Source organism: Musca domestica, unplaced genomic scaffold (assembly GCF_030504385.1).
Source record: "Musca domestica strain aabys unplaced genomic scaffold, Musca_domestica.polishedcontigs.V.1.1 2, whole genome shotgun sequence".
NCBI lineage: Eukaryota > Metazoa > Arthropoda > Insecta > Diptera > Muscidae > Musca > Musca domestica.
Window position 1 is genome coordinate 19,789,728 of NW_026712249.1, and position 144,179 is coordinate 19,933,906.

The window sequence follows — 144,179 nt, forward strand, 5'->3', positions numbered from 1 at the left end:
GCGTTGAAAAAATATTCTTAAAAAAATCCACACATTCTAGGGCGTTGAAAAAATATTCTTAAAAAAATCCACGCCTTGTTGAGGTCTTGAAAAAATATTCTTTAAAAAATCCACGCCTCGTTGAGGTCTTGAAAAAATATTCTTAAAAAAATCAACGCATTCTAGGGCGTTGAAAAAATATTCTTTAAAAAATCCACGCCTCGTTGAGGTCTTGAAAAAATATTCTTAAAAAAATCAACGCATTCTAGGGCGTTGAAAAAATATTCTTAAAAAAATCCACACATTCTAGGGCGTTGAAAAAATATTCTTAAAAAAATCCACGCCTTGTTGAGGTCTTGAAAAAATATTCTTAAAAAAATCCACGCCTTGTTGAGGTCTTGAAAAAATATTCTTAAAAAAATCCACGCCTTGTTGAGGTCTTGAAAAAATATTCTTAAAAAAATCCACGCCTTGTTGAGGTCTTGAAAAAATATTCTTAAAAAAATCCACGCCTTGTTGAGGTCTTGAAAAAATATTCTTAAAAAAATCCACGCCTTGTTGAGGTCTTGAAAAAATATTCTTAAAAAAATCCACGCCTTGTTGAGGTCTTGAAAAAATATTCTTTAAAAAATCCACGCCTCGTTGAGGTCTTGAAAAAATATTCTTTAAAAAATCCACGCCTCGTTAAGGTCTTGAAAAAATATTCTTAAAAAAATCCACGCCTTGTTGAGGTGTTGAAAAAATATTCTTAAAAATATCCACGCCCTGTTGAGGCCTTGAAAAAATATTCTTAAAAATATCCACGCCTTGTTGGGCCTTGAAAAAATATTCTTTAAAATAAAATTTTTATCTCACCCTGTATTCTAACTGCCACATTTCTTCGAGTATATGCCCCAATAAGCCTTCACTCTCGGTGCGTTTTACGTTGAGTTATTCCGTTCAATTTTCTCTACTGCTATTTGAGTTTTTTTTATTACCACTTTTGTATTTCATTATAATTTCGTTGTTTGTTCAATATTTCGTTTTTTAATAATTTCAATAAAATTGAGGTGATTTTTTTTGTTTTGTGCTTAACTTTTTTTCTGTTTGTTAATGGATTTTTGCGCTTGTTGTCAATAATGTAAAAGCAGGCAGTAAGGCTGGCAGCAGGAATTAAAAAAAAGACGAAATAAAAAAATTAATTAAAAAAAAAATTAATAATACTTTGTCTTTGTTGTGGTGGTAGTGTTGGTGGTAGTGACGATGATGATGATGGCAGCAGCAAGGGTTGGGAAGGGTGGCGAATAAAGAGATAAACTTTATATTCATTATTATTACCTTTTTTCTGCTGCCACAGCCGCTGCTGCTGCTGCTGGCGCTTCGTTGCTGGTTGGAGTTGATTGTTTGCCATTTGATTATTGCAACGTTTTTTGTCCCTCTTTTTTTAATTTTATTTCAAGGAAAATGTGTGTTTTTTGTTGTCTATTTGGAATTCGTTATAATTTTTTATAATAATAAATAAATGAATTTTATGGGAAAAAAAAACAAATTCTGAATACAGTAAGTACTTGAAATTATTGAAAGACTGTGATGTGTGGTTTGTCATATCTGTGATGAATTTTATAACTCAGAAACATGTCGAAATCCAACAGAGAGACGAGGCTAGAATATTCTCTTCGGTAAGGAATTTTCATTTTTCTTCTAAAAATTCTTAAAAATCAGCACTTTAAAAAAATGTTTTGAAATGACTACATTTTTAAAACGACTTTAAACGTATAGCCTATTTTGGCCTTAAACAAGAAAAATATTCACGCCTTTTGAAACCATATTCTTAGAAATGTTCACCCTTTGATAGGCTAGGAAAAAATACACGACTAGATGAGTTCTGAAATGAAAACAAGTAAAAAGCAGTAAGTTCGGCCAGGCAGAACTAAAATCATCAAAATACCGAACATTGGGAGGTACCGTTATATGGGGGCTATACGAAGACGTGGACCTGCACAGACAATTTTCTGTCTTAGGCTGTAGTATCCATTTCAAACTTCAAATACCTAATTTGAAACAATTCCGGTGAATAATGTCGCTAAAAGCATCAAAATACCGAATACCGAGAGGTACCGTTATATGGGGGCTATTGAAAACGTGGATCTACATGGCCCATTTACGAATTTAACCTACATACTGGTAAAATAAACATGTGTGCATGTTTAGCCTTTAATCTCAATTCGTTGGAAATATAGCGTGATTACAACAGACAGGCGGGCATCGCTAAATCGACTTAGAATTTTACGCTGATCCAAAATATTTGTTAGGTCTGACATGGGTATTTCGAGGAGTTACAAACGGAATGACAATGTTAATATACCCTCCATAGTATGGTGTAAAGTATAATAAAATCTAAGCCCAGAAAGTTTTTTTTTTTAACTCACGCTTTCAAAGGCCTTAAATATCCACACCTTGATAGGCCTGGAAAAAAAATTCTTAAAACCATCAACCTTTTGTTGGGTCTTGAAAAAATATTCCTTCAAAAATCCACGCCCAATACCCATTTAAATAATTCCCGAATTGATTAGCAATGAATGGATTTTTTTTTAAAAAAATACACAAATAATTTAAAATTAAAAAATTGCGGCCTTGAAAGGCTTTGAAAGAAAAAATTCTTAAACAAATACAAACCATAAAATGCCCGGAAAAATTTGCATCATCCAAAAACTCAAAACATCCCTCCTTTAAAAATTCTTAAAAGAATCTTTATATATATCTTTAAAAAATTGCACGCCTTAAAATGCCTATGAAATTAAAAAAATCCCAACCTTAAAAAAATTAAAAAACGCCTTAAAAAAATCTTTAAAAAATTAACGCCTTAAAATTTTCTTAAAAAAATCCATGACTTAATAAAAATCTTAAACCTAAAAACCTTGTCTTTAGTAAAAATTATTAAAAAAAATTCACGACTTGAAAAATTCGTAAAATAGGGATGTCTTAAAAAATCTTAAAAAAATAGACGCCTTAAAAACTCTTAAAATATGGATGCTTTAAAAAAATGTAAAAAAAATCCACGCCTAAAAAGAAAATCTAAAGAATTCTCGTCTTCTTTTTAAAAAAATGTCGTTTATCATAAAATGTCCAGAAAATGTTTAAAAAATCCACGCCTTAAAAAAATCTTAAAAAACCATAGCTTGGAAAAGTTTTAAAAAAAAATCACGCCTAAGTCTTCAATAAAAATCTTAAATAATCTTAAACTTTTTAAATTTTTTAAAATATGCATGCCTTAAAACTCATTTTTAAAAATCCTAGCCCCTTAAATCAGGTAAAAAATTGGTACCACCTACATATATCAATTCCAGATACCAACCGAGACCTCAATATCCAATTTTAGAATTCTATTTCTATCTCCTCACCCAATACCAAATATAGTACCATTTAGTATTTTTCGTACAATTATAATACTAATTTCCCAAATCACCTCCACATGTCCAGGCTATGACTTCAATATTGAATTTCTGAATTTTATCTCTTTATCCCTTCATCCAATAACAAATATAGTATCATTCAGTTCTTTTCGTACAATTACAGTTCACTTTTCCGAAGCCATCTCATTTATGTTCAAAAAATATACACATTTCGAAATATGCATTTCAAACCTTAATGGACCTTGAAAATAAATCTCAGGAAAAAATACGCCTTAAAAAGTTCCAAGAAAAGTCAAGATTTGACAGACCTAGAAAAAAATACTTAAAAAACCATAAAAATTTACAATTCAAAAAAAATTAAAAAATCCAAGGTTTGACAGACTTAGAAAAATTATTTAAAAATCCGGTTTAAAACTCTTAAAACCCGCGTCTTAGAAAATTTAAAAAAAATTAAAAAATAGATGCTGGATAGGCTTTAAAAAATCACGCCTTGGACTTCCAAAACAATATTAAATACCAGCCTTTAGAAGAAATCTTAAAAAATTCACGTCTTGAAGGCCTTGAAAAAAAAATTAAAACAAAAAGATCCATGCCTTGGCCTTCGAAAAATTCTTAGAAAATCCGACCCTTTAAAACAAATTCAATACAACAAATTCAAAACAAATACAATACAAAAAAATAAAAGATTTGATTATTTTTTAAATATATGCGCCTCAACTGATTTTTTTGATTATCGCACCTAACCTTAGTCTGATACTCCTAAATCTTTATAAGAGATTTAATGTTTTTACCTATTTTCCAAATTAACCCATGTTTTATTCAATTTATAATTGAAAATAATATTACGACCAAATCGGAATAATCGCTTACCGAGAATTATCGCAAAATAGCTCATCTCGTGTAAACCCTATAAAAATAATAAAATAATTATTTTCTAAAAAAAAATAATTTTTTCTGGGGGTTTCGGGTGAAAATTACATTGTCTCAAATATTTTCTGAATATTTCGAATCTTCTAGTATCCACACCATTTTAATTTTCATAGACAAAATCAGCTGTTAAATATTTTTTAAGATTAGTAGCTTTTGGCCTACCTTCTCGAATAAAGTATTTTTGGTACTAAAAAAAGTACTAAACAATATAATTGTTAAAATTGAATGTAGAGAACCTTTAGCTTTAGCCCTGTTAGAAGAAAATACGTACCCTATACCAGAATTCTTGCTCCAATGGCATAATTTTAAGTACTTCTTTCAAAAAAATCCACTACATCTTATGTTTCGTACCAAGATTCTAGATCTAAAAGTACAAAATGTATCTTTCTGTACTTTTTCGTACATATTTTCAAAAATTCCAAGTCTTAGGTGTTATCTATCGGTCAATAAGAATGTTGTGCAATTGTGTACCTTTTGGTACTTTTCGCACCTCGAAAGTCCGAATTTCCCAAATTTTCGACTTATTTCATCCAAGAGTTACGTCATGGAAAATAAAAATATCGAATCTTTCAGTAATTTTAAAGTACGAGCTTTTGAGAATACCTCCTGATCACAACCCCTAGCATCCTCTCCATTTAAAACCAAACTAATCTTCCTCAAAGAAGGCCAAATATGCTCTCCCTCTTTCATAGTCGTCTATGATGATGATTTTATTCCGGAGGCCATCTTCTGAAGGTCTACTTCATAGAATACCAACAATTATAGAACTCATACGGTATTTCCTGAAATATTTTTTTTGTTTTGCTGTTTTTTATTTATTTTTTTTTTTTTTTTTGTTATTTAAAAATTTATAATTCTAATTATTTTTGTTGCTTTCGTTTCTTTTTCACAAAATTATTTTATTTAGCCCAGGTTTTTTGTCAAAACACATTAGTTGTTTTTATTTTGTTTATTTGCCTCTTTTTTCATAAATTTAGAATGTTTTTTTTTTTGATATTTTGGTTTTTGTTAAATAATTATTTCGAAACGCGCAAAACTTAATTAGAATTGTTTGCATTAAACCTTTTTTTTTTATTTGGAATATCGAATTAATGAAATATCTGAGTAGTGACGAACGGAGTGAGTGACTGAGAGACTGAATGAAACATTGAGAAATAAACAATGGCTGTTATTGGCAGAGTAGTTGTTGTTGTTGGTGGTGGCGTTTTTGTTGTTGTTGCTGTTGGTTAGTTAGTTATTGGCAAGGTGCAAGGATGTCATGTTAATTAAATATTTAATAAACAATTTAATTGTTTTGCGAGATAATTTTTATATTTCATGGAGTTTTTTAGCATTGTTTTTTGTTGTTGCTGATTTTTTTTTTTTTTCACAAATTAGATATTGGTGCCAGCTGCTGTGAATTAAATTGTAAAAATTATTTTCAATGAGATAGGAATGTTTGGAAAATATTTTTGTAAATACTTAAAATAAAAACTTGACTTTGATAACCGAATTAGTTTGAAATTCTTGGAACTCTATGGGAGACTCATGAACTTCTAAAAAATACTGTCTTATATAGAACAATCTACAGGGTGAGATGAAAAAAAAAAACTGCAACCAACTTCAGGCTGCTGTCATTTCTAAGCCACTCGTCCGACAGCTGTTAAAACTATACCAGTGACAGCTCATTAGTGTCTCGTACCATCGCTCGTTACCGTGATACTGGTAGCGTAGCCCGACGTCAAGGAAGTAGACGGAAGAAAACAGCAACAACAGCAGAAATGGTTCAAAAAGTAAAGAAGCGACTTGACCGAAACCCGCGTCGCAGTGGCCGAAAAATGGCTCGTGAGCTGAACATATCGCAATATTTCATTCGTAGGTGGTCTCGGAAAGGTTTGCTATAATTGTACTTTAGGTACTAAATTTGAAATTGGATGAAATAATTGTTCTTAAATCCTGAATTTTGGTATTGAAGTCTCTGTTGGTATCTGGTGTTGTAGAGTACTGATAGTGTTTTTGAAACTACGTACTATAACTGTTCGAAAAGTATTAAATGGTACTAACTTTGGATCACTATTGGTGTCAAGGATGGAGAAAGATGTAAATTGTTTTGGACAGTAAAATTAGATGTGAATCCATTGTGAAAGTGAAAGATTAGGAAGACTTTTTAATGTAAAAGGTTAACATAATCCTATTATTTTTTCCGAAAAACTTTAATATTTATAACCTCGAAAGCCTGAAATTTTTCTACGATGTATTAGGGTTTGATTAACACTTTTTGTCGAACTGTACAAAGTGTGCATTTAGAGTACTAAAAAGGCCTAAATCTAAAATTTTAAAGTGGACTTTTCACTGATAAAGCTGCGGGTTCTATGGGGTTTTCTCAATTAGGGTTCTTCTCCATAAAGAAGATCTCTAGAAGGTATTATATCTGTGCAAGATTTCTTCATTAAAAATACCTCTAGGCGGTCTTCTGTCTACAGGAGAGCTCTAAAGGATATCATCTCAATATTGTTTTTTGGCTTGGATTTTTAAAGAATTTTTTTAAGGCCTGGATTTTTTAAAGAATTATTTAAGGCATGGCTTTTTATTTTTTATTTTATATTATATTTTATAATATTTTTTTAAGAATATTGTTGTGGTTTTTCTAAAGACATTTTTAAAGCCTGAATTTTTTTAAAGAATTTTATTGAAGTCGTGGATTTTTTTTGGGGAATAATGTTATGGCCTGGATTTTAAACAATTGTTTAATGTGTAGTTTTTTTTAAGAATTTTTTTGAATTTGTGGATTTTTTAAGAATATTGTTGAGGCCTGGATTTTAAAGATTTTTTAAGACATTTTTGAAGCTTGGATATTTGAAAGACATTTTTGAGGCATGGATTTTTTAGACATTTTAAGGTCTGATTTTTTTAAGTTTTTTTATTGAAGTCGTAGATTTGTAAAGCTTTTTTTTAAAGTCGTCGATTTTTTAAGAAAACTGTTAAGGTCTTGATTTTTCAAGAATATTTTTAATTTTTTAAAGACTGTTGTTAAGGTCTGGATTTTTAAAGGTCTTTTTAAGAATTTTTTACGGCCTGGATTTTTTAAAGATTATTTTTGAAGTTGTAATTGTTTTAAAGATTTTTCGTGGATTTTTTTAGAAATTATGTTGAGGCCGGGATTTTTAAAGAATTTTTACGACGTGGTTTTTCTAAAGACATTTTTAAAGCCTGGATTATTTTAAGAATTTTATTGAAGTCGTGGATTTTTTAGGACTATTGTTGGGGCCTGGATTTTTAAAGAATTGTCTAATGTGTGATTTTTTTTTTAAAAATTTTTAAGGAATGAATTTTTTTTAAATATTTTTAAGGCGTGTATTTTTTAATGATTTTTTTTAAGCCCTCGATATTAAAGAATTTTTTTAAATTCGTGGATTTTTTTAAGAATTTTTTAAGCCTTCGATTTTAAAGAATTTTGTTAAAGGCGTGGATTTTTGAAAGAATTTTGTAAGCCCTCTATTTTTAAAGAATTTTGTTAAAGGCGTGAATTTAAAAAAAATTAAGCCCTCGATTTTTAAAGAACTTTGATAAAGGCGTGGATTTTAAAAAAAAAAATAAAGCTCTCGATTTTCAAAGAATTTTTTAAAAAAAAAATTAAGCCCTCGATTTTTAAAGAACTTTGTTAAAGGCGTGGATTTTATAAAGTATTTTTTAAGCCCACCAACTAAAAAAAAATGTAAAAAATTTAATTTTTTAAGCCCTCCATTTAAAAAAATGTTAAAAATTTAATTTTATATTTATAAAAAAAAATTAAGCCCTCCATAAAAAAATTAATTTTTGAAGGCATACATTTTTTTAGTCGTAAATTTTTAAAGATTTTTGTTAAAGACGTGGATTTTTTAATGAATTTTGTTAGAGGCGTGGATTATTAAATAAGTTTTTAAGTCCTAGGTGTGCATTTTTCAAAGAATTTGGTTAGGTCTGGATTTTTAAAGGCTTTTTTAGGGCGTGGAGTTATCAAAGAATTTTTCTTTTTAACGGCATGGATTTTTGAAATATGTTTTTTTTTTAAGAATTTTTTAATTTTAATAATTTTTGTTAAAGGCGTCGAAATTTAAAGAATTTATTAAGGCCTGTAATTTTTTTTAAAAATCCACGCTTTAAAAAAAATTATTAAGACTTGCATTTTTAATGAATTTTTGTTGAGAGTAGAAGATTTTTAAAAAATTTATAAAGGCCTGAATTTTTAAGGAATTTTTTAAGGCGTAGATTTTTAAATAATTTATAATGGAATGAATTTGTAAGGCGTGGTTTGTTAAACATTTTTTAAGGCGTGCCCTTGGGAGGTATTCTAATTGCAAGGCTTTCCATCCATAGAATACCTATTAAAGCTTTTCTAGTTTTTAAGAGTTAGATTTTAGCAGTCTTTTTTCTTTGAGAGTAAATCTCAAGACACTATTAAGGTTCTTCTAAAAATTTGTATTTTTTTAGTTTTCTTCTGAGATTGTTGTTGCTTGCTGTTTTGATATTTGTTTTTTTTTTTTTTTTTTTGACTTTTTTTTTGTTTTGTTCTTCTCCAATATTATTCAATGTGTGAATTTTTGCTGCAAAAATCAACAGAGAGGCAATATTGAAAAAAATACCAACCACCACCGCCAACAACAACACCAATAACAAAATTCTACGGAATGAAATAACATGAATCATATTTATGGGTATTTTTTTGGTTTCGTTATTTTTTTTTTTGCATTTATAAATTAACAAAAAAAAAAATTTATTTCTTATCTTGTTTTTTTTTTTTTTGGTCATATTGCAAATTGGATTTTTGTTTTTTTGGGAATTTCTCAAAATTTTGTTTTTGCCATTTTATGAATGGTTTTGGAACGCAAGCAAGTTTGGGTGTCTGTGTTCTCTTGTTGTTATTATTATTTTGCTATGGAATTTGTTTTTTTTTTCCTACGGTTATAAACAATAATTGTGTGAGAAACCACACAAAAACAAAAAACAAAATTCTATCAAAAAAAAAAAACAACAGAAAAATTTAGAAAAAAAAAAACAAAAACTAATAATAATAAGGAACAGATAAAAATAAAAAAACCATGCCTCAAAATAACATTTTCGATTGATAGCCAGTCAGTCCGCCGATTTAGGTAGGGGTTCTGTTTTGACCATGATAGGTATTTGATGAATGTTATGTTGTGTGTGTGTGCGTTGTTTCGAATTCAATCAATATCTTGACTAATAATAAAAAGACAAAAAAATAGCGGGAAGAATAAAAACAATAATAAATAACACCATGGACAGCAACGGTAGCAGCAAAAAAAAACATAAAAGGAATTAACTGATGTTGTCTCAGGTCAGATAACTTTGTGGAGAAAAGGAATGGAGCTATAAATAGATGAAATTAGGGAAAAGCGGCATTCCAATTTCGATCGAACGCACTGTCTATATAAAAGCTATTTGCGATGTGTAACCAACTAAAATATAATCGAAACCTAAAAGTATCAGTCGGTTTTGCCGACAGATGTATACTCTCAGCCAATGTTCGATTGTTTGAATATATTTTCACTTCTGTTATGATTATTCAAATTGTTGACCCTTTATGGCTTAGGTTCCGAAGTAATGGGCCAATATTGCCCATTTCTTATCGGACCTAAATAAAAGAGATATGATTCTTGCGACGTGCCAGGTGTGGACTATACAGGGTGAGATAAAAAAAAACTGCAAAAAAGTCAAACGCCATAATTTTTACATTTTTTTTTTTTTGAAACTTTATTGAATGAAAGCAAAAAAATGTCGGAAATAGCATCAAATTTAAGAATAAGTTTAGATTGGACCGAATTGGTCACACTTGGCACGAATTATGGCCTTCAAACGGCCAATGAAACCGTCACACGCTGCCCGAATGTTGTTCTGCGGTATTTTGTCCCATTTCCGCCGGCGAAGCGCTTGCCTGAGGTGATCGACACTTTGGTATTTTTTAGTGCCAACCTTGCTTTCCAAAATACTCCAGACAAAATAGTCCAACGGATTGGTATCCGGAAATTTTGGTGGCCATTGTTAGCTGGAAATGAAGCGAGGAACCTCATGTTGTAACCATTCTTGGGTGGCGCGAGCTAAGTGCGATGGTGCTGAGTCCTGTTGGAATGTCCAAGGTCTGCGCATAAAATGTTTGCGTGCCCAAGGCTTTAATAAACCCTCCAGAATATTTTCGCGATAATATTCGGCATTTATTCTGATGCCACCACAGTCGATTAATACGAGCAGAGCGCCATGGCCGGCGCTTGAGTTTTGGTGGCTTTTTATTTGAGCGTTTTGCTTTTCAAAGCCTGTGTGGGGGATGTATCAGAATAAATGGTCTGATCTCTACCATCTTTACAATAGATTTTGTGCTGATAGAAATATTAAGATGCGCCAGAAGGAGATACCCTTTGCGGAGGAGGTAGCAGAAGGAATGGACCGACATATCCCATCTTCAAAATATTGTGATTTGGATGCTTATTCGGATTTTTGATCGTTTTTTGTTATTCAAAACTTTGACCCTTTGTGAGGGAGGTGCCAGAAGGAATGGTTCGATCTTTACCATTTTTATAACAAATCTTTTGTTAATGGAAGTATTGAGATTTGCCAAGTCTGAATGAAATCTGATGTTAATTTCGCATTTTATGAGCTTTAGAATATTGAAAATATTGACCCCTTTGTGGAGGTGGTATCAAAAGGAGTGAACCCATATATTCCATCTTAACACCAAAGCTTGGGTTAATATAAATATTGGGATGTGCAAAATTTGAAGACAATCGGACTCTTACATCACATTTTATGAGAGTTATAATTATTCCAAATTTTCACCCCTTGTGGGGGAGGTACTTGAAGAAGTGAACCGATATTGTCCATTTTTACACCTAACGTAGAACTGATGCAAATATTAGGATTTGCAAAGTTGGAGCAAAATCCGATTATCCCTTCTCTTTCTGTGCAAAAAATATTTTTTTTGCAAATTTCGACCTTTTGTGGGGAAGGTACCAGAAGGAGTGGACCGATATTGCTCATCTTAACACCAGACCTTGGGTTAATATAAATATTGGGATGTGCAAAATTTGAAGACGATCGGACTCCTACATCGCATTTTATAAAAGTTATAATTACTCCAAATTTTTACCCTTTGTGGGGGAGGTACTTGATGGAGTGGACCGATATTGTCCATTTTCGTACCTGTCCTAGAACTGACGCAAATATTAGGATATGCAAAGTTGGAGAAAAATCAGATTATACTTTGTCTTTCAGTGCAGTAAATTATTTTCTTTGAAAATATTGACATTTTGTGAGGGAGGTATCAGAAGGAGTGAATTGATATTGTCCATCTCCGAACTCGATCTAAGTTCGACAATAATATTACCATGTACCAAGTTTGGGTCAAATCGGATACTCCCTTCGAGAGTTATCGTGCACACCGGCCAGCCAGACTGGCAGACGAATGGACGGAGACGTTAGATCGACTCCAAATTTCCTGAAACTGATTTGATCCAAAGAGACCTAGGGTCTAAAACCGTTATTTCGATGAGGCACGTTTTGGCCGCATCAAATGCTATATATACCCTCTCTAGCCACATGGCTGAGGATATAACAACTATGTTTTTCTGGACTATTTTTTATTTTGTATATTCCCGTTTTTTTTTTTTTTTTAATAAAATAACAGCACTTAGTCAAGAACAACAACCCCCCACACGGGAGAACAAAAATGTGCCCTGTTTAAGAATTCCAAAAATGTCTACCATTCAAATTCCAAAAGCAATAGAAAAAAATGTGAAATATTTTCTATTTCTGTGCCCTTAAGGCAGACAGCTTGTAGGTCATCTGGTTATGACTATGAATTTGTAATAATAACTTAATTTGAATTGTAAATAGCTTTGATATTAGAAATTCTAAACATTTTTTGATATTTAAAATAAAGTAAAAATTAAAAAAATAATTTAAATATTAACAACAAAAAATATACAAATATACATATACAAAAAAATACAAATTACAAAAAATTATAAAAATTCCGGAGACGGAATTATTATGAGTAGTAGCAGTTTTGCTGAGTAGCTGTTACTTCAAAATTAAAGCTACCAAATAATTCAAAAAACACCTGTTGAATTTCCTTTGTGCTTTATTTTGGGCACAATATTTTTGGTCGGTTTTCAAACAAATCCACGTTGTCCAAAATGCTAAACTTCTGCCTTGTCCTAAGCCCCAAACTCATGTAAAATACCGTGTGGATTAGTTTTTAATAGAGGACAAATGCACGTGGCAATAAAATGTTCAAAATAACAATATTTGTGTTACTTAAAATTAGAGCAAATTATAAAATAAAACATTACAAGTGTTTTGTTTATGATCAAAGAAGTGTCAAAGAGAAGGTCTCACAAATGCACATGCAGCACAAAAAGTGTAAACAACAACACTCTACACTCAAATCTAATTGGGAGAAATGTAAATGGTTTAGAAAAAAAAAACACTTGTTGTATCATTCAGTTCAAATGGCAGCAGCAGCAGCAATAACAACAGCAACACTACTACGAATGGTCACAACAATGACGACACTCAGCAAACTAAACCCCCAAAGAGGGAGAGCGAGAGTATAATGATTATTTTGTACATAGAGAAATAGTAGCAGTACTCCTTTCTCATTCTCCAAGGCAAATGCCAAAGTGTTCACACAATCGATTTAACAACGGCCGACCATCACCACCACCCACAACAATGCACGTGCTAAAAAAGCATACACTCCTCCGCCAACAACAACAACAAAAACAATGAAAGCAACAAATGCATTTCAAATACAAATCAAACGAATGAACGACCGACCAACCAACCGACCGACCGACATTTAAATACGATTAGAAAATTGTATTTGATGAGTGAGTGCCTGTGTGTTAGTGAATGCGTGTACATGCAATGCACATGCCGCCATATGTGTAGCTCTGGGAGAATTATGTTTGAGTTTGGTGGCGCCTAAACGGCTCTTTTATCTCCACACTCTCGCACACAGTCAATACACAGACGCCCAGCCACCCACAACAGGCAATGTGCCACTGTTGCTTCTGTTGTTTTGTTTTTGTGGTAATTGTGAGAGTGGGGGGGAGGGGGCGAAGGAAGAGAGTAATGTGGCTGGTGTTTTTGGGTGGGTGGTTGTTTATATTTTGCAAAGCCATGTAAAGGGGTGGGCGATTGCCGGCATTTCTTGTTGAAGTTGTTGTTGTTATTACAACTTTTGTTGCTGGCGACTTGCATAGACAGTGTTTGTTGGGGAATTCTATGTGTGTGTGTGTGTCTGTGCGAATTTTTAGAGGGGAGCATTTTCGACATTTGTTTTTGGACAATGAACTTGACACTTATTCTGTTTTGTTAAACTTTTATTATTTTGGGAGGTTTGGCACACATACACACACACTAACAGCACATCAATTGTTTGTTTATGCAATGTTTGTACGCTGCCTCTATGCACGAGTGAACTCACGTTTATTTGTTGGACTAAAGTGGGCCATCTCACAGTCTTTGATTGGTGGGCTGGAGAGAAGGCGAGAAAATCCTTTAAAATAAATGGATTTTTGTGGGAGAAAAATGGTGTTAGAAATATTTTTGGTGAGAAATTGAAAGTGACATAGAAATAAAATATGAATATTTTCAATTTCATTCATCAATTCATAAAAATAAATTAAAAATACGATAAATAAGAAACAAGCAGGAAAATACAGAAAGATCTGAATATTAATAATAAAACTTGTTTGGGAAAACCGCTGAAATTGATTTCATAGATAAAAGTAGGGACATTTCTAAGTCGGAAAATAGCATGTTTTGATCGTGAGCAAGATTGGAAGTTTTTTACCGAGTCTACTCTTCACCATTTTATTTTATATGGGAGCACTCCCGAGACACTCGTGTTTGAAATATTAGAGCGGGATCAGAATCGCTCAAAATAGAGTAAAATATAGTTTTATGTGAGGAAATGAGTGAAGAAGTCTCAGTCGGTTTGGCCGACATAGCTAATATTCGTTAATTTAAATATATTTTGACTTGCGTTATGATTATTCAAACTGTTTTGGGAGAAGCTTCGAAGCAGTTGGCCAATATTGAAAAATTCGTATCTGACCTAAGACTGATATAAATATTACAACGTGCCAGATTTGGACTATATCGACTACTTCCTACACTCTATATGAGATATGTGCAAATTTTTGGAAAATGTGGAAATATACGAGAGGTAACCGATATAGCTGACCAAAATATTCCATTTTCATATTTCATCTAAAAGTACGTTTATATATATGAGGGTTAACCCACTGGATTTGGATTTAAATTGTCATTTCCATTACTTTTACTTCAAATAAATCCTCTCAAAGTAGGTTAACCCTACAAAAAGTTCTAACGTAAACATGGCATAATACAGATAAAAATATTGGTATGTAAAATATTTGAAGGAAATCGAACAATTATATCCAATTTTATGCGAAATCATAAATTTTGATAAATCACATATTCATCTCAGGAGTCTGGTTGAGAGAAATATTTAAATATAGCAAGTTGTAAGGAATCGCCGACTTGTTTCGCTAGTTATTAAAGATATAAGTATTGGAAATTGTGACCCTTTGTGGGTGAGGTACTAGAAGGTCTTAGCAGGTATATATCATCTTCACAACAGATCTTGCGTTAGCAAAAATATTTGGATGTGTGAAATTTGAAGAGAGTTCGATGTTTATTACGCTTTCCTTGAGCGTTTTTCAAAATCTTGAACCCTATGTGGGGGAGGAGGACCAGTTGAAATGCTTCGGTCTCTACTATCATTCTAACAGATCCTGTGTTTGTGGAAATATTGAGATGTACCAAATCTGAATGAAATCTGATGTTAATTTCCCGTTTTGTGAGCTTCATGTGTAATCAAAATTTTGAACCTTTGTGGGGGACGTACCTGAAGGAGTGGACCGATATATCTCATCTTCACACTAGTCCTTGGTCAATAAATATATTATGATGTGTGTAATTTGAAGAGAACCGGATGCTCATTTCGGATTTTATAACAGTTTTTGTTATTCTTAACTTTGACCCTTTGTGCGGGAGGTACCAGAAAGAATGGTCCGATCTCTACCAGCTTTGAAACGGATTTGGCCCAAAGAGACCTAGGGTCTCAAGCCGTTATTTCGATGGGGCACGTTTTGGCCTTATCAAATGATGAAAGTGAGACGTCTAGTACGCTGGCCGTCGTTTTAGGTTTTACCACAACATCGGGTAAGTAAAAAAAAATAAACAAATAATAGATAAAAACAAAAACAAAGCCAAACGCCATTATTTTTACATTTTTTGAATGAAAGCAAAAAATGTCGGAAAGAGCAACAACTTTTAGAATAAGTCTAGATTTGTTCGAATTGTTCACCTTTGGCACGAATTATGGCCTAAAAACGGCCAATGAAACCGTAACACGCTGCCCGAATGTTGTTTTGTGGTATTTTGGCCCATTCCCGGTGAAGCGATTGCTTGAGGTGATCGACACTTTGGTATTCTTTAGTGCTAACCTTGCTTTCCAAAATACTCCAGACACAATAGTCCAACGGATTGGTATCCGGAGATTTTGGTGGCCATTGGGGAAATAAAGCAAGGAACCTCATTTTGAAACCATTTTTGGGTGGCGCGTGCTGAGTGCCATGGTGCTGAGTCCTGTTGGAATGTCCAAGGTCTGCGGCTAAAATCTTGCGTGCCCAAGGCTTTATAACCCTCCAGAATATTTTCGCGATAATATTCGGCATTTATTCTGATGGCACGGTCGATTAATACGAGCGGAGGGCGACCATCGACTGTAATGGCGGCCCACACCATCACCATGGCGCTTTAGTTCTGGTGGCCAACCAACATTTCCAGCTGACCTCTTTGGCAAGTGAACACGATCATTTTGTTTATTTAAAACTGCTGGACAACGAATGTTTTCTCATTGTAAACCACCAAACCTAATTCGACAGTTCACTCTTTCAACTCTTTAGCTCTTTTGAGTCTATTTTTTTTCTGTTGCGGTGTAAGTTCTTGCCCTTTTTATAATTTCAATGGCTTTACCCCGAGTTAATTTTTCAGTCATCGACCCTGTACTCCATCAGTGACTCTCATTTCAAATTTCACAATTCTAGCTCACACCTGTCTGTCCAATAGAAAGTACGGAATGCCATCCCATTTGGGCTAGTATTACACGTTTGGTGCACAATAAAAAGCAAATGGGACGAAGATATATTCGGGAGCTATATCTAAATTTTGACGGATTCCCAAAAATTTCAATACGGTTCGTCCTTGGACCAAAGAAATCCTGTCTGGAAATTTTCATTTCAATCGGATAATAAATACATGGACAGACCGACGAACATACATAAATCGACTCAGAAAGTGAACTATTGGTTTATATCGCTTCCTTCTCCATGTTACAAACAAATGCACAAAGACATAATAACCTTACCACTATGTGGTGTAGGCTATAACTACTTCCCAAATTTCGTTATCAACCCAAATGTAAAGATTTTAACTGTATCCGTTCAGAAAATACCAAGAGGTACGAAATGTAGAGCTTTTTTACACAACCAGTCCCAATTTCCAAAAACCCAGTCTTATCTCATCCTAACCCACCAACATTGACTCTCATCCAGATTCTAACTTCAGCCATTTCGTCTAGTCTTCATTCTCTGACAGTTAGTTATGCCACGTCTCTTTTATAATACTTATAAAAAATTTGATTGATCTTGAAAAAAATTTTTTAAATCCACCATCTGTTACATTTCGAAAAAAAAAATCTTCAAAAATTCCACGATCCAGGAAGCTACCCAAGAACTGTGTGGCTCGGATTTGCTCCTCCATAATTTATGGCTTTGTCACACTTTCAATTTCCACATAAAAATAATTATTAATTACTGTCTTCTGCCACAAATGATCGGGATAAGATCATGCAAAATAATGTCAATTAGATTTTTTTCAAATGTCCAGAAATCCAGATGTCTGACTTTTGTTTCGCAGCCAGGTGTTCAAAGATATTTTCGAACGATTTGTGTGTCATCATCCCACCAACAATTAAGGAATTTATTTCAGGAAAAAAAAAACAACAAAAAAATGTTACAAGGGAATGTAATTTGGTTTATTGAGCAACAACAACAACAAAAATGTAATGGAAATTATTTTGTTGTCAAACCAGGAAGTTTTTTGGTTTAATTAAAAAATGCAGGTAATTTTTATGGAGTTATTACAAATTATTAAAAAGAATTGAGACTCACCTGTTTTTGTGTGTTCCGCTGATTTGTTGTTGAAGATGATGATCAAGAATCTGTTGTTGTTGTTTTTAATTTCTGGTTGTTAAGGTTTTTTATTCTTCCTTTTTTGTTTTTTTTTTTTTCTTTTTTGGGGCTTGACAATTGCAGTGTTATTTTTAATTTATTTTATTAAAACATTTTTTCCTTCAAAATTTTGGTGATTCAAAAATTCGCACACACCCAGCTGTGTCTGACACTTGCCCAACAGCAGATATCAGGTGGTGATGACAGCTCAAATGCACTATTCTTTTTTTGTAAAATAAAAGAAATAAACAATAATGAAAAAAATTATGAATGTATTTTTTTATGAAATATTTTTATTTATAATATTTTTTTTCACTCAACAATTGTTTAATTTTAGCATGAATTTTTTTTTGTTTATTTATTATTTTTATGGCGAATTTTTATTGCTTTTGTTTATTTTTTATTATTATTTTTCATAAAAAAAAATCCCCCAAACATTTTATGGCACTGATGCAAAGGCAGAGAAGGCCGTTTGTTTACATTTTGTGTTGTTTTCAGCAAAACACACACACACACACTCTCCCGCAACATTTCTCTCGCCTCTCTCTCTCACAGTACATGAGTTGGGGGAGCCCTCTTTATTCTTTCAATAACGGTCATCAGTTGTAAATTGACATGTTGACTATGACCAACAACCAAAAAAATTTAACTGCCAACAACAAAAGCCCGTTGCAATAATGGACACCACCAAAAAAAATGCAATAAAAATAAATAATAACTACAACAACAAGAAAACCAATGAAACGTAAAAAACCCCCAACAACAATTCAATTCATTGATGCACAAAATGTCATTAAACCCGGAAATGAGTTACAAAAAAAAAACAAAACCGACAAAAAATCACAATTGCACTTCTCTTCCATTACCAACGGTCTTAAACCACTGTTACTCACTTGTTGTTGTTGTTGTTTTTGTTGCTTTATTTAAAAATAATTTCATATTTCAATTTTATGACATTTTTGTTGGTTTTTTTATTGTTGCTGATATTGCGGTGGGGTATTCCAGTAAAAAAATAATACCCTACCTACCCCTCTCACCTCTTCTCCACACAATATTTTTAGCAATTTTTTCAATGCACTGTCACTGTTGTTGTTTTTGGAATTTCTTTTTTTATTATTGTTAATTTTTTGTTGTTTTTTTTTTTTTTTGCTTTCTTTGGCCCCACCAAACACTTCCTCTTTGCAGAAAGAGGCTTAACAGCTAAGAGCTTACACAGCGTTAAGGTAATTTCCACAATTTTTTTGTTTTATTAATTCTCAAATTTGTTGTTTTAATTCTACTATTTCCGTTAATTTGTTGTCGTTTTTTTGGATTCTTTTATTTCCGTTTCAAAAAAAAAAGAAACGGCACTCACAAATTTAAGCCGCCTTGCCTATTATTTTTTCACTATTTCTTTGCTCCTCTTCTTTCGTTTTTAATAATAAAATTCTAATTTCATTATTAATTTGCATAGAATTTATTTTAATTAATATTATTCCATATTTTAATTATTTATATTTTTCGGTTTTCGTCGTCTTTGAAACTTTTATCCGCTCAATGGCCAAACGGCATGACCGACCGTTAAACACAACAAAAATCAACTGAGGAGTTTCAAAATATGTACACACAACACAGAGAGATTTTTTATAAACACAAAATGTGATGGCAATGCGAGTAGCTTTACTCCAGCAGTTGGCAACGAAGCAGAGAAGGGATTCTTTCATTTGCTCTCATTCGCATCGTTTGTTGTTGTGGTAAACAGCTGTTTAATGATTGTTCCGTTTCATTGTCATTTGCAAGTAGAGTTGCCAGATAATGTAATTAAGGGGAATTCATAAAAATATCGTCGTTAATGGTGTTGCCATGTTGAAAACTTATGGGAAATGTGTGACTGAAGGGGGAATTTCTGTTTTTGAGCAATTTAAGGTGTTTGTTCAATAAAAAATGCAAAAAAAGGAGATTAGACCACACAACATAATTGTCAACGAAGGAGAGGTAGCATTCACTCTAATTCGCATAATTTGCTGCTGTTAAACGATTTTTCCGTTTCATTGCCAAAATAGGGTTACCATGTCAGAATTTCATGGGAAATGTGAGGTTATGGGTAAAATTATTTTTTTGAATACTTTTAAATAATTTAAAAAAAAACTAATTCAGACCGATCAACCTAATTGTTAACGAAGCAGAGGCGGTGTTCATTTTCTCTCATTCTCATCTCACCGTTTCCAGAGGTGCTCAAAACCGTGTTCTAGAACATGAAGAGAAAAAAGAGATAATTTAAGAGAAAATTAAAATTCTGTTTTTCTTTATATTTTACGGTTCTATTTAATTGTTTTTAAACACGAATGTTTGCCAAAATAATTTATAAAGCAAATGGATAAAAAATATTTGTATAAATAATGACTTAACACTGTTTTGTTCTTGATTTAAATAAGCAAAGAGAAATTTGACTGAAAAGAGATATTTCTTCTTGAGCACCGCTGCGGCGTTTCATAGCCATTGAAAACAGGATTGCCAGAGTTATACTTAATGACAAATAATGGATTGAGGGGGAATTTCTAAAATCTCATTGTTAATAGTGTTTTCATGTTGCGAACTTATGGATATGTGGGCCTAATGGAGAAATTTTGAATAATTTAAAATAATTGTTTAATTAAATTCAATTAAAATGAAAAAAAGAGAGAGATAAGGCCGCAATATTGAAAACACGATTGCCAGCAATAATTATGATCTGAAGGTGAATTTCCCAAATAGTTAATAGTGTTGCCATATCGGGGTGTTATGGGGATTATGGGGTGGGTGTTTTTTTTAACAATTTGAAATAACTGTTAAATATATAATTTAGTATACAAAATGAGAGATATATAAGACCATATTACATAATTTCGAAGAAAGCAAGGCACCATTCATATCATTTGTTGTTATTACAAACAGCTGTTTAACGACTGTTCCATTTCAAAACCATTGAAAATATGTTGCCAGAGTAAAATTTTATGAAAATATATGGAATGAGGAGGAATTTCTCAAATATTTTTTCGAAGAGCTATAGGAACATTTAAAAAACACAAGAAAAAAAGCAGCCAAGTTCGGCCGGGCCGAACTTTTTATACCCTCCACATTACGAAAGGAACTTACAAAATTTCAGAAAAAAATCGTCGAAAAATACCACCCAAATAAAATCCTTTATATGGGGGCTATAGAAAGACGTGGTGCTGGAGAAGCAATTTTTTGTGATAGGCTGTAGTAACGATTCCGAACTTCAAATACAAAATTTGACGCAATTCCGGTTAATAATGTTGCATATATCAGCAAAATACCGAATAGAGGAAGCTACCGTTGTATGGGGGCTATATCAAGACGTAGACCTGCATAGACAATATTCCGTCAAAGGTTGTAGTACCCATTGCGAACTTAAAATACGAAATTTGACGCAATTCTTGTGTACAATGTCGCGAAAATCCTGGAAATACCTAATACCTCGGGGTAGCATTATATGGGTGCTATATTAAAAGGTAGTCCTTTATAGACAATTCTCTTCCAGGGGGTAAAGAACTCAGAGGGAGCTTCTTGTGTGGATTTTCAGAATATTTCTATGAAAAATGTGGCTAAAATCATCAAAATACCGAATATCGGGGGCTCCACTGTATGGGGGATAGACGATATCGTGGACCTGTAAGTAAAGTACTCCCAGAGAACTCATTGTGAATTTCAGACAATGCCATTGAAAAATGTAACTAAATCATCAATATACCGAATGTCGGGAGGTACAGTTATATGGGGGAAATACGATATCGTTTATCTATATAGACAATTCTCTTTCTGGAAGTTAAGTACTCATAAGGAACTCCTTGTGGGGATTTTCAGAATATTGCATTGAACAATGTGGCTAATATCATTAAAATACCGAATATAGGGGGGGGGGGTTGCTCCATTGTAAGGGGGCTGTACGATATCGTGGACCTTTATACAAATGTCTCTTTCAGAGGGTAAAGTACTCACAGAGAACTTCTTGTGTAAAATTTCAGACAATGCCATTGAAAAATGTGACTAAAATCATCAAAATACCGAATGTCGGGAGGTACAGTTATATGGGGGAAATACGAAATCGTGGATCGATATATCACATCTTTTAACTTGACCCGCCCGCAGACAAAAGACAGATCGGTGCCAAATTTTAGCTTCCTATCTTTATTCGTTTTGACTCTAGCGTGATTACAACAGACGGACGGACAAAGCTAAATCGTCTTAAAATTTTACGCTGATCAATGAGTACGTTGTTGTAACTAGACGCCATGCACATCAAGATCTTGCGTTTTGGACCAAAAAAGTTTGATATCATCTCAAGGTAGCGCTCATCATTCAATTCGTAGCATCTTTAAAGAAATACTCCTCAATGATGCCACCAGCCCATAAAGCGCGGAAAACAATAACTTTTGCTAGAAGCATTGGTAGCTTTTGCAATGCTTCTGGCTGATCTTCACTCCAAAATCTGTAATCTGCATATTTCTTTAATTTTAGTTTTTCTTGTTTTTTTTTAGTAACTTTTTTACAATTGTGATAGGATATATTTACCTGTATATTTCTTCTACGGCGAGAATAAAACATCTATGGAATTTCAATAAAACTTTGCCCCGTTGATCTGATTGCTTTCCTTAAACACCAATTTTAAAAATTTAATCGATTTTCATATTAAAACAACTTTCGCTTTTCGACGATTTTTCATGCATTTATTTGATTGTTTGCATTTCGGCAATTTTCTCTTGTAATGCCCCAACTATATTCAGTTCTATGTATTCACTTATCTGTAAGAAATTAAATAATTTTAAATTTAGATTTTCTAATTAGTTCCCTATAAACCTCACCGTCATTCGCAAGTCATAGTTATTTTGTGCTACCGAAATATCAATTTTCCACAATTTCGCCAAATGTTCTGCGTAATCTTTTAGCTTCTCTAATTCACGTTTGGTATATGAAAAATAATTACGATAGCCGGCTTTTTCGAAATCCTTATTTTGGCCAAAGACAATGGCATTCACCAGGAATCCAATGCTTTGTATTAAGATATAAACAATGCGAGTATTGTCCTCCTTGATCAATAGCTGATCATCGAGTTCATTGAGAATTTTAATAAGTTCACTTAACTCATGGAAACAATACATTTGTATATTCGTTTCGGTTATATTAAACAATATTGTCCATATTAAACAGATGGCTATGGCCCGTCCCGTTTCGCTGGCAATTGAAATCTGATGGCATATTGCAATTACATTAAACACAAAATCAATGTCATCCGTTTTCAGGGCATCCCACAGACGTTTGGTGGCCACATGAAGCTGAAAGAAAAAGAAGGAAAATTAGAAGTTTTTACATGCTCTGTCCCAGTGCCTGCAGGAATCTATAAGTTTTGCATTTTTCTCCGATATCATAAAGGGAAAATCAATTACCATAGTAAACACTATTACATTCTTACATTCTGGAACAGGCCACCAATGAATTGACTTTATTACAATGTATCATTTGATATGGGACAAATTCATCATTTAAATTTTAATAAATATTTAGACCATAAAACAATGCGAAAATTCCAGTTTTTGCCGGGAAGAAACATTTTCCTTTTTACCCTTATCTTTAGCATAGTTTGTTCATAGAACCGTAAGACCCTGAACAGTATTTTCAAATCGGTTTCTCTAATTTAATATATAAAAAGGTAATTTCCATCTCTACCCGAATTTTTACTCACATGCACTGGATGCAGTGTATCCACGTACTGGAATGTTTTCTGCAAGAACTGTGAGCGCCATTCAAAATTCTCCGGAGTTGCAGCAACAAAATAGCTAAGACATGCACATACAAACATTGACGTTACCTCGTCCAGGTTGAGTTCTTCCTTTCGCAAAAACGCAATAAATTGCTTGCAAATCTAGAATATTGGAAAACATTTCCGTTGGAAATTGCTTTAACAAGATGAAACATGTTTACCTCTTGTATTTCATCGGTTTCCTCTATGAATTGACATTTCTCAGTCAAGCAAGAAGACTTAACGAATTCCTTGAGAGTCGCTAGGGAATATCCCGGTTCGATTATTAAGTGCATGCCATCATCTTTGGATTTAAATTCTTCGGGATTAGGAGCAGCCAGAGGAGCTGGCGCCTCTTCCACAACGTCTTCCATAATTTTTTTGTTTACTACAGGGATCTTTCAATCGAAAATTGACAAAATTTCCCGGTTAATTAGATGAGGGGGTATGTAGACTCAAATTTGACAAAACTTGAGGCTGCCAAAAGGTAATAGGGATCTACAAGTGCAATAGCGTTGAAGAAGCTATAATAAAATAGTTTCCAATATACGCCGTCGAAATAGTTGGAATACACACGTTTTCTTATTGTAGCTTTAAATAATATAAGTTGTGTTCCAGAACCTGCAAATTAGTACTAATTAGCACTAATTCTGCTACAACGCGTTTCCGTACTCCAAAAACTAGCAAAACTTGCAGCTCTCTCGAGAAAAAATGGCGCTGAGTGCTGCACTTTTCTGCTTGTTTTAGCTACATGAATTTGGCCGAGCAGAAATGTGCATTTTGTAAATTTGACATTTAATTGGCAGGGCTAACAAGGTTGAAAAATGTATTGATACATTTCAATAAAGAAAATGATCAACTTGAAAACTAAAGGAAAAACTAATATTTGTCGTGCAAAAAACAAAAAGAGAAAATATAGAGCAACTGATGTATTCACTTTTGGATGATTCCAGCAGTGAAGAGGACTGGCTGAATGAGGAATCGATTATTAATTATTATTATAAATTATTAATTTTAACTTATCGTCTTCAATATTCATTTTTTAAATGTTGGCGCTCTTTTCAGTAAGGTTTCACCAGTCCGATTTAGGCTGTTTACTTTTGGAATTTTGAATTTTGACATTTTATCGCATTTCTGCTAATTTTCCGTTCCCTTATTTTTTGAGCAAACCTAAATGAGAATGACATTTCGAACTGTTCTCTCTTCTGCTAGTTTTACTATTAAAAAAGTACTGGAACACAACTATATATTTATTGAATAATATAAATAATAATTTTGAAAATGTTGATTTTCTGTTCAATTTAAATTTACTTTTAAAGCTTTTGGAATGTTTTCTGCTTTAAATGATAAAGAAACTCGGTGTTCTATTAATTAAACAAAACAAATTGTTGCATTAACAATTTAGTAAATTTGAAGTTGCAAACCTCCAGCTTCAGAATTATGTTTTACAAATGTAGCAACTTCGTAAAACTACAGAAATACAGCCCTGAGGTTATGCTTACTTTCTATCAAATTTAGATACCACAAGTTCTTTTAATTTATTCGACATTTTTCCTCATTTTTAAAACGAGTGGCGCGAAATGAATTATATGTCTGGATTTTCTTCTAAGAGTATGATCGAAACTGTTCAATCTTTGCATTCCATGGCAAAAATGGTTATTTCCTTTGATGCGGGCCCTGAAATATAAGCCTTAAAGACTGACTTAAAAATAAATCTGCTTAAGATAAGGGGTTTAAAACCCCTATTTTAATGTCATAAAGCCTAAAATAGATAAATAAATTACCCTTTACAATTCGGAAGGAACTTCGGGGCTATACGAAGACGAAGTGGTGCTGAATAAGTATTTTTTTTTTTGTCATAGGATATTGTAATGATTCCGAACTTCTAATACGAAATTCGAAATAATTCCGGTGAATAATGCCGCTAATATCATCAAAATACCGACTATGGAGAGGTACTGATATATGGGCCATATACGAAGACCTGGACTTGCATTGACAATTTTCCGTCATAGGTTTTAATACCTATTACGAACTTCAAATGCGAACTTTGACGAATTTTGAATTGAATTTGAATAATGCCGCGAAAATCTCGAGGTAGCGTTATATGGGTGCTATATTAAAACGTTGGCCTATATAGACAATTCTCTTTCAGGGGGTAAAGTACTCTGAGGTAGCTCCTCGTGTTCAGACTATTCCATTAAAAAATGTGGTTAAAATCATCAAAATACCGAATATCGGGGGAAACTTTGTATGGGGGCTATACGATATCGTGGACTTATATATAAAAAATTATCTTTCAGGGCAGAAAGTAGTCACGAAGAACTCCTAGTGTAGAATTTCGGACAATTCCATTGAAAAATGAATCATCAAAATAACTAATATCGGGGGGTACCGTCATATCTGAGCCATTCGATATCGTGGACCGATATAGACCATCTTTGGCCTTAACCTGTCTGCACACAAAATACTGATCTGTGCAAAATGTTAGCTTTCTATCTTAATTCGTTTTGACTCTAGCGTGATTACAACAGACAGGGCTAAATCGTCTTAGAATTTTTCGCTGCTCAAGAATATATAATAGTACATATATATTCTTGAGCAGCGTTGGGTCTAAAATTATTATTTCGATGAATTACAAATGGAATGACGAGCTTAATATACCCTCATACTATGCATGGTGGAGGGTACAAAAATATTATTTTATTTGAAAAATAACAATGTCAAGTTCGTTGAAAACTGTTGCCATATTTGATTTAGCAAATGAGTTATACCATGGTTTTAGCTATTTTCGTTTCTCACCATCTACTTTTTTTATATTTTTGTATAGACCATGGTCTATAGACGCATCGACACCGCTGCTGGGACAATGAACTTTCAGGCCAATTTTGAAATTGAAATTTTTGAATGAAAAATTATTCAAAGTTGTTGAATACGCATATTATATTAATCTTCCATTGACGTCGTATAAGAATACATATAGAAATCTACTATCTAAAATCTAAAATCATTTTAAAATTTCTATCATTTAAATGTTCCCAATCGTTCCTACTTCCGTTCATGGTAGAAGAATATAGGTAGACGCATCGACGCAGCTGCTGGGACAATGAACTGTCAAACCAATTTTGGAATTAAAAATGAAAAATTATTTAAATTTGTAAAAATTATTGAAAAATGCATATCTTTACAACCCACGATTTGTGTCGTATAAGAAAACATATAAAAATCTACTTATATTTGAAAAGAAATTTAAAAATTTTTGACATATCAATGCTCCCAAGCGTTGATGCATCTACCTGTATTTTTCTACCATGCTTCCGTTGCTCTCTCTCTCTCTCTCTCTCAAACAGAGAATTGCCGCAAGTAAACTTGCCTAATCTAAATGCTGCCTTACCCACAACTCATATGTTTTGTCAATAATAAACATAGTCATGTTATTAGGTAACAGCATACCCCAAAACACTGAAACAAAACAAAAATTAAAAACAGACGTCTCATTTTTAATTTCGCAAAAGTTCAATAGTTTATCAATTAATTTGGTGGACCACAAGCAAATAAACGCGATGAAATGTCATATCAGAAAGTGTGGAATGTTAAAATAATGAAATCCAATGAAGACACCATCCGTTATTGTATAATACATTGAATGCTGGAGAAGACATCAAACCTCAACGCACACACACCAATAGCATATATACAAATAAGACAAATACCTATTATCAATAATTAGACAAGTTTTATTTTGAAATAATTTTTCACTTGCTCTGTTATTTTCATACGCTTAATCTTCCAGTTGAGCTCAGAACACTTGAGGAATAATACATTTCACGAGACAGAAGTGAAGAAGTCACCGGTAAAATGCAGGCCATTGGATATAACAGAATTACCTTGCCGTTATTTAACATTGCACGATCTGGCGTCTCTGCTAAACGATCGTTCTCTTCTTTATCGTACGCTGTTAAATCCGCAACATATCCATCGAGCCATGAGAGAACTGGAATTTTAAGTGCCGACTCTGTGGGCAAACGTGAAACGTTCGTTGGCCACGCCGGTCTTGTGCGCTGTGTATCTTCAAGTTCTCCAGCTTTGTATTCATCCTCAGCCACGGTGAGTTGGAAAATTATATTGTTTATTTATCTTTGATATAATATGGCTCCTTTGTTTCTTCTGCAAAAGCGGCAGACAGTAAACACAACTGTCCAGTTGATCGACACAAAAAAGCGGGAAAGCCCCATATTTTGTGAAAGAAATTTTCCGATGCGTATTTTTTAAATAAAATCAATGTCCTACAAAGAAGAGGGACTGTGAACCTATTAGACAATGAAACACGTGCTTTTCGCATAGAGTTATACATCAAACAACTACATACATCTTTCAATGCCACGGACAGCCAAACAGACATTCATTATTAAAAAAATTTTGTTTTCGAAAGCATGTGTTGGTCTCAACTTATGTGTATTACATATAAATGTACATAGTAACTACAGACGTAAATATGTATGTCGAATATGTCGAAGAACAATTCTGACTATGGGGTTACCAAATGCGTGTGACGATTTTTAAATCATTTTTACTACTCGATTTTTGTATGACGAAAGCGAAAGGAAAACACCATTTCAAATGTGTTTTTCAAAATTTCCAAAGCATGAAAAACTCATTTGGAATTGTGTTTTTCTTTCGCATTTACTATTGTATCATTATACAGATCATAAATTTCTTTAAACGAAACGAATAGCATATAGTTGTGAATTGTTATATTTTTTGAAGATATATTTTTCATAAATGCTTTTAAAGGTTATCGGAATGAAGAGATAATAAACGTGGATGTCAAATATAAATTTTGAAGGGAATCATGAGACCTTAATCTTGGATTTTGATATCGTTTTAAAAGCTCATAATCGTAGATATTTCATATGTATATATTTTAAAAGTCATAAAGGACTCACGGCCGGGAATTTGTTGTTTATTTTAACAGTCTATTAACATGGAGTTTCTAAAGGATATAAGCGATTAATTTGTAAATTTTTTGTTTAATTTTAGAGGCACACGAAAAAAGTATAAAGGTAGATTTTTATATATTTTTTCGAGAGATATTTATTTTAAAGGACTTTAAGACCACATAATTGTTTAATAAAATTTGAAAAGACTTCACCAGCTAATAATTTTTTTGGCTTAACTCTAGTTTGGTAAAAACTCTTCGATTTTTTCGAATTTTTTTTCCAGTGGTAGGAATTTTTACGCTGATCTCGGGAAAACATTTTCATTTTGGAAAGGTAAGAGTGTCAGCTATAATTTGCCATAAATTTTGTTGACTCCTATAATGGTCATTTTTCGACTTTTTGTGAAAAAATCTATAATTTGGCTAAAACTTCCGAACCTTGACCACTTACCTGTTACCACATTTGGATAGGTATTTTAATAAGCTTTCAAACGATACCTATAAGTGGATCCGGGTCTTGAACCCGGATTTACGGATCAAAAATGGAGTGCCAGGTCCCCCAAGAAAAAATACTTTGCCGGAATCGGGGTAAAATTTTTCTCTGGAAATTTTTTCGAAAAATCGAAGAGTTTTTACTAAACTAGGGTTCCTCCTTTTTTTTTTTTAGTCGAAGACATGATGACCAAAATAAGGCTATATTTTAGTTAATTGGAATAAAGATTTTTTCAAAATCTTAATAATTTTGAATCGTCAGATTTCCCAATAATTGTATTTGGAAAACAAGTTAAATAGTATCAGTCGTATTATCCAAACGGTTTGCCCTTTTATGAGGGAGGTTCCTAAGCAGTTGGCCAATATTGACCAATTCGTATCTGACCTAGTTATGACAGATATAAGCATTGGAAACTGTGACCCTTTGTGGGTGAGGTACCAGAAGGGGTTGGTCATCTTCATAACGGATCTTGCGTTAGCAAAAATATTTGGATGTGTGAAATTTGAAGAGAGTAATAAAAATATTGTGATGTGTGTAATTTGAGGAGAACCGGATGCTTATTTCGGATTTTATGATGGTTTTAGTTATTCAAAACGTTGAGCCTTTGTGGGAGAGGTAGAATAAGGAATGGTTAGATCTCTACCATCTTTATAACAAATCTTGTGTTGATGAAAATATTGAGATATGCCAGGTCCGAGTGTAAGTGATATATTCCAATTTCCTACCAGACCTTGGGTTAATAAAAATATTGTGATGTGTGTAATTTGAGGAGAACCGGATGCTTATTTCGGATTTTATGATGGTTTTAGTTTTTCAAAACGTTGAGCCTTTGTGGGGGAGGTACCAGAAAGAATGGTCCGATCTCTACCATCTTTATAACAGTTCTTGTGTTGATGAAAATATTGAGATGTGCCAGGCCCGAATGGAATCGTATGTAAATTACGTGTTTTATGAGCTTCATGAATATTCAAAATGTTGGTCCTTTGTGGGAGTGGCACTAGAAAAAGTTGATCGATACATTCCATTTTCACACCAGACCTTGAGGTAATAATACTATTGTGATGTGTGTACTTTGAAGACAATCGGACACTTACATCGCATTTTATAAGAGTTATAATTATTCAAAATATTATATGTAATCAAATGACGTAGTATTTATTTTTTACTTATGTTCTGCACAAAGTGGGTATTTCCCTTTTTCTCTTTGAAATATATGTAAGCCGAGAATAAAGTGGTATAAAAGTGAATCCATAATACAAACAGAAACCGTTTTATCTTTGTTGATCGCGTAAAACAATATTTTTCCCATACAATTGTTTACTTATTGACACAGTAGAATTGGATTCAACGGAACAGAAACATACGAATAGATCACTACGCATCGTCCGGTAGCAAATTTTTTATGTTGGTCCTTTTGTTCAAATTTCAAAATAAAATAATACAAATAAATAAAATAATCCATCGAATTCAATGCTAGAATAACATGGAAATATATAAAGTTATATCTGTGGTCAAATTAGTATGTTCGACCGCACTGCTCCTATTCGAATGCCAATAAATACATTTTTTTTAAATTATTTAATAAACAAAAATCAAAGTTATTTTTAACTGGAAACTAAATCCTTAAATAAAAATATATAGAAAAATCTTGAAAGTTTTCTCAAAAATCATTTTCACCAGACCGCCGTGTTGTAGTTCTTCGTCTACACATTTTTTATCCCCTCCACCATAGTAAAGAGGTCATTCCGTAGTTTGTCATTCCGTTTGTAACACTTCGAAATATACATTTTAGACCCCACAAAGTATATTTATATTCTTGATCAGCATAAAATTCTATGTCGATTTAGCGATGTCCGTCTGTCTGTTTAAATCACTAGCTTCCGAACGAAATTAAGTAGAATGATAAGATTTTATTTTAATGTATGCAGGTCCACGTCTTCTTAGAGCCCCCATGTAACGGTATCTCCCGATATTCGGTATTTTGATGATATTGGCGACCTTATTCACCAGAATTGTTTCAAATTTGGCATTTGAAGTTCGTAATGAATACTACAGCCTATGACATAAAATTGTCTGTGTAGGTCTACGTCTTCTTAGAGCCCCCATATAACGGTAGCTCCCTATATTTGGTATTTTGATGATTTTAGCGACATTATTCATCGGAATTGTTTCAAAATTGGTATTTAGAGTTCGTAATGGACGCTACAGTCTAAGGTCTGTCTGTGCAGGTCTACATTTTGGTATATCCCCCATATAATAGTACCTCCCTATATTGATGCTTTTAGCTACATCATTCACCGATTTGTTTCTTCAAGATTCACATTTGAATATTGTAATGTCTTATGACAAAAGTTGCCTATGCAGGTCCACGTAGTCGTTTACACCCTAATATGACGGCCAAATTGGGTTTTTTAAGATTTTAACGGATTTTTTTTTGAAAAATGACAAATTTTTTCCAATTGGTGGAGGGTACTTACAGCTTTTTTACCACATAGTGGTAAGAATATTATAACTTTGTTTGTAACATGGAGAAGGAAGCGGGATAGACCCATAGTTACTTTTGAGGATCTTCATAGAATCACTTTCTGAGTCGATTTATGCATGTCAGTCCGTTCGTCCATCCGTCCGTCAATCTATGTATTCTTGTGAACAAAATGCAGTCCGCATTTATTATTCGAATGAGATGAAATTTCCCAAACAATATTTGTTTGGCCCAAGGACGAATCCTATTGCAATTGCTGATAATCGGATCAGATTTGAATATAACTTCCATATATATCTTCAGCCGATTTCGGGTTAATTGTGCATCAAATGTCCAATATCAGTACAAATGACCTGAATTTTGACACATCCAATCGAATTCAGCCTAGAAGCAAGTACATGAAAATTGGTGAAAATCGGTTCAGATATAGCTATAGCCCCCATATATATTTTGAACCGATTTCGAGTTAATTGTGCATCAAATGTCCAATATCAGTCTAAATGACCTGAATTTTGGTACATCCTACCGAATTCAGTCTAGAAGTAAGTACATCGAATTCGGAGAAAATCGGTTCCGTTTTAGCTATAGCTCCCATATATATGTTTCATCCGTTTTGGTGTTTCTGTTCCTCACATTCGTAATATTCATCCGACAATAATGATTTTTTTTATAAAAGATTAAAATGTGCCGTTAAATTTAGTGAAAATCGATTCAAAATTGGATATGATGCCCCCCATATATTAGTTCCCTCTGAAACCAAACTATAACTGCCCTAAAGCCAAATTTGATAGGTGGTATGATCTACTTCAAATAAATTCTTTTGTTACGGGAGCTCTACTAAATATGCATAGTGATGTAGGCTATCATAAAGTCGACCCCGCCCGACTTTTGACTTTTCCTTACTGGTTTCTTTATGTTGTGTGTTTATTAATGTTTATTAAATAAGTTGAAATTATGAAAGTTGTTGCGGGATTTAAAAAAACTGTAGAATCTAGCAAACACAATCAGAGCTTAATTTCAAATTTGTAAATGAAATATTGACTTGTTTTAAAGAATTTTCACAGTGTCTTACGTGTGAACAGCTCAATTCTTACTGGAAGTCGCCTTTTTTAATAAAATGCTGCCATATTTTCCTTTAATTGAACTAATTCTATTGCCAGAAGTCATTGAGTAATTCTTTCTGGGGAAAGTAGTCAGTCATACCTGTACCTGTACCATACCACACACACACAGTTCAGTATCAATATATATGTTTATGGTCACCTTAATTCTGTGAATATACATTGCGTAGGCTTTTAATAAGATAAATTGATATCATCTAAGAATGGGTGTAATGTATTAATGAATGTCACTAGAAGCTTGTTAATCTGGAGCATGTATTCATTTGTGTTCGTATTATGAAAAAAAGAAACTCGCGACATTGTTTGGTCGCTGGTCATTGTTATATTTAAAAAAAAAAACGATATGTTCTGCCAGTTTGAGCTTTTAAAACCTTGCACCTTGATGTAATAAAAACATTTATAAAAAAACGTAACTGGATTCAATGTTGTGCCAGAATACGATTATAGAATGCAGTTAAAGGCTTCAAATTACAGTAAAGTGGGCCGTACCGTTATAGGGGCTCAATACAAAAAAGTGAACCTACATATAAAATTTTTTGATACAGAGGTTTTTATGTATTCGAAGTTCTAAAACAATATCGCAATACCACTTTTGAAAAAAATTCTGTGAAAAATGTGGCTAAAATCTTCTAAACACCGAATATTGTGTGGTACCATAATATAGGGGCTTCACGACGATATGGATCTATTTAGGCAATTTTTTGTCATGGGAAATAAGGTACACATCTTTCGACCGAATCGATTGATGGTTTTTTATTAATTATACCCTCAACTTTGAAGAGGAGGGTATATTAACATTGTCATTCCGTTTGTAAAATCCCTAAATATTCGTCGTAGACCCCATAAGGTATATATATTCATGATCAGCATTCAATTCTAAGTCGATGTCCGTCTATCTGTCTGTCGAAATCACGATTTGACGTAGAGCTTCAAAATTTAGCAGAACAATTTGCCTTGTGCTACTAAAGATGGTATTGAAAATGAGATATTCAGTCCACGTTTTGATATAGTCGCCATATAACGGTACCTCCCAATATTTGGTATTTTGACGATTTTTGCCACGTTTTTCCACAGATTTGTCTAAAAATTGGCATTTGTAGGTCATAATGGGTTCTAGCTCAGGTTGAGAAACATTGCATATGTAGGTCCACATTTTTGTACAGCCGCCATATAACAGTACCTCCCGATATTTAGTGTTTTGATGATTTTTGCCACATTTCTACAGGGATTTGTCTGAAAATTGATGTTTGCAGGTCATAATGGGTTCTAGCTCAGGAGGCAAAACATGGTATGTATAGGTCCACGTTTTTGTATAGCCCCCATGTAACGATACTTCCCGATATTTGGTGTTTTGATGATTTTTGCCACATTTCTACAGGAATTTGTCTAAGAATTGGAATTTGTAGGTCATAATGGGTTCTAGTCCCGGCGGCGAAACATTGAATATTTTGGTCCACGCACATACAATGATACCCATCGATATTCGGTATTATGATAATCCTTATAGTCACATTTATCTACGAAATGGTTTCAAATTTGGTATGAAAAAAGATTTGGTAGATGACAATCCTTGAAGTATAAAATTCTGCATAGAGGTTCCTGTTTTGCTATGGCTCCCATATAAATAAAGATAGGACAAGACAAAGTAAAAATATGGCAACCCTGTGAAAATGCCTCTGATATTATGATATCATAAAAATATAGTTACCAATGTTAGCTGATTGAAACCGCTAAGGCAAAATGCAAATTTTTGGAAAGGTCTATGGAACAGCATTTTGAAACCACATTTTTAGATTTTTCAAACTTATTTGTCATTCGTTTCTGTAATTGCGGTTTTTATATTAACATGCCCCTGTCATGAGCTCTTACTCTATGTATTGAAGACACAAACAATTTGCTCAAAATGCTTTTTGTCTAGTCTTTACCATTTTAGGTCTTTGAGTTTGGCCCGGCCGAACTTAATATTTTTTTACTTGTTTTCTATTCCTTCTATTTCTATTTTATTTTTTCTTCTTTACTGTTACTCTATCTCGTCCTAGAGCTTCTCAGTAAAGCGGCCGGCAGCACTGCGGTGGTAGTGTTAATATATTTCAAATAATAAAACTAGCATCTGGAGTTTGTCAAATCTTGTTTTCTTCGTAATCGGATGTTATTGTCAAAATTCTTTGTTGATATTTTTGAATAATAAAATAAATTATCTGGGCTTTATGTTTTATTATTATTTTTTTATTGGCAACAAAGTATGCACATGAAATATGTGCATTCGGCTCTTATCAGACTGCACCTTGACATGTAGGTTTTATAAAAAAAATTAAAAAAATAAAAAATTAAATTAAATTTATGTACATATGTCTTCAGATACAGTGCCATACTTGCTTCTAGACACCTTATAGCTGTCCTTCACCACATTTATTTATATAATTTACAACTTATACCAGCATCAATAAACCAAAAGAATCCAGTTTTTTGTTAAGGCCTAGGATTTATTTTTATTCCGTTTTCGTTTAATTTTTGTTTGACTTATCGAAGCATCCAATTTTTTTTACCCATGGATTATTGTTGTTTCTTTTTCTATAGATAAGAAAAAGTTCATAATTGGTATGTTAAATGTTATCAGAAGCCAAACACAAATCTCCCAAAAAAATTCTCATATTTTTGGCAATGTTACCAATTGAATGTTTTCAGTCAAACACCGGCAGTCCACGGGCCCACATCATCAAAACAAAAACAAACTACCAGCAATCAATAACGTACGACGGTATGCATAAAAAAATATTAAAAAATATAAAAAAAATATTAAATATTAAATAATTATTTGAAAAACAAAAATACATAATTGCTACTAAGTCAATCTCCGCTCGTCTGGACTGATAGTTTCTATTTCCTCCATTTACGGATTATTTGAAATATTTCGCTAATATTACATGTTGCCAATTCCGTCAATGCCTTGTTATCTCCCTTATTCTGTCTCTCTCTGGACTTATCTGGATTCGGGGGGCAAAAACAAACTTGAACTATGATCCTAGATAGGGGAGCTAACTAGCCGCTAGAATGCAAAAATAAAACAACACCCAGAAAAACAAACTGCAGACTTCTCCCTGGCAAGGAGATGGATGGATGGAAATTATTGTTTTTACAAAAAAATATTACATTTCAAATCAATTGATTGTAAATCAACCAAGTTATTGTAAAACCTTGCACATGCTGCAATGCTGCATTAGTACTTGAGCCATCGTTTAGACAAGTTATACGTAGACATATAGTATTTTTTTCAACATTATCTTGAAAAAGAAAAGAAAATTACAAAACATGGCATCGAAAGTAAATTTTGCATTGAATTAAAAATAAATTTTCAATTTTTTTAAATAAATTGTTATTTTTTCTTCTACAATTTTTTTAGAAAATGTCTGGAAACTCCAAGCTATTGACCTCTTCCATCCGGGAGATTGATACCGAGTTGTTGGACTTGATCAAAAAAGAAAAGCAACGCCAATCTCAGGGCCTTGAAATGATTGCCAGTGAAAATTTCACCTCCTTGTCTGTCCTGGAATGTTTGAGCTCCTGCCTGCACAATAAATATTCTGAAGGTTTACCCGGCAAACGGTAAGTTGTAATAGTGCGTGTTTAGGTTTAATTAAAAGATGATTTTTAAAGTGAAGATAAATTGGGTAGGAAATATTATTGGAGGTCATTACAATTACCTCTACTAAAGCAATTTTCCAAAAAAACCCTTAAGTTTGGCCGGGCCGAACTTTAAATACCACCTTTGGGTAAAGAAAACATTTTTATATAAAAGTATCTGAATTCAAACGTGTTGGACATTAAACTACAAATATCAGTAAGACCGTTTGGATAATTCTGTTAAATTTTTCAAGAAACCATAAAGTGGGCGAGGCCGTTATATGGGGACCATATCTAAACGGGAACCTATATAGGCAATTTTATACTTCAAGGATTGCCATCTACCAAATCTTCTTAAATGCCACATTTGAAACAATTTCGTGGGTAAATGGACTAGGATTATGAAAATACCGAATATTGGTGGGAATCGTTGTGTGCGCTGTAGGAAAATGTGGACCTAAATTGTCAATGTTCTGCCACAGGAGCTAGAACCCATTACGAACTACAAGTACCAATTTTTGGACAAAGCCGTGGAAAAGTGTGACAAAAATAATCAAAATACCGAAGATCGGGAGGTACCGTTATATGGGGGCTATACCAAAACATGGATCTATTCATGCAATATTTCGCCACCGAGGCTAGAATCAATTATACCCTACAACACTATGTGTTGGGGGTATTATAAGTTTGATTGGGCCAAAAATTATGTAACACGAAATATTGATTTCCCACATAGGAAAGTATATATAGATCTTCCTATCTCGGCGAGCTGAGTCGATATAGCTATGTATGTCCGTCCGTCCGTCTGTCCATGTTAACTTGTAATCACTCTACAGGTCGCAATTATGGTCCGATCTTCACAAAATTTAAAATGGAGGTGGGGCTAGGGTCAGAATAGAACCCTATTTCTTTTGGTGATGATTGCATAATATTGAAATGGACCAAAAACTGAAAAAATTCCTGATATTGCACTTGCTCTACAGGTCGCAATTATAGACCAATCGACGCGGTATTTCGCATGTAACTAGAGTTTAGGGCTGGCAAGAAGCCTACCCATTTGGGTGGTCATCGGGTAATATTTAGCGGGTAAAATAGACCATATCTTTTTTGTTGAAAAAATTCAAAATTTTTCATTAAACCGCGAATATTTTAAATCCCAGCGAAATCACAAAGCCATGACAAGGTTACTTCTGATCTTTACATCGACGTTAACATCCAACAAAACGGATATATAGCAAAATATGTACGATATATATGTTTATCAAAGAAGATTTGCTTGAAAGATCTATTTTATGTCGAAAACGGCTGAACTGATTTCGACAGTTCTCATTAATTCAGAATGGCCTCTTGGCAGGAAACATAAAACGTCTAAAAAAATCGCATAAAAATATCTCTCTAAAGATGCAAATATTGATTTTGTAAAATTTTCTCATATTTTTTCCATTTTGTCATATTTTCATTTTGAATTAAACATTTGGTAATATTTCTACAGCTAACAAAACTAAGTAGTTAGGATATCAGGATATCATATACAGATCGCATTTATGGCCCGATCCTTACGAAATTTTGCATGGAGATAAGATGAGGGTCAGAATAAAAGCCTATTCTTTTTGGAGATGATCGCCATATATTTAGGGGTTGAAATGGACCAAAAAACTCCAAAATTGTCAGCAGGTCGTAATTATGGGGGTTACCGGACATTGCAAAAGCCAAGCAGTTTTGGATGGCCATCCAAAAATATTCAATGTGTGAAGGAGTTTGCCAACTTTTATAGACAAAATACGAAAATGTCCATTCCAGTGACTTTTTGGAGAATTCACAAATACAGGAAAGACGCACTTCTGACTATTTCGTTAACGCTGATTTCGTTGAAGAATATAGTCAAATGTCTGTATCTCATATAGATGCGTTTCAGTCAAAAACCAATAATAAATGTTAATCTTTTGCCACTTCTGAGAGATTATAGGTCTTTGGGAAATATTGGTTCCAGATCTAGGAAGACCATTTACGTGCAACATTTACCAATAAATTGGAAATGAGCAAATTAGTTTAAGTTGCTATCATCCGAAAATTAGAGAACGAAACCTGATGATTTTCTTTTATTATTTGTCACAATATCTTGTGGAATTCTTTCGAGTATCGTTTATTATAGTGTTGTAGGGTATTCAACGGTCGGCCCCGCTCGCCTGTAGCCTTTGCTTACTTGTTTTGACTTACAAATACCAATTTTTAGACAAATCCGTGAAAAAATGTGTCGAAAAGTCATCAAAATACCGAATGTCGGAGGGTACCGTTATATGGTGGTTATGCCAAAACCTAGACCGATATATCTCATTTTCATTACCAACTATCATAGACACAATATAAACAGTTCTTCCAAAGTTTTAAGCTCTACATCAAATAATGCGTGATTTCAACAGACAGACAAATGGACATTGTTCTGGCACCTCCCCCACAATAACCATGAAGCTCATAAAACGTGAAGATGGAATATGCCGGACCATTCCATCTGGTATCTCCCCCTCAACGGGTCAAAATTTTGAATAATAACATCTCTCATAAAAAGCGAAATAAGCATCCGATTCTACTAAAATTTTACACATTCCAATATTTCTACTAACTTAAGATCTGGAGTGAAGATGGGGTATATCGACCCACTCCTTCTGGCACCTCCACCTTTGAGTAATTATATCTTTCATAGAAACCGACATAAGTTTTTGACTCTTTTAAAATTTTGCACATTCAAATATTGTTACTAACGCAAGGTCTGGTGGGAAGATGGAATATATCGGTCCACTCATCCTGGTACCTCTCCCAAAAAGGGTCAAAATTTTAAATATCAATGAAGGTCACAAAACGAGAAATTAACATTTGATTCCATTCAAACTTGGTACATCCCAATATTTCTATCAACACAAGATCTGTTACCTCGCCCACAACGTGTCAGAATTTTGAATAATTAAATCGCTCATAAAATGCGATATAAGCATTAGATTCTCTTCATATTTCACACATCCCATTATTTCTGCTAACACAAGATCTGCTGTGAAGATGGGATATGTCGGTCAACTCCTCCTGGTACCTCCCCCACAAAGGATCAAAATTTTGAATATTCATGAAGCTCATAAAATGGGAAAATAACATCGGATTATATTCAGACTTGGCACAACTCAATATTTCTATTAACACAAGATATGTTATAAAAATTGTAGAGATCGGACCATTCCTTCTGGTACCTCCCCTACAACGGGTTAGAATTTTGAACAATTAAATCTCTCTTACAATGCGATATAAGCATTAACTAACATGCGAAACAATCGAACTTGGGATATATAAATATTTCTCTCAACCCGAGATCTAATTCCTTCTGATACCTCCGCCATAAAAGCTTGCAACATTGACTTTACCCACATTAAGCCGATTTTAATAAAACCTTTACATAGCCTCCTTATATAGACAAAATGTATTTTGGGGAGTATATTTCTTGGATAGAATTTCATGATATAAAACTGTTAAATGGGCATCTGAGCTTTTAGATGCTTTCAATGATGAGATGTAGCTTTCCCCCTTCCGCAATTCACATTCTGTTTGATGCTGCCCCTGTATAAAATGGTTCAGGCAGGACTTCTTCATTATTGTCTGAAAAATATGCCCAGTTAATCTCTTTTTATGGTTAAGGGAATTGCTGCTTTCAGAAGGTAGAGGTCTTCCCCACTCCTTTTCAATTTTAAGGCCTTTTTCTCTTTCTGAATTCCTTCGGATCATTTAATTTTAAACCTTTTGCTTTATTTTTCCAGTTACTATGGTGGCAATCAATTCATTGACAAAATCGAGTTGTTGGCACAAAAACGCGCTTTGGAAGCCTTTAATCTCAATCCCGAGGAGTGGGGCGTTAATGTACAACCCTACTCTGGATCACCGGCCAACTTCGCTGTCTACACTGGCCTTTTGCAACCCCACGATCGTATTATGGGTCTCGACTTACCCGATGGTGGCCATTTGACTCATGGTTTTATGACAGCCAATAAACGTATCTCGGCTACATCGATTTTCTTCGAATCGATGCCATACAAAGTAAATGCCTCCACCGGTTTGGTTGATTACGATGGCTTGGAAGCCAATGCTAAATTGTTTAAGCCCAAGATTATTATTGCCGGTGTTTCGTGCTATTCCCGCTGTCTCGACTATGCCCGTTTCCGTAAGGTATGCAATGACAACGATGCCTATTTGTTTGCTGATATGGCTCATGTTGCTGGTTTGGTTGCGGCCGGTTTGATTCCATCTCCCTTCGAATATGCCGATGTGGTCAGTACCACGACTCACAAGACATTGCGCGGTCCTCGTGCCGGTGTGATTTTCTTCCGCAAGGGTGTGCGTAAGGTTAAGCCCAATGGTGAAAAGGTTATGTACGATTTGGAGGATCGCATCAACAATGCTGTGTTCCCTGGTCTGCAAGGTAAGTGTGGCGGGGGGAGTGGGGGTATGGGAAAGTATAAAAGTAGATATGTGGTGGTAACGTAACATTCGTTAGGATATTTGAAAATGTGGATCTTACCATACAAATAAATATTGAATCCTAGTCCATATTCGAAACAAGTTTGGCACTCCTGCAAAATTGGGTCATATCAGGGATTCTTTGCTTTATATGAATTTAACTAATTGTAAAGAATTTTACAAAATGTTATTTTTATCAACACAAGATTACATGAGAAGATGGTAGATATCGATCCCCTCCTTGTTGTATCTCCCTCACCACGGGTCAAAATTTTGAATAATTATGACTCTCACAAAATGCGAAACATGCGATTTTCTTGAAACTTCACACATCCCAATATTTTTATTTACACAAATCTGGTTATAAGATGAGAGATATCGGCCTGCCCCTGTTACACAAAGGGTCATAATTGTCAATACTCTTGGCTGAAGATATACATATTAATATGGATATTAATATGAACTTCTGTACTTCGTAGTTTATTATCAAGGTATCATAGACGTATTCGGCCGATAACATCCATCTGCTTAAATTACACTGCGGAACAAAATTATTTTTTTTTCAATAATTACAGGAAAACTCCAGCCCCATTAAAACATAAAATAGAAAACACGTGTATCGGCACAGTAACCTCAATAGAGGGTCCAAATCCACCTATTCCATTTTATACCCTCCACCATAGTATGGAGAGTATATTATGTTTGTCATTTCGTTTGTAACACCTTGAAATATACATTTTAGACCCCACAAAGTTCTTGATCAGCATAAAATTCGATTTAACGAAGACCGTCCGTCTCTCTGTCCTTCCATCCGTCTGTGAAAATCACTCTATCTTCCGAACGAATTGAAATTGGTTGATAAAATTTTACCCAAATATGTGTTTGCTCTACAGGACTTTTGGTTTTGAAAATGGTCTATATGTGCCCATGTTTAGGTATAGCCCCCATACAATTGTACCTCCCCATATTCGGTATTTTGGTGATTTAGGCCACATTATTCACCGGAAATGTTTCAAATCTGGTATTTGAGGTTCATAATGGATACTACAGCCTATGACAGAAAATTGTCTGTGCAGGTCCACGTCTTCGTATAGCCCTCATATAACGATACCTACCAATATTCGGTATTTTCATGATTTTAGCATCATTATTCACCGGAATTATTTCATATTTCGTATTTGAATTTCTTAAAAGGTACTACAGTCTATGGCAGAAAATTGTCCGTGCAGGTCCAGGTCTTCGTATAGCCCTCATATAATGGAACCTTCCGATATTAGGTATTTTGATGATTTTAGCGACATTATTAACCGGAATTGTCGTCGTATAGACCCAAATATAACGGTTATATAATTAATAAGGGTTATATAATTTTTAACGGATTTTATTTTTTGAAAATTGTCAAATTCTTCCCAAATGGTGGAGGGTATTCACTTTTTTTTTTCTTTTTTGTTTTACTCGTTTTTTCCAAAATTTCCTGGAATCCTTGGATTTTAGGTATATAGTGTCAATATTACAGATAACAATACCAGGATTGTTTTTTATAATAATTTTTACCCTAAGGCGGGTCACGAAAGGGGTCTATATGGTCCTTTTTTTGCAAAATATGGTTAAAAACCCCTTTTAAACGGGATCGTAGCAAATCAAAATATTCTACAAAATTATTTGTCATAAAAATCTACTATAGGTCCCAGAGGATATCAAAAGTCTGAATCTTACCTAAACGCCAGGATTCAAGAAACAATTTTAGGGTTAAAACTGCAGTTCATACGAATTTATGCTAAATTCTCCTACAAAGCATTGTCTTGGAATCATGACGTTAAAGACAAAATTATTCGGCATCAAATTTCACTGTAAGTCACCAAAGAAATGAAATCTCTAGCTCCATTGGACATTAAAAAAATATTTGTGTCAATGTTGCCAAAAAACCACAAAACATTTCCTAATTTTTCAAATTGAGGGATAAAAATTACATAAAATTTCTTTTTCAGCAGAAAGTATCAAAAGAAGTAATATTCTACACAGAATTCTACTATAAGTCCTAGAATAAAATATGTATCTAGGTTCAATACTTTTAAAGAAAATTACATTCGAAAGCCAAACTTTTTTAAACCTTTTTATATAGCTTTGATTACATACAAAGGGAGTCCAATATTTTAAGATATACAGACATTTATGAAATTTACATAACCTCAGGAGCCATAGGACTATGGGCATGACAAGTGTTTATATTTAATTTTAAGCTTCGATTTTATAATAAATTTTATTTTTTTTTTTTAATATTTTTTTAGTTTATTTTTTTATTTTTATTTATTATTTTTATTTAATTTATTTTTTATTTATTTTTTTTTTTTTTTTGCAGGTGGTCCCCACAACAATGCCATTGCCGGCATTGCAACCGCATTCAAACAAGCCAAATCTCCCGAATTCAAAGAATATCAAACCCAAGTTATTGCCAACGCTCGTCGCCTGTGTGAGGGTCTGATGAAGAAGGGTTACAACATTGCCACCGGCGGTACTGATGTGCATTTAGTTTTGGTCGATTTGCGAAATGTTGGTCTGACTGGTTCTCGTGCCGAATATGTTTTGGAAGAAGTGAATATTGCCTGTAACAAAAATACTGTACCTGGTGATAAGTCTGCCATGAATCCATCTGGTATTCGTTTGGGCACACCTGCCTTGACGACCCGTGGTTTGGTTGAAACTGATATTGATGCTGTTGTGGAATACATCGATGCTGCTCTGAAGATTTGTGGTGAAGCCATGAAGGTGTCCGGCCCCAAATTGGTTGATTTCCAAAAGACCGTACATGAAAATGCCGAGATTCAAAGTAAAATCGTAGCCCTACGCTCTGAAATCGAGAAATTCAGTGAGAAATTCCCATTGCCTGGTTTTGCTGATATTTAAGTGATGTGTGTTCCGTGCCTCATGATTTTTTTTTGTTAAAAAATAAATAAAACCCTATTTTTTAGATGTAAGACATAAAATCCCAATTGACTACTAACAAACCCATGTGTTTATCCAATAAACTATGTAATAATTTTTATAGTAAAACAATTTGTGATTTTGTTTTTTTTTTTCTTCTTTTGTGTCATTTTTTATTGCTGCTCTTCAACCATCCACAAAATCCATTTTTATACACTCCTTAACCGGCTTCATGTCACGATGAAATCTTGAGTTATGCGTCGACAAAGACCATTTGGTTTTGAAACTTTTATTACAAACGGCACAATCGAATTCTTTGCCCATAATTTTTGAATGTTTCGATGCTATGTGTCGTCGTAAGGCATTCGGCGAATTTAGTTTACGTTTACAGATTTTACACAACAAATATTTTCCTAGAAGAGAAAGAGCGGAAACAATAAATTGTAGTTTTTAAAATATATCGTTTTTGTAGCAATAAAAAAATATTTTAAGAAATTAAAACAAAAAAATTAAAAAATTTAAAGACATTTAAAAAATTCATTCTGAAAAAATACCAATTTTTTAAATGCTGTTTTTATATGTAGTGTTCGTAATTGTGGTCCATGATGGACCCTATTGACATTGGTAAGCTTCAGCACTATAATTCTCGATAAATGCCGTCATTAGGATCCCTGAAACATGTTAAATAGTATCAGTCGGCTTTGCCGCCGGAGTTATACCCTCAGTCAATGTTCGATTATTAAAAAATATATTTTGACTTGCGTTATGATTATTCAAACTGTTGCCCCTTTCTGGAGAAGGTCACTAGGGAGTGGGCCAATATTGTCTATTTCAAATTTGACATAAGTCTGATATAAACATTACATCGTGCCATATTTGGACCATATCGACATATTTGGACTATATCGACTATTTTCTTCACTTTACATGAAATATGTGATAATTTTTGGAAAATGTTGGAATGTGCTAGTGGTACCAGATGTAGTGGACCGAAGTATTCCACTTCATCTAATACTGAGAAAAATATTGAAATGTGCAAAATTTAAAGAAAATCGAAAGTCTATCTCCAATTTTTAGCGAATAATTATTAATCAAAACTCTAACCTATTATGGAGGAGGTAACAAAAAAGGGTGGGTCGATGGATTTCATATTCCCATTAGTTTTCTGGTTGAGAGAAATATTTGGATGAACCAAATTTAAAAAGTATAGCTGACTTATTTTGCAAGATATGACAAATATAAGTATTGACAATTGTAAACCTTTTGTGGGGATGGTACCAGAGAGGTGGAGACGATATCAACAATATTCACACCAAATCTTGCGTTAGTAAAAATATTGGGATGTGTAAAATTTGAAGAGAATCGGATGTCTATTTCGAATTTTGTGAGAGTTTTAATTATTCAAAATTTTGACTCGTAGTGGGGGAAAGTACCAGAAGAAGTGGTCCGATATATTCCATCTTCATAGTAGATTTTGTGCCGGTAGAAATATTGAAATGTGTGAAATTTAAAAAGAATCGGATGTTATTTTCGCATTTTATAAGGGTTTTAGTTTTTCAAAAATGCGACCCTTTTATGGGGGAGGTATTAGAAGGAGAGGTACAATATATATCATCTTCACAGCAGATTTTGTGTGAGTTGAAAAATTGGAATGTGAGAAGTTTACAAAGAATCGGATGCTTTTTTCACATTTTATGAGCTCTTTGGTCCCCTTTTTGGGAATACACCAGAAGGAGTGCCCGTTCTATCCGTTCTTCGTACCAGATCTCGAGTTGTTTGAAATATTGCGTTTTGCGATAGTTGAAAAGAATCTAAACCTTATATCGCATTTTAAGAGAGATTTAATTGTTCAAAACTCTGAACAATTGTGGGGGAGGTACCAAAAGAAATGATCCGATCTCTACCATCTTCATAACAGATCTTGTGTTGATGGAAATATTGACATGTACCAAGTCTGAATGAAATCGGATGTTAATTTCGTGTTTTTTAGCTTCGTTGGTATTCAAAATGTTGACCCTTTATGAGGGAGGTTGCAGAAGGTGTATCCCGATGTATCCCATATTCAAAGCAGATCGTGTGTTAACAAAAATATTGGGATGTGTGTAAGTTGAAGAGAACCGGATGCTTATTTCGGATTTTATGATCGTTTTGTTCTTCAAAACGTTGACCCTTTGTGGGGGAGGTACCAGAAGAAATGATCCGATCTCGACCATCTTCATAACAGATCTTGTGTTGACGCATGTATTGAGATGTGTTAAGTCTGAATGGCATCGGATGTTAATGAACTTCATGGATACTTAAAATTGTGACCCTTTATGGGGCAGGTACCAGAAGCAGACCTTGTGTTAAGAAAAATATTGTGATGAGTGTAATTTGAAGACAATCGGCCACTTACATCCAACTTTATAAGAGTTATAATTATTCCAAATTTTGACCGTTTGTGAGGGAAGTACTGGATGGTTACGATGTACCAAATTTGTATCAAATTGTATATTCCATTCGATAGAGTTATCGTGCGAAAGAACAGACGGACATCGCTAGATCGACTCCAAATGTCCTGAAACGTATTTGGCCCAAAGAGACCTAATGTCTTAAACCGTTATTTCGCACATTTTGGCCCTATCAAATGATATATACCCTCTCTAGCCATATGGTTTAGGGTATAAAAATTCGAGTCAAAAATTCAGACTCGGACAAAGAGATTCATTTTTGTATTTGTTGTTGGATGATTTTGTGCTTAAAATGAGATGCCCTCAACTGGACTGACGAAACCCAAAATGACCACTTCCTAGCACCGCTGTCTTCACTGGAATTTTTTGTCTAATTTCGGGCATATTACCAGGAAGAATAAAGGCGATGATGTTGCGGAAAATGACTTCTGCTAATCAAACTTCGAAGGGTTGGACAGTTCATAAAGAAAAGTTCAACATCATTTGTTTGGTTATTATTTCAGGCGATCATGCTGATGGAGAGCTTCTATAATTCTGTAAAATTCTGCCAATAAAGCTTTCGTTGAGGAAAATGCCCCAAAGTTTCTTCCATACTCTGAGAAAGAGTCAGGCAATAACGCTGATGAAATTACGGGAACATAACACTTTCGCTATAGCCTCTCAATCAGGATCAACCGAAAGAATTTGTGAAAAGTAATGCATTAATTATATCACACAGATTTGTGGTGAACCACGCTCCTGAATTACAAGGGATCTTTAAAACCTTTCTTTTTTTGTCCCCTTAAAGGTAGCGTCATAAAAAAAACAATTATCAGATCAACTTTATGTTATTGGTTTCTTAGAATTTTTTTTTATTTTTTTTTTAGTTTTTTAATTATTTTTCTCACTTGAACATTCACAAGAAAATACTAAACATAGAATTTCATGTTCTAAAGGGTGGTACGTAATACGATTTGTATTGAGAATGTGGTGTGAACTGAATACCAGAAAAGGTGATGGAGGTGGTGTTCTAAATGTACAATAATATTGCATGGATTCTATATTTACAGTAACTACAAAAATGTAAAATTAACAATTCATATTTGTTATTTATTTCCTTTTTTGTTCACTATTTCAAATATTGAAATTAAATAAATAACAAACCTAATAGAAAATCAAAAGATCTAACACAATTTGCAATCAATTCTGAATGGGTGGGACTTTTATTGAATTCAAAAACATTTTAAATTGCAGCGGTTTTTTTTTTATTTTATACTCTTCTATTGTTGCAATAGTGATTATTCCTTAATTGTTTCCAAAGGGAAAAGGTTGTTGAAATCTATTACTATTTGTTAAATTACATATCAACTATGAAAATAAATTTATATTATGTGATACTTATTTATTATATAGTTCCCTAATACATATATCATTATATTATATATACACAATATGTACTTTAGTTTACTTTATAGACTAAAATTCATTAAATTTATAAACAATCTTATGTGGATAGATGCTAAATGCCATAATGGCATTTGGGTTTGCACATTTTCATGGCATACTTTTAGGGATAAAGGAAATAAAATATTAACATGTGATGGCAATGCTGTTTGTTTGCTGTAGCTCAACTACAACGCTTAGTTTAATAGGTAGGTAGGTGGTGATGTATTATTTTAAATAATGTGAACTCAATGATGATGAGGGGGTGTAAAGTGTAAAATAGTATTAATGTAACTTGATGATGATGATGACGTTGTTTTCGACTAGCTTCTTAATATGAAATATTTACATTCTTTAACTATTGATCAGTTTTCCGGTTTTAGGCCCAATTTTTGTTCGTGTGAAATTCGTATGTGCTCTCGAAGACTGTATTTATTTTTGAAATTCTTATTGCATAGCTCACATTTACGCGGCGGTTGCGGTGTGTGCTGAGTACGAATATGTCTCCAAAGATTAACTGTTGTTATAACCATTTTGCAAAATTGACATTCTGTCCATTTATTATTGGGTAAATCTAAAAATATACAGAATAAGAATAAAAAAACAAATGAAGAACGCAATCCAATTAACATGAACAACAACAACAACATGGATGTGAATGAGGGGATGTATAACAACAACAAGAATGGTAAACACTAATATTTTAAATGGAAATAATAATGGAAAATGTTGTACTAAATAAATTTATTGGAAACAAATTAAATCTTTAATTCAGGCAAGTTCTATAAAGGTAAGTTAGGGCAAACTATACCCAATTCTATAGTAAAATTAGAGACAGTTTTGAAAATAAAATCTGGTGGTTTGGAGGATATCCACGACATTTGAGAAGAAATTATTATAAGGTACGGCCAAGAAAGGATAATCCGATTTTTCTCCCACTTTAAGAATCCTAATCCTTATAAAATGTGATGTAAGTGTCCGGTTGTCTTCAAATTACACACATTGTTTAATTTAGAATTTCATAAAATATTGCTTTTTATTGACCCCTGGTTTGGTCCTTAATTATTCGTTAAAATGTACGCGCTACGGTTTATTGCAACCTTGTGCTAGCGCCTTTGACATTTTAACGAGTAATTATTTGTCACTTGTTTTGCCGCCTCCTTTAGACATCAAGGAGTATTTCGCTGTCAATCGGACAGACAACACCGGCAATATCGTTTGCAGCACATATCGTTGTGCATAGAAGGGCATATTGTTGCCACAGGTAATATCGTTACCACCCACCAAACTAGCAATAAATAGTTCTATATATTAAGAAAAACTATTGTGTTTTATTTCTTTTTATATCCCCCCCCTACGGTCCACTGCTCGACGCATTCGGCGTATTCACTCCCACCGGCGGAGCCCCTCTGAGCTAAACATTGGTCAATTCGAGCCAGATTTGGATCATCGCTTGCGTATGGATACTTGGATCCTCCATAAATATACAGTCCATTACTCCTGCATTACAAGGTACGTATAGTGCAGTGTTGTTTTTAAGTGAGCTCGCGTTATTAAATTACCGCGACACCAACAAAACAATCGGTTTTGTTTGGGTACAAAGGTCGTTTTACAACGTCACCTTTTTCCCTTTTGTTTTGTTTCCCGCCAATCGTCGGCTTCTAATTTGGATGCTTGTATTCTGCAGCATCAAAACAAAACTCCAAAAGAAAATTATTGCAAAAATCGTTTGCTAATATTCTTTTTGTTTTGGTTCATGTATAACAACAAAACATTAAACATCTCGTTTCGTTGATACCAACAAACACGTCGTCGTTGTTAGTTATTAGTTTGGTGTGCTTTACTACCTAAAGCAAAGACCGCAATATTATTCTTTTTGTTTGGTCTGTCCGCTGTAATATTGCAAATTGTTGTTGTTACATTTATTCTTTTCTCTTGTAACAACAGTCACATTTCAAATCGCAAACAACAACAACACTGTTTAAACCCCCACCGCTGTTTGCTTGCTGTGTAGTCGTTCTCTGATCAGCACTTGTTGTTTGTGCTTTGTTAGATCAGTGAACGAACATAACAAACGAAGGAAGAATATTTTTGTTGATTCCTCTTTCTGTCGTGTCCGTTTAGGTTGAGTAGCTACACTACGTGGGTCGGTCACTTTTGTTTGTTACATTGTTTGTTATAGGACATTGGAAAGTTTAAACTAAAATAAAATAATATAGTTAATTTTATTTTTTGTTGTTGTTTTGGAAATTTAAAAATTAATACAACCTATAGACGGTAATTCTGGCAAATTAAATAAATAAAAATAAAATAGTTATTTTATTTATTTTTGTATTTTCCCCAAATTAGTTCAGTGTTTTTTTGCGATAATTATGGCCTTCGCTCCTCTACAAAATTTCATAAGAGACTCAGACGCTCTGATAGAATTTGGTGCACAAATCGGTGCAATAAAAGGTGACGATTTAGATATTAGTATATTAGAGGAAAGGAAGAGCAAGCTAGAAAAATTATGGCAATCGGTCCATAAATCGTTACGAAACTTAGAGAATTCACAAAATGTCACTAAGGAATCTCTGCATTTGGCAGAGAGTAAATATAACGACTCCATTAACATTTATTCAAGTACAATGGCAACAATTAATAGAAAAATTATCAAATGTCGGTGCATAACAAGAAATTCAAATAAAATTGCGGATAAAAATCAAGAGCAATCGGCTCAATTATTTTTGGCTCCTGAATCGCAGGAAAATATGACCGCAAATATTTCTTCTGGTTGTGATATCGTTCACAATATGGCATTGCCCCCTATTGATATTGATATTTTTGAGGGAGATTTTTCTTCTTGGCCTTCCTTTCGGGATTTGTTTAGTGCCGTATATATAAATAATACCAGGTTGAGTGATGTCGAACGCATGTTCTATTTGCTTAATAAAACTGCTGGAGAAGCTCGGGAAATCGTTTCGCAGTTTCCTCTAACTAACCTTGGTTTCGCTTTCGCATGGAAAGCATTAAATGATGAATACAACAATATTCGATTATTGGTTCATCATCAACTAAAGTCGTTGTATAGTCTTCCAATTCTTCGAAAAGAAACTGCAGCGGGTCTTAAGGAGATCCGACGAGGAATAAATGGTTGCATTTTTTCTATGTCGATCTATAACGTTCCCACAGATCAATGGGATCCGATACTTGTCTTTCTTTGCCTGCAACGCTTGCCGGAAGAAACGACAATGCTATGGGAACAAGGTATTAAAAACAAATCGGCCCTTTCTTCGTGGAAAGATTTAGACACATTTCTTTCAGAAAGGATAAACACGCTTGTGTGTTTGGAAAGTTATCGAGAGAAATCGATTCCTTCGACTGATACAAATTCGTTTAATACCGCTACCAAGTCCAACTCTAAATGTTCGTATTCCCCTTCAATTGGAAAATCATGTTCTCTTTGTCGAGAGAAATGCCATCGACTTCAGTTTTGCTCAAAATTTAAGGAATTATTCCCCGCAAATAGATTTGCATTCGTCAAGCGCCACGAACATTGTATAAATTGTTTGGTAAAGGGACATAAACTAGTAAATTGTACTAGTAAAAATAGTTGTTCGAAATGTGGTCAACGTCATCACACGTTATTACATCGCGAGTCATTAAAACCGAATAGTTCGATTCCGGTTTTGACTCCAAAAGCTCAGGCAAGCTCGTCAAAATCGTTGTTGTCAGCTGCAGCCCCAGTTTTTCGTCCCTCAATATGTACATCCTCCACATGGGTTGGAGTCGAAAATTCAAAATCTAAATTTGTTTGTTTGAAATCGCTAGACAAAATGTCGAAGAAGAACCTGATTAAATTCATAAAAACCAATTTATCAGATGGAAATCATAAAGAGAAATTAAAATCTGTAAACAATGTTGTAAAACGACCTCCGCATGAAATCGGCCTAGCGAATATCCTTTCGGGAAAAAACGTAGCTCGACTGAAGTCCGAATCTGTAACTGCAGGTTCATCTGCGGCTTCAAAGTATTATATTTCGTGTAATAAAATAGCTTGACTGAAGTCCGAATCTGTTACTGCAGATTCATCTGCGGCTTCATGTTATCGTTGTAGCGGAGTTGGATCCCGAATCTGTTACTGCAGATTCATCTGCGTTTCCATTCCCTACATTTTGTTCGAACAAAAAGCTCACACTGCACTATGCATCCCGTACCTATTATTGGAACTAAATTAGATTAAGTTTAATTGTGTTGAAACATGCTTTGATGTTTCAAGGGGGTCGGCATGTTTAATTTAGAATTTCATAAAATATTGCTTTTTATTGACCCCTGGTTTGGTCCTTAATTATTCGTTAAAATGTACGCGCTACGGTTTATTGCAACCTTGTGCTAGCGCCTTTGACATTTTAACGAGTAATTATTTGTCACTTGTTTTGCCGCCTCCTTTAGACATCAAGTAGTATTTCGCTGTCATTCGGACAGACAACACGCGCAATATCGTTTGCAGCACATATCGTTGTGCATAGAAAGGCATATTGTTGCCACAGGTAAAATCGTTACCACTCACCAAACTAGCAATAAATAGTTCGATATATTAAGAAAAACTATTGTGTTTTATTTCTTTTTATATTTCCCCCCTACGGTCCACTGCTCGACGCATTCGGCGTTTTACTCCCATCGGCGGAGCCCCTCTGAGCTAAACACACATCACAATACTGTTATTAATCCAAGGTCTTATGTGAAGATGGAATATATCCGTCCACTCCTTCTGGTACCTCCCTCACAAAGGGGCAAAATTTTGAATATTCATGAAGCTTATAAAACACGAAATTAACATCCGATTCCATTCAGACTTGGCACATCTCAATATTTCTATCAACACAAGATCTGTTATAAAGATAGTGGAAATCGGATCATTCCTTCTGGCACCTCCCCCACATGGAGTTCAAGGGATTTAAAAAACAAATGCTCAAAGAAAGCGAAATAAGCTTCCTACTCTCTTGAAATTTCCCACATCCAAATATTTTGGCTAACGCAAGAGCTGTTGTGAAGATAATATATATCTGTCAACCCCTTCTGGTACCTCCCCCACAAAGGGTCAAAGTTTTGAATAACCAAAACGATTATAAAATAAGACATAAGCATCCGGTTCTCTTCAAATTATACACATCACAATATTTTTATTAACCCAAGGTCTGGTGTGAAGATGGAATATATCCGTCCACTCATTCTGGTAACTCCCTCAGAAAAGGGTCAAATTTTGAATATTTATGAAGCTTATAAAACACCAAATTGACATCCGAAACCATTCTGACTTGGCACGTCTCAATATTTCCATCAACATAAGATCTGTTATAAAGATGGTAGAGATTGGACCATTCCTTCTGGTACTTCCCCCACAAAGGGTCGAAGGTTTGAATAACCAAAACGATCATAAAATGGGAAATAAGCATCTGGTTCTCTTCAAACTACACACATTACAATATTTTTATTAACCCAAGGTCCGGTGGGAAAATGAGATATATCGGTCCACTCCTTCTTGTACCTCCCCCACAAAGGGTCAACATTTTTGAATAACCAAAACGATCGAGAAATCAGAAATAAGCATTCGGTTCTCTTCAAATTTCGGACATGCCATTATTTTTACCAACACAAAATCTGCTGTGAAAATGGGAGATATTGGCGAACTCTTTCTGATACTCCCCCCACATAGGGTTCAAAATTTTGAAAAACAAAACGTGAAATAAGCATCCATCTCTCTTCAAATTTCACAGCAATTACAAAGGGTCACAATTTCCAATACTTTCTATACCAATATCAGTCTTAGGTCAGATAAGAATTGGTCAATGTTGGCCAACTGGTTCGGACTCAAGGCTGGGGGTATACATCTGTCGACAAAATCGACAGATACTATTTTACTTGTTTTAATCGTGATTATCAGATAAACACATTACTACAAATCTTGTTTTTGAATAAAACCTTGTCTGAAACAATTTTCAAAATAACTTTACTTCAATATTAGCAAACAAAAAACATCTAAAAACAAGACAACATTTTAAAAATAAATTAACAGAAATAACAAACTAAAGCATAAACTGTACATAACAAATACTTTGGAGACATATTCGTTGTTAAAACACAAATGTAACATTGCTCACTACCAGCAAAAATATTCCATCGAGTATATTTTAATATAAACAATTGAATCAATAATAAAAACAACCAATGAAATAAATATAAATGTCTAACAGAACACTAAACATAAATATACAATTAATTGTAAAATATTCTCTACATACCTGCTGTTGTCGTTGTATTCCCTCCTCCTTTGTTATCAGATTTCAGCAGAACATTTGAATTGGAATTATTATCATCTAAGTGATGTTGACCGCCACCGCCTCCACCAGAATTACCCGATGATGTCGTCTGATTTAAAAGACGACCCATCTCAAGTGATATTTCTGAATTATCACCATGTTGGTATTTTTCCTCAATTTCCGATTCAGTTAAAATCTCATATTCGGAGGTGTATTGTGTTACATTTTGTCCGCCATTACCAGAATCTTGATTATTACCCGGCGTACCTTCATTGTCGGAGAGACGATCATCGACATCACCAACAATATATTCGGGAATATCCATTTTTATGGCACCTCTTAAAAGAGTCATATCCGCAGCTGGAAGGAGAGAGAGAGGAAAAATTGTAAATTATTCATGACAAAGGTAAGCTTAATAATAATTTAAAAATACTGTAAAATATAGCTATGAAGCTATGATCTTATTTTAAATACTTTTCTCAAAAATGCAGCTCTATTCGCATTTCTAACATTTTTGTTAAAAATCCACTATTAAAGCTCTGATCGTATTTGGAACATAATTCATAAAAAGCCATGATTATCGTATTTCGAACATCATCCTTGAAAATCCACGATTATCGTATATTAAATATTCCCTGAAAAATCCGTGTAAAATCCACTATTATTCTTAAAAGTAGACGATTATCGTATTTGAAATATGCCTCTGAAAAATCTGTGTAACAGCTAAGATCGCATACCGAATATTGGTCTTAAAAATATTGCATTTAATACTATATTTAATAACTGAAATCATTTTGTTAAAATAGTTCTATGTTAAGGGAGTTTCCAGTCCTCTAAACTTTAAGTTACCATAAACCGGTAATATTATATTGCATCTGATCGGTATTCCCAGAATCTCATTTTAAATAAAAATATGTCGTTCCTTCGATCACCAATTGGGTATCATATCTAGTATTTTCATTTCTAGTGTATGCTTACTCTTTACTATGGTCTGTTCATCCACCGCTTCCGTTGTATAAATATTATCATCATCATCCGAAAAAGTTATTTTTCGTTTCTTCATCGAAACTCCGGTTGTGGTTGCTGTCGAGGCGGGTAATGTTACAATATTTGTATTTAATGTTCCACCTTGTGTTGTAACTTGCACTTGCTGATTATGAGTTTGCTGCTGCTGTTGTTGTTGCTGCTGTGGAGCATGGTGAGTATGTTGTAATTGTAGGTGTTGCTGTGGGTGACCCGTTGCCGTAGTTACCTGATGATGTGTGGTCACTTGATTACCACCGGTGCTTTGTGGATTTGGATGATGGAGTTGTATATGTTGCATTTGTGTCTGAACATGATGTTGTTGATGGTGCTGGGTTGTGTTTTGTACTGTTGCCGTTTGTGTCTGCAAACTGGGTATTTGCAATTGTGTTGCTGTGGGCTGGAGCAGTGGTATATCGAGGGTTTGTGTTGCCGCACTTGCATCATTAACTGCTCGTATAGTACTGGGTATGGATTTCATTAACTTTTGATCATCTATTACTGGTGTGGGCGGTTTGGGTTTCTCTTTTTCTTCGGCCGTAAGGCCTTGGACTGCCAGCAGTTCGGCGGTTTGTAAAAATGATTGCAATGCTTCTTGTTGGACATTTACTTCGCCCTTCAGAAACAAAATAAAAACATTAATATCGTAATCAAATTCCATATATAACACCACATACCTGATACATAAACTCTATTATTGAATTGAGATCTTCATATTTGATAAACTTAAATATTATAACCGGATGAGGATGAGGATTTTCTGTGAAAATCTCCTTAAAATATGAACTACATGCCGAGAGCACCACCTTGTGTGCCTTGATTTTTCTGCCATCACAGAGCAGGCTTACATCCACAAAATCATCATTTACCCGATGATTGTCCAGGGCATAGGTTAGATGACGAAAATAGTTGTTCCATCTAAGGGAGTATTGTTGTGGAGCAGCCATAATAACAGTCCAGTGGTTTTGTTGTTGGTGTAATATGTAATTTGCTAATCCATTCAAAGAAGCAGCAGCACCCAAACAAATGTAATTACATTTCTTTTTTTGTTATTTTCGATTGCTTTTGTGCTATTTTTTCAATGCTTCGATGTATTTCCTTGCTTCATACACTCTTTAGTGAAAACTCTATTGTTTTCTTTTTATTTTATCCTATATTTTCGCCAGTAAAATAAAAATATAATTTATTTTAGACGCCACTGTTTGTTTGTGTATTCTACTGTTTTCGTTATAGGGATCAAGAGATACGATCTAAACCATAACAGGGATCAATAGATTGAAAAACGTAGATCATAGGGCTCTAGAGACAGAAAAATGAATATTAATAGTGTTCTTTAAATCAACATAAACAACTGATAAGTTTTTATATAATTACTAAAGGTGAGGAGACATAAACCGCTTTTTTGACTGACTTAAGTCATCGGCTGGCTTCTTCGGCCATCAGTCAAAAAAGCATTTAATGTATTCTCGCCTTAAAATTGACTTTTGTAACTAGCTTCCTTGTTTTCCTTTCCTTCAGTTGGTTCACCGTTCATCATTGAAGTTACAGACGGTTAGGGATCTAAAGGTGGTTCTTAAACTGATTGTACTTTGTACAATTTTTTAGCTTCACCGTCACCGTATGCAGTTAAACTACTCAAATTTGTATGAAAAAAGATGAGACTGAATGCTAACGAAACAAGGCTGAAATACTATTGTGGCCCATAAATGAGACACCAAGTCTAAAATTAAAGAATTGCTCTTGGTACACTTTAAACTTTATCAATCATTCACTGCCCACCACCATTGAACCAAAAAAAAATTATAATTTATTCAAATGTATTGAAATTGGTGAAAAACGCATATCATGACAAGCTCCGAATGACGTCGTAACATAGCAAACATTTATTGGACTAACTTTTAAGTATGGTAGGACAATGAACTGTCAAACCAATTTTGGAATTGACTATTTTAAATGAAAAATTATTCAAATTTATAAAAATTATTTAAAAATGCATAAAAAAACATATAAAAATCTACTTATTTTTGAAAATTCGTAAAAAATTGTCTACCATGCTTTTAAGTTATTGCATGGTAGAAAATATAGTTAGATCCGTCACCGCTTAAGAATATAGATATGTCAAAAAATTTTAAACGTCTTTTCAAATATAAATAGATTTTTGTATGTTTTCTTATACGACGTCATCTGGAGGTTATTATAATACGCGTTTTTAAGAAATTTTTTACAAATTTAAATAAGTGTTCATTCAATATTTTTAATTCCAAAATTGGTTTGACAGTTCATTGTCCCAGCAGCTGTGTTGATGCGTCTTCAACCATGAGTTATTGTATTGTGAGTACCTGTAAACATTACACAAAAATATACTCTATCTTCAGTTGCGGAAAAACATCAATCATTTCTTTTTATATGTTGTCGACCAATTTCCATGGGTTTTATTCCACAATCATTTTATAAAGTAACCTTAACAACTTTTTTATAATATAATAAAGTCCGATATATTGAATTGTATGGTGTAAAACCCAATATATTCTAACACGTACACGAGCTGCAGTCGAAGAAATGGGGCTTTCTTTGAGTAAAAACTCCTTGGCACCTTTAGAAGAATTCCACATGTATTTTGCCATATCCGCAGAACAATAGTCCATAAATGTAAACACAGAACTGAAACGAAAAAAAAACTATTGAGCAACATTCAAATATGTACTAAACAAATCAGGAAACTTACCGTTCATCATCTCCAATAAGATTTTCCAATGATTTTAATTTGTCATTGTTAAATTGCCATTCGGTGTTGCTAAAAACATTAAGAATGTGCGCGGTACTTTTGATGCGTCTCTGAAGTCTCATTAATCTAGGTTAAGGATGGAACAAGAGTAAAGAATGATGAGTGCTTCAAGCTACCACTTCAGTAAGTAAGGATTCAATTGTCGTCTCTGAATACGGAATAAACCGTGACATAGAAATGTAACATATAATCTGTTGTTCGATTCGATTTAAATGAACTTTTATATATGAATGAAGCTTGATTGAATGGAAAATTTCCGTGGAAACAATTAGATATTGAATAAAAGGTTAAGGCATTATTATATCTACCAACATTTTCATTTCATTCATACATAAATTCGCTCTGTTCCAGTACCTGCAAGAATCTACTACAAATTTTGCCATTTTCTACGAAATCATAAAGGAAAAATCGGTTATCGTAGTAAAAACTTTAACATTCTTGCAGTTGTGGAACAGAACAATTCATTTCGATCGAAATTTTGCTTCGTATTCCATACGAAAAGCATTTGGCCACTTGTTTTTAGGCAAGTTTTTTTATGATGTCTGGTTTCATTTTAGTCGGTATAGATTCATAAAGGTGAGAATTTAAAGGATGTTTTTTGCATGGCTAAGTCATTGTAAAGACACGAAGGACCGTAGGGTGATCAAATATATATTATGGGACGTCAACCTCAAACTCCTTTGTTCTTTTACGAAGCTAGTCAAAAAAGCCTTCTATGTATTATCACCTTTAGTTCTTCCCCTGTCAATCAATTTTAATTGCAGATCAACGACTGGACATCTTGGATAGGTTTCGTATAATACTTACACTGGCGGATGTCCTGACAAACGAATAAGGCAGTCCAACAAAATAGCCGGTAGCACCTGCAATCCAAAGAACTGAAACGAAAATGATTTTTTAAAAACTATATTCAAAACTAAACTCCATGTTATTCCACCCACCCGAAGGTAATGCCAAAAGACACATCTTGTTACTGAACCCTCCGGTAGCCAAATGCATTTCTCATAGGGATTTTCAAAGACAGTTGCTTTGCCCAAATTAATTATGTCAGCCATAGTTAAACGTTTTTGCGACGATGCACAACAATTGTAGACCTCTAGCTCTCCACCAAGTTTTAGAACTTTTTCGTTCTCCTTCGCATGTTTATAGCCGGTAACCAAAAGTGCTTTTGCCACCATATCCACAGGTATAAGATCTAGTTTGATATCCGGATCAGCATGATTGGTACGCATAATACCAATACCGCAGGCTACAAACATTCCAACGGGACCATTGAAATTGTCAATCCAACCGGGAAAGGGTTCCCTGAAGCTACTAACCACTGAAATGGATCGCATATTTATATACATTATCAACGACCTTGCTATGAAAATACTTGGGCTTACCAATAGAAGGACGAAATATTACCGCGGGTAATTTGTGGCTGTACTCCTCGACAATGTGTTCTGCCATATTTTTGGAAAGTGTATATGAATTGGGATGTTCTGGAGAAAATTTGGGTAATAGCATATTTAAGGTTTCCTGATCATATGTTTCGGCTATTTTTATGGCGGTACGCCAGTCTACGTAGGGTGCATACATCTAAAAGGAAAATAATGACAAATGGAAACATAAGACTTAAAAAAATCCGAATTATGATAAACTCTACCTTTTCATCGACTTCCCTTAAATTCGGATGGGAATATGTTGTCGAAACATGGACAAACGACTTCAGTTTTGGTAAATTTAGAGCAAGTTTTAATATTTCATGCGTTCCGCGGGTGTTCAAGATTATTGATGTCTTCATGTCGTCATCAAAGCGCACGGTAGCTGCTACATGAAATATTATGTTGACATTCCGTATTTTCACCATATCTAAAGAAGATATTCCCAAGCCCAATTCTTGGCAATCACCATCGATGGCTATTAGCTTTTTAAAAGCCTCCGGCTGTTCTTCTCTTGCATGTCTGAAGAGTGGAATTTGTAAAATTTCCTCCAATCGCTGGCTGGCATTTTTAGCCTTTTTGCTGCGTAATAAAATATAAACTTTCCCAACATTCGGCAGGGAGCGCAGAATCTTTTCTATCAGAACTTTGCCAATGAAACCTGTTGGAAGGGAAAATGGAAAATTAATACAATTTTATGTTTTTGTGTTATCTGTCTAGCTAGTTACCTGATCCTCCGGTAATTAAAATTTCCTTTCCAGCATAAAATTGTGCAATAGACATGTTCGAAAATTGTTATCACTTTTTGTCTCCAATTTCGATGTGAATATCGTGACATCCAAATATAAACTGCCGGAAAATGCAATGACTTCAGAACTTAAAATAAATTGAAATTTAGTGATTTGCATATTGGTGCCTTTAAAAAAAAAACATTTGCATTTCCCCTAATCGGCACGGTCTTGTATCGAATAATGTGTTAAATGTCATCAATGATAAATAAAACATAAAGTCTGCAATAGGAAAACGTAAGCAAGGTGCAGATTTTTTGAACATAGGGTAAGTGTGCCTAAGTTCGGCATGTCCCAGTAGTCGGCACTTTTTATTTTTAAGCCCAAATAATTGAAACTATTATAACTAAATGTATTTTGTTTACTTCAAATATATTGTCAGCTATCTTTGTGCACAATTTCGCTGAGAAAAGATAAATTATTCTAATAAAAATTAAATTTTTGTCTGTGATGGTCCTCAACAATTCATATTCTTAAGAAAAGTACAATAAAGACACCGATTCAGTTCAACTAAACAAAAATATTATATTTTAATGAACTAATTTATTATTATTATTAACTATGCTTACAAAAAAATTGGTGTGCCGACTGTTGGAAAATGCCATACCGACAATTAGCAAGTGGTGCCGACTACTGGGAAAAAAGCATTGTTTTAATAAAACTACAAATTTATGAAATTTAATAAAAAGTTATTAAAACTTTATTTATTATTGCAAAAACTATACAAAATTTCGAATCAGAATAAATTAACTTTATAATAATTGAACTGTTCCACTCAGAATGGTGAGCGAATAAAAACGCGAAAATCCTAAAAGTGCCGACTACCGGTACACTTACCCTATTCTCAATGAAATAAGCAAGAATCAAATCTTGGTGGGAAAAAATATTTCTTCTGACCGCCTTTTTGCAGTGAGTTAAAGGAATAGACAAGGTTAATCCCAAAAACGCATTTGCATAGAAACACCACTGCTAGTCTGTGGAAAATAATTTGAAGAAATCGAAGTAATTTCGTTCGAAATGAATTAGTGTATGCCCAATTTTGGTTAAAAAAAAGATTTTAAAGAAATAATTGCGATCTTACTTTCACAAGAGATGTATTATTTATCGTTTTTATATAACCCTGAAAAAATGCTATAAAAAATTCAATCTTAAATTTCCATCTTTAATTTGTGTATATAAAATGGATGGATAAGTGATCTCACGTTCCCCTTTCCTTATTTCAAAAGAGATAAAAAGGCTAAGCAGTTCCCGCATTCATGAAAAATGTACCTATCAAAAATGCCAGTAAAGGGAAAATAAGAGGTTTTGTTTTTAGAAAGTTCACCAGAGATATCGATGGGAGTTCAACATAAAATTGAAAGTATGGAAATTTGTTTCCAAAAAACGTGAAGGCAACATATAAATACTTTGAAATTTCAATATTTATTTATGCTTTTTTTTCAGGGCCAAAGTCACAAATAAAAAAAGTTGGAGGTACTTTTGGAGCGAGCTAAATTAAGCTGGTCCACCGTCTAAAACCGTTGCTGATTGGAAGAAAAATCTCAAAATTATTGAGGTGTGTACCGCTCAAAAACTGTATGCCTGCAGAAAGCGGCCTAGAACAGGGAAGGCCTTAATTAAGAACAACCACACGAGTGCACACGAAAAAAAAAAGGCTGTGAAGTCTGTGTCCAGTGAATGTGGCTTACTAAACCCCATCCTCTGTGAAAAAGGGGGAAAGGAAAATTATCCTTATCTAAAATGAAATTTCATTTTTAGATTCTGACAATCCTGAACAAGAGCAGATTAAATATCAACCTCCTCCCCAGTGTAAATAAACAACTATCAACATGTCTGTTAAAACAAAAAGCAGTTGTTAGGGTTTTTTATACCCTCCACCATGAAAGGGAGGGTATATTAACTTTGTCATTCCGTTTGTAAAATCCCTATATATTCGTCGTAGACCCCATAAAGTATATATGTGTATTCGTGATTAGCATAAAATTCTAAATCGATTTAACGATGACCGTCCGTCTGTCTGTTGAAATCTCGATACAGCCCACATTATTTGACGTAGAGCTTCAAAATTTAGAACAACAATTTGTGTTATGTCTAGGATGGTTGGTATTGAAAATGAGGTAAATCGGTACAATTTTTGGTATTTTGGTATAGTCGGCATATAACGGTACATCCCCATATTCGGTATTTTGATTATTTTTGCCACATTTTTCCACGGACTTGTTAAAAATTGGTATTTGTAGGTCAAAATGGGTTCTATTTTCGGTGACGAAACATTTTATATATAGGTCCACGTTTTTGTATAGCACCCATATGACGGTACCTCCCTATATTCAATATTTTGATGATTTTTGCCACATTTTTCTACGGATTTGTCCAAAAATTGGTATTTGTAGGTCATATTGGGTCCTAGCTTCAGTGGCGGAACATAGTATATATAGGTCCACGTTTTTGTATAGGTCCCGATATTCGGTATTTTGATTATTTTTGTCACATTTTTCCACAGATTTGTCCAGAAATTGGAATTTGTAAATAATAATGGGTTCTAGCAAAACAGTGTAGGCATAGATCCACGTTTTTGTACAGCAGTGCCTCCCGATATTCGGTATTTTGATGATTTTTCCCACATTTTTTCTAAAAATTGGAATTTGTAGGTCAATAGGCCTGTATAGGACCACGTTTTTGTATATCCCCCATAGATCCCGATATTCGGTATTTTGACAATTTTGCCCACATTTTACACGGATTTATTTAAAAATTGGTATTTGTAGTTCTCAATGGATTCTAGCTTCGATGGCAGAACTTTGAATACTCACATCGATACTCACCGATATTCGGTATTTTTATAATCCTAGTCAAGAAGATTTGGTGGTTGCCAACCCATGAAGTTTAAAATTGTCTACAGAGGTTCCCGTTTTAGTATGGCCCCCATATAACGGCTTCACCCACCTTATGGTTTTTTGGTTCAATACTTAAAGTATAAACTTGTCTATAAAGGTTCCCGTTTTAGTATGGCCCCCATATAACGACCTCACCCACTTCATGGTCTTTTGAAAAGTTTGACAGCATTATTCAAACGTCTTACTGTTGTTTGTAGTATAAAATGGAACACGTTTGAATTCAAATACTTTTATATAAAAATATTTTCTTTACTCAAAGGTGGAGGGTATTAAAATTTTCGGCCCGGCCGAACTTTATTATTTTTTTAACTGTTTGATATAAAATTTCACTGCTGGACAATGTGAACTCTGTTATGAAATTGAAAATGATGTTGCTTTTTCACGACTTTTTACCGATTGCTCCAAGTTTTGAAATATTTAGACCTACAGTTAACAACTATACATTCAGGACATTTCCCTGGAATTAAATGAATTTAAATCTTTTGAGAATTATTCTTTTGCATTTTAAATTTAATAACCTAACAAAAAATTATATTTTTGAAATTAAAATAATTTATTTGAATTATATTAAACAAGGTCGAATAAAAAACAAACTTTATTAATAATATATTGAAAATTAATAGTTTTGCTTACTTTTTTGAACATATAACTCTGACACCTGTATTAGGTTCAAAAACAAATTAGTATGTGGTTCTTGTTACATTTATTGTACAACAATACTTGCTGGTACCCGTATTATTTAAACATGGTTTTCGACCAAATTCATTTGTTTTATTTCGCAATAATTTTATAAAGAAACCTTAACAAGTTTTTTACAATATAATATAGTCCGATGTATTGAATTGTATGGTGTAAAAACCAAAATATTTTAACACGTACACGAGCGGCACTCGAAGAAATGGGATTTTCTTTGAGTAAAAACTCTTTGGCATCCTTCACAATATCTCGCATGTATTTTTGCATATCCCCAGAACAATAGTCCATAAATGTAAACACAGAACTGAAACAAAAAAAATGATGTTGTTTTAAAAAAGCATTCATATTTGTATTAAACAAATCACGAAACTTACCGCTCATCATCTCCAATAAGATTTTCCAATGATTTCAATTTATCATTGTTGAATTGCCATTCGGTGTTGGTAAAAGCTTTAAGCACTTTTGTGGTACTTTCGATGCGTCTCTGAAGCCGCATTAATCTGGGTTATGGAAAGAGCAAGGGGAAAGATTGATGAGTGCTTCAAGCTACTACTTCAGTAAGTAAGGATTCAATTGTCGTCTCTGAATACGGAATAAGCCGTGACATACAAATGTAACCTATAATCTGTTGTTCTGTTCGATTTAAATTAATTTTTGATATATGAATGAAGCTTGATTGAATGGAAAATTTTCGTGGAAACAGATATCGAATAAAAAGCTAAGGCTGCTACTACATCTACCAACATTTTTATTTCATTCATACACAAATTAATTTCAATCAAAATTTCGATATGGAATGCGAAAAGAATTTGGCCACGTCTTTTTGGGCAATTTTTTTTTTAATGTCTAGTCCCATTTAAGTCTGTATATATTCATAAAGGTGAGAATACATAAGACGCTTTTATGCATGGCTAAGACCCCGGTTTGCTTTTCTGTATAAGAACCAAGGAGCGTAGGGTCAACAAGTATATATTATGGGACGTCAATCTCAAACTCCTTTGTTTTTTTAAGAAGCCATTCAAAAAAGCCTTCTATGTATTCTCAACTTTAGTTCTTCCCTTGTCGATCAATTTTAATTGCAGATCAACGACTGGACATCTTGGAGAGGTTTTGTATAATAAGTTTCCAATCAAGTTTAAAAGTACTTACACTGGCGTATGTCCTGACAAACGTATAAGGCCGTCTAACAAAATAGCCGGTATCACTTGTAATCCAAAGAACTGAAACGAAAATGATTTTTTAAAAATTATATTCAAAACTAAACTCCATGTGATTCCACCCACCCGAAGGTAATGCCAAAAGGCACATCTTGTCATTGAACCTGCCGGTAGCCAAATGCATTTTTCATAGGGATTATCAAAGACAGTTTCTATGCCCAAATCAATTATGTCAGACATGGTCAAAGACCTTTGCGTTGATGCACAACAATTGTAGAATTCTAGCTCTCCACTAAGTTTTGGAACTTTTTCGTTCTGCTTCGCATGTTTATAGCCGGTAACCAGAAGTGCCTTTGTCACCATATCCACTGGTATAATATCTGGTTTAACATCCGGATCACCATGATTGGAATGCATCAGACCAGTACCGTAGGCCATCACCATTCCAACGGGAGCATTGAAATTCTCAATCCAACCGGGAAAGGGTTCCCTAAAGCTACTAGCCACTGAAATAGAGCGCATGTGTATGGTACATTATCCATGACTTTGCTATGGAAATACCTGGACTTACCTATAGAAGGACGAAATATTACCACGGGTAATTTGTGGCTGTACTCCTTGACAATGTGTTCTGCCATATTTTTGGAAAGTGTATATGAATTGGGATGTTCTGGAGAGGATTTGGGTAAAAGCATATTTAAGGTTTCCTGATCATATGTTTCGGCTATTTTTATGGCGGTACGCCAGTCTATGTAGGGGGCATATATCTGAAAGAGAATAAAAGACGAAAGACTTCAAAAGACTTAAAAAATCTCAATACTAGGTTCTACCCTTTCATCGACCTCCCTCAAATCCGGATGGGAATATGTAGTCGAAACATGAACAAATGCTTTGAGTTTTGGTAAATCTAGAGCAAGTTTTAAGAATTCATGCGTTCCGCGAGTATTCAAAATTATTGATGTTCTCATGTCATCATCAAAGCGCACCGTTGCTGCCACATGAAATATTATGTTGACATTCCGTATTTTCACCATGTCTAAGGACGATATTCCCAAACCCAATTCCTGGCAATCACCATCTATGGCTATTAGTTTTTTAAAAGCCTCCGGCTGTTCTTCTCTGGCACGTCTAAACAATGGAATTTGTAAAATTTCCTCCAAACGCTGGCTGGCATTTTTACCCTTTTTGCTGCGTAATAAAATATAAACTTTTCCAACATCCGGTAGGGAGCGCAAAATCTTTTCTATCAGAACTTTGCCAATGAAACCTGTTGGAGAGGAAAAATAGGAAAATCAATAATTCAATTTTATATTTTTTTCTCTGGCCAGATAGTTACCTGATCCTCCGGTTATTAAAATTTCCTGACCGGCATAAAATTGGGCAATAGACATTTTCAAAATTTGTATCTTCTTTTCTCTTGTTTCGAAGAGACCGTTTTGACATCGATTTATAAACTACCGGAAAATGCAATGACTTCAAAATTTAAAATAAATCTAGTGATTTGCATGCTGATGCGTATTTCAAAAATTTGCATCTCCTAAGTCGGCACGGTCTTGTATCGGATAATGTGTTAAATGTCATCAATGATAAATAATGCATTAAGAAATGAAGGTTGACAATAGGAAGACGGAAGCAGGTGCAGATATGTAAAGCTGTGGGTACATAAGCAGCTTGCCATTGTGGCTGTTTATGAACCCACACCTTTATATATTCTTTATAAAAAAAACAGAATCCCGTCCGTTTTATTTTTTTTTGCAATGTATTTGAAAGAATAGGTAGCCTGTGGGAAATAACAAAATGAGCTAATTCGACCATGCATGCACGTTTTCGGTTTAATCAAAAGATTTGTGGAAACAGCTGGGGTCATGGTAGGATTCAGAATTTAAATAAATATTATGTAGCGGGCAATCCCCTAGCCATCTGAGATATTCATTTTTACATTCAAGGTTCAAATTTGATTTTAAGGATATTTACTCCGATGAAAACACCGAATATCGGGAGGTACCATTATGTGGGGGCTATACGAAAAAGTGAACCTATACTTACTATGTTCCGTCACACGAGCTAGAAAACATTTTGACCTACAAATACCAATTTTTAGACAAAAAAAATCATCAAAATACCAAATATCAGGAGGTACCGTTATATTAGGGCCATACAAAAACGTTGACTTATACATACAATGTTTCGCCACCGGAGCTAGAACCTATTATGACCTACAAATACCAATTTTTGGACAAATCCGTGAAAAAATGTTGCCAAAATCATGAAGATATCAAATATCGGAAGGTATAGTTATATGGCGGCTATACCAAAACGTGGACCGATATATCTCATTTTCAATACCAATCATCCTAGACACAATACAAAGTGTTCTGCTAAATTTTGAAGCTCTCTGTATCGTGATTTCAACAGATAGGCAGGCTTACATACGGACATCGTTAAATCGACTTAGAATTTTATGCTGATCATGAATATATATACTCTATGGGGTATACGACGAATATTTAGGTATTTTACAAAAGGAATGACAAAGTTAATAAACCCTCCTTTTAAGGTGGAGGGTATAATAAGTATTTCTTTGAGCTTGAGTCTGGCTTTCTTTTATTATTTTCCTCTGATAATTAATTCTGTTTGTTGTTGATAAGTTATTAACATGGTAGAAGAATGCAGAAAGTCACATCGACGCAGCTGCAGATTTGGAATTGAAAATCTTAAATGAAAAATTATTGAAATTTGTAAAAGTTGTTGAAAAATACATATCATTACAACCGCCGATTTGAAAACATATAAAGATGTACTTATTTTTGGCAAAATACTTTAAAATTTTTGACATATTAATGTTTCCAAGCGTTGCTGCATCTACCTTTATTCTTTTACCGTGGTTATTAATATGTAACATTTCCAACGTCATTCTCTTATTGTAGTGTTTCTCTGTTTGAAGTAGTTTAATGTTCTCAAAGTTTTGTATGTCTTTATTTCTCCTGCAATGCTCAGCAAGAGCAAGAGAAATTGTAAAGGTGAGAGTACATAAAGGGAGTTTAGGTTGGCTTAGTTCGATTTTGGTCCTATGCTTCTTTGTTATTTTACGAAGAAGCCAGCCGATGACTTCATCCAGTCAAAAAAGCCTTTTATGTATTTTCACCTTAATTTAAAAAAATACAAATTAAATTATAAAAAGTAATTATAAAAAATAAAAATTTATTTTGTAGATTTTCCTAGAGATGCAATGTAATCCATTGCGAAATATCGTAAATTAATAAAGGAAAATCAGACCTCAAGCTCAAAGAAAAATGTATTTATTTCAATTTATAAAAAACAATCTATCACAACTATGAATTTTCCACGATATATATTTTTTATTGGGAGAGTCGATATGTAAACGAACATATTTTAATTCATACATAAGCAATGGAAATAAAACAAAATCAAATGTATACAATATTTATCAATACAATTTTCATGAATGAAAAAATTAGCATAATTTTGGGGAAAATTAAATACCGTTTTTCTTTTCAACATTTTTTTTTTTTGTTCTCACAAAGTCTTTGATTTCACATATCCCAATAGCAGACGCAATAAATAGCGAGCTATGTAAAATGCACCCATAAATTGAATCGTATAATGTAGAACCCGAAATATGCGCATACGTAGATGGGCACCCTTCGATGGCTCGGGTTTTTCTTTCAGTAAAAATTCTTTAGCACCTCTGGTAGCATTTAAATAATACTCTTCCATGTCACAGTCACAGTAACCAAGAAAATTAAAGGTAGATCTATAATTAAATATCCAGTAGTTTATTCGATTTGAAATAAAATTCTCATTTGTTTACCTTTCCGGTTTTTGAATAATATTTTCCAAGGCCCGGAAATTGTCATTCAAAAATGAAAATTCAGTATTTAGAAATACTTTCAATATGTCTGTGGTGGATTCCAAACGACGATGTAGTCGGAAAAATCTGAAATATGACAACAGTTTATTTATTTATATTTGTTATTATTTATATACAGCGTGAGATAAAAAAACTGTAACCAACTACAGACTGGTGTCATTTCTCAGTCCAACAGCTGTTAAAATTATTCCATTGACAGCTTATTATATTGTTTACAAGCGTTCAAAAGCATTTTGATGAGAATTTTCCAGAAAAAAAGTTATTCGTGATGGAATTAAAGCGTGATAGTGTGATTTCTTCATATTTGGCTGGAAAACCACAAGTGGCTATCGTTGGAGCACTCCAGTATTTAAATGTGAATAACTTTTTGTGTCTCGTACGATCGCTCGTTACGTGATACTGGTAGCGTAGCCCGACGTCAAGGAAGTGGACGGAAAAAAAACAGCAACATCAACAGAAATGGTTCGAAAAGTAAAGAAGCGATTTGATCGAAACCTGCGTCGCAGTGGCCAAAAAATGGCTCGTGAGCTGAACATATCGCAATATTCCATTCGGCAAATATTGAAAAATGAGCTCGGGGTAAAGCTATTGAAATTCCAAAAAGTGCAAGAACTTACACCGCAACAGAAAGAAAATAGAGCTAAAGAGTTGCTTCGCTTGGCCGAAAGTGGTGAACTGCCGAATTTTGTATTTCTCCGATGAGAAAACATTCGTTGTCGTTGTCCAGCAGTTTGTAAACAAACAAAATGATCGTGTTTACTTGCCAAAGAGGTCAGCTGAAAATGTGCACCTTCGGTTGGCCACCAGAACTCAAGCGCCGGCCATTGTGATGGTGTGGGCCGCCATAACAGCCGATGGTCGCTCTCCGCTCACGTATTAAGCGACCGTGGCATCAGAATAAATGTCGAATATTATCGCGAAAATATTTGGCCGCAGACCTTGGAACAGGACTCAGCACCATCGCACTCAGCACGCGCCACACAAGAATGGTTACAAAATGCGGTTCCTCGTTTCATTTCCAGCGCACAATGGCCACCAAAGTCTCCGGATACCTATCCGTTGGACTACTGTGCCTGGAGTATTTTGGAAAGCAAGGTTGGCACTAAAAAATGGAAAAGTGTCGATCACCTCAAGCAAGCGCTTCACTGGGAATGGGCCAAAATACCGCAGAGCAACATTCAGGCAGCATGTGAGGGTTTCTTTGGCCGTTGAAAGGCCATAATTCGTGCCAAAGGTGACCAACATGACAAATCTAAACTTATTCTACAATTCGATGCTATTTCCGGTATTTTTTGCTTTCATTCAAGAAAATTTAAATAAAATGTAAAAATTATGGCCTTTGACTTTGTTGCAGTTTTTTTTTATCTCACCCTGGCTTCTTCATAAAAGAACAAAGGAGCGCAGAGTCAAAATCGAACTAAGTCAACCTATAACTCATTTACCAAAAACCAGTCAATGACTTAAGGTGGGAATACATAAAGCGCTTATTTGGCTGGCTTAAGTCATCGGCTGGCTTCTTCGGAAATGAACAAAGGAGCCTAGGGCCAAAATCGAACTAGGTCAACCTAAAACTCCTTTGTTCATCTACGAAGAAGCCAGCCGATGACTTAAGCCAGCCAAATATGCGCTTTATGTATTTCCAGCCTAAAGGTGGGAATATATTAAAGGTGGGAATACATACAGCGCTTATCTGCCTGGCTTAAGTCATCGGCTGGCTTCTTCGGAAATTAACAAAGGAGCTTAGGGCCAAAATCGAACTAAGTCAGCGTAAAACTCCTTTGTTTCTCTATGAAGAAGTCAGCCAAATATGCGCTTTGTGTATTCCCACCCTAAAACGCTTATCTGGCCGGCTTAAGTCATCGACTGACTTATTCGAAAATAAAAAAAAGGAGGCTAGGGCCAAAATCGAACTAGGTCAACCTAAAACTCCTTTGTTCATCTACGAAGACTTAAGCTGGAAATACATAAAGCGCTTATCTGGCTGGCTTAAGTCATCGGCTGGCTTCTTCGGAAATGAACAAAGGAGCCCAGGGCCAAAATCGAACTAAGTCAACCTAAAACTCCTATGTTCATCTACGAAGAAGCCAGCCGATGACTTAAGTCAGCCAAATATGCTCTTTATGTATTTCCAGCCTTAAGCTGGAAATACATAAAGCGCTTATCTGGCTGGCTTAAGTCATCGGCTGGCTTCTTCGGAAATGAACAAAGGAGCCTAGGGCCAAAATCGATCTAAGTCAACCTAAAACTCCTTTGTTCATCTACAAAGAAACCAGCCAAATATGCGCTTTATGTATTTCCACCTTTAAACCTGTCGGAAAAGGGTTTTAAGTATTCTCACCTTAAATCTGTTTAATACATATCTTGTTGTGTAGAAAAAAAATATGCAAATACTTACAATGGCTTCTGGCCGGCCACAGCTAGCAAAGAGTCAAAGAAAATAGCCGGCAAAATTTGTGAAGTTATGAACTGAAATAAACAAAACGGAAACGTTAAATCAATGGCCACAACACAAGATTTTCAACTTCACTCCACTTACCCTATAATAATGCCATAGCCAACATGATGTCATACTACCCTCCGGCAGCCATATGCATTTTTCAAATGGTACTTTCAAAATATTCTTCTTTCCCAAATCGATAATATCGCCGGTGGTCAGATGACGTTTCGAAGAATGACAACAATTGTAGATCTCCAAGTGATTATCTGGGATTTTGGCGGTTCTGGTGCCCAACTTAAATGCAGCGACAATCAGTGCCTTGGCACACATATCCACAGCAATAATATCAGGATGTATATTCGGATTGCTGTAGGAGGTACGCATTATGCCAGTTCCGCAGGCCACTAACATGCCCATCGGTCCATTGAAGTTATCAATCCAACCGGGAATTGGTTCTTCATAGCTACTTATTACTGCATGCATGTGCATTAATGTAGAAAGGGAATGGAAAGGGCAGAATATTAATTAAACGATGGCATATTAAGCAGAGCCTTCTTTAACCCTAGACTAACAAAGTACTTGGGGTTCACAGAGCAATTTTTATATGAATGTTGTAGCACACTATAAATAGACATTGTTGGAGGTTCAGTACTAAATAAAGAACTACAAAAAGGCAACTTTGTGTTCTGGTCACATCAGATTTATTGACATTTCAGGGTCAGCGAATATTTTCCTTTTTTAAAATTTTCCGTACGAACATGCATTTATTATAATATGTGTTCTTCAATGAAAGTTCATCAGGTAATGTAAGAAGACTAACGTTATGTTTACATAAAGGTGAGAAACAAGGAAGGTTTAGGTTAATATAGTTCGATTTTGGCCCTAGGCTACTTTGTTCTTTTACGAAAAAGCCAGCCGATGATTTATGCCAGACAAAAAAGTTCTTTATGTATTCTAACCTTAATTGTTTTTTTTTGTTACAAAATCGGAAATTCTACATTTTTGACATGGAGAGTATATTAAAGGCGGGAATACATAAAGCGCTTATCTGGCTGGCTTAAGTTATCGGCTGGCTTCTTCGTAAATGGACAAAGTAGCCTAGGGCCAAAATCGAACTAAGTCAACCTAAAACTCCTTTGTTCGTCTACGAAGAAGCCAGCCGATGACTTAAGCCAGCCAAATATGCCCTTTATGTATTTCCACCCTTAGGATCATCGGCTGACTTCTTCGTTGATAAACAAAGAAGTTTTAGGTTGACTTAGTTCGATTTTGGCCCTAGGCTCATTTATTCATTTCCGAAGAAGCTAGCCGATGATTTAAGTAAGCCAGATAAGCGCTTTATGTATTCTCACCTTAAGTTTGTCATTCACGAAACCCATTGAGCTCACTTACCTATAGATGGTCTCAGTATGACTACCGGAAATTTGTCACGATGGTCGTTGATAATGTGCTCGGCTAAACTTTTTGTAAATGTATAGCTATTCGGATGATTCGGAGCGATTTTTCGACACAAAATGTTTAGAGTCTCTACATCGTACGTTTCGGCCATTTTAATCATGGTACGCCAATCGGCATAGGGAGGATAGATCTGTTGAAATAGAGGAGAATATACAGGGTGAGATAAAAAGAACAACTGCAACAAAGTAAAACGCCATAATTTTTACTTTTTTCTTAAATTTTATTGAATGAAAGCAAAAAATGTCGGAAATAGCATCAAATTTTAGAATAAGTTTAGATTTGTTCGAATTGGTCACCTTTGGCGCGATTTATGGCCTACAAACGGGCAATGGAACCGTCACACGCTGCCCGTATGTTGCTCTGAGTTATTTTGGCCCATTCCCAGCGAAGCGCTTGCTTGAGGTGATCGACACTTTGATATTTTTTAGTGCCAACCTTGTTTTCCAAAATACTCCAGACACAATAGTCCAACGGATTGGTATCCGAAGATTTTGGTGGCCATTGTGCGCTGGAAATGAAGCGAGGAACCTCATTTTGTAATCATTCTTGGGTGGCGGTGGCGTGCTGAGTGCGATGCGGCCAAAATGTTTGCCTGTCCAAGGCTTTAATACACCCTAAAGAATATTTTCGCGATAATATTTGGAATTTATTCTTTTGCTACAGTCGTTTAATACGAGCGGAGAGCGACCATCTGTTATGGCGGCCCACACCATCACCATGGCCGGCGATTGAGTTCTGGTGCAAATTTTCAGCTGACCTCTTTGGCAAGTAAACACGACCATTTTGTTTGTTTACAAACTGCTGGACAACGACAGCGAATGTTTTCTCATCGGAGAAAACCAAATTCGGCAGTTTACCACTTTCGGCCAAGCGAAGCAACTCTTTAGCTCTTTTGAGTCTATTTTCTTTCTGTTGCGGTGTAAGTTTTTGCACTTTTTGCAATTTCAATGGCTTTACCCCGAGCTCATTTTTCAATATTTACCGAATGGAATATTGCGATATGTTCTGCTCTCGAGCCACTTTTCGGATAACTTTTTTTCTGGAAAATTCTCACCAAAATGCTTTTGTACGCTTGCAAACAATATAATGAGCTGTCACTGGAATAATTTTAACAGCTGTCGTACGAGTGACTTAGAAATGACAGCAGTCTGAAGTTGGTTGCAGTTTTTTCATCGGGGTTTTTTTTAAATATTTTTTAGGAATACAAGGATGACAATAAGAATGGTTTTCTTTCAGATTTGAAGGAGAAGTCAATGTTAGGGCCGATATAATGGTGGGAATACATAAAGTGCTTATCTGGCCGGCTTAAGTCTTCGGCTGGCTTCTTCGGAAATGAACAAAGAAGTCTAGGGCCAAAATCGAACTAAGTCAACCTAAAACTCCTTTGTTCAACTACGAAAAAGCCAGCCGATGACTTAAGCCAGCCAAATATGCGCTTTATGTATTCCCGTTTATTTCAAGTTTTAAATATGGCAATGGCTTAATACCTATGGGTGCAGGTACATAAGAAGCTTGAAGTCATGGCTAGGCATATTAATGTCAAATTATAATGGACAAAGACGGCAGGATTTTAGTGCGGCTCCGTAATCCCTTTACGAAATGCCACAAAATATGCCTAGCCATGACTTCAAGCTTCTTATGTACCTGCACCCTATGTAGGTCCACGTCGTATAGACCCCAATATAACGGCTATATTCGGTATTTTTAAAATTTTAACAGATTTTTTAAGGATTTTAGTTTTTGAAAATTTTCAAATTCCTTTCAAATGGTGGAGGGTATTAAAAGGTCGGCCCGATCGAACTTAGCTGTTTTTGTTTTTACTTGCTTTTTCTTACCTTCTCTTCCAGCTCAGTAATATTCGGATGGGCATAGGTTGTTGAGACATGGACAAAAGCTTTTACATTCGTCAGTCCCTGGGCCAATTTAACCATTTCATAGGCACCGCGTGTATTTAAGAGTAAAGAAGTTTTTAAATCCTCATCGAAACGAACTGTCGCCGCAACATGAAATATTATTGAAACATTACGCAATCTCTGCATATCCTGGGCGGAAATACCCAAACCCACTTCGCAGCAATCTCCCGAAATGGCGATAAGTTTTTTTAATGCATCCGGTCGTTCTTGGTGTACACGACGAAATACGGGAATTTCGAGAAGATCCTTTAAACGTTCCTCCGCCGTTTTATTCTTTTTGGCACGTATTAAAACGTATAGTTTCGAAATAGTCGGCAAGGAGCGTAGGATTTTTTCAATCAATACTTTTCCAATGAAACCTAAGGATAGATGGATGAGTTAAGTTTGGTCTTTCTTCGATTTATTTTTTAAAAAATTCGTTTTCTTTACCTGTGCCACCCGTTACCAAAATTTCCTGATCTTTATAAAAATTTACAATGGACATTGTCGTCGTAAAATCTCGAATAAAAATTCAATCCAATATGCTTCCTTGAAATGCCTATAACCGAATGTTCAATGTTTTTTTCTTTCGAATTTAAAATGTTTTCGGGACAATTTACATAGCTTTAAAATAACAAGTTCATAGGGTGCACACACGATTTCAATGCTAATTAGCCATTTAAAGTAAACAAAAGTAAATGAATTACAAGATATTGGAATTTGCATTCGAACATTTTTGAAAAAATTGCTGCTGACGTAGCGTGAAATGAATGTTATTATTTTTCAATACACATGTAGGTCATCCAAAATTTAGGAATTGAAAACTATCAAGGTTTAGATTTTTATGCCCTCCACTAATCTGTGGAGGGTATATTAGTTCTGTCATTCCATTTGTAACTCCTCGAAATACTCATGTCAGACCCAACAAAGTACTATTTATATTCTTGATCAGCATAAAAATCTAAGTCGATTTATCGATATCCGTCTGTCTGTTGTAATCACGCTAAATTGGAAACGAATTAAGATAGAAGGCTAAAATTTTGCAAGAAATTTCCTATGCAGGTCCACGTTTTCGTATAGCCCCCCTATATCCGTTTCTCCCTTTATTCGGTATTTTGATGATTTAAGCGACAACATTTCCTGCAATTGTTTAAAATGTCGTATTTACAGTAAGTAATGGGTACTACATTCTGTGACCGAAAATTACATATGCAGGACGTATAATCGTATAACCCCCATATACCTCCCTTTATTCGGTATTTTGATGATTTTAGCGACATTATTCATCGGAATTGTTTTAAATTTTGGATTTGAAGATTTTAATAGGTACTATAGCCTGTGACAGAAAATTGCTTACGCAAGTCCACGTCTTCGTATATCCCCCATATAACCGTTCCCCCCTTTATTCGGTATTTTGACTATTTAACGACATTACTTACCCAAATTGCTCCGAATTTCGTATTTCAAGTTCGTAATTGGTACTACTGGCTATGACAGAAAATAGTCCGTGCAGGTCCACATCTTCGTATAGCCCCCATGTAACGATACCTCCCGATATTCGGTATTTTAATGATTTTAGCGGCAATATTTATCGGAATTGTTTCAAATTTCGTATTTGAAGATCTTAATGGGTACTACAGCCTATGACAAAAAATCATGTATACAGGTTCTCGTCTTCGTATAGCCGCCACGTAGCGATACATCCCGATATTCGGTATTTTGAAGATTTTAGCGTCATTATTAACCGCAATTGTCTCAAATTTCTTATTTGAAGCTCGTAAGAGGTACTATACCCTGTGACAGAAAATTGCATATGCAGGTCCACATCTTCGTATAGCCCCCATGTAACGATACCTCCCAATATTCCGTATTTTGATGATTTAAACGACATTATTTAACGGAATTGTTACAAAGTTCGTATTTGAAAATCTTACTACAGCCTACTGCAAAAAATCGTGTATACAGGTCCACGTCTTCGCATAGCCCCCATGTAACGATACCTCCCGATATTCGGTATGTTGATGATTTTAGCGGCAATATTTATCGGAATTGTTTCAAATTTCGTATTTGGAGATCTTAATGGGTACTACATCCTGTGACAAAAAATCGCGTATACAGGTCCACGTCTTCGAATAGCCCCCATATAGGGTTACCTCCCGATATTCGGTATTTTGATGATTTTAGTGACAATATTTAACGGAATTGTTTTAAATTTCGTATTTGAAGATCTTAATCGGTACTACAGCCTATGACAAAAAATCATGTATACAGGTCCACGTCTTCGTATAGCCCCCATATAGCCGCACCTCCCAATATTCGCTTTTTGATGATTTTAGCGACATTATTTATCGGAATTGTTTCAAATTTCGTATTTGAAGTTCGTAATGGATACTATGACTGAAAATTGCTTATGCCGGTCTACGTCTTCGTATACCCCTCATGTAACGATACCTCCCAATAATCGGTATTATAATGATTTTTGCGACTTTATTCACAGGAATTATTTCGAATTTCGTATTGGAATTTCCGAATTCTGTCTATAAGCAAGTACATCAAATTTGGAGAAAATCGGTAAAGGTATAGCTATAGCTCCACATATGTATGTTTCATCCGATTTGGTCTCTAAGTTCCTCACATTCGTGATATGCATTCGACAACAATGATATTTGATACCAGATATCTTATAGAGCTCGGAAATATATTGTCAAATTTTATCGTGATCGGATATAGCTCCCATATATATCCTTAATCCATGTTTAGGTCTATTGTGCAAATAAAGACTAATATCAAACCAAATGGAGTGCATTTCGGGACATACGTTTTCATTTGATGGGAACGATGTACATTTTTTTTTAATATAATCCTCCTCGAAGTGATGTCATTCACCCTATAGCAATGTTATTAGATATAAACGATAATATGACTCCGTCAAATTTTTTGAAAATCAATTCAGAATTGGATATTTTTTTCATATATAAGTTCCCTCTGAAACCAAATTTTAACTGCTCTAAATCCAAAAGCTGATATATTAAATAAATTCCCAATATAAATTATTTTATTATGGGAGCTGTACTATATATGCATAGTCGGGCCCCGCCCGACTTTTGACTTTCACTTACTGGTTATGATTTTAACAATTTTTTTCAAAGGATTTCTTTTTTTTTTAATTTCCAATTTCTTTCCAAATGGTGGAGGGTATTTAAATTTCGACCCGGCCGAACTTACTGTTTTTTACTTGTTAGTACTCAAACTGTACACTTTGTTTCGTTTGAAAAAAAATTAATCAAAACTTCATGCGTCGCATTAAATTTTCAGACTTTCAAGGCTGTATATATTCTTCAAGTTTTTCCTTTTTCGGAAAGGATAATAGGAAAATGTTTACCTTTCACACCAAAAAGTCATCAAAATCTTTCATTTTTGAGTTTACCGAGGAGGAAATTAGTTAAGCCATTGCACAAAGGACCCACATCCAATTCTTCTATCCACAACCATTTTAAACGTCTCCGTATGTAAATCCTAGAAACTAACACTGACCTCAATATCAAATTTACCTCTAACATTTAGTAGTAAACAATCTTGATCTCTCCAGCCTAGCCAAGAGTAGTAGTTCAAAATATGTACCATTAATACTTTTCAAACAATTTTAATATACATTTGCAAAACCAGCTGCAGATCTCAACCCCATATACATACTAACAGAGACCTCAATAATAAATTTCGCGATTCCTGCTCTATATATTCACTCAGTACCAAACTTGGTAACATTTAGTACTTTTCGGTTTTTTAGTACTCATTTGCAAAACCGTTCCATATCTTCATCCTAGAAACCTATAGTTATCGCTTCAGCTCTATCCCTCCACCCAATGCCAAATTTAATACCATTTGATAGGGCGTATTTAAAAACCACCGCTAAATATCACGCACGAATGTCATCAGGTATCTAAATACCAAATTTCAGAATTGTATCTTTATCCCTTCAAGCAATACTAAATATAGTAACATTCATGGTACAATAAAAAGGTATGGTAGAGCTAGCAGCTGATTACAATTTTTTCTAAGTGTGCCCGACTTATGCCAATTTTGTGTATGTATTTATTGTTTTGAAAAATAAAAACAAAATATTTTCAAAATCAATGAATGGAAGAAGTTTAAATTACAGGGCGCTCACTTACGATATTAACCAGATTTGCCACGGAATTGAAAGATTGAAAACTTAGGATCATATTTTTGAGAGAATATCCAGGCATTTCATTCATCTTTCGAGCTATTTGACTCATTTTAAAAATGAACAAAAAATATCAAATAAATGAAAACAACTTGTTGGATATAATTTTGAATTATTCTGACAGGAAGCGGACATAGCCTCAGGGCTGTATTTATGTAGTTTCACGAAGCTGTTCTACCTCCTTATTGTACCATGGTAACATTAAGAACTTTTCGTACAATTATTGTACACATTTCCACAACCATCTCCATATGTCCAGGCTACACATGAACAGCGACCCTAAAGGTGAGAATGCATAAAACGCTTTTTTGACTGGTCATCGGCTGGCTTCTTCGTATAACAAATTGACTTTGTTCGGTTTTGGATCAACACTCGTTTGTTATTTTCCGAAGAAGCCAGCCGTTGACTTAGGCCTGTCATAAAAGCGATTTATGTATTCTGTATGTATGGCTTAACCTGCCTAATAGCAAATACAACACGTGTGCAAACTTTTAGCCTTCTATCTTAATTCATTAGAAAAACGAACGGACATCCACTACAAATTTTACTCTGATTCAGAATATACAGAGTGAGATAAAAAAAACTGCAACAAAGTCAAACGCCATAATTTTTCCTTTTTTTTAAATTTAATTTTTTTTTAAATTTAGAATAAGTTTAGATTTGTTCGAATTGCTCAACGACAACAATGTTTTCTCAGCGGAGAAAACCAAATTCGGCAGTTCACCACTTTTGGCCAAGCGAAGCAACTCTCTACCTCTTTTGAATCTATTTTCTTTCTGTTGCGGTGTAAGTTCTTGCCCTTTTTGGAATTTCAATGGCTTTAACCCGAGCTCATTTTTCAATATTTGCCGAATGGAATATTGCGATACGTTCAGCTCACGAGCCATTTTTCGGACACTGTGACGCGGGTTTCGATCAAGTCGCTAAGCTTTACTTTTCGAACCATTTCTGCTGAAGTTGCTGTTTTCTTCCGTCCACTTTCTTGACTTCCTTGTCGCGAAACGCTACCAGTATTCACATTTAAATGCTGGAGTGCTCTAATGATAGCCACTTGTGGTTTTCCAGCCAAATATAAAGAAACCAGACTATCACGCTTGAATTCCATCACAAATAACATTTTTTTCTGGAAAATTCTCACCAAAATGCTTTTGTACGCTTGTAAGCAACATAATGAGCTGCTACTGGAATAATTTTAAGAGCTGTCGGACGAGTGGTTTAGGAATCAGTCTGAAGTTGGTTGCAGTTTTTTCATCTCACCCCGTATATACATTTTTGGGTCTGTCATGAGTATTTCGAGGAGTACAAACAGAATGACAAAGCTAATATAGCCTCCCTCCAATGGTGGAGTGGTTATTGTATAGGATTTTAATCATGGTACAATAAGGAGGTAGAACAGCTTCGTAAAACTAGAGAAATACAGCCCTCAGGCTATGCCCGCTTCCTGTCAGAATTACTCAAAATTATATGCAACAAATAGTTTTCATTTATTTGATATTATTTGTTTATTTTTAAAATGAGTTGAACAGCGCGAAAGATGAATAAAATGCCTGAATGTTCTCTCAAAAATATAATTCTAAGTGTCCAATCTTTCAATTCCATGGCCAATCTGGTTAATATCACTAATGCGCGCCACGCAATTTAAGATTCTTTCAATCATTGATTTTGAAAATATTTTGTTTTTATTTTTTAAAACAATAAATGCATACACAAAATTGGCAGAAGTCGGGCACACTTAGAAAAAAAATTGTAATCAGCTGGTAGATCTACCTTACCTTTTTATTGTTCCATGATTTGAATAACAACTCTTCCTAATAATGACAACTCTTCCATGAGTTCATCCAGTGTTTTCAATATTAAACTCCAAACCAAACAACCACGTTTTTACACACCGCAACAAGTTGGTATGTAGTAACTTTATTTTCAATATCGCGGATACAAAAATTAGTGTGCGCTGAAATAAGCATTCAATGTTCTAAAGATATAACGCACTATATAGTAGTACAGTGTATATTTCAAAGTGTAATGAAGAACCATAAAAATACGCAGGCGAAGACGAGCTTGGGGCGATGCAATTGGTCTCTCTTTTAGCAAAAATTGTTTGGCTCCCTTGATGCCATTGGCCAGGAAGACTTTCTTGTCAAACTCAATGTAATGCATAAAACCAAATATTTTTCTGAAAAAAATTAAAGGATTAAAAAATCCAATTAAAGAGTTAGGCTGGAAATACATCAAGAGCATATTTGGCTGGCTTAAGTCATCGGCTGGCTTCTTCGGAAATGAACAAAGGAGCCTAGGCCCAAAATCGAACTAAGTCAACCTAAAACTCCTTTGTTCATCTACGAAGAATCCAGCCTTAGGCTGCAAATACATAAAGAACATATTTGGCTGGCTTAAGTCATCGGCTGGCTTCTTCGTAGAAGAACAAAGGAGTTTTAGGTTGACTTAGTTCGATTTTGACCCTAGGCTCCTTTGTTCATTTCCGAAGAAGCCAGCCGAAGACTTAAGCCAGCCAAATAAGCGCTTTATGTATTCCCACCTTTAAAAAGTCCAATTAAATATAATTTTACACTGTGCAACAAAATTCAAATATTTTCACAAATTCAAATGCAGAATCAGAGATTATTTAATAATTCGTAATCTTTTCTTGTAATTATTTTGTGTTGCACAGTGTTTTAGTTTCTATTGTTACTTACTTTTCTCCATCATTAACCAGATCCTCCAAGGCCATTAATCTTGTGTTGATGAAATTCCATTCTGTATTAATAAATAATTCCAGGGAATTTTTTGTACAATGTATACGCCTTTGAAGTTTCATCAAGCTAAAAATATAATTCACCAAAAAATTAGACAAAAATAAAAATAAAGAAAAAATGGAACAAAGTTAGAATAGCATAATTTTTTTTTTAAAAATCATCTATAGCTAAAAAATGCTATCCCTCTCTATTTATGCAATCCGAAATGGACAACTTACAAGCTACAGTACTTACAATGGTGGGTATCTCGTAAAACGGAGTATACAGTCAAGCAAAATTGCTGGCAATATCTGTACGAAAAAGAGCTGAAATATAAAAAATTGTTTAGTTTAATAAATTGTTTACACAAATTTTAGATAATTCATTATTTCATAACCCAAACTCAAAATTGTTGCCACTCTAAAATCAAGCATTCATTTAAATAAAAATATATTGATCTCAATTTTCTGTAATTTACATTGCCTGATCTAACTGCATAGAACACAGAACCAGGATTCTTGTTCCACGAAAATATGAAATGAAAAATATTTCCTTAATGAAAATTTTCATTTGCCCACATACCTTTCTTTATGAAAGTTCTCATTTCAGAGAACCAGAATTGAGGCATATGTTCGCATATCTAGAGGTGAGAATGCATAAAATGCTTTTTTGAATGGCAAAAGTCATCGGTCGACCGAAAGAATGGGCCAATATTGTCCATTTCGTGTAGGACCGAACTAAGCATGATATAAATATTGCAACGTGCCAGGTTTGGACTATATTGGTTACTTCCTTCACTTTATATGAGATATATGATCATTTTTAGAAAATGTACACGAGGTACCAGATGCTGTGAACCGAAGTATAATTTAATAGGGATAAAAACCAAATCGAACATTTGTATCCAATTTTATGCGAAAATATAAATTCCACATTCATCTCAGATTTCTGGTTAAGAGAAATATTTAGATATAGGAAGTTGTAAAGAATCGCCGACTTGTTTCGCAAGTTATGGCAGATATAAGCATTGGAAATTGTGACATTTGTGGGTGAGGTGCCAGAATGGGTTGGCAGATATATATATATCACCTTCACAACAGATCTTGCGTTAGCAAAAATATTTGGATGTGTGAAATTTGAAAAGTGTTGGATGCGTATTTCGGATTTTATTATCGTTTTAGTTATTCAAAATGTTGACCCTTTGTGAAGGAGATACCAGAGGAAATGGTCTGATCTCTACCACCTTTATAACAGATCTTGTGTTAATAGAGATATTAAGATGTGTCAAGTCTGAATGGAATCGGATGTTAATTTCGTGTTTTATAATCTTCATGGATATTCAAAATGTTGACCCCTTGTAGGGGAGGTAACAGAAATTGTGTAATTTGAAGAGAATCAGAAGCTTATTTAGTATTTTGTGATCGTTTTTGTTATTCAAAACTTTGACCCTTTGTAGGGGAGGTACCAGAAGGAGTGGACCGTTATATTCCAATTCCACACAAGACCTTGGGTTAATAAAAATATTGAGATGTGTGTAGTTTGAAGAGAACTGGATGCTTATTTCGGATTTAATGATCGTTTGGTTATTCAAAATGTTGACCTTTTATGGGGGAGATACTAGAAGGAGTGGGCCGATATATTCCAATTTCACACGAGACCTTGGGTTGATAAAAATATTGTGATGTGTGTAATTTGAAGACAATCGGTCACATATATCACGTTTAATAAGAGTTATAATTATTCCAAATTTTGACCCTTTGTGGGGGAGGTACCAGAAGTAATAGTCCGATCTCTACCATCTTTATACCAGATCTTGTGTTGATGAAAATATTGAGAAGTGCCATATCTGAATGGAATCGGATGTTATTTTCGTGTTTTATGAGCTTCATAAATATTCAAAATGTTGACACTTTGTGGGGGAGGTACCAGAAGAAGTGGACAGATATATTCCAATTTCAATGCCCCCCATATAATGGTACCTCCCTATATTCGGTATTTTAATTATTATAGCGACATTATTCGCCGCAATTGTTATAACCATTTTACAACAACAAAGTTATAAGTTTCGTTACCTACCCTATATTCGGAGGTACTTAATGAAGTGGACCGATATTATCCATTTTCGCACCTGTCATAGCACTGATGCAAATATTAGGACTTGCGAAGTTGGAGCAAAATCAATTTTTTTTTTTTAAATTCCGACATTTTATAGGGGAGGTACCAGAAGGAGTGGACCGATATTGTCCATCTCCGAACTCGGTCTAAGTTTGGTAATAACATTACTACGTACCAACTTTTGGCCAAATCGTATACTCCCTTCGAGAGTTATATTGCGCACCAGTCAGACAGACGGACGGACGGACGGACTCGCTAGATCGACTCCAAATGTCCTGAAACGAATTTGGTCCAAAGAGACCTACGGTCTAAAACCGATTAGGCACGTTTTGCCCGTATCAAATTATATGTACCCTCCCTAACGGCAATGCCCTTACTTTCCCGATTATTGTTACGAAAAATGTTATTGAAAATATTAGGTGTTTATTTGCACAACATCGAAGCTAATTAAAAAAAACCGTTCATGCCATATGTCTCTATATGGGTACCATTACCAACTTACCCTAATATAATGCCATACATCACATCTGGTTATATCGCCATGTGGTAGCCAAATGCATTTCTCCAATGGATTCTCCAATATAACCTTTTTACCCAAATCAATCAATTCACCGGTACTGATGGCATTCATTTTCGAATTGGCACAGTGGAAAACCTCAACGTCGCCGGCAACATCCACTGTAGCGGGCTGCGTAACAACTTTATAGGCGGTCAGCAGCAATGTTCGTACACAAAAATCAACGGGTATAAAGTCGGGAATACAATCGGGATTGCCATTGTTGGTACGCATAATACCCACGCCACAAGCCACCATCATGCCAAGGGGACCATTGAAATTGTCAACCCATCCGGGAACGGGTTCTTCGATCGATGAAATGACTGGAAAGTGGGGAGGGAAATAATAAGAAACTCGGGTCAGAGAGTTGGGCTCGAAGAGGAAATATGCCAAAAAAATAAATAAATAAATAATAAAACATGTATTCTGTTCCAGTATCTGCAAGAATCTACTAGTTTTGATTTTTTTTTCGATATCACAAAGGAAAAATCGTTTTTCGTTGTAAAAACTTTTACTTTCTTGCAGTTCTGGAACAGAGCAATAAATATATGTGGTATGTTCCAGATCTACAAGAATACAGCGTGAGATGAAAAACTGCAACCAACTTCAGAATGCTGTCATTTCTAAGCCACTCGTCCGACAGATGTTAAAATTATTTCAGTGACAGCTCATTATATTGTTTACACGCGCTCAAAAGGATTTTGGTGAGAATTTTCCCGCAAAAAAAGTTATTTGTGATGGAATTCAAGCGGGATAGTGTGATTTCTTTATATTTGGCCGGAGAACCACAAGTGGCTATCGTTAGAGCACTCCAGCATTTAAATGCGAATAAATCTTTTGTGTCTCGTATCATCGCTCGTTACCGTGCTACTACTGGTAGCGTAGCCCGACGTCAAGGAAGTGGATGGAAGAAAACAGCAACATCACCAGAAATGGTTCGAAAAGTAAATAAACGACTTGAAACCGAAACCCGCGTCACAGTGGCCGAAAAATGGATCGTGAGCTGAACATATCGCAATCTTCCATTCGGCAAATATTGAAAAATGAGCTCGGACTAAAGCCATTCGAATTCCAAAAAGTGCAAGAACTTACACCGCAACAGAAAGAAAATACCGAAAGTGGTACACTGCCGAATTTGGTTTTCTCCGATGAGCCGATGAGAAAACATTAATTGTCCAGCAAAACATTAATTGTCCAAACAAAATGATCGGGGTTACTTGCCAAAGAGGTCAGCTGAAAAAGTGCACCTTTGGTTGGCCACCAGAACTCAAGCGCCGGCCATGGTTACGGTGGTGTGGGCCGCCATAACAGCCGATGGTCATCTCCGCTCGTATTAATCGACCGTGGCATCAGAATAAATGCCGAATGTTATTGCGAAAATATTCTGGAGGGTATATTAAAGCCTTGGGCACGCCAACATTTTGCCCGCAGACCTTAGACATTCCAACAGGACTCAGCAAATAGCAACACACGCCACACAAGAATCGCTTCATTTCCAGCGCACAATGGCCACCTAAATCTTCGGATACCAATCCGTTGAACTATTGTGTCTGGAGCATTTTGGAAAACAAGGTTGAGACTAAAAAATAACAAAGTGTCGATCACCTCAAGCAATCGCTTCGCCGGGAATGGGCCAAAATACCAAAGAGCAACATTCGGGCAGCGTGTGACGGTTTCATTGGCCGTTTGAAGGTCATAATTCATGTCAAAGGTGACCAATTCGAAAAAATTTGAACTTATTCTAAAATTTGATGCTATTTCCGACATTTTTTGCTTCCATTCAATAAAATTTAACAAAAAAATGTAAAAATTATGGCGTTTGACTTTGTTGCAGTTTTTTTTTATCTCACCCTGTAGAAAACATTTGACTACGATGACAGATTTTGCATTTATGATATCGATTCTTGTAGGTTCTGGAATAGGGCAATGATCTTTGGCAAAATTTAAAAATTAAAAAAAATGATTATTTTTGGTTCCAAAGGTCTTTTTCCCCTCCTTACCTATGGATGGCCGAAAAATGGCCACTGGTAATTTCGTCCGATACTCCCTGATGATTTGTTCCGCCAAACTTTTTGTAAACGTATAGGTATTCGGATGACTTTCACCATATTTGGGAAATAACAGATCCAGAGTTTCATCATCGTATGTCTCGGCCAATTTAATTGTGGTGCGCCAATCTGCATAGGGAGGATAAATCTAAAATAAACCAATTAATAATATTTTTTTTAATTTTTAAAAACTCAAACAAATAAGACTTACTTTCTCCTCCACCGTACGACGATCCGGATGGGCATACGTTGTTGATACATGTATGAATGCCCTTAACTTTGTCAAACCTTCGGCAATTTTCACCATCTCATGAGTGCCCCGAGTATTTAGGAAAACTGAATTTCTAAAATGATCATCGAATCGCACACAAGCCGCCACATGAAATATCAAATTGACATTTTGCAGTTTCTTTAGATTGTCCTGGGAGATACCCAGGCCCAAATCATTGCAATCGCCATCAATGGCGAAAATTCTCTTAAACGATTCGGGTTGTTCTTGGCGTGCCCTTTCAAAAAGCGTCGAGTTCAAAATCTCTTCGAATCGTTCCTGTGAACTTTTACCCTTTTTATTGCGTATCAGAACATACATTTTGCCAAATTTCGGCACGGATCGTAATAGTTTTTCAATCAATGCTTTGCCAATAAAACCTGCAAAGGAAATTATTTAGACATTAAGTACACTGTGAAACAAAAAATAATTATTTCAGAAAAAAATCCAGCAAATTACGGAAGTAGAGTAAGAATAGAAGACAAGTACATAGGCGTTTTGAAAGCTTACATAGCAAAGTAACCAAACCCTTGGGAATAAAAGTACCTCCAATTTCCAAATTTTTTGAAAATTTCGGCATAACGATTCCTTGGAATCCTTACACTTTAGGCATATAGTATCCTTGGCAATATTATAGATAACAGATTATGTTAGTCTAATTTTTTAAGCCTCTTATTGGTCCTTTTTTCAAAATAGAGACAAAAACTCTGCAAAATTATTTGCCACGAAATTCTACTATAGGTCCCAGAAGACATCAAAAGTCTAAATCTTACCGAAACGCCAGGAATTCATATATACAGGGTGAGATAAAAAACTGCAACAAAGTCAAACGCTATAATTTTATTTTTTTTTTTTTGAATTAAAACAAAAAATGTTGAAACAGCATCAAATTTTAGAATAAGTTTAGATTTGTTCGAATTGGTCAGCTTTGACACGAATTATGACCTTCAAACGGCCAATGAAACCGTCGCACGCTGCCCGAATTTTACTCTGCGTTATTTTGGCCCATTCCCGGAAGCGTTTGCTTGAGGTGATCGACACTTTGGTATTTTTTAGTGCCAACCTTGCTTTCCAAAAAACTCCAGACAAAGTAATCCAACGGATTGGTATCCGGAGATTTTGGTGGCCATTGTGCGCTGGAAATGGAACGAGGAACCTTATTTTGTAATCACTCTCGGGTGGCGGTGGTGTGCTGAGTGCGATGATGCTGAATCCTCTTTGGAATGTCCAAGGTCTGCGGCCAAATGCTTGCGTGCCCAAGGCTTTAATACACCCTCCAGAATATTTTCACGATAATATTCGGCATTTGTTCTGATGCCATGGTCGATTAATACGAGCGGAGAGCGACCATCGGCGGCCCACACCATCACCATGGCCGGCGCTTGAGTTCTGATGGCCAACCGAAGGTGCACATTTTCAGCTGACCTCTTGGCAAGTAAACACGACCCTTTTGTTTGTTTACAAACTGCTGGACAACGAATGTTTTCTCATCGGAGAAAACCAAATTCGGCAGTTCACCACTTTCGGCCAAGCGAAGCAACTCTTTAGCTCTTTTGAGTCTATTTTATTTCTGATGCGGTGTAAGTTCTTGCACTTTTTGGAATTTCAATGGCTTTACCCCTAGCTCATTTTTCAATATTTGCCGAATGGAATATTGCGATATGTTCAGCTCACGAGTCATTTTTAGGCCACTGCGACGCGGGTTTCGCTTCGATCAAATCGCTTCTTTACTTTTCGAACCATTTCTGCTGATTTTGCTGTTTTCTTCCGTTCACTTCCTTGACGTCGGACTACTCTACCAGTATTACGGTAACTAGCCACTGTACGAGACACAGACGATTTATTCACATTTAAATGCTGGAGTGCTCTAACGATAGCCACTTGTGGTTTTCCAGCCAAATATAAAAAAATCACACTATCACGCTTGAAAACATCACGAATAACTTTTTTTCTGGAAAATTCTCACCAAAATGCTTTTGTACGCTTGTAAAAAATATAATGAGCTGTCACTGGAATAATTTTAATATTTGTCGGACGAGTGGCATAGAAATGACAGCAGTCTGAAGTTGGTTGCAGTTTTTTCACCTCATCCTGTATATCTTTATTCATCTGTTTGTATTTATCTGTCCGTCTGTGGAAATCACTCCAGCCTCCGAACGAAATGAAGTAGGTTGATAAAATGTTAGTCATGTGTCTGCAGGACTTTCGGTCCATGTTTTAGTATAGCCCCCATATGATGTTATCTCCCGATTTTCGGTATTTTGATCATTTTAGCGACAGTATTCACCGGAATTGTTTCAAATTTCGTATTTGAAGTTCGTAATGGATACTACAGCCCGTCTTCGTATAGACCTCATATAATGGTACCTCCCAATATTCGGTATTTTGATGATTTTGGCCACATTATTCACTGGAGTTGTTTGAAATTTCATATTTAGAGTTCGTAATGGAACTGCAGTCTGTGATTTATGCAAGTCCACGTCTTCGTATAGCCCCCATATAATGGTACCTCCCTATATTCGGTATTTTGATGATTTTAGCTACATTATTCACCGAATATTTTTTTTAAGTTTCTCATTTGAAAATTGTAATGGCTTATGACAAAAGTTGCCTACGCAGGTCCACGTCGTCGTATAGAACCTTATACTACGGATACATTTGGTATTTTTTAAAAATTTAACAGAATTTTTAACTTATTTTATTTTTTTTTTTATTTATTTATTTTTTTTTAATTGCCCTTGCCATCGTTGCAGACATGATGTACATTTGAGTAAAATTTTATCAATCTACTTCGTTCGGTGACTAGAGTGATTCCCACAGATGGACAGACGGTTTGATGGACAGACGGACGGACATCGCTAAATCGACATAGAATTTTATTCTGATCAAGAGTATATACACTTTGTGGGGTCTAAAATATATATTTCGAGGTGTTACACGTCGTCGTATAGACCCTTATATAACGGCTACGAAAATTGCCAAATTCGTTCGAAATGTTGGAGGGTATTCAAAGTTCGGCCCGGCCGAAATTACAGTTTTTTTACTTGTTAGCTCTACTTCCGATATTTTTCGGTAATTATTAAAAAAATTGTGGAATTTGTGTCCACCAAGTATAAAAACGAGATCCATTCTATTGGTCCATTCGCTTTAGTAGCCGGTCCCCCAACAAAATTAAAATTTTCAAAAAAGCAAGGCTTATATGAAGCGGTGTGGCTAATCGATATAGTCCAAACTGTATCAGAGGACAGATATATTGTTCATACTCGTATCGGACGATAAAATATGGACGATAGAATATGGACGATATATTTGTCCCCTTCTCGTTCCACCACAAAAGATTTAATTTTTGAATAAAAATAAATCTCATAATCTTTGAAATTAGTACACAATTATTTCAAACTTCACATACTCCAATATTTTTTTTTCTCATATAACATATATTGTGGAGATAAGATATATCGGACCACTTATTCCATCCTATTTCCATTTTTTCATAAAAATGATCAAATCCATGAAAAAATTCATAAACACATATATACTGGGCAAAGTCCATCATTGAGGCCAAAGGTCATATACTGATGGTGCATATCTGTCTGCAAACCTACTGATTCTTTTTTTTATTTTTTGAAGAGTTGCATATTCCACGATGTTAGTAAAAATGTCACTTTTACCTGTTCCTCCAGTTATGAAAATTTCCTGATCTTTATAAAAATCGGCAATCGACATGTTGACGTAATTTTTTATTATTTTTTTTTTTAATTTATATATATTTTTTGGGAACGCTTAAAACACTTTGATTTGTCGACAAGTTAAAGGAATACTAATGGAAGCCGAACAATGTTTTTGGCGAAAGACCCAACGACACATTGGTAATTTTTGTTTAACATTTCATTGCATATTTACATAAATGAAAGTGTATTTAATTGGAAATGAATGTTTAAGTAATGGAGGGCTTTGAAGAAATGTGAATACCCTACATGTATACGATAAAAAATAATTTTTATAGAGTTTTTTAAATTTATTATATACAATTAAATCAAGGTGACCTCATTTCAAATTGTAATATTCAATTTTGAATTTTTCTGTAATTTATCTTCATTTCCATCCAAAGGATTTGCAAAAAAACATTTTGGCAATGAGATGTAAACAAATATCTAACATTAAATAACAGGGAACAAGGGAAAGATAGTAATATTTACCAGGGGGTAAGAGAATTGGTGGCTCTTTCCGAAACCATGGTATTCCCCGCCTTACCCCCTGGTAAATATTACTATCTTTCCCTTGTTACCTGTTATTCAAACAAACGTTATTTTTATAAAAAAAAAAACAACAATATTGGAATTAAAATAAAATAACTGAGTAAATCTAAAAGTACGTTTGGACTTACTAGAGTAGAGAGGATTAAAACTGTCAATTCCATTGTATACAGGGTGAGATGTAAAAACTGCAACCAACTTCAGACGGCTGTCATTTCTAAGCCACTCGTCCGACAGCTGTTAAAATTATTCCAGTGACAGCTCATTATATTGTTTAAAAGCGTACCAAAACATTTTGGTGAGAATTTTCCAGAAAAAAAGTTATTCGTGATGGAATTCAAGCGTGAAAGTGTGATTTTTTTATATTTGGCTGGAAAACCACAAGTGGCTATCGTTAGAGCACTCCAGCATTTAAATGTGGAAAAATCTTTTGTGTCTCGTACCATCGCTCGTTACTGTGATATTGGTAGCGTAGCCCGACGTCAAGAAAGTTGACGGAAGAAAACAGCAACATCAGCAGAAATGGTTAGAAAAGTAAAGCGTAGCGACTTGATCGAAACCCGCGTCGCAAGTGGCTATCGTTAGAGCACTCCAGCATTTAAATGTGGAAAAATCTTTTGTGTCTCGTACCATCGCTCGTTACTGTGATATTGGTAGCGTAGCCCGACGTCAAGAAAGTTGACGGAAGAAAACAGCAACATCAGCAGAAATGGTTAGAAAAGTAAAGCGTAGCGACTTGATCGAAACCCGCGTCGCAGTGGCCGAAAAATGGCTCGTGAGCTGAACATATCGCAATATTCCAGTCGACAAATATTGAAAAATGATCAAGAGCTCGGGGTAAAGCCATTGAAATTCCAAAAAGTGCAAGAACTTACACCGCAACAGAAAGAAAATAGACTCAAAAGAGCTAAGGAGTTGCTTCGCTTGACCGAAAGTGGTGAGCTGCCGAATTTAGTTTTCTCCGATGAGAAAACATTCTTTGTTGTTGTCCAGCAGTTTGTAAACAAACAAAATGATCGCGTTTACTTGCCAAAGAGGTCAGATGATAATGTGCACCTTCGGTTGGCCACCAGAACTCAAGCACCGGAAATGGTGATGGTGTGGGCCGCCATAACAGCCGATGGTCGCTCTCCGCTCGTATTAATCGACCGTGGCATCAGAATAAATTCCGAATGTTATCGCGAAAATATTGTGAAGGGTGTACTAAAGCCTTGGGCACACAAACATTTTGGCCGCAAACATTAGACATTTTAACAGGACTCAGCACCATCGCACTCAGCTCGCCACCGCCATCCAAGAATGGATACAAAATGAGGTTCCTCGCTTCATTGCCACCAAAATCTCCGGATACCAATCCATTGAACTATTGTATCTGGAGTATTTTGGAAAGCAAGGTTGGCACTAAAAAATACCAAAGTGTCGATCACCTCAAGCAAGCGCTTCGCCGGGAATGGTCCAAAATACCGCAGGGCAACATTCGGGCAACGTGTGACAGTTTCATTCTGCCAAAGCTAACCAATTCGAACAAATCTAAAATTCTACTCCAAAATTTTATGCTATTTCCGACTTTTTTCGCTTTCATTCAATAAAATTAAAAAAAAATGTAAAAATTATGGCGTTTGACTTTGTTGAAGTTTTTTTTATCTCACCCTGTACATGATCTATTATGAGTGTACGGCATTTTAGTGGAAAAGTAAAATTCCATACCTATTATCAATGATATAGCTCACTAATTTTATTCGACTAGAAGGCTCTCAAACATACTCAAAACAATTAAATAAATTCAGCTCATTTACCCAGTAATCGATATGCTAAAATATTGCAATCAAGAATAATTATGCTTAAATAAACACGAGTATTCGTCATCGATCAAAAAAATAAATTACAACCTACAGTGCCACGAGCTTAGATGGAAAAATTAAAAATTCGATTTTAAAGGAATATAAATTAATTGTCTAATTTAGAATTATTTGACAGTCGTGGTGAAGTAGTAATTAGCTTGTTCTTATAGTGGTTAACTCTTGGTCCTCCCTTCTGTAGATCTGTTGAGTTACATTGAAAATGTGTACAAATTTTTGCAAATTGTTATTGGAAGTCGTCTGTTAACTAAAAGTCATGCAAAAGGGAGCGTTTTAAGAGAGGAACGTATTTGTTGCCTGATTGGGGAAAGTATTGTTTTATTGGGGTACGGAAAATACATATTCAACAAGTAAAGTAATATCAGCCTTGAATTATGATTCTTCAAACTTTTGACCCTTTAAGGGGTAGGTTCCGAAGCTGTTGGACAATATTGCCCAATTCGTATCTGACCTAAGACTGCGGACCGAAATATTCAACACAATGTAATACAGAAAAAATATTGGTATGTGCAATATTTGAAGGAAATCGAACATTTATACCCTATTTCATACGAAATCATAAATCTCGACAAACTAAATATTCATATCAGATTTCTGGTAAAGAGAAATATTTAGATATAGCAAGTTAGAAAGAAATGCTTACTTGTTAAATTATGACAGATATAAGTATTGGAAATTGTGACCCTTTGTGGGTGAGGAAGCAGAAGGGGTTGGCAGATATATATCGTCACAACACACCTTGCGTTAGCAAAAATATTTGAATGTGTGAAATTTGAAGAGAGTTGGATATTTATTTTGCTTACTTTGAGAGTTGTGTTTTTTTAAATCTTTAACCCTTTGTGGTGGAGGTTCCAGAAGAAGTAGTCGGATCTCTACCATCTTTAAAATAGATCTTGCGTTGATGGAAATATTGAGATGTAACAAGTCTGAATGGAACCGGAAGTTAATTTTCCCGTTTCTTTGAAAATGTTGACATTTTGTGGGGGAAGTACCAAAAAGAGTGAACCAGTATTGACAATCTCCGAAATCGATCTAAGTTTGACAATAACATTGCGATGTACCAGGTTTGGATCAAATCGGATACTTCCTTCGAGAATTATCGTGCGCACCAGCGATCTAGCGATCGACTCCAAATGTCCTGAAACGGATTTGGTCCAAAGAGATCTAGGGTCTAAAACCGTTATTTCGATGAGGCACGTTTTGGCCGTATCAAATGATATATAACTTCTCCAGTCATATCATTTAACTCCGTGTTCAAGAAAGCAATAATTTTGATAGTATATCCAAACAGAAACAATTGTTGGATAGGGGTTGGACTCCGACTTTTGGCTCAAATATCTCAGAATCAAGGTACATATATTTAACTCTGGAAAGAATATAAAAAATAACCGAAAGTTTTTACCAATCTAGAGTTGAATCGAGAAAATTTTTTACTGAGTGTTGTAAGTTCTTGCTGTTCAAAATTCTTCTTACAGTCACTTGCAATTCCATTTCTTCTACTCCTGCCATGGTAAAATATCCTGTACCAAAGTACCATGCTTCCTCTTTTTTCGTAGTGTTTAATTTTATTATATTCGGCGACACCGACAAATCTATACTCTCCACAGCAAATTGAAATATTTGTCACGTCTGATGTCATCTGAGGATTTGCTCGGTCTCACCTTACTAGTCTCAGAGTGTAGTTTAAAGCTGTTGACTTCGGTGCGCAGCATCCAGCAACATACTTGCATTCCTAAAAAAAATGTCTATCCAGAACACTCAGGGGAGTAGTTCAGGCACTTGGCAGCTTGCTGCCTAAACACTTCAGCCGCCTTTTACAATTGCATCTAGTACTGCCATACAAATGTCCACATATTTTGGAGATATTTATATTGAAATCATAGATGAATATATATACTTCAAAATTATAAAATGTTAATAACGAAATAGCTCAAAACTGTATCAGGAAATATTTAAATACAAGCAAAATGTTTAGTTTACCCAAGTTCTCTTTTCAAAGTTGAAAAATTAACATTGCCGCCGTCATTTGTTTCGCAATAATTCACAATAGCACCCATACTATGGCCGCCGTTTGAAGTAAACTAATTCCTAACGGTTTTAGGGTTGCCAACTGATTTTCTCATGGCTTTTACTTATTTAGAGTAGGTAATTATTATTGACACTAATATCAGTTAATGGATGAGTGATGTGAGCAAAATAGGGCCGCGTCGCCAGAAACCACTGATTTTAATAGATCTAGTGGTTTAACCCTGTGTGTTTAGATACATCCTAAGGAGGATATAAATGCCACTCAACTGATGTTTGTTTACGTATACAGGGTTAGATGAAAAAACTGCAACCAAATTCAGACTGTTGTCATTTCTAAGCCAGTCGTTCGACAGCTGTTAAAATTATTTCAGTGACAGCTCATTATATTGTTTACAAGCCCACAAAAGCATTTTTGATAATTTTTCAGAAAAAAAAATGCTTTATATTCGGCTGGAAAACCACAAGTGGCTATCGTTAGAGCACTCCACCATTTAAATTTGAATTAATCTTTTGTGTTTCTATCTAAAATTTGATGCTATTTCCGACATTTTTTGCTTTCATTCAATAAAATTTAAAAAAATATGTAAAATGATGACTTATGGTATTAAAAATGGGCCATGTAGGTCCACGTTTTGGTATTTTAATGATTTTAGCGACATTATTCACCGGAATTGTTTCAAATTTGGCATTTGAAGTTCGTAATGGATACTACAGCCTAAGATAGGAGATTGTCTGTACAGCTCCACGTCTTCTCATAGCCTCCATATAACGGTATCTTTCGTATTTGAATATTGTAATGGCTTATGACACAAATGTTACCTATGCAGGTCCATGTCGTCGTATAGACCCTAACCCTTTCAGTGTCAATGAAAATTTTTGTCGAGATAAAAATCTGAAATTCCGTACTAATTTACTAAAATGTGCTCAGAAATTCTAAAACGAAACTAATAGAATAGAACTGCAATATTTTTAAATAGCGAACGTGTCTGTTATTAAAAAATATCAAAAATAACGGTTCGTAAGAAAAACAAAAAATGGCAAAGAAAAAGAGTACTTTTAAATGTCAAATATATTTGACAAAAACATTGAAAGGGCTAATATAACAGCTACATTCGTTATTTTTACGATTTTAACAGCATTTTTAACGTTTTTTTTTTGTTTTTGAGAATTGCCAAATTCGTTCCAGCTTTTTTACTTGTTTTATCTCGCCCTGTATGCCAAAAATAAAAATACATTGAATTACTTTTTAAAGTTCTGTTTTTTTATTGACAAATTATTACAATTTCATTGATGTTTTTCATTTCATTTTCTTTGCATTCATCGCTTCTTCCATTCTCAAACTTCGTCTTATGCAGCAGCATTTTGTTCTTGTGGATGTTGTGGCCTTTTGACTTGTTTTTCAACACGATATTCAAAATTCAAGTTTGTGATACTTTCTTTGATTAGAGAGATCTCGTGTGTCTGTCTGTGTGTATATATATATCATCTTCCTGCTACACATATACATACATTCATTAGGTATAATAGTTTATAGGTAGAGTAAATTAATGTAGTTTTCATTCTATTTCCCTTTTGCAAATGTTTTCTCAAAACACTCTTCTTTATTGGATTTAGAATTTTGGCATTTTTTTTTTCAATAAAAAAATGTGTGCGATTTTTTTCCATTAGAAGAAAAAGAAAGAGTGCTGTGTTTTCTATTTTAAAACAAAAGGACAATAGTACAACTATTTTTCCTTTGTGATTATTTATTGAAAAAATAATTTAAAAAAAATTGATAAATTTTCGTAAGTTATTTTTTATCGAAAATCGAAGTCTTTTGTTGTAGTTTTGGTTTTATAAAAAAAAATCATTACAAGTTTTTGCTTTACTTTTTTGTTTTCAAAGAACAAAATCTCAAAATTCTGGGGGTGGAGGAGTAGGGGACTGCAATTATTATTATTATTTCTGATTTGTGGGCGGGCAATTGTGATGGAATCAAATGTGAAATCTCTTGGAGCCAAAAGAACAATGAGGCACATTTCTTCTACATGTTCTTGTGGGCACCAAACAAGTTATACCTTAATGGCGCTTGGAATAAGAGTTGTTTATGTTTTCTCTCCTATCCCCTAAAATTAATATGAAAGGGATAAGGAATTTGTGATTGAAGTGGGCGAGTGGTGAATGAATGATTGGGTGAATGGATGGATGGTGGTGATCATAAGGAAAAAGACATGTTTTGTTTAGGGTTTTTTTTTCATCTTTTTTATATAATTATATAATAATAATAATTAAGAAATAATAATACATTTGCGAGTTGTTTTCAAAAAATTAAAATAAAATAAAAAATAATAAAAATTATTATAATTTGCAAATTAATTATTTTTGTTTTGTTTTTGGGATGTTCTTGTAAATGTATGTTGTTGCTCTTGTGTGTAATAGTTGTTGGTTTTTAGGTGTGTGGAACGTATGGTTTTCTTTAAAAAAATGATTTTTTTGGAATTACTTCTTCTTCTTCTTTACATCATATCAAACACTGGACCAAAGAGAATTTTCATTAAAAATATGAAAATTTCTTTAGTAGAGCATTCTCTTTTTGTGGTGTATATAAAAACCTCCTCTTTTTCCTCTTGTTGTTGTTGTTGTTGTTAGATCTTAACTTCTCCTTATAATTACTACGACTAATACGGCAGCTACTAAAAGGGTTTCTACGACGTCGTGAACATACACCATAGCAGCATCAACAGCCACCATACAACTGATGATGCAGGTGTCGAGGCAGCAGTGGTGTATATTTTTGATTGTAAGAAGAAACCGCTTAGAAGCACTTTCTGTGCACAATGGAGGGGCCGGATTCGTCGTATTCCTGCTTGGAGATCCACATCTGTTGGAAGGTGGACAAGGAAGCCAAGATGGAACCACCGATCCAGACGGAGTATTTGCGTTCTGGGGGAGCAATGATCTTGATCTTCATGGTGGATGGAGCCAAGGCGGTGATTTCCTTTTGCATACGATCGGCAATGCCAGGGTACATGGTGGTACCACCAGACAAGACAGTGTTGGCGTACAAGTCCTTACGGATATCAACATCGCACTTCATGATGGAGTTGTAGGTGGTTTCGTGGATACCGCAGGCTTCCATACCCAAGAAGGAAGGTTGGAACAAGGCTTCGGGACAACGGAAACGTTCATTGCCAATGGTGATGACTTGACCATCGGGCAATTCGTAGCTCTTTTCCAAGCTGGAGCTGGAGGCAGCGGTGGCCATTTCTTGTTCAAAGTCCAAGGCGACATAGCACAATTTTTCCTTGATGTCACGAACGATTTCACGTTCAGCGGTGGTGGTGAAAGAGTAACCACGTTCAGTCAAGATCTTCATCAAGTAGTCGGTCAAATCGCGACCAGCCAAATCCAAACGCAAGATAGCGTGGGGCAAGGCATAACCTTCATAGATGGGTACAGTGTGGGAGACACCATCACCGGAATCCAACACAATACCAGTGGTACGACCGGAGGCGTACAATGACAATACAGCCTGAATGGCTACATACATAGCGGGTGTGTTGAAGGTTTCAAACATAATTTGTGTCATCTTCTCGCGATTAGCCTTGGGATTCAATGGGGCTTCAGTCAACAAGACGGGATGTTCTTCGGGGGCGACACGCAATTCATTGTAGAAGGTGTGATGCCAGATCTTTTCCATATCGTCCCAGTTGGTGACAATACCGTGTTCAATGGGGTATTTCAATGTGAGGATACCACGTTTGCTTTGGGCTTCATCACCGACATACGAGTCCTTTTGTCCCATACCAACCATGACACCTTGATGACGGGGACGGCCGACAATTGAGGGGAATACGGCACGGGGAGCATCATCACCAGCGAAACCGGCCTTGCACATACCGGAACCGTTATCAACAACTAAGGCAGCAACTTCTTCGTCACACATTTTGTTTGCTATAGGAGAGAGAGGGTGGGGGAAAAATGATGCCAATTAATAATTTGTAATACAAAAGTTAAGAAAATAATGTTAGCGAAGAAAAAAATTACAAGTGGCCAAGAAGACTTTTGCAGAGTTTTAATAGCCTAATATCTGGCTGGAATATTGCAGTGACTCTTCTATTTATTTATTATTATTCTTCTACAGTTCCAAAAGCCCATTGGTGATCTTCGGTTTGATATTTGATTGCTGGTCCAATTTATGCCTTATTTAATTGGAAAGAAATGATGGATCTTTTTGACGCAAATGGTTTCAAGAATTTCTGTTAATTTTTTTTTTTTTTCTTAATTCCTATTGAAAATTTCAATTATTTACACCAAATTTAATTTTTATTTAATTAAATGAAAATGTATTTGTCACACACCTATGACATCTGGCGGCTTTGCCTTTGGTTACAGTAAGTAGTTGGCAACTCCACACTACTCTCTCTCTTTCTTCCGTTTTGTCAATGACAATTCAAGGGAGTAGGAGAGAATCAGGAAGGCAAGACAAAAAAAAATGTACTAAAAATATAATAGCGGCTTTTGTCAAAGCCAGCCGGCTTTTATGTAAAAGAAAACCCAAGAAAAAGGGAATTAAGAAAAGAAAATGGCGTGTACCAGCTAGGTAGGCTACACAAGCACGAAATATATGCATTTTAATTGAAAAACTACGGGAAAATTTTTAATTTAAAATAATTTGTAAAAAAGGAAATTGAGAAAATTTTCTTTTGGCAATGGGGAATGTATCTATAGAACATTCTTGAAGCACTTTTTATTGAAAAGATAAATGCCACTAAAGGTTCCAATGTTCGGGGATAGGGGCTACACAGTATCCAGCAAGAATTAATTTTTTAATTTCTTTTTGCCACTATATTTGGTAATACAGAAAAATAGAACACAATTGCACTTCTTGTTATAACACCACCAAAGTAGAAAAAAAAATATTAGCGTACCGTGTATTTATTTACTGATGAACTGAAGAACAAACGAACCACAAAGCTTGACAGCTGAACTACGAATGAATTGAAGCAAACGTAAAAGTCAGTTAATTTGTGACAATGCCACACCAGTCAGTCGGCGCAGCCGGGCCATATCAAGAAAAAGCAGTAAAGAAAGATATGCGTTTGTGCAAATATGGGTGTGTGCCTGTGTGTGTGTATATCACACACAGCAACAACAAATCAACGAAAGAGAGTAGGCAGATATCGACATATTTAGGAATAACCACGAAACGAAACCCACAACGTTTCAAGATACTCTTTTGCAACACAAAACTGGCTCTCAGTGCCCTTTCATCTGTTTTTGTGTGATTTATGAAAGGCATATATAGCTGTTTCTTTCTCACCCATGGCAATTGCATGACCAAACTCTCTTTGCTTGGAACTCTTTGCGGAGAATAAAAGGCAGGGGAGGGGAAACGCAATCGGTTTTTACGATTAACCATTTTTGTGACCATATATGGTCATGTTTTGTGTTTCAAAGCTTGAAAAATTGTTAAATGAGAATTTTCACCTTGGCCTGTGTGTGTGTAGTAAATATAAAAATAGACATCGAGAGAGAGAGTATGTGTGAGTAAGAGGGGTAGATAAGAGAGTCACACCCAATACCATATTTCAAGATAATGGGGGGTTTTGTAAATTCTTTGAAGAAAAAAATATTGTTCTTTTTTGGAAATGACTGGTTTTTTTTGGTGAGCTACCGGCATTCTTTTCTCTGTGTGTGTGAGTTTTATCAACACACATACCTACATAAATAAATATCTCGAAATGTGCGGAAACAAAATGTGATGGAACATTGCAAAGAATGAACAAAAAAAATGAGTCAAGTTCAAGTTGTGGGCTTGCTTGCTATTTTCAAACTTTGCCGCCACATAGATATGAGAAGTTCTTTGGCCAAATGTGTGTGTGTGTGAATTTTATGCAGTCAACACCAAAAAAAGAAGTTTGGCATGACGTGTTCTTCGCCTGTTTTTTGCTGGTGAAGTCAATGAAATTGATAAGTTTTTTAATGGTGGGAACTGGTTTCTATTATAGGGGAAGTTATATTTTACACGAAACGATATTAGGAAGTATTTTTCGCTTCTAAGGTCAAATTCTAATTAGACCGTTAGAAAAAAAATGCAACCTTGTGCTAGATGGCCACTTTTTTTTGGATGGATCTATGATTTGAAAGTTTTCTAGGTTTTTTCTAAATGGTTTAATTTTTCTCAAAAAAAAAAAAAAAAGATTTTTTTTATAATTTTAATATTCAAATAAAATTGGCACATGTCGATGCAAATTTGTAATAGGCTATAGTTATTTGAGTTAAATTCTTATTGGGAAAATTATTTTTTCCTTTTTTTAATTTTTTTGGGTCCCGTGTGAAAATTTTTCAAATAATTTCAAAACTGCAAAAAAAATCATAAAAAATACTTCCTAAGTTCTATTCCGATTTTTATAATTTCTTAAATTTAACTTTTAACATCAAAAAGATTTTTAAAAAGTGGGAAAAATTGTTACCAGAATACTTTTTGAAGGATGTTTGACAACGAAAATACTGAGTTTCCCGAGGATCTTTTCCCAATTTTTTTTAAAGAAATTTAGATAAATTTCTTTTAACAAGAAAACGGAGTTTCCCGAGGATTTTTCCTCATTTTTTTTTTTTTTTTTTGAAAAAATTTAGATTAATTTCATTCAACAAAATTTTGATGGGAAAATTTGAAAAAAAAATTGGTGGAAAAAAAGGAGGTCAACGCCCTAAAAATATTGAATACTTCAAAATTAATTTTTAATCCATCATTGGTTTTTTTTTTTGTTCAAATTCTCTCAAAAATAGATTATTTCTAGATTTCTTTGAAAATATTTCCCATTTGGTTTGCAAAAAAAAAACCGTAAAATGTGAAAGTCTCTATTTAATGCCCATCTCTTCTCTTCTCATGGAGAAAGTGTGTGAATTTGACGACACCATCAATGGAGTGTGTAACGGTTTAATTTAAATTGTTTGGACGCCGAACACATACACACGCACACCACATTGGCAAAAATGGATGTGTATCTCATAATTATGGATTTTTGAAAAAGTGTAACGGTTTTTTCTGTTCTTTTGGATTTTCAAAACCATTTCCACACAGCACACATGTGACCCGGGTGGCTCGTTCCATATCTTTACTCAATTGCCAGCACCACTATTTCTGATATCTTATCTCAAACCATATTTTTTGATTGATTGAATATTGAGTCACATTTGCCTTGAAATATTATGTAATATTTGATTTGAAATTGTTTATCAGCACTTGAATGAATTTTGATAAATACAAAATTGATAACTGCATTCAAAATTGGGGGGTTTCTTCAGGTAATCCACTTGTGATTTGGCTGTATTTTGGGAACTGGCTGCATTCATCGATTTTTTTTTTTTTTTCAATTCATTGCACAAATTGTTAATTGTTCGTTCTTCTTGCAATATTTTCAACAATTGTTCATTTGTTTGTGATTTTCGTTGTTTTTCCAAAAAAACTGTTCTTTGAGCCACTGTTCTTTAATTTTATTTTTTGTTTCCAAAAATTTCTTTGCCACTTTGTAATTTTTTTCTTTGCAATTTTAAATTTTTTTTCTTCAGTTTTCACCATCAAAAAATACTTACTTTTTTGTTTGTTAAGTTACTAAAAATTAAATAAATAAATTAAGTCTTTTTTGTTTGTTGGTTTGGGAGGTCTCGCGATGTATCCAACACACAGCACAAGAACGCAAACTGTAATGATACTAAAACTCGTTGTGACGGCGCTTATAAAGGCGTCCACCCTTATTGCTCCTTTCGTCGTATGGGTTCTCAATGGATTTTCAGACATTTTACCATATATGGAAATGGATGCACAAAACCATAATTCCAGAGAATAAATGCCGCGCTCTTTTTCTCCTGAAAACGAAGAAAGAGGCAACAACAAAACACACACAGCTACAATAAGCCAGCATGCAGTTGTTTGTCGGGGTTTTGCAATGATAAAGCCGCTCTCTCTCTCTGTGGCTCTCAGGCAATTGATTACTCTTTTGTTTGAACCCCAATAACTGAAAAATGCTCTCTTACCAACAAAAGAAACCGATAAGCAACAATAAAATACATAGGCGAGTCATCAGACTTTGGGGTTTGCTGTGTGTGGTGAGTGTGTGCATGTGTTGTGCGTATGACTGACTTGACTGGCTGGGTGTTGTTGTTGAGCATAAATCGCCTTTTGCCGTTGTTGTTGCTTTTCTCCCCTCCCTAACTCCACACACAAACACTTCTTCTTTTACGGATATCAACAACTAAAAAATTGCTGTTGTTTTTTTTTTTTTCATTTCTTTTTTTTTTCGAAAATGATTCGAGGCTCTGTGGTATTGTTGTGACTCAGTCGTTTCGTTTTAACTGATAAGATTCGTTGAGGATTTTTTAAATAGAAATATTTGTTTAAATTTTACGAATTTTTCGTATTCAATTATTGTTAAACTAAATTGTAAAAAAAAATATTATCAATAAAATAAGGAATTTTTATTAAACCACAATAATCATTGAGTCTTAATAAGTCATTCCATTCCATAAGTCATTCCGAGAAGATTTGCTGTTTATTTTTTGTAAACAAAAAAAGGAACGGAAACCGGACAGACAGAGGAACGAAAGAAAATAAATTAGTAATCTTAAAACTACAGCGTTTAAAATAATAAAAAAATATATTTTTTAAAACATTACAAATCGAACAATATCCTTGGAAATGCACACACCAAAGCGGAATGAGAAGGATACGGCTAAAGTATATTCGTCAATAATAAACAATAAAAGCCGATCACACATAAATAAATAAAATTTAATAAAACAGAGTTGTGGAAAGCTCTTTGCAGAAGATTCACCTAAATTTCTTTCAATTCACTGAAGATGATAGGAAATTCCAATCGAAATATCGGAAAATAAAAAAAAAACAGAAATCAGAGAAAATTTACTTAGCCGAACAATTCCAAAATTATAAAATAAAACCTAATTATTGAAACTAAAAAATAAAAAAATGACAATTAAGGAAAACAAAAATTTTTATATAAATTTTTGTATAAATTATAAAACAAATTTGTTATATTAACAACTGAAAAAAACTTAAGAAACATAAAAATCGAAAAATATAATATAATTTAATAAAAAAATAATAATCGAGTAATGCATAAAAATAATAAACAAAAATAATCATTAAAATTAAGCATAAGAAAACTGAAAAAATACTAGTGATGTTGAACAATGAAAAATATTATAATAATAAATTAATTTATGACAATAAAAAATATAAATTTTCAAATATAAATAATTAAAAATAATTACACAGTGGGAAAAATAATAAAAAATAAATATAAATAAAGGCAATGCAAAAAAATAATTATTAAAACATATAAAGTCTAATATCTTTGGAAAATTTTTCCGAAAATCGGGAAAATTCGAATGATTTCAACGAAATTCTGAAAATGTTTAATCCGAAATTATGAACATGTTTCAATATTTCATTCGAAATGCGGAAAAATATGAATAATTTGGAAAATAATCGGAAAAAATCTAAAGTTTTCGGAACATTTTTTTTAAAAAAATCGGAAAAAATAGATTTTTACGAATTTTTTTACTTAATTGTAATTCGCAAAATTTTCGGATGTTTGATCCGAAATCCGGGAAAAATCTGAATTTTTAAGGTTTCATCCGAAAATCGGAAAAAGTTTGATCAAGCCATTAAAAAATCGGTTAAATATAGGATGTTTGATAGGAAAAGTGTCTGATGTTTGATCGGAAATTCTAAAAATTTTGCAATGTTTGATCTGAAATTAAAACAAAAAATCAAAATTCGAAAAGTTATCGAAAAAAATCTAATATTTTCGGAACATTTTTCCGAAAATCGGAAAAATTTCGAATGATTTAACGACAATTTTAAACCTGATTAAATTTTTTAATTAATTTTAATTCGCTAAAATCTCGGATGTTTGATCCGAAATTTGTTCTGTAGTTTTATCCAAAAATCGGGAAAAATCGATTAAAACATTTGAAAATTGAAGAAATATGGGATGCTTAATACGAAATTCGAAACAGTGTAGGATATTCGATGCGAAATTCATAAAAAATTCTAAAAAATTTCGATGTTTGATTCGAAATTCGTAAAAAATAAGAATAATTTCCCAAATTCCAAAAAAAAAATACTATTTTTCAAAATTCGGAAAACTCACTTTTTTTACAACATTTTTCCATTCGATTCGATTTTCTATTTTCGATGTTTGATTCGAAATTCGTAAAAAAATATGAATAATTTCCGAAATTCCCAAAAAAATTACTATTTTTCAAAATTTGGAAAACTTTAATATTTTCGGAACATTTTTCCAAAATTCGCGAAAATTCGAATGATTTTAACGAAATTTAAAGCCTGATTAAATTTTTTAAGTAATTTTAGTTCGCAAAATTTTTGGATATTTGATCGGAAATCCCGAAAAAAAAATCTAAGTTTGTCCTGTAGTTTTATCCGAAAATCGGGAAATACATTTGACAATCGGAGAGACATGAGATGTTTTATACAAAATTCGGAAGAGTCAGATGTTTGATTCGAAACTCTGAAAATGTTTCGATGATTGATAAGAAATTCTTAAAAAATATGAATCATTTCCGAAATTCAAAAAAAAAATATTTTTTTCAAAATTTGGAAATTTATGGAAAAAAAATTTTTTTTTTCATTAAATTTTCGGATGTTTGATCCGAAATCCGCGAAAAATCTCAACTTTTTCTGTAGTTTTATCCGAAAATCGGGAAAAATCGATTAATACATTTGAAAATCGAAGCAATATTGGATGTTTAATACGAAATTCTTAAAATTGTTCAATGTGGAACAAAAATTGAATAATTTCCAAAAACCAAAATTTGGAAAATGTTTGATTCGAAATCCGGAAAAAAATTGAATTTGTTCTATAGTTTTATTCCAAAATTGGGAAAAATTAGATTAACTCATGATGTTGATACAAAATTCGGAAAACTGTCAGATGTTTGATACGAAATTCTGAAAATTTTCCGTAATTTGATGCGAAATTGGTATAAAAATATCAATATGCTCAATAGTTTTATCCGAAAATCGAAAGAAATTGACTATTTTTTCAAAATTCGGAAAATTATTAAAAAAAACATTTTCGGAACTTTTTTCAAAAAACGTGAAAAAAATTTTTAAATAATTGTTTCTGTTTATACGGTTTTTTGTTCTCAATTTTATTCAGTTTCAATATTTTTATTAAAACGCATGGCATTTTAAAATTATAAATAATTATAAAGTTTTTCCGTTTATTAAGACAATTTTTTTTCATAAAAAGAAAAAAAAATTGATATGGGTTTTTATGGTACTTCCTATAGTTCCCGGAATATGTTCCAATGCCGAACCTAAATAAAAAATATTAGTCTAGTTCCTTCAAAGGGATATGTGCAGAGTACTTGATAAAAATTCGGACACCAGAGCGATCGGAAAAAAATGTTAGCTGAGCCAATACACTTCTAAAAAATAATTAATGAATCGAACTGGAAAACTCCAAAAAATTAATTGAAAAAAAAAATATATATGCAAAATTGAAAAACTGGATCTCTATTTTTTTGTTTTTATTTATTATTTTATTCGACATGATGATGTCGAATCATCAGGATAAATAACATTCCATTGGACGATAGGCACGATCTAACCTCCACGTAAAGGTTTCGTGCACGAAGCTTTCTCCCACTAACCTATTCTCTAAGAATGAAGCTTTGCCTGGGAAACCCAGAGTACCATTTGAAAATAAAATTTACCTCTGAAGTTGGTTAGGTTTTTTGGGCTCTTCGTTTATTTGGAAGATTTATTGTGTCCTAAAATCTGTTTGTAGATAAGCAGTATAACCTTCACAACTTCTCGGTCCGCCAATAGATCCATGTGTATAACAAATTCAATATTGCTATGGGAAATAATGCCCTATTATTTAATTCTATTATGTATTGCTCTATGAACTACCATTTTTTCTCAATTTTTTTTTCAATTAATGTATTTTTTTTTTTAAAATCTCAAATATTTTTCTTATACCTATTTCTAGCCTTACAACAATCTGCTGCTCATTATCGTTTCCTATGAATCACCAGCACAATTTCCTATCCAAGCATTTTTTATTTCCGATAAGTGTAAATTAACCAAGCACTTAGAAAACATGACTTATCTCGCCCTCTCTCTCTCTCTCCATCGGCGTACAACAAATGCTACAATTGTTAAACTTAAAACGAAATTAATCATCGATAATTTATAAAATATGAAACAAAGTAGGTAGGCATTACATCCTTATAAGAACATTTCCTTTATATGAAAAAAACTTGCTTTAAAACGCTCAACTACTCAAATTTCCGATTGAATTTCATCCATAGAAATGAAAAACATATACAGCAAAAACAACTGCCAATTCAACAGCTTCAAAGAACATAAATTGTCAACGATCAGTTACTAAGTTGTCCAAAAATAGTTTGTCATTTGATTTTTTTTTATTTTCAATAAAGTTTTTTTCCTTTTTCCTAGAAACTTCACTTTAAAAACGGCTATTTTAAGCATTCCCTCCCAAATAAAGAGGATACTCACATGTTTGCATTGTGAATGGAGAGAAAGAGAGATAAATAGATAACTTAGTAATCTCATCTCTCGGAGAGCTGTTTGAATTGTAAACATTAAGCCGGTTTTTGCCGCAAAAAGGCGAGACGGGTGTGTGTGTGTGTGTGTGTATCTTAAATTGTGTGTGAGAGAGTACAGATGAAGGCTCTCATTTTCAATTAGGGAGGGGTTGTGAGAAAAGAGAAAACCAACAAAGGAGAAAAACTGTCCATTCTATGGAGATGATGGGTGACGTTGAGTATAAAATACATAAAGAGTTTGTTGTAGAAACAAAAAAAAGCCGGCTTTGGACTTAATTAAGAAACAGCAGCATATTATTTACAGAAACAAATATATACTATTATATACTATATATAAAAGAAATAACAATTTCAACAACAACAACTGGGATTGCCGTCTGTGTTTGTACTTTAAAACTGATACTTTTTTCGGATGAAAAAAAAAATGATACTTTTTAGGATGATTTTTTTTTGGTTGTTTGTTTGTTAATGACTCATGACTGTTTATGGTAGTCGAGGTGTATGCTCGTCACTTAAAGCTGTTTATGGTGGTTTTTTGTTCAAGTAGAAGAAGAAGAAGCTGAAAATTTAGCAGCAACATTGGAAAACACCCATACAATTATGGTAATCTTTCTCTTCGCGCACATGTGTGTGTGGATGTATGTATTTATTTTAAAATAACGTATTTTTTGCAAAGGCATAGTTTTTTTGATTGTGGTGAACTTGTTATTATAACTAAAATATTTCTATTATTTATTTTAATATTTTAAAATATGACGTGTTTTTTTTTATTATTATTTTTTTTGTTGCCTCATTTTTATCTAATCAAGAGTAGAATATTTTTCGCAAGATAAGCGATATGAGTAGCAATATAAAAAAATGTTTTTTTTTTTTGGAAAAATCATACTTTTACGTTCGTAGTCTTATTAATAAAAAAAAAAATACAAAATCTTTTCGGAGAAGATCCGCTACGGCTATTGAGGTTTCTGGTCAAGAGAAATATTTAGATATAGCAAGTTGTAAAGAATCGCTGACAAAATTTGACAGATATAAGTATTGAAAATTGTGAGCCTTTGTGGGGGAGGTACCAGAAGGAGTTGGCAGATTTATATCATCTTCACAACAGATCTTGCGTTAGCAAAAAAGGAGTGGAATATATCCCAGCTTCACACCAGACCTTAAGTTAATAAAAATATTGTGATGTGTGTAATTTGAAGAGAATCGTATGCTTATTTCAGATTTTATAATAATTTGGGTTATTCAAAACTTTGACCCTTTGTGTGGGAGGTACCAAAAGAAATGGTCCGATCTACACCATCTTTCAAACAGATCTTGTGTTGATGGAAATATTCAGATGTATCAATTCTGAATGGAATTGGATGTTAATTTCGTGTTTTAATGGCTTCCTGAATATTCCAAATGTTGATCCTTTGTGGGGGGAGGTATCTGAAGGTGTGGACCGATATATTCCATCTTCTCACCAGACCTTGGGTTATTAAAAATATTGTGATACGTGTAACTTGAAGAGAACCGGATGCTTACTTCGGATTTTATAATAGTTTTGGCAATTTAAAACGTTGACCCTTTGTAGGGGAGGTACCAGAACGAATGGTTCGATCTCTACGATATTTATGATAGATCTTATGTTGATGGAAATATTGAGATGCGCCAAGTCTGAATGGAATTGGATATTAATTTCCTGTTTTATTAGCTGATGAATATTCAAAATTTTGACCCTTTGTGGCGGAGGTACCACAAGGAGTGGACCGATATATCCCATTTTCACACCAGACCTTGGGGTTATAAAAATATTCTGATGTGTGTAATTTGAAGAAACCCGTATGTTTATTTCGGATTTTATAATTGTTTTGGTTATTCAAAACTTCGACCCTTTGAGGGGGAGGTACCAGAAATAATGGTCCGATCTCTACCATTTTTATAACATATCTTGTGTTGCTGGAAATATTGAGATGTAACAAGTGTGAATGGAGTCGGATGTTAATTTCGTGTTTTATGAGCTCCGTGATTATACAAGATATTGACCCTTTGTGGGGGCGGTACCAGAAGGAGGGGACCGGCATATCCCATATTCACACCAGACCTTGGGCGAATAAAAATATTGTGATGTGAGTAATTATAAGACAATCGGACTCTTAGATCAAATTTTTTATCAGTTATAAATATTCAAAATGTTGACCCTTTGTGGGGGAGGTACATGATGGAATGGACCGATATTGTCCATTTTTGCACCTGACCTAGCACTGCTGTAAATATTAGGATTTGCAAAGTTGGTGCAAAATCGGATTATCCTTTCTCTTCCTGTGCAGTAAATTATCTTCTTTGAAAATGTTGAAATTTTGTGGAGGAGGTACCAGAAGGTGTGGAGTGATATTGCCCATCTCCGAACTCGATCTAAGTTTGACAAAAATATTACGATGTACCTAGTTTGGAACAAATCGGATACTCCCTTCGAGAGTTATCGTGCGCACCAGCCACCCTGATAAACAGGCGGACGGATGGACATCCCTAGATCGACTCCAAATGTCCTAAAACGGATTTGGTCCCAAGAGACCTAGGGTCTAAAACCGGTATATCAATGACCATATTAAATGATACATACCCTCCCTAGCCATATGGCTAAGGGTATAAAAATTTGAACTAAATACCTATTAGCAGATATTTTTGGCTAACGACCACAATGACGCTCCTGGATTTGAATGACTATTATATAATGCTTCCCACCAACTGCGTAATCTTCACCTGAATCCTAGCGAGCATTTTTCAACATGTACCTTAAATCGTTCATCTTCGGCTACCCTTTTTCTTTCCTGATGTAGAGGGAACCTACAAAAAAATTCATTTTTTATTAAATCATATCAGGCAAACATTATCATTTGCTTCACAATTTTTATGACGTTTATGTGGAATTAACGTCAAAACGAAATTGCAAAACAAACTTTGTTTTTTTTTTCGAGAATTTTTTTTTAGTCTATCTTTAATGCTGAAGTCATTTCACATGCACAGTTTTGTTTTTATCTTATCGGCTGTGGCTGTTCCCCGACGATTGTCTTCGATTAGTGGCGGTGGCAAAGAAAGCTGGTCTAAACTATTAAACTAGATTAGTGTGCTATATGCTGGTTTTGTTATTGTTGTTCATTCCACTAACGGTTATTCCCATTTCATATTTAACAGCATGGAAAATTAAATTTATAAAAAAAATGTTGAAAAAGTCTTCTATTCTCGGACGAGAACAATATTTTTAACCGTTTTGTTTTCATTCAAAGCCACAACAAAAATAACACATGCTTCTTCTTTCACAAAACTCATCTCCAATTTCAAATGCCTGTTTCATTTTTCTGTTGAAGAACGAAAAGAATTAGAAAAAATACCAATACCGGGTTGTTGCTGGGACATTCGCACTCATCTGTTCGTTTTTTTTTTGTAATTTAACAGACAAAGCTCATCTTGAAAGTTTTCGTTTCTTTAAACAACGACACAGGTTATTTTCATTGCAAAGACGCTCTTCTCTCTATCTCTCTTTAACTGGCCACTCTCAATCTCTTGCATTACATTTCTGTTGTTGTTAACGACGACGACGAAGACAAATTTGCATGTTTATGCTGCTGTTTGTTGTTGGTGTTTTAAGCATTCGTTGATATTTTGCCACTACCGCTGTTTTGCCAACTGAATGTTGTGCCCTGTTGTCAAATTTCATTCGACGCAAAGAAATCAAACTCTTTAAAATTGTACCTTGATTTGGATTTCGTTTATCGCTTATGTACTAATATGTTGTGTCCAAGAAATTTTAATGAAGATTAGCAGCAATGAAAATTGGAGGCCAATATGAAGAGTGTCACCTTTTATTTTGTCCTTTGCGCGATTCGATACTGCCGATGTGGCATGGCCAACATGTGATACTCAGGTGGTAGTAGTAAATGTTGTGAATATGATTTGTAAAGGACTTGATCCAAACGTTGGAGGAGTAGATGCTTGCATTGGATTTCATGGATCATAATGATCTGCTTGGGAGGATATAGGGTAGGTAGCCTCGACATATTCAACACAATGTTACTCCCAAGAATATACAGTAGCTCCAAGCGAAACTCGTACACTTAACAAACAATTTTCGTTCATGCAATATATGATTGTTGTCAAATTCACTACTAGAAGAAGCCTACTTATGTGTGTTGCCCTCAAACAATAAGAAATATACTAAATAAGTCGAATTACAATGAAGAAGAGCTAGGCATAAACCTCCAATCAGCAAGCGATATCAAGAAGTAATATTGCGATTTGCCAAGGAGCACATATCAAAAGATTTTTCATTTTGGAAGAATGTGCTTTTCACGGGCGAGAGCAAATACAACCTTTTTGGTTCAGATTTCAGACCTTATGTATGAAGAAAAGCAAATGAAGCGCTCCTTGCCAAAAACATGAAGCCTACAGTGAAGCGCGGTGGTGGGTCAGTAATGGTGTGGTGTTCATTTTCAGCCTCTAGACCTGGTGTATTGCATTTTATTGAGGGTATTATGGATCAGACTATGTACCTTAAAATTTTGAAAGAAAGTTTGCCACTGTTGGGAATAGATTATTATTTTTATCAAGACAATGATCTGAAACACAAGGCTTATAAACTGCGGCCACGGCTGCTATAAAATTGTCCCTACGCCATGGATACATAAGGCCAGAGTGCATAAAACCCATAGAGAATTTATGGAGCTATCTCGATGGAAATCCGCCAGCATAGCATACCATGCAAAGAAGATTTGAAGAAAGCTTTGTTGGAAGAGTGGGAAAAATTGAACCTAGCTTTGCGAAAAAAAAACTTGTTAAAAATATGCCAAAAAATGGTAAAAAAAGAAAATGAATGCATACAAAATATTAATGTCTAGAAATACTTTAAATTGTACGAAGTGTACAAGTTTGTAAGACATCGTTGATGATCCCGAAAGGCAGTTCAAACAAGTTAAAGAATATCAGTCGGTTTTGCCGACAGAATGATACCCTCAGCCTTTATTCGCTTATTAAAATATATTTTGGCATATTTTATTATTATTAAAAATTTTGACCCTCTATGGGAGGGCTACCGATAGAGTAGAACACCGAGTAGACCGATTCATAGTAGATATAGTGTAATTTTAGGTTTTTTCAACCATTTCAAATTGCCTCATGTTTGTTTATTCAAAATATTGATCCGTTGGTATCAAAAGGAAAAGTTCGTATTATCCGTTCTTCATACCTGATCTTGTGTTTGTAGAAGTAGGGGAAGTGCGAAATTTGAAGACAATATGACTCTTATTTCAAAATTTTAAATTGGTTATTATTATTCAAAATGTTTACCCATTGTGGGGGGGGAGGGGCGGGGTATTAGAAGGAATGGGCCGATATATACCATCTTATTCAAAATTTTGACCTTTGTGGAGGTAGTTGTGGACCTGTATATCCCATTTTCACACCCTATCTTGTAATGGTTAAAATATTGGGATGTGCAAAATTAAAAGAGAATCTGATGCATATTTAGTATTTTAATGAGCGTTTTAGATATTTCAAATTTTGAACCTTTTGTGAGGGAGGAACCAGAAGGAGTAGACCCATATATCGCATCTTCACAGCAGATATTGTGTGAAATTTGAAGAGAATCAGATGCTTATTTCGGATGTTATGATCATTTTGGTTATTCAAAATTTTGACCCTTTGTGGGGGAGGTACCAGATGAAATGGATCGATCTCTACTATTTTTGAAACAGATCTTGTGTCTATAAAAATTTTGAGATTTGCCAAATCTGAATGGAATCGGATGTTTATTTGGAGTTTTGTGCGCTTCATGGATATTAATTTTGACTCTTTGTTGGGAGGTACCAAAAGGAGTAGACCGATATAACCCATCTTCACATCAGATCCTGTGTTCGTAGAAATAATGGGATGTGTGAAATATGAAGAGAATCGGATGTTTATTTCGGATTTAATAATCGTTTTGGTTATTTAAAACTTTGACCCTTTGTGGGGGAGGTACCAGAAGAAATGTTCCGATATCTACCATCTTTATAACAGATCTTGAGTTGATAGCAATATTGAGCTGTGCCAAGTCTGAATGGAATGGGAAGTTCATTTCGCGTCTTATGAGATTCGTGGATTTAAAAATCTGTTCAAACCGTTGGATAATGTGGCTAAAATCACCAAAATACTGAATATAAGGAGGTACCATTATATCGGAACTATACGAAGATCTGGACCTGCATAGACAATTTTCTGTCAGAGGCTGTAGTACCTATTAGGAACTTCAAATACGACATTTCAAACAATTTCGGTAAATATTGTTCCTAAAATCGTCAAAATACCGAATACAGGGAGGTACTCATATATGGGGCCTATACTAAGACCTGGACCTACATAGAAAATGTTCTATCACAGATTGCAGTCCCCATTACGAAATCTAAATTCGTAATTTGAAACAACTCTGGCGAATAATGTGGCTAAAAACCTCAAAATACCGAATACCTTTACATGGATGCTATACGATATCGTGGACCTATATAGACAACCCTTTTCCAGGGGATAAAGTACTCAGAAGGAACTCCTTGTGTAGATTTTTAGACAATTCCATTGACAAATTTGGCTACAATCATCAAAATACCGAAAATCGGGGGTCCACGATATCGCATAGCCCCCATATGCGATATCGTAGACCTATATAAAAAATTCTATTTCATGGGGTAAAGTACTCAGAAAGAACTCCTTGTGTGGATTTTCAGGCATTGACAAATTTGGCTTCGATCATCAAAATACCGAATCGTTATATGGGGGTCATACGATATCGTGGACCTATATAGACAATTCTCTTACATACACAAATAGCTAATTGTGTAGAATTTCAGACAATTCCATAAACAATGTGCCTAAAAATCGTCAAAATACCAAATATCGGTAGGTAGTTTTTTATGGCGGTCGTACGATATCGTAGACCGATAAGGCCCATATTTAAACTTGACCTGTCTGCACACAAAAGACTGATCTCTGCAGAGATTTAACTTTAACTCCAGCGTGATTACAACAGACGGACAGATGAACCGACAGGGCTAAATCGTCTTAGAATTTGTTGGGTCTAAAATTATTATTTCGATTTCTATACTGTGCATGTATGGTGGAGGGTATAAAAAATCGAAGATGCCTCCAAATTAATCAAGATACTGTCATAGCATAGTTGAGAAGTCACAGAAATCATAACAATTCTTCGAAAGGGGTCTTTAGGAAAAAAGGTACGGTTTTGTATTCCAGATACATATATCTCGGATGCTTGGGTGTATAGCTACATTTTCATATCTCTCTCTGTGGTTTCCCTTTTCACGAAACAATGTTTTCATTTTCTTTTGTTAAATAGTGACGGTGTCATATGTACATTTGAATCATATACCCAGCTTTGTCTTATTTATGTATTCTATACCAGCTCTTCCTTTTAAAAAAACGTCTATTTCTTCTTCCGAACATATCAGTTGGCAACGTACTCCTCATTTCCCTCGCGATCATCCATCCATTACCGATAAATGTATTCAGGTGATGACGCCTAAAATGTCTTAACCATTAATTCCCTGTTTCCTTCAGTCACACGTCGGCGTAGCAGTTGTGGACACACGCCAATTGTCATTATTCTAATGAAGAAATTCTTGTTGTTGTTGTTTTATTTCTTTGTGCATATTTTTTGTTAGAAGGTATGGGTAGGTAGGTATGTACAATACCATTAACATTAGTAGCCAGTCAGCTGTTATCCGGCGTGTGTCACTAAGCAAATGATGACCAATGATTCATAGAATGGACTGGATGAAGTGTTCTCGTGAAGTGGCTTTTTCTTGAAAAGGGAAGAGAGGTAGGTTGAATGTTACCTATAAAAAGAGAGGGAGAGAGAGAGGAAACAGTTGATTATAAACAAGTAAAATAGTATCTATCAGTCGGTTTTGCCGACATGTGTATACCTCAAGCACTGAGTTATGATTATTCAAAGTGTTGACCCTTTATGGGTTAGGTTCCGAAGCAATTGGACAATATTGACCAACTCGTATCTGACTTAAGACTGATAAAAATGTTACAACGTGACAGATTTGGGCTATATCGACTACTTCCTATACTTTATATGACATATGGGCGATTTTTTGGAAAAAATGTGGGAATATGCGTGGGGTGACAGATATAGCGGACCGAAGTATTCCATTTTCATACTTCATCTACATTTGACAATTGACATTGGAAAAATTATAAAAAAATCGAACATTTATATCCAATTTTATGCGAAATCATAAATTCCATATTCATATCAGATTTCTGGTCAAGAGAGAGGTTGTAATGAATCGCCGACTTGTTTCGCAAGTTATAACAGATATAAGTATCGGAAATTGTGACCCTTTGTGGGTGAGGTACCAGAGGCGGTTGGCAAATATATATCATCTTCACAACAGATTTTGCGTTAGCAAAAATATTTAGATGTGTGAAATTTTAAGAGAGTTGAATACTTATCTCGCATTCTTCGAGCGTTTTGTTTTTCAAAAATCTTGAACCCTATGTGGGTGAGGTACCAGAAGAAATGGTCCGATCTCTACGATATTTATAAAAGATCATGGAAATATTGAGGTGTACCAAGTCTGAACGCGTTTTATAAGCTTCATAGATGTTCAAAATTTTGACCCTTTGTGGGGGAGATACCAGAAGGGGTAGACTGATACATTTCATCTTCACAGCAGATCTTGTGTCAGTAGAAGTAATGGGATGTGTGACATATGAAGATAACCGGATGGTTATTTTGGATTTTATGATCGTTTTGGTTATTCAAAATTTTGACCCTTTGTGGGGAAGGTACCAGAAGAAATGATCCGATTTCTACCATCTTTATAACAGATCTTGTGCTGATGGAAATATTGAGGTGTACCAAGTCTGAATGGAATCGCATGTTAATTTCGCGTCTTATGACCTTCATGGATATTCAAAATTATGACCCTTTGTGGGGGAGGTACGAGAAGAAGTGGACCGATATATCCAATCTTCACATCAGACCTTGTGTTAGCAAAAATATTAATATGTGTGAAATTTGAAGAGAGTTGGATGCTTATTTCGGATTTTATAACCGTTTTGGTTATTCAAAACGTTGACCATTTGTGGGGGAGTTACCAAAAGGAATGGTTCGATCTCTTCCATCTTTATAACAGATCTTGTGGTTATGGAAATATTGAAATGTGCCTGGTCCTAATGAAATCGCTTGTTAATTTCGCGTTTTATGAGCTTCATGGATATTCAAAATTTTGACCCTTTATGGGGAGGTACCAGAAGGGCTTGACCGATACATTTCATTTTTCCACAAGACTCTGGGTTAATAAAAATATTGTTAAGCGTGTAATTTGAATACAATCGGACTCTTACATCACATTTTATAAGAGTTATAATTATTCAAAATGTTGACCCTTTGTGGGGGAGGTACTTGATGGAGTGAACCGATATTGTCCGTTTTCGCACCTGTCGTAGTACTGATGCAAATATTAGGATTTGCACAGTTGGAGCAAAATCGGAGTATCCTTTCTCTTTCTGTGCAGTAACATATTTTCTTTCTAAATATTGGCATTTTGTGTGGAAGGTACCAGAATGGGTGGACCGATATTGTCCATCTCCGAATTCGATCTAAATTTGATAATAAAATTACGTTGTACCAAGTTTGGATCAAATCGGATACTCCCTTCGAGAGTTATCGTACCCACCAACCGGCCAGACAGACGGACATAGGAACATCTCTAGGTCGACACCAAATGTTTTGAAATGAGTTTGGTCCAAAAAGACCTAGTGTCTAAAATCTTTACTTCGATGAGGCACGTTTTGGCCGTTTCAAATCATGTATACCCTCTCTAGCCATATGGCTGAGGATACAAAAAAAACACTTCATATTTGCACCAAGCTGTAGAATAAATAGGATACACAAGACCATTACCATATATGAAAATTATTTATTTTCAATTATCATAATCTCTCGAGAAAAATGTTTTTGGTCGGAATAGAATTCCGCGCAGATCTCCCGCATTGATGATCTCTATGTGGTCAGCGCCGAACGCTTTAGATTCTCTGGATCCGGCGACGCTATGAATTTCTAACTTAAGCATATCTTGTTAAAAAACTAAACATTTACAGCTGTTGACCCACTTTCGATTCCAACTGTAGCTACGTTTTATATTTTCTGCAGTGTCCTGTGTCAAATTAAGACACCCTTATAAAATTTTTGCAATGACAAACAAACAAATTTTGGTTTCCTGCAGCAGCTGTTTCAATGGTACTGTACTTATCTCAACACTGAGATAGTAACATACAATAATACGTTGTTTTCGACTCATGGCTTTCAAAACGATCAAAAATAGCAAATGTGAATGTTGGAAGATAGATGTGCTGACAATATCGCCTCCAAACTATGCAAATTATCTGTTGGAGTGGGTGATTTAGTTTGATGCGGGTGATATTGATGGAGATTTATTGTTGTTTTTTGAGATAGCGATACGAAAATATCAGAGTGGTGGATAGGCTGTATTTTTTGATTTTGAAACTCGTTGTAGTGGTCACATGAAGATGGGAAAAGTGATGACAGATGGTCATTGTTGGTTTCGAATCGATAACCGTTGAAGATGGGAAGCAATCACCAAAGTCGTCAAATTTCTCCAAACAGCAAATTTTAGGCATCTAAAAACAATCTACGAAAGAGTACCTGCAATAAACGTGGTTAGCTGGCTAACAATAATCATAAGCTACCGTAGAATAATAAGTTTCAGACTCGTATATTACCTTTTTAATAATCAACTGTGTTTCTTCTCCCTCTCTTTATAGCCTCAGCCATATGGTTAGAGAGGGTATACAGGGTGAGATGAAAAAAACTGCAACCAACTTCAGACTGCTGTCATTTCTAAGCCACTCGACCGACAGCTGTTAAAATTATTCCAGTGAAATTATATTGTTTACAAGCGTACCAAAGCATTTTGGTGAGAATTTTCCAGAAAAAAGTTATTCGTGATGAAATTCATGCGTGATAGTGTGATTTCTTTATATTTGGCTGGAAAACCACAAGTGGCTATCGTTAGAGCACTCCAGCATTTAAATGTGAATAAATCTTTTGTGCTTGGCCGAAAGTGGTGAACTGCCGAATTTGGTTTTCTTCGATGATTGGCCACCAGAATTCATGCGCCGGCCATGGTGATGGGGTCAAAATTTTAAATATAACAAAGGGTCAAATTTTTGAATAAATATAACTCTTTTAAAATGTGATGTAAGAGTCAATATTTTCATTAACCTAAGGTCTGGTGTGAAGATGGTATATATCGATCCTCTCCTTCTGGTACCTCCCCCATGAAGTTGATAAAACGGGAAATTAACATCCGATTCCATTCCAGAATTGGTACATCTCAATATTTCCGTCAACGCAATATCTGTTAGAAAGATGGTCGGACTATTCCTTTTGGTACCTCTTCTACGGAGGGTCAAAGTTCTGAATAATCAAAACGATTTTAAAACCCTAAACAAGCATCTGGTTCTCTTTATATTTCACACATCCCATTATTTCTGCTAACACAAGATCTGCTGTGAAGATGGGATGTTCCGGTCCACTCTTTCTGGTACCTCTCCCACAAAGGATCTACATTTTTTATATCCATGAAGCTCATAAGACACGAAATTAACATTCGATTCCAATCAGACTTGACACATCTCAATATTTCCGTCAACACAAGATCTGTTATAAAGATGGTAGAGATCGGACCATTTCTTCTGGTACCTCCCTCACAACGGGTTAAAGTTTTGAATAACCAAAACGATCATAAAATCCGTAATAAGCTTCCGGTTCTCTTCATATTTCACATACCCAATTATTTCTACTAACACAAGGTCTGCTGTGAAAATGGGATATATCGGTCCACTCCTTCTGGTACCTGCCCCACAAAGGGTCAACATTTTGAATATCTATGAAGCGCATAAAACGCGAAATTAACATCTGATTCGATTCAGACTTGGCAAATCTCAATATTTTTATCAACACAAGGTCAGTTATAAAAATGGCAGAGGGCGGCCCATTCCTTCTGGTACCTCTCCCACATAGGGCTCAAGATAAGTATCCAACTCTCTTCAAATTTCACACATCCAAATATTTTTGCTAACGCAAGATTTGTTTTGAAGATGATAGATATCTGCCAACCCCTTCTGGTAACTCACCCACAAAGGGTCACAATTTCCAGTACTTTTATCTGCCATAAATTGCGAAACAAGTCAGCGATTATTTACAATTTGTTATGTCTAAATATTTCTATCAACCAGAAACCTGAGATGAATATGGAACTTATGATTTCGCAAAAAAATTGGATATTAATGTTAGATTTTCTTGTAATTTTGCCAATACCAATATTTTTATATTTTATTTTGAAATATGAAAATGAAATACTTCGGTCGACAATATCTGGTACCTCAAGCAGATTTTAAGATTTTCTAAAAATGATCACATATCTCATATAAAGTGAAGAGAGTAGCCGATATAGTCCAAACCTGGAACTTCGCAATATTTATATCACATGTTTTAGCCTATACAAAATGGTCAATATTCCAATTCCTTCGAAATTTATTCCATAGAGGATCATCAATTTGAATAATCATAACAGAAGTCAAAATATATTTAAATAATCGAACATTAGCTGAGAGTATACATCTTTCGACAAAACCGACTGATACTTTTTAACTTGTTTTAATTGAAAATGACAGACAAGAAGCATTTGGAACGTAGGAAGTACAAATATCGAAAGCCAATTGATTTTTTGGCCAGTGCACTATGGGTTTTTTTTCGTTTATTTTGGCATAAACTCTAATTTCAAAGCTATTGAATTGAAATTTGGTTTGTATGCATTTTTTATGCTTCCAAGATGACCTACCAATTTTCATATGATTTGGGGCACTATTTCATATAGCTGCTATATAGCCGATCTGGCCGATTTGACCCAACTTTTTTGTTTATGAAGCTATTGAAGTGAAATTTGGTTTGTATTCATTTTTTATGCCCCCAAGATGACCTACGAATTTTCATATGATTTGGGGAACTATTTCATATAGCTGCTATATAGCCGATTTGACCCAACTTTTTTGTTTATGAAGCTATTGAAGTGAAATTTGGTTTGTATTCATTTTTTAAGCCCCCCCAAGATGACTTACGAATTTTCATATGATTTGGGGCACTATTTCTTATGTAGCTGCTATATAGCCGGTCTGGCCTATTTGACCCAACTTTTTTATTTATGAAGCTGTTGAAGTGAAATTTGATTTGTATTCATTTTTATGCCCCCAAGATGACCTACGAATTTTCATATGATTTGGGGCACTATTTCATGTCGCTGCTATATAGCCGATCTGGCCGATCGGCTATGATGATTTGGAGAAACATACTGCTCATTCATTACAATAATTATACTTTTGCTAAGCCATTTTGAATGTTTAGTTTTAAATCGCTCTAGTTTACGGATGCACTTTGGCAAATGCTTTTTTATATAATTAACAAAATCTTTCACTTGTTTTGATATCAAACGCATTTGGTCTTCATTTAAACTGATATTATTGATATTCTGTAACACATATTTCACAAGTGCATCTTCTGAGCGATTGTTGCTTCTCCAAATTTCAATAAGCGCTGCATGGACAAACACATGTTTATCTGCAAAACACGTGTTGGCACAAAATAGAACAAAAAAGGCTAGTTACTCATTAATTAACACACTTTTGTTAATAACTTGGCATTTATACCTTTTTGCAATGCTTTGCCATTCACAAGTTACACTCCACGGAACACAACTACAATTTATAGATTTTATATAAAGCTATACATAAACGAAACAATTCACAGTATTACAACAACAGACAATTATGACAAAAAGGGCACCTCGTCTTAATTTTACATACCTGCACTAACGTTTTCCATAATTACACATTTTATTTTTTTCAATTTTGTCAAATCAGAAGCACTTGAACTTAGCTGATCTTTACCGCCAGTTGTACCAAAACAAAGTGACTTTCAAACAGCTGACTTTAAAAGCTCGCCGGCAAAAAAGGGTTGCCACCCGTATTGATATTAAACATTTTTTTTTTTCTAATATGGGTATCTACATTTAGGAAATCAGTTAAATTTCAAAATATGAAACCAAAAAAAAATGACTTTATGCCAAAAAATCATGCTTTTTACCCATAGTGCAGTGTATAATCTTGAAAACAAAATACAAAAGTCAACTCTCAAGCTTTACACAGGAATTACAAATTATCACATTCTTATCTAACATGAGCTAATAGATTCCATCTGAGATGCCAAGAGAAGAGTTATCATCGCCATCAATTTGTCCTGGGGCACCACTTTTTATAGCCAAATTTAGAGGTTGCTTGGAATGGCCATGAATTAGAAAAAACGTCCACTTCGCGTTCATTATCGATGAGATCTAGGATTTTGGCATAGTGCTGCAAATCCGCTGTCACCTTAATCCTACCTTGTTCTAGATTTAACTTCGATTTCTTTCCCCTTAAACTTTTACAGTGAAAAATTGAAGCCTTGTTCCAATGGCAATGAACCCCAATTAACGACCACTTTATGATTTAAGGTCAATACTCAACATTGATCTTTAAGTTTATGCCAACACTTGATAATTAATTTTTTAAATATCTGCTTTTCAAAACAAACAAAATCATAAACAATTAGACAATAATATGCAGCATTTACGTTCATACATCGTTTATTGCTGTACCCATGACATCAAGAGTAGTTAGTGCTCATCTCACACACACACAGCCATGTGATGCGTGAGCGCACTTGTTACGGTGTCGGTGTTTGTCTCCCCCTTTAAATAAATTTTGTGACACGAAAGCCTGCCTGCCTGCATGCCTGCCTTTGAATGATGTTATTTACACGTTGTTGTTGCCTTGTTGTCAAGGTCATTGTATGCTAAACAAAACCAGTAAGGAAAGCTCAAAAGTCGGGCGGGGCCGACTATATGATACCCCACACCACTATGCATATTTAGTAGAGCTCTCGTAAAAAGGTTTGTACAGGGCATTTCAGAGCTCTATGAGATATTTGGTACAAAATCAAAATCTATCTAATTCTATCGTGCATTTTACGAACTATAGCTATCTCTGAACCGGGTTTCTCCAAATTTTACGTATTCTTCTTCTTCTTCTAGACTGGTGATTTGGGCTGATATTGACCATTTTGTGCACATTTAACCCGAAATCGGATGAAGATATATATGAGAGCTATATCCAAATCTGAACCGATTTCGATAAAATTTAAAACAGCTATTCCTGTGCTCCATCTAATACCTGGTACCAAATATCACGGTTGTGGAGTGAATATTACGAATGTATGGGACTAAAATTCTAAATCGGATGGAACATATATATGGTTGCTATATTTATATCTGAACCGATTTTCACTAAATTTGATAAAACTGCTTCTAGGCTGAATTTGGTCCGATGTACTAAAATTCAGTCCATTTGGACTTATATCGGCCATTTGGTGCACAATTAACCCAAAATCGGATGAAGATATATATGGGAGCTATATCCAAATCTGAACCGATTTCGATAAAATTACAAACATCTATTTCTGGGCTGCATCTTATATCTGGTACCAAATATCATTCTTGTGGAGTGCATATTACGAATGTGAGAGGCTTAAACACCAAATCGGATGAAAGATATATATGGGAGCTATAGCTATATCTGAACCGATTTTCTCCAAATTTGATATACTTGCTTCTAGGCCGAACTCGGTTGGGTGTGCCAAAATTCAGGTAATTTGGACTGATAGTGGACATTTGGTGCACATTTAACCCGAAATCGGATGAAGATATATATGGGAGCTATAGCTGTTTCTGAACCGATTTTCTCCAAATTTGTTGTATTTGCTTTAAGGCTAATCTCGGTCACATGTGCCAAAATTCGGGCCATTTGGGCTGATATTGGTCATTTGGTGGTCAATTAACCCGAAATCGGATGAAGATATATATGGGAGCTATATCCAAATCTGAACCGATTTCGATAAAATTTAAAACAGCTATTTCTGTGCTCCATCTAATACCTGGTACCAAATATCACGGTTGTGGAGTGCATAGTAGGAATGTGAGGAACTTAAAGATCAAATCGGATGAAAGATATATATGGGAGCTATAGCTATATCTGAACCGATTTTCTCCAAATTTGATATACTTGCTTCTAGGCCGAACTCGGTTGGGTGTGCCTAAATTCAGGTAATTTGGACTGATAGTGGATATTTGGTGCACATTTAACCCGAAATCGGATGAAGATATATATGGGAGCTATATCTAAATTTGATCCGATTCTCACCAATTTCAATAGGGTTCGTCCTTGGGCCAAAAAAATATTGTTTGGAAAATTTCATCTCAATCGGATAATAAATGCGACCTGCATTTTGTTCACAAGAATACATGGACAGACGGACGGACGGACGGACGGACGGACGGACGGACGGACGGACAGACGGACGGACATGCATAAATCGACTCAGAAAGTGATTTTATGAAGGTTCTCAAAAGTAACTATGGGTCTATCTCGTTTCCTTCTCCATGTTACAAACAAATGCACAAAGACATAATACCCTTACCACTATGTGGTGTAGGGTATAAATATGCAGAGATGATGCTGATTTAATGCGAACATCAAATTAATTATTACTAGCAAGTGGTGGTGCTGCTGTTTTGTTTTCTTTTTTCCTTTTCTTTAATAAATACCATTCAAAGAAATGCTAACTGTTGTTTGCCGCTCACCTCTCTCTCCCTCTCTCTTCTTTGCCATAATAAAAAATAACTTGTTTTTGTAATCATCTCGTGATGGAGCTTCTTGAGAGTGAGTGTTAGAAACTAGTTGTACATTGCTTTTTTTTCTTTATTTGCTAGTTGTCTGACGTCTTTGCCGGAGGAGGTAAAGACAGTTGGAAAAAAATTTCACCAAATTACAAATAACAGCACAACATAAAAGTCGAAACAACTGTGTTTGGTGTCGCGATCGCTATTTTGGTATGTGGCTGGTATGCGTGAGCTATAATGTTTTAGAGCTATTGTTGTTGTTGTTTTTGTAACATTTTACTCTTGTTTAATTAAGGCTTTATTTGGCGTGAACATGCAAGTCACAGTTAGTAGACATTAGGCAAAAAAATTTAGTAGTGTGAAATGGTTGGGTTGGGGGTAAGTAGTATTTTCTCGCTGATGGTCTGCAGGTACCCAGTAAACAATTTTTTCCGACTGCTCTGATTTTAGATTTTTTTCCGAAATTTCTGACGTTTTTTTTTTAGAAATTTCTGATAGAAATTGGTCCGATTTTCTAAACGTTTTTTTTTAGAATTTCTGCACATTTTCCTGTGTTTTTAAGCGAAAAAACTCGAAAAATGTACAAACGGAGAGAGTAGATTGTCTATTGCTCTGGCATATTCTCTCCCACATGTAAACGGATGGTGGTGGTTTGACACATTCTCTCCCATAGTAGTTGTTGTTGTGATCATTCATTTCAAGATCTCAACAACAACAAAGCGCAAAGCAAAAATGCTATTTGTTATTGTTATTGTGAACTGTTAGATTTTCCGTTGTAAAAATGTGCGTTTTGTTGTTGTTGTGAATCAGCCTCTTTCTCTTTCGTTCCCAAAAAAATATGATGGAAAAAAATTGCAAAAACAACTACATACCGGTTTTCTGTGTGCACTGCTTTTTATTTTTAGTTCTTGTTTAGCAGTTGAAACAGAAACGTGCTACTGTATGTTATGTTCCTAATAAAAATAATATTTATAATGTAAATGTATTATAGATGTAATATTTAAACTACATTTTTACGAAACCCGAAATAAATTGTTTGTTTTTTAAATAAATATGTTTTTTTTTTTTTCATTTTTAAGAGGTGTGACGATTTTTTCGATATTTCTTCCGAATTCTGAACGATTTCTTTCAGAAAATCGGAACTTTCTCCCGAATTCTGAGCGTTTTTTTTTTTTCAGAAAATCTGAATTTTTTTCCGAATTTTCTTTCGAATTCTGACCGATTTCTTTCAGAAAATCAGAATATTCCGCCGAATTTCCAGACGAATTCTGCCCGATTTCTTTCAGAAATTCGGAGTTCTTTTCGGAATCTTTTCCGAAAATCTAATTTTTTCTCCTATTTTTTCAAGAATTTTCACCGAATTCGGACCGAATTCGTCCAGAAAATCTAATATTTTTTCAGATTTTTTTTCAGAAAATCTTTCCGAATTCGGTGACCACGTCCATACAACTTTCGTACCGAAATCGGAAGGAATTCGGAATCAGAATCGGACATTTTTTCAGAGATTCTGACAGAAATCGGACCGAATTCGGCAAAAATTGTTTACTGGGTAGGTACGTATGTGGAGGAGAATTTTAGTTTCAGAATGTCTTCCATGATTAGAATACCAGTAGCTTTTTGTGGTTTGAGAATAGCGGTATAAATAAATAAGGAGCATGCTTGAAATAATGGATAAATACATTTGTAAATTGAATATTTAATAGAATAAAAGACTGTATGCGGCTAAAAGTCCTTTAACAAGGTGGTAGGAGGGATATGAAAGCAAGGTAAGTACCAGGCCTGAGACATCAACATCTACAGATGTCATGGCGAAATTCTATCTCAGGATGGATAAAACCCCTAGTAGGTTTATTTTTCCTTTAGAAGCATATACAGGGTGAGATGAAAAAACTGTAACCAACTTCAGACTGCTGTCATTTCTAAGCCACTTGTCCGACAGCTGTTAAAATTATTCCAGTGACAGCTCTCAGCATTGTTTACAACCGTACAAAAGCATTTTGGTGAGAATTTTCCGGAAAAAAGTTATTCGTGATGGAATTCAAGCTTGATAGTGTGATTTCTTTATATTTGGCTGGAGACCCACAAGTGGCTATCGTTAGAGCACTCCAGCATTTAAATGTTGTTACCGTGATGCTGGTAGCGTAACCTGACGTCAAGGAAGTGGACGCAGGAAAGCAGCAACATCAGCAGAAATGGTTCGAAAAGAAGTGACTTGATCGAAACCCGAGTAGCAGTGGCCGAAAAATGGCTCGTGAGTTCCATTCGGAAAATATTGAAAAATGAGTTCGGGGTAAAGCCATTGAAATTCCAAAAGTGCAAGAACTTACACCGCAACAGAAAGAAAATAGACTCAAATGAAGTAAATCGAAACCGTCGCAGTGGCCGAAAAATGGCTTGTGAGCTCCATTCGGCAAATATTGAAAAATGAGCTCGGGGTAAAGCCACTGAAATCCAAAAAAGTGCAAGAACTTACACCGCAACAGAAAGAAAATAGGCTCAAAAGAGCTAAAGATTTGCTTCGCTTGGCTGAAAGTGGTGAGCTGACGAATTTGGTTTTCTCCGATGAGAAAACAGTCGTTGTCGTTGTCCAGCAGTTTTTAAACAAACAAAATTATCGTTTTTACTTGCCAAAGAGGTCAGCTGAAAATTTGCACCTTCGGTTGGCCATCAGAACTCAAACGCCGGCCATAGTGATGGTGTGGGCTGCCATAACAGCCGATGGTCGCTCTCCGCTCGTATTAATCGACCGTGGCATCAGAATAAATGCCGAATATTATCGTGAAAATATTCTGAAGGGTGTATTAAAGCCTTGGTCACGCAAAAATTTTGGCCGCAGACCTGGGACAGGACTTAGCAGCATCGCACTCAGCACGTGCCACCCAACAATGGTGCTTACTTGGCAAAGAGGTCAGCTGAAAATGTGCACCTTTGGTTGGCCACCAGAACTCAAGCGCTGGTCATGATGATGGTGTGGGCCGCCACAACAGCCGATGGTCGTTCTCCGCTCGTATTAATCGATCGTGGCATCAGAATAAATGCCAAATATTATCGCGAAAATATTCTGGAGGGTGTATTAAAGCCTTGGGCAGGCAAACATTTTGGCTGCAGACCTTGGACATTCCAACAGAAATCAGCAGCATCGCACTCAGCACCCGCCACCCAAAAATGATTACAAAATGAGGTTCCTCGCTTCATTTCCAGCGCACAAAGGTCACCAACATTTCCAATCCTTTGGACTATTGTGTCTGGAGTATTTTGGAAAGCAAGGTTGGCACTAAAAAATACCAAATTGTCGATCACCTCAAGCAAGCGCTTCGTCGGAAATGGGCCAAAATACCCCAGAGCAACATTCAGGCAGCGTGTGATGATCATTGGCCGTTTGAAGGCATATTCCTTGCCAAAGGTGACCAATTCGAACAAATCTAAACTTATTCTTAAATTTGATGCTATTTCCGATATTTTTTGCTTCCATTCAATAAAAGTTTAAACAAAAAATGTGAAAATTATGGCGTTTGACTTTGTTGCAGTTTTTTTATCTCACCCCGTATTCCATCTTCACACCACTCCTTGGGTCAATAAAAATATTGTGATGTGTGTTATTTGAAGACAATTGCACTCTTACATCACATTTTATAACAGTTGTAATTATTCAAAAGTTTGGCTCTTTGTGGGGGAGGTACTTGATGGAAAAGAGCGATATTGTCCATTTTGGCATCTGACCTAGCACTGATGCAGATATTGGGATTTGCAAATTTAGAGGAAAATCATATTATCCTTTCTCCTTCTGTGCTGTAAAATATTGTTTTTGAAACTTTCGAACTTTTGTGGGGGAGGTACTAGAAGGAGTGAACTCGATCAAAGTTTGATAATAATATTACGATGTACCATGTTTGAATCAAATCGGATACTCCCTTCCAGAGTTATCGACGGCACCAGCCAGCCAGACAGACAGACGGACGTACGCATATCGCTAGATCGACTCCAAATGTCCTGAAATGGATTTGGTCTTGGTCCAATGAGACCTAGGGTCTAAAACCGTTATTTCGATGAGCCACGTTTTGGGCGTATCAAATGATATATACCCTCTCTAGCCATATGGCTGAGGGTATAATAAATAATTTTATTGATAGATTGTTATTTATTATGACCTGTGCTGTATGTAACTCTGCGGTAAGTGTATTTTAGGGCACCCTTGAATTTTAATTTAAGTTCAAGAATGGGAGGCCAAAGTTTGGGAACTATAACATCAAGTTCCCTTGTCATGGTGGTGTTCATCTCCTTTCTGATAATTCGACCCCTAGAGCTAATGGTGGAAGTCTTGAGAACCCTTGGACAATTAATATGCGACTGATCTTATCGGGTGGGATTCCGATTCCGATATCTCCACATTGGGCGCCACGTAACATTGGTTTTCTATTTCTTTATTTGTAAACATTTTATATTCTCCAATGTTTCTTCGGTCTATGAACGACACATGACAAATTTGTGTCAACTTTAAAGTCCCCATCTCTGTCATGGAGCCCCACTGGATGTCAACCAGTCATCTGTCATAATGTTTTTATTTTCAACTCGACATTTGTTTCCCCAACCTACTTTCATTAAAGAAAACAAAGACATAGTTTTGAAAACAATTTTTCTGTTATCTTTTTTTTCTCAAGCTTAGTGTTTTTTTGTTTTTATTGTGTCAAGATGTGTTGAGAAGAAAAACTGATCTCAGACATAGACAGAGCAGAGTGTAGAGATAGAGAGAGAGGAATAATGAAAAGAGTTCAAAAGCAACGGTGCTCCCATATTCTTTGATATTTTTTTGTGTGGTGTGTCAAGTATTGTTGGGGATGCCGTAGTTGTTGTTGTTATTATTGTTGCTGCTGCTGCTCTAAGTGTGGAGTATGTCATGTCTATTACGTGTTGGTTATCAATAACAGTTACATTATCATTACCACTACACATCATATTTATGTACGCAGCAGCAACAACGGCATTGAATGTTATTGTGTGTCTATCTCTCCCTCTCCCTCCCTTACTCTCATAGACAGTGTTGCCGTTTCAAATTTTTATTTCAGCCCAAATTTTTTCTAAAAACCGCCCAAAATCGACCATATCCGCCCAAACTATAAAAAGTTGAATAATTTATATGTAGTTTGTATTCAAGTAAATTTTATTGAAAATTTTACACTATACATAAAAAAGGTACTCAAGTTTTATTACATTCAATGTATTATATACATTAGAGAAAATAAAAATTTGATTGTTGTTTTACTTCAAGTTTAGTATATATGCTTCAAGTTTATGTATATATATATATATATATATATATATATATATATATATATATATATATATATATATATATATATATAGTTACTACGCTTATAACTTAAGAACCGCTGAACTGATTTTAATGATTCATACAAATTCGGAATTGTCTCTTATCCGAAAAGGATAATATCCAAAAAAATCGCGTAAAAATGTGATATGTTAACATTTTCATTTTGACTTTTGAAATGTACAATAGTAATGTTTTATTTTGCATGATTTTTTCCATTTTGACTTACTTTTTTCTAATGTACATTTGTAGTGTTTTTTATATTTTATTTTTGAATTCGAATATTAATACCAATTTATTTAATTGACTTGATTTCTTGAGAACTGAAATTGATAACGGGTTACATGGAAGTGTAGTACCGAATTATGTGGTGGCGAAACGGAATAGATGATACCGAAATAATTTAATGCGGTCACACCAAAGTTAAAAGAAATATACTTTTTCAAAATCGTTAAAAAGAAACACGAAAAAAGAGATCTCATTGCAACAATTCTCAAAACGGGAAAATATCGAAAAAAAATTCCAATGGAATTGAATTTTAAAATAAAAGTACATTCTATTGACAAACTTTGTAAGGATCTTTAAACAGTTGCTGTAAAAAATCAGCGAACAAGTTAAAGATTTTTTCAATTTGTTATTCTTCTTTTGTCAATTTTTTTCAATTTGTAATATCATATTGAATTCAGTGGATTTTTTGTGAACAAAATAAAGAATAATTTTTCACTATATACAATTTTTCACCAAAAAAATGAAATAAGTGCGAAATACGATGGTAACTGACATCTACCTTTCAACTCCAGGGCCTACATCGTGCTTCAGCTGGAAGATGCGCAGACATTTAAACAAACAAAAATGACCGAAAAAGACTAATGGGGCTTATTTCAAAGCGTGGCCCTACTTCTTTCATGTGACAATAATCCGTCCAATGAGAGCTCAAAATGCAAAAATTTTTGGGAGTACAATCAGTAAAATACCAAATATAAAGGGTGCAAAATAGTAGAGCGAATGGGACTTTTAGTAAGAAAAGGATTTCTATCCTTCCAAAAATTCTGCCTGAACATTTAAGATACCTTAAATCGCTTTAGCAGGTCATGATATCGATCATAAATAATCATCGTATGATTTAAGCCATTTTTGGAGTCTTCGCCATTTTCTTCTATTTTTGGCCCTTATTTGGCATCTTTGATTCTAAGGGGGGTAGAGAACCTCTTCGCATAAAATTTTCGGAGTAGGGCCCATATTGGTCTTGACCACTAAAAAATTTTATTTATGCTACCCTGGGGTAAGGAACCATCCTACAGATAATTGCCACATAGAAATTTATTCATGTAAAGTCCCCACATTGGAGTATCCCCAAGTCCACTTTCACATCTAATGTGTGGTCAGAAAAGAAAAATTTGTATTCTATTGAATTTGTAACCCCCAAGAGAATATTGGTTGGGAACGTAGATTTGGGATATACATCTATATGAAATAAATTGTGAAAACATGAACAAATTACAAATATAAGAAAGTAGCACGGGACCGAATATTTGTTGAATCGTCATTAAATTATACTATGATGAAAAATATGGACTCCAACTTACAATTTAAATGGCAAATAAAATTAATTCCCATCTTACGGTAATGGATGTAAAATAGCTATATTTTTGATTTGGCCTCTATTTGTCATCTTGGATTATAAGGGGTGAAGAAAGTTTTCAATGTAGGTCGATGTTTCGCATTTTACCATATTTCAAAGGATTTGGCTAAAAATTAGTATTTGGGGATGAAAATCTCACACAAAAATTTCAACATATCTACAAATTTTATGATTTTCTCCATGTAATAGTATCCCCTCAAGTCCACCTTTTGGCGGACAAACAGACCGACATGGCTAGGGGGACTTATGAGGACTCTAATGCACAATCTGAGGTGCTAATGGGTTCAAAAAAGTAATTAACTTTGCCTATTCTTAAATCAATTAGCCCTCAATTACGAGTTGTACAAAGTACAGTAAATTCCAAATTACTGCTCATTTGACTAAAAATTAAAAACTAATCGACCAGTACGTGAACATTTATAACATTCATATCTTTGAACAATCATGCTTTGACAAATATGCATAATAGACAAAAACTATGGGCCGGCAACGCGGACCGGGCCAGCTAGTATATATATATAATCTTGAAGTAAAACAACAATTTTTATTTTCTCAAGGTCGCAATTATGGTCCGATCTTCACGAAATTGGGGGGAGGTGGGGCTCGGGTCAGAATAGAACCCTTATTTCTTTTGGAGATGATTGCATAATATTTAGGGGTTGAAATGGACCAAAAACTAAAAAAATTCCTGATTTTGCAGTTGCTCTACAGGTGGCAATTATAGACCAATCGACACGAAAGTTAGCATGGGGCTAGAGCTTAGGGCTGGGCAGAAGCCTTCCAATTTTGATGGTCATCGGTAATATTTAGTGGTTGAAATAGGCCACAACATTTGTGTTAAATAAAAGTCAAATTTTTCATTAAAACCGCGAATATTTTTAATCCCGGCGAAATCACAACTAGACGAACAGATCAACTCTGACCGTTACGTAGATGCCGATAGTAAATATATCGGATGTTTATAGCGAAATATATACAATGTATATATATACAAGAGGGAGGGGGATGATAGCTAGAATGCTTATATCTCAAGATTGGCTGTACCGATTTCGTCAAATTTTGTCAATTCAGAATGCCCTCTTAACATAAAAGTATAAAATCTAAAAAAATCGCATAAAAAATGCCTATAATGATGTTAATATAGATTTTGCAGTATTTTGTGACATTTTTTTTTTATTTTTTCATATTTTTTATCGCATGCGATTTTTTCAATTTGACCCTCACGAAAAAGGGTAGGGTTAGGCTCAGAATGGCTAGGCCTATTGTTTTCAAAGATGTCCGCAATATATTTAGGGGTTGAAATGGACCAACAACTAGAAATGTTCCTGATTTTGCAGCCGTTTTAAAGTTAACAAATTGAATTCAAAGTAAATCTCGCATGAACTTCGAGTTTAGGATAGCGGGTAGAATGGACCACTACTTTTGTGTGTAAAAAAACCAACATTTCTTACAACTTCTGGCTTTTTTTGGTGATACAGATGGGCCTCTTGCTATTGGAGTTGATCGCAAAATATTTAGGGGTTCAAATGAACCAAAAACAGAAAAAATTTCCTGCTCACACAATTAAAGAGAGTTAAGAACAGGGAAGAATTCTAGCATTTTGGATAACCATTGGTATATGTAGCTGTAAAATGGACCACAACAACTAACAGCACGATTGAGTGAGTAAATATTGGGCAAATGTCCCTGGTCAAACCGCTAAGGGTAATATCTGGGCAGTGCTCCATGACATTATCTCAAAAGCGAAATATTCCAAAATGGATTCGGACATAAGGGGGCTTCTAACATATTGTAGTGTTGTAGGGTATCACATGGTCGGCCCCGCACGACTATAGCCTAATGTATTATATATATATATTATTAAAAAACTTAACAAAAATCTATAAAATAAATAACGATTCATCTCAATAAAAAAAATATAAAATTCAGTTAGTAATAAAAAAAATTAAATTACATAAAAATTAACAATGAAAAATAAATTTGTACCCAATATGGAAAAAATCCGCCCAAAATCCGCCCACACCACAAAATTTATCTTTTTTCCGCCCAAATTTGGACGGAAACGCCCAAAACGGCAACACTGCTCATAGATGAACTTTCTCATTGAAATTCATTGATTGCATTGATAGCATCAAAATGAATATGAAATATTAAACGATTTCATTAATTTTGGAAAACAAATTAAGATACAGAAACGCCTTTACAAATTTGATTGGCTGCGTTGCATTTACAAAAAAAAAAAAAGAGAAAAACATAAAAATGCACTTCCGTTATAACGGAAGTATAAATCAACGGCAATGCATCCAAACTTGGCGTGGCGCGCAGCATATGCCTGATATCAAAAGAATAGCGTGAGCGGGTAACGCCGCTATGCAATCTATAGTTTAGACGCTATGCATTTTGTTGCACCATGCATAACTATTTATGTATGTGGGTAGGTATGTTTGAATATGTGGCCTCCCTATCACGACGATGTTATGCATTAAGAAGTTGAAAAACTCAAATTTATTAGATAGGCCTTTGCTATTTTCGTAGTTTTTGCCTTTTTCATTATTTCAATTTCATTTTATTTTTTGGTGAAATAATTAGTTTGAAGCCAAGTTAGGTATTGTAATTGCATTAAAAAAGTCATAAAACAATTTCAAATCTTGAAATACATATTTATTGCATGTTTTCGAAATATTTCCTTAAAATTTTGTTGCATTTGGTTTTTTTTGTGGAGAAATTGATTTTTATTGATTACCATTTGCAGAAAATTATTATGGAAGAGAAAAATGTGAAAATATCCATGGATGCACTTTCGAAAAACGGTTAGTAAATAAATACAATTTTGGAAGTATTGAGAAAATTCGAAAATTTTTGTTATTTAACAAAATAATCGCCAAATACCATGCTTCAAGCTGGCACTGACGATGATCCAAATCGTAAAAATATCGAATATAGGGAGGTTCTGATATATGGATATATGGAGCCTATACGAAGACCTGGAACTGCATAGATAATTTTCTGTCAGACAACGGTCTATTTTTCTAGCAAATCCATAAAAAGAAAACAAGTAAAAAAGCAGGCCAAGCTGAACTTTGAATACCCTCCACTATTTTGAGCAAATTCGGAAATTTTCAGAAAAAAAAAAATAAAATTCATTAATAATTCTGTTAAAATCTTAAAAATACCGAACATAGCCGTTATATTGGGGACTTTACGAAACGTGGACGTACATAGACAACTTTTGTCATAAGTCATTACAATATTCGAATACGAAACTTGAAAAAAAAAACCCGTTGAATCAAAATACCGATATAAGGAGGAACCGTTATATCGGAGCTATATGAAGACCTAGACGTTCATATACAATTTTCTGGCACAGGCTGGAGTACCTAGTAGGAACTTCAAATACGAAATTTTAAACAATTTCGGTGAGTATGTTGAGTATATGGTACATTGGTACATGTTGGGAAATTCTGTTATAATTCTGTTACACAATTTTTAGGCATAGGCTGTAGCACCCATTACGAATTCTAAATACGAAATTTGAGAAAACTCCGGTGAATAATGTACCTAAAATCGTCAAAATACCGAATATAGGGAGGCACTGATATATGGGGCCTATACGAAGACTTGGACCTGCATGGACAATTTTCTGTCATACACTGTAGTTCACATTACGAACTCTAACTACGGTGAATAATGTGCTTAAAATCATCAAAATAGGGAATATTGGGAGGTACCATTACATGGAGATTATATGAAGACCTGGACCTGCATAGACAATTTATTGTCATAGGCTGTAGTATCCATTGCGAAGTCCAAATACGAAATTTGAAACAACTCCGGTGAATAATGTCCTTTAAATCGTCAAAATATCGAATATCGGGGGGTACATTATATGTGGGCTATACGATATCAGGGACCTACATGACATTTCTCTTCCAGGGAGTAAAGTACTCAGAAAGAATTTCTAGTAAGGGTTTTCAGGTATTTTCATTGAAAAATTAGGCTACAAACATCAAAATACCGAATATCGGGTGTAACGTTATATGTGGGCAACAAAAGCAAGTTTTTTTTTAAATTAAAGACATTTTTTCATAGTACATATTGAATATACAAATTTCTTTTGTTCAGGGACTCACAATGAAATTTGATCTAGAATAATTCGTCCTTTGACACTTTCCCCAAAAACTGAAGTATAAAGGGAGATTTTGACTTGGACTGAATACGTGTTAAGTTTACAGTAAAAAGCAGACACATAATTTTCACATGCATTGTATCAAATTCGAATGCAATTTCCTTTAAAGCTATTTTACAGAGGTATATAGTTTATTCTGAGATTTTTAGTAAAATTTTGTGGAGAACATTTCTTCTTTTGACAATTTCCGTCTAAAACGAAATTTTATGTTACTTTCAGGTGTCAAACCAAAAAAAGTCAGAGAAAAAATTTATCAAAAAAAAAAAAAAAATAGGACATAATTTTTTTAACAAATATTTATGATTTTTTTACGTGGTTCCTATTAAATATAAAAAATTCTTTTGTTCAGAAATTCACAACGAAATTTGACCTAGAATAATTAGTCCTTTGACACTTTCCCCAAAAAATGAAGCATAAAGTGAGATTTTGACTTGGATTGAATACGTTTTAGATTAACAGTTAAAAGGCAGACACATAATTTTCACATGCTGTGTATCAAATTCGAATGCAATTTCCTTAAAAACTATTAAACCTAGATATATAGTTTATTTTGAGATTTATAGTGAAATTTTGTGGAGAATATTTCTTCTTTTGAAAAGTTTCACCTAAAACGAAATTTTATGTTACTTTCAGGTGTCAAACCAAAAAAAGTCAGAGGAAAAATTCATCAAAAAAAATTAGGACATAATTTTTGTTTTATTAACAAATATTTATGATATTTTTACGTGCTTCATGTTAAATATAAAAAATTCTTTTTTTCAGAGTCTCGCAATGAAATTTGACGTAGAATAATTCTTCTTTTGGTACTTTCCACAAAAACTGAAGTATAAAGGGAGATTTTGACTTGGATTGGAAACGTGTTAAGTTAGTAGCAAAAAACGTAAACACATAATTTTCATTTCAAATACATAAATTTCGAATGTAATTTCCTTAAAAACTATTTTACCTAGGTATATAGTTTATTCTGAGATTCATAGTGAAATTTTGTTTAGAATATTTCTTCTTTTGACAACTTCCGTCAAAAATGAAATTTTATGTTACTTTCAGGTGTCAACTCAAAAAAAAGTCATAAAGAAAATTTATCAAAAAAATTAGGAAATCATTTCGAGTCTTTTTGCCAACAATGATTCTAAAATTTTCTTGGTACGTAATGGAAATAGAGATTTCTTTTCTTTGGTGACTTATAGTGGAATTTAATGAGGAATATTTTTGTCTCTGACGTCATCTTTCTAAAATTATGCTTTGTTGGGGATTTTTGCACAAATTCACACAAAGTACGGCTTTATCCCTAAAATATGTTTTTTTGATATATGTGAATTTCTGGCCTTTAGGTACGATCTAGACTTTTGAATTTTTATGACGAATGTTTTTTGTGGAACATTTGGACCTGCTACGATCCCGTTTAAAGGGAATTTTCAACCATATTCTGAAAAAAGGACCCAAAAGACCCCTTTGTTGACTCGCTTGAGTGTTAACATTTTCTACCAAAATATTCTTCGTATGTTTCTCTTCAATATTGCCGAAGGTACTATATACCTAGAATGCATGTATCCCAAGGAATCTTAATTTGAACATTTTCAGAAGTGTGGAAGATGGAGAACTTGTCCCCTCTATTTAAGTTAGTTTGCGATGTAAATTTTTAAAATATTGCCGAAATATACCTAAAATGTTGGGTTCCCAAGGAGGTGGGAACTTGCCCCCTCTATTTAGTTTTTTTTTGCAATGTAAACCTTTAATAGGTTCAATTGCAGAGATGGGAAAATACGAAAAAGGCAACACAGTACGTCTATCGAGAATTAGATTTTCTCAAGGCGATTGCTAGGTAGTTCCCTCACCCAAAATTATTCAAATCCTACTATCAAGTTTAAGAATTTGGTTCCGAATTTTAAATGCAGTGACCTCCCAATCAGCGGTAGAATCAAGATTCAAAAGAAGAAATTCCCAAACATTGAAACGACAACGAAAAATACCAAATTCGCAAAAGAAGTCATTCAACTTTAATTAAAAAAAAAATCAAAATACTTAACTACAAAAAAAACTGTTAAACAAGTCTAACAGCTAAAAAACAAACGCCAACCAACCCAACCAGCCAACTTGGTCGGCCCACAATACCTACCAGACAGACTTCCATTTTTAAACAGCAATGTAGGTATTTATGTGGTGGAAGTTGACTACGTACCTACTTACCTACCTACATTTAGATCTGTCTATCCAGTATTTCGGTAGACATACGCGACAGAGAAATAATTTCGAAAAAAATAATTAATTACGTTTGCAAAAAAAAAAAAACGGCAGTCGAAAAAAAGACATGACATAATTACTTAACAAATGAAGAGCAAACAAAATCGGGAGCGTGAAGAAATTGCAGTGCAAAAAAATACTTTGAGAAACCAGTGAGAAACACAGTGGGGTTTCCAAGCAGCAAGACAATGGGGAGGGGGAGCAACACAGTGGGTTGGAATCTTGGCACGATAATTTGAAAATAATTTTTGGATAAATTAGAGATAGTCACAGATAAAATTCAGCAGAATATGAAAGTGGAGAAAAAAAAATAGGAGACCACGTGTCTCCTTTGTTTGAAAGTTTACATTGCAATGTAACCTAAATAGAGGGGTGAGTTCCCTCCTCCTAAATATTAATTGAAATTTTCGGATTAAGATTCCTCGGTATCCGTATATTTTAGGTATATAGCGTCTTTGGCAATATTACGGATAACAATACGAGGATTTTTCTAGTCAAAAGTTTTAACCCTCAAAAGAGTCGCCAAAGGGGTCTTTGTGGCGCTTTTTATAAAATATGGCTTAAAACTCGCTTTTAACGGGATCGTAACAAGTCAAAATATTTTACAAAATTATTTTTCATAAAATTTTACTATAGGTCCCAGAAGACTCCAAAAGTCTAAATCTTACCTAAACGGCAGGGATTTATATATATTAAAAACACATTTAAGGGTTAAAGCCGTACTTCATGTGGGCTTATGCAAAATTCTCCCACAAAGCATCCTTTTAGAAGCATGACACCAAAGACAAAAATATTCTTCATAAAATTTTACTGTAAGTCACCAAACCAAAGAGATCTCTATTTTCATTATACATTAAGAAAAAAGCGAAAATTATAACTAATTTCTGTAATCAAATTTTCCTCGGCCTTTTTTCGAATTGACGCCTGAAAGTAACATAAAACTAAGTTTTAGACAGAAAATATCAAAGGAGGAAATATTCGAAACCAAATTTCACTACAAGTCTGAAAATAAACTGTAGATCTAGGTTAAATAGTTTTCAAGGAAATTGCATTCGAATTTTAAACATTAAAATTTCAAGTGACGTGTTTAAGTTTGTTGCTGGTAATTTAACACATTTTCCTTCTGAGCAAAAATCTCCATATATATATCACTTTTTGGAAAAGGTGTCAAAAGAAGAAATATTCTACACAAAATTCTACTATAAATTTCAGAAAATTCTATATATCTAGGTGCAATAGTTTTTAAGAAAATTGCATTTGAAATTTTTACATTTCAAATGAAAATTATGTGTTTACTTTTTGTTTTGGTGCTAATTTAACACATTTCCATTCTAAGTCAAAATCTCCTTTAGTACTTCGCGTTTAGGGAAAGGTGTAAAAAGAAGAAATATTCTTCACAAAATTCTACTATAAATCTCAGAATAAAGTATATATCTAGGTTTAATAGTTTTCAAGGAAATTGCATTTGAAATTTGAATATTTCAAGTAAAAATTTTGAGTTTACGTTTTTCGCTGCTAAATTACCTAAATTTTCATTCCAAGCTAAAATCTCCCTTTATACTTCATCTTTTTGGGAAGATGTTAAAGGAAGAAATATTCTACACAAAATTCTACTATAAGTCTCAGAATAAACTATAAATCTAGTTTCTATAGTTTTTAAGGAAATTGCATTCGAAATTTAAATATTTCAAGTAAAAATTTTGAGTTTACGTTTTTTACTGCTAAATTACCAAAATTTTCATTCTAAGCTAAAACCTCCCTTCATACCTTAATTTTTTGGGAAGATGTTGAAGGAAGAAATATTCTACACAAAATTCTACCATAAATTTCAGAATAAACTATATATCTAGACTTAATAGTTCTTAAAGAAATTGCATTCGAAATTTAAATACTTCAAGTGAAAATCATGTGTTTACGTTTTTCGTTTCTAAATTAACACGTTTTTATACTAAGTCAAAATCTCCATTAATACATTATTTTTGGGAAAACATTTTAAAAGAAGAAATATCCTACACAAAATTCTACTATCAATCTCAGAATAAACTATAGGCTTAATAGTTGTGAAGGAAATTGATTTTGAAATTTAAGTATTCCGAGGGAAAATTGTGTGTTTACGTTTTTTGCTCTAAATTTAAACGTTTCCATTGTAAGACAAAATCTCCCTTGATACTTCATTTTTTGGAAAAGCTATCAAAGGAAAAATATTCTAGATCGAAAAATATATTTTTTGAAAATTTCGAACTTTTGTGGGGGAGGTACAAAAAGGAGTGGACCGATATTGCCCATTTTACCACACGACCTTGGGTTAATATAAATATTGGGATGTGTGAAATTTGAAGACAATCGGACTCTTACATCACATTTTATGAGGGTTGTAATTATTTAAAATTTTGACTATTTGTGGGGGAGGTACTTGATGGAGTGGAGCGATATTGTCCATTTTTACAACTGACTTAGCACTGACGCAAATATTAGGATATGCAAAGTTGAAGCAAAGTCGGATTATCCTTTCTCTTTCTGTAAAAAAATATATATTTTTGAAAATTTCGACCTTTCATGGGGGAGGAACCAGAAGGTGTGGACCGATATTGTCCATCTCCGAACTCGATCTAAGTTTGACAAAAATATTACGATGTACCCAGTGTGGACCAAATCAGATACTCCCTTCGAGAGTTATCTTGCGCACCAGCCAGACAGACGGACGGACGGACATCGCTAGATCGACTCCAAATGACCTGAAACAGATTTGGCCCAAAAATACCTAGGGTCTAAAACCGTTATTTCGACTAGGCACGTTTTGACCATATCAAATTGTATATACCCTCTGTAGCCATATGACTGAGGGTATAGAAATTAGAGACCTTGGACATTTCAACAGGACTCAGCACCATCGCACTCAGCACTTGCCACCCAAGAATGGTTACAAAATAAGGTTCCTCGCTTCATTTCCAGCGCACAATGGCCACCAAAATCTCCGGATACCAATCCGTCTGGAGTATTTTGGAAAGCAGGTAGGCACTAAAAAATACCAAAGTGTGGGCCAAAATACCGAGTGTTACGGTTTTATTGGCCGTTTGAAGGCCATAATTCGTGCCAAAGGTGACCAATTCGAACAAATCTAAATTAATTCGAAAATTTGATGCTATTTCCAACATTTTTTGCATTCATTCAATAAAATTTAAAAAAAAATGTAAAAATGATGGCGTTTGATTTTGTTGCAGTTTTTTTCACCCCTCACCCGGTATATGAATTCCTGGTGTTTAGGTAAGGGTGGAAATACATAAAGAGCTTACCTAGCAGGCTTTAGTCATCGGCTGGCTTCTTCGGAAATGATCAAAGGAGCCTAGGACCAAAATCGATCTAATTCAACCTAAAACTCCTTTGTTCATTTACGAAGAAGCCAGCCGATGACTTAAGTCAGCCAAATATGCTCTTTATGTATTTCCAGCTTAAGGTTTAGATTATTGACGTCTTCTGAGACCTATAGTAGAATTTCATGAGGAATAATTTTTTGGAATATTTTGACTTATCGTAGCAAGTTTTAAGGGAGTTTTTAAATATATTTTGAAAAAAGTACCAGAAAGGGTTAACATTACTGACCAAAATATTTTTCGTATTTTTGTCCGCAATATTCCTTAAGACACTTTGTACCTAAATTGCACGGATTCCAAGGAATCTCAATCCGAATATATCCAAAAGTATCGAAGAGGGGCGAATTCGGTTACTTTTCGATGAGATCTTTTAACAATACCTTTCGTTTTTTAGCTCTACTTTCATAATCTGCTTTATTTTTCCCGTAATTATTTTTTATGTTGCCCAGTGTAATCAGCGCATTGTTTTCAGTAATTTTGCCGAAGGCACTATATACCTAGAATGTAAGGACTACAAGGAATCTTAATCCGAAAATTTCCAAAGAACTGGGGAACTTGGATACTTTTCGATGTGAAGTTTCAAAACGCCGCTACACGTGTCTTCCATTTTTAGCTCAATTTTCATAATCTGCTGGATTGAATGTTATATTCTCTTGTTTTTATCCCCAGTTTCCTAAAACGTAACCCACGGTGTTTCTAGGGGTCTCCCAGCTAATAAGGCAAACTGACAGCTATGTGTGTATGGATATATATATTCCATTAGACTAGGCCAACCATATCAACGTCATCATTATCATCATCGTCAGCCAGCCAGCCAACAAAACAACAATGCGAACAATATTGTTTTACATTCCATGAAACGGCGCTTCTGTTGTTGTGTTTTTTTGCTTCTTTTCTTTCTGGCTTTGTTTTTTCACTTCTCAAAACCTGTTTCAATTCAATATCTTGGAATTCGCAACGTAACCGTAAAACGTGAGTCGATAAGAAAGTTGTGAGTCCGTTGTGAGTACACGGGGTAATGGTGGCGAGGTGATGAGGATGATGACGATGTTGTTGTTGTTCGTATTTGTAATTTTTATTAATAATTGTAGTAATATTTGTTGTTGTTATTTTGCGAGAGAAAGAAAAAAACATTTGCGACATGTTTGAAAGTCATCTGCTCAAAATATGGCATAGAATGTTGAAAAACAACAACAACATCGCCCAAGATAAACACTGGCTGAACCAACACCATCTGCTGCCCCACCGTTACCCATAATCAGTTATCGTCAGACATCAGACGACAGCATATGGTTGGTCATTACAATTTGATATTGGATTTGTGGAGGAGCATGCACAGATAACCGGAGCAGCTTTCGGGTGACCACGGCATTGCCATTACAAAGATGACCATGGTTATGCGGGACATCAGCATCATCATCATCATTATTTTAATAAGTGGGGTTATTTTGCCTAAATTTGGGTACTTTCAAAGATTAATTTGTCCAAAACAACATTGTCAACACAAAAGCAGTCCCAAAGTAGTTGTGGAAACAAGTTTTGCATAATTGCCAGCTGTAGAAAGCAGAAGAGATGAAGATGGTCTGCACACCTGAATGAATGAAAGGAAAGTTAATCTTCCTTTTGAAGGTTTACAAGTTGAAGGTTATTAACCTCAGGTGTTTTGTTGACATCAGAAGGCGAGATGCTGCCACAGGAAAAGTGGAATGAGATAGAAATTGTGTATTTGAAATTCTAAATCTCTAATATGTGGATGGCGCCCAAATGAAAGTAATAATGGGCTTTGTTCCTTTAATTTTCAAATGGAGAAAAATTGTTTCCAGAAAGTATTGAAACATTAACAGCAAGTAAAAAAGCAGTAAGTTCAACCATACCGAACTTTGAATGCCCTTCGTCATTTGTAAAGAATTTAAAATTAAAAAAAAAAAAAAAAAAAAAAAACATTGAATAGTACGGATCATAAAAATACCGAATATGGGAAGTTGCCGTTATATTGGGGTCTATACGAAAACGTGGACCTATATATGCTACTTTTTTTTACCGGTCGTTACGATATTCAAATACGAAACTTAAAATAATTCCGGTGAATAATGTCGCTAAAATAATCCAAATACCAAATATCGGGAGGTATCGTTATATGGGGTGTATACAAAGGCGTATCTCTGTAAAGGGAATTTTCTATCATACCCACTGCGAACACCAAATTCCGAATTCGATGTAGTACCCACTACGAATTCTAAATACTCAATTTTAAACAATTCCGGCGAAAACTGTGAAACAATTCATCAAAATACCGAAGATTTGGTATCCGTTATGTTATGTTATGTAATATCCGTGACCGGAAGTCTATATCCAATTTTCTGTCATAGGCTGTAGAAACCAGTGCGAATTGCAAATACCATATTTGAAACAATTCCGGTGAATAATGCCACTGAAATCATCAAAATACCGAATATCGGGAGGTACCGTTATATGGGGGCTATACAACGACGTGGATCTGCACAGACAATTTTCTGTCTTAGGCTGTAGTATCCACTACGAACTTTAAATACCAAATTTGAAATAATTTCGGTTACTAATGTCGCTAAAATCATCGAAATACCGAATATCTGGAGGTACCGTTATATGGGGGCTATACAACGACGTGGATCTGCACAGACAATTTTCTGTCCCAGGCTGTAGAACCTGGTACGAATTGCAAATACAAAATATAAAACTATTCCGATGAACAATGTCGCAAATAACATCAAAATACCGAATATAGGGAGGTACAGTTATATGGTGGCTATACCTAAACGTGGACCTATATAGCCCATATTCAATACAAAAAGTCCCGCAGACCAAACACACATTTGAGTAAAATTTTATCAACCTACTTCAATTCGTTCGGAAACTAGAGTTATTTTCAGAGACGGATAGAAGGACGGACGTCGCTAAATCGACATAGAATTATATGCTGATCAAGAATATATATATACTTCGTGGGGTCTAAATGTATATTTCGAGGTGTTACAAACGGAATGACAAATTTAATATGCCCTACATACTATGGTGGAGGGTAGAAAAAGTGGGCAAAGAAATTCAAATCGCCATCAATTTTTCCAAAAAAAAAAAACTATGGAAAATGTTGGGGTCATAGGTCATACACACATGTTCATACAGACAGCTCGAAAATGTGTCGAGGACAGCATCAGCCTTGATCTCCGATGTAACTAAAAGTTGATCCCACGAAAGTGATCCTAAATGTATGTCTTGTGGATGGCGCCCAAATGAAAACAATAATATGATTTTTTTTTACTTTTTAAATGGAGAACAATTTTTCAGAAAGCACGGAAACATAAACAGGATATGTTGCAATTTAATGGCATCCTCTAAAATCAACGAAGTAGCCAATTAAACACTGGTAATCATGCTGTAATGTACTGATGTCGTATGGCAACAGAGGGTATATATCGTTTGATATGGCCAAGGTGTGCTTCATCGAAATAACGGTTTTAGACCATACGTCTCTTAGAACCAAATCCGTTTCAGGATATTTCAGGATCAGGATCTAGCGATGTCCGTCCGTCTGTCTGTCTGGGTGGTGCGCATAATAATCCGATTTGAAATGGAATGCATCGGTCCACTCCTTCTGGTACCTCCCCTACAAGGGGTCAACATTTTGAATATCCATGAAGCTCATGAAAAGCGAAATTAACATCCGATTCCATCATCTCAATATCTAAATAAACACAAGATCTATCATAAAGATGGCAGAGATTGGACTATTTCTTCTGGTAACTCCCCCACAAAGAGTCAAAATTTTGAATAACCAAAACTCTCAATAA

At 34.6% G+C, this 144,179-nt stretch overlaps 8 protein-coding genes across 15 annotated transcripts; 1 reads left to right on the forward strand and 7 right to left on the reverse strand.

Annotated features, from left to right (window-relative positions):
• Positions 1-22,283: 22,283 nt before the first annotated feature.
• On the reverse strand, positions 22,284-23,800 carry LOC101890792 (uncharacterized). 2 transcript variants are annotated; one of them, XM_011296888.3, is made up of 4 exons: positions 23,558-23,796; positions 23,319-23,498; positions 22,441-22,911; positions 22,284-22,380 (listed from the first exon to the last, which is right to left on the reverse strand). In XM_011296888.3, exons 1-4 carry the CDS (start codon positions 23,747-23,749, stop codon positions 22,306-22,308), a joined length of 918 nt encoding a protein of 305 aa, XP_011295190.2. In that variant the 5' UTR covers positions 23,750-23,796; the 3' UTR covers positions 22,284-22,305. The 2 variants fall into 2 exon arrangements, with proteins under 2 accessions (XP_011295190.2, XP_019894666.2); XM_020039107.2 differs by lacking the exon at positions 23,319-23,498 and having other exon boundaries at positions 23,558-23,800.
• A 3,054-nt stretch (positions 23,801-26,854) lies between these two features.
• Positions 26,855-43,579, forward strand: LOC101896545 (serine hydroxymethyltransferase). Of its 3 annotated transcripts, none has more exons than XM_059121920.1 (4): positions 26,855-27,482; positions 35,811-36,013; positions 39,829-40,487; positions 42,885-43,579. In XM_059121920.1, the coding sequence occupies exons 1-4, from the start codon at positions 27,234-27,236 to the stop codon at positions 43,427-43,429; spliced, it is 1,656 nt and encodes a 551-aa protein (XP_058977903.1). In that variant the 5' UTR covers positions 26,855-27,233; the 3' UTR covers positions 43,430-43,579. The 3 variants fall into 3 exon arrangements, with proteins under 3 accessions (XP_058977903.1, XP_058977905.1, XP_058977904.1); XM_059121922.1 differs by lacking the exon at positions 26,855-27,482 and adding an exon at positions 35,034-35,168; XM_059121921.1 differs by lacking the exon at positions 26,855-27,482 and adding an exon at positions 35,579-35,731.
• A 19-nt stretch (positions 43,580-43,598) lies between these two features.
• LOC101889263 (modifier of mdg4) lies at positions 43,599-55,879 on the reverse strand. Of its 2 annotated transcripts, XM_059121925.1 has the most exons (5): positions 55,319-55,879; positions 54,597-55,257; positions 53,601-53,978; positions 47,669-47,893; positions 43,755-43,860 (listed from the first exon to the last, which is right to left on the reverse strand). In XM_059121925.1, the coding sequence occupies exons 1-4, from the start codon at positions 55,586-55,588 to the stop codon at positions 47,685-47,687; spliced, it is 1,518 nt and encodes a 505-aa protein (XP_058977908.1). In that variant the 5' UTR covers positions 55,589-55,879; the 3' UTR covers positions 43,755-43,860; positions 47,669-47,684. The 2 variants fall into 2 exon arrangements, with proteins under 2 accessions (XP_058977907.1, XP_058977908.1); XM_059121924.1 differs by lacking the exon at positions 47,669-47,893 and having other exon boundaries at positions 43,599-43,860.
• A 1,161-nt stretch (positions 55,880-57,040) lies between these two features.
• Positions 57,041-59,772, reverse strand: LOC101889437 (putative fatty acyl-CoA reductase CG5065). The gene is made up of 7 exons (XM_005189195.4): positions 59,579-59,772; positions 59,075-59,511; positions 58,812-59,007; positions 58,368-58,747; positions 58,234-58,304; positions 57,367-57,492; positions 57,041-57,302 (listed from the first exon to the last, which is right to left on the reverse strand). Exons 1-7 carry the CDS (start codon positions 59,631-59,633, stop codon positions 57,074-57,076), a joined length of 1,494 nt encoding a protein of 497 aa, XP_005189252.2. The 5' UTR covers positions 59,634-59,772; the 3' UTR covers positions 57,041-57,073.
• Positions 59,773-63,305: 3,533 nt separating this feature from the next.
• LOC101889774 (putative fatty acyl-CoA reductase CG5065) lies at positions 63,306-66,664 on the reverse strand. The gene is made up of 7 exons (XM_059121931.1): positions 65,725-66,664; positions 65,219-65,655; positions 64,960-65,155; positions 64,515-64,894; positions 64,381-64,451; positions 63,606-63,731; positions 63,306-63,535 (listed from the first exon to the last, which is right to left on the reverse strand). The coding sequence occupies exons 1-7, from the start codon at positions 65,777-65,779 to the stop codon at positions 63,307-63,309; spliced, it is 1,494 nt and encodes a 497-aa protein (XP_058977914.1). The 5' UTR covers positions 65,780-66,664; the 3' UTR covers position 63,306.
• Positions 66,665-67,725: 1,061 nt separating this feature from the next.
• On the reverse strand, positions 67,726-74,860 carry LOC131802211 (fatty acyl-CoA reductase wat-like). Its single transcript, XM_059121929.1, has 7 exons — positions 74,518-74,860; positions 74,011-74,447; positions 72,110-72,305; positions 70,817-71,190; positions 70,676-70,746; positions 68,221-68,346; positions 67,726-68,163 (listed from the first exon to the last, which is right to left on the reverse strand). The coding sequence occupies exons 1-7, from the start codon at positions 74,570-74,572 to the stop codon at positions 67,926-67,928; spliced, it is 1,497 nt and encodes a 498-aa protein (XP_058977912.1). The 5' UTR covers positions 74,573-74,860; the 3' UTR covers positions 67,726-67,925.
• A 5,306-nt stretch (positions 74,861-80,166) lies between these two features.
• LOC101889946 (fatty acyl-CoA reductase wat) lies at positions 80,167-94,057 on the reverse strand. 3 transcript variants are annotated; one of them, XM_059121926.1, is made up of 8 exons: positions 93,561-93,712; positions 92,930-93,492; positions 85,955-86,391; positions 85,696-85,891; positions 83,642-84,018; positions 81,280-81,350; positions 80,986-81,111; positions 80,167-80,465 (listed from the first exon to the last, which is right to left on the reverse strand). In XM_059121926.1, the coding sequence occupies exons 2-8, from the start codon at positions 93,003-93,005 to the stop codon at positions 80,234-80,236; spliced, it is 1,515 nt and encodes a 504-aa protein (XP_058977909.1). In that variant the 5' UTR covers positions 93,006-93,492; positions 93,561-93,712; the 3' UTR covers positions 80,167-80,233. The 3 variants fall into 3 exon arrangements, with proteins under 3 accessions (XP_058977909.1, XP_058977911.1, XP_058977910.1); XM_059121928.1 differs by lacking the exons at positions 92,930-93,492; positions 93,561-93,712 and adding an exon at positions 93,788-94,057; XM_059121927.1 differs by lacking the exons at positions 92,930-93,492; positions 93,561-93,712 and adding an exon at positions 89,683-89,833.
• A 2,310-nt stretch (positions 94,058-96,367) lies between these two features.
• LOC101888968 (actin-5C) lies at positions 96,368-101,887 on the reverse strand. Of its 2 annotated transcripts, none has more exons than XM_005189193.4 (2): positions 101,733-101,887; positions 96,368-98,087 (listed from the first exon to the last, which is right to left on the reverse strand). In XM_005189193.4, exon 2 carries the CDS (start codon positions 98,077-98,079, stop codon positions 96,949-96,951), a length of 1,131 nt encoding a protein of 376 aa, XP_005189250.1. In that variant the 5' UTR covers positions 98,080-98,087; positions 101,733-101,887; the 3' UTR covers positions 96,368-96,948. The 2 variants fall into 2 exon arrangements, with proteins under 2 accessions (XP_005189250.1, XP_005189249.1); XM_005189192.4 differs by lacking the exon at positions 101,733-101,887 and adding an exon at positions 99,065-99,219.
• Positions 101,888-144,179: the final 42,292 nt, after the last annotated feature.

What these genes read in the sequence shown, in the direction of transcription:
- LOC101890792 (XM_011296888.3), bottom strand. Translation starts at nt 23,749, where the DNA reads ATGGAAGACGTTGTGGAAGAGGCGCCAGCTCCTCTGGCTGCTCCTAAT. An exon ending in AAACCGATGAAATACAAGAG is followed by an intron (nt 23,499 to 23,557) that starts GTAAACATGTTT and finishes CCAATATTCTAG; the next exon opens with ATTTGCAAGCAATTTATTGC. An exon ending in ACTATGACTTGCGAATGACG is followed by an intron (nt 22,381 to 22,440) that starts GTGAGGTTTATA and finishes AATTTCTTACAG; the next exon opens with ATAAGTGAATACATAGAACT.
- LOC101896545 (XM_059121920.1), top strand. Translation starts at nt 27,234, where the DNA reads ATGCAGGCCATTGGATATAACAGAATTACCTTGCCGTTATTTAACATT. An exon ending in GAAGGTTTACCCGGCAAACG is followed by an intron (nt 36,014 to 39,828) that starts GTAAGTTGTAAT and finishes TTATTTTTCCAG; the next exon opens with TTACTATGGTGGCAATCAAT. An exon ending in TGTGTTCCCTGGTCTGCAAG is followed by an intron (nt 40,488 to 42,884) that starts GTAAGTGTGGCG and finishes TTTTTTTTGCAG; the next exon opens with GTGGTCCCCACAACAATGCC.
- LOC101889263 (XM_059121924.1), bottom strand. Translation starts at nt 55,588, where the DNA reads ATGGCTGCTCCACAACAATACTCCCTTAGATGGAACAACTATTTTCGT. An exon ending in TAATAGAGTTTATGTATCAG is followed by an intron (nt 55,258 to 55,318) that starts GTATGTGGTGTT and finishes TTGTTTCTGAAG; the next exon opens with GGCGAAGTAAATGTCCAACA. An exon ending in TGAACAGACCATAGTAAAGA is followed by an intron (nt 53,979 to 54,596) that starts GTAAGCATACAC and finishes CTCTCCTTCCAG; the next exon opens with CTGCGGATATGACTCTTTTA.
- LOC101889437 (XM_005189195.4), bottom strand. Translation starts at nt 59,633, where the DNA reads ATGTCTATTGCACAATTTTATGCTGGAAAGGAAATTTTAATTACCGGA. An exon ending in TTTAATTACCGGAGGATCAG is followed by an intron (nt 59,512 to 59,578) that starts GTAACTAGCTAG and finishes CCCTTCCAACAG; the next exon opens with GTTTCATTGGCAAAGTTCTG. An exon ending in CTTATTGGAGATGATGAACG is followed by an intron (nt 57,303 to 57,366) that starts GTAAGTTTCCTG and finishes TTTTCGTTTCAG; the next exon opens with TTCTGTGTTTACATTTATGG.
- LOC101889774 (XM_059121931.1), bottom strand. Translation starts at nt 65,779, where the DNA reads ATGTCTATTGCCCAATTTTATGCCGGTCAGGAAATTTTAATAACCGGA. An exon ending in TTTAATAACCGGAGGATCAG is followed by an intron (nt 65,656 to 65,724) that starts GTAACTATCTGG and finishes CCTCTCCAACAG; the next exon opens with GTTTCATTGGCAAAGTTCTG. An exon ending in CTTATTGGAGATGATGAGCG is followed by an intron (nt 63,536 to 63,605) that starts GTAAGTTTCGTG and finishes TTTTTGTTTCAG; the next exon opens with TTCTGTGTTTACATTTATGG.
- LOC131802211 (XM_059121929.1), bottom strand. Translation starts at nt 74,572, where the DNA reads ATGTCCATTGTAAATTTTTATAAAGATCAGGAAATTTTGGTAACGGGT. An exon ending in GGCTATGGCATTATTATAGG is followed by an intron (nt 70,747 to 70,816) that starts GTAAGTGGAGTG and finishes TGTTTATTTCAG; the next exon opens with TTCATAACTTCACAAATTTT. An exon ending in ATTATTCAAAAACCGGAAAG is followed by an intron (nt 68,164 to 68,220) that starts GTAAACAAATGA and finishes ATTTAATTATAG; the next exon opens with ATCTACCTTTAATTTTCTTG.
- LOC101889946 (XM_059121926.1), bottom strand. Translation starts at nt 93,005, where the DNA reads ATGGTAGAGATCCGACTACTTCTTCTGGAACCTCCACCACAAAGGGTT. An exon ending in GTCGTACGGTGGAGGAGAAA is followed by an intron (nt 85,892 to 85,954) that starts GTAAGTCTTATT and finishes GGTTTATTTTAG; the next exon opens with ATTTATCCTCCCTATGCAGA. An exon ending in ATGTATGGCATTATATTAGG is followed by an intron (nt 81,351 to 83,641) that starts GTAAGTTGGTAA and finishes TTTATATTTCAG; the next exon opens with CTCTTTTTCGTACAGATATT.
- LOC101888968 (XM_005189193.4), bottom strand. Translation starts at nt 98,079, where the DNA reads ATGTGTGACGAAGAAGTTGCTGCCTTAGTTGTTGATAACGGTTCCGGT.